Below are 129621 nucleotides of genomic sequence, written 5' to 3'. Positions count from 1 at the left end.
TTCCCTTAAGACTTCATTACAATGGTATCAGAGGTCCAAGAGTGTTAATTAATAATTGATGTAAGGGAAGTACATATATAAAATTTGCTCAATGTGCATATTTTATGCCAGCTAAGTAAGTTTGTCATATGTCCTAAAAGCAAACATCAAACAAGTTTCGCCCACATTGCGTATGAGTTATGCATTATGTTCTTTCGTTTCCTGCTATGCTCTGTTTAGTTCTGTGCTCTGCTTTGTGCTTGTTTGTGCAACGCATTACGACAAATATTTGCGCATTGGACAACATATTCCTGTTCGTTGTCGACGTTGTCGTTGTCGTTGTCGTTCTCGTTGTTGTGTTTCTTGTTGTTGCTTCTTCTTTTAAGGTTTTTCTTGCCTAGACGAAAACGAGGTCATCCAAAATCTAAGCCCTTGGCTATCCAAACAGCTGATGTCAGCACAACATATACAAGCCGATGTGTGTGTAGGTGTTTGTTCGCCTGGTGTATGTAACTGTATTTTGTTTTTTTTTGTTTTTACTTTGATAAATCAGTCGGTAAAGCCGCCGGGCCAGCAGACCCACAAGTGTCCAAATGAGGGGAGCGGGCGTGGCAAACACTTTTGGCTATGATTTATCAGCAATGCAACCCGGAGGCACAAGCCACACAACTTTTGCCTGCAGAGTTGACTCTGGGCATAAATTAAGTGTTTATTTAGATAGTGCGAGAGTCATAGCCAGAGCCAGAGACAGAGAGAGAAAGTGAGATATGGTGGGAATTTTAGTTATTGTTACATTTTATGCATGCCGAACGGTAACACACAGTACATTTGTTGCAAGTTATTTGGTTGCTGCCTGGGAGATCCCGAAACTGTGCCACAGAAGTAGCAGTTTGTGTGTGAATATTTTATATAAAGTTATATTTATTCAAATTTCGAGTCCGAGTGCCTTTAGTGTCAAAGCTGAATGGAGAAAAATAGTAACTCAATTTCAATAATCAATTGATAAATTGATACAAAAAAAATATATTTTCTTCACATTTTTCTCCATTTGCAAGTCGATGTAATAAATATGTGTGTCACATTCTGTGGATCAGTTTCAAATTTACTTGCAAAACACAGCTCAGGTTTCAGTTCCATCATTCATGAGCAAATTCAATTTGATTTCCGTCAAACAAAGAAGTCTTATTTAATATTTTTGTGTATTACAGAAATATTTTTAAAATATATTTAATTTATTTTAAAAATGTTTTAAATATTTATGGGGCAAATAGTTTTCTCAATCAGAAAAAAGGGATATTTAAATTTAATCCTTAAAGCGTAGTATTAAGTAAATATACGTGATTATTGCCTCTGAAGTAAATATAAAAGTATATTTATTTATATTTCAAGAATGTTTGCTTAGTTATTTTATTAAAATTAGTCAAATTCACGATGAAAATCAAAACTGATACACACAAACCATAGCATATTTAATTAAGCAACATAAATAAATAATACAGCTTGAGCACATGAACAAATATCAACCCAAAGGCTCTCACATTACTTTAAAGGAATTGGTATCTCACAAATCTGTCACAGTTGCTGCCGGCAATCTTTCAATCTCTTAATACTTCGTGCTACAAACAAAAATCTATTGTAAGCATCTTTACAGTTTTTATAGCAGCTTAGTCAAAGAGAAAAACAAACTGTGTCATGCTACCAAAAAAAAAAATAGAAAAAACGTAAAACGACAAATATTGAATGGGAAAGAACAAAATAATAGAGCAGATGATGCTCAGTTCGTTGTCCTACAAAAGGTAACATGACCCGTGTGACCAGACTCAATAAGGTCGTTGTTGTTGTTGCAACCGGCTTAAGGTCTATCTGAGGTACATCGTGTATATGTCTGAGACTAAACTAAAAGATAAACTTAGAAGAAATCCACGACAGACAGCAGAGTTTGCAATTGGCTGCTTTCAGCGTCATCTCACGTAAATACGCAAGAAATTCGACTTTTTCTTAGCCACAAGCCCTGTTTGACTTTTCTTTTCGCTTTTCCCTATTGCTTTTCTACTTCGTTTTGCTTCACTTACTTTAATTTTGCTTTGGCAGCTGATGAGTTGAAGCTGCTGACGCTGATTATGATGATGATAATATTTAAATCTTTTTCTTTTTTGAATATTTTGCAAACCGATGTTGTTGTTTGTTTGTTTCTAGGTTTCTGTTTGTGGCATTTTGTCAGTGTGACCGCACAATGGAAAATAATGCGACCTTGAATGGGCGCACACACACACACGGGACTCAGAGTAAGAGACAGACGATCTGGCAGTTCCAGGCAACAGTTTTATGGCGCCGTTGCAGCTGCCCGAATTCGGTTTTGTAACATTTTAAAGCAGCAGCTAAATATTTTGTATATCCTTGAAAGCAACGTTGATAGCTTGCAATCAATAAAAACACAGGCTCACACACACACACACCCACACCGTGACAGCCAAAGCGTTGTGGCGGTCACACGTTGCGTATACGTAACGCACACACTTATATGTATATCCGACAGAATTTTGATTTGCTTTTGACCCAGCTGATTTTGGCATATAACTTTGGCTTTCAATTCAATTGCACACACACACAGCGAGTGACACAGCGACACACACAAAATGATGCGTTGGGCTTTTCCTCTTTTATTATTATTATTTCTTTTTTTTTTACTCCGTTACGCGATAAGGTTTTTTGCGCGTGAGCTTCTGCACGTTACGCGTCCTTGTTTCAACTACTGACGTTCAACGCAACGCAACGGTCACAACTCGATTCGCTGACGGGTCCTGGACGCCCCCGAAAGCAGCAGCAGTCGCAGCCGCAGCAGCAGCAGCGACAACGAAAGCGATTGCCAAAGCTTTTACTCGCTCTCTCTGTTGTGCTCTCGCTCGCTGTTGCTCTCTCGCAATTGCACTCATTTCCATTCAGCGCATATTGCAAAAGCTCTGCGCTCACTTGGCTTGTTGTTGGCCCAGTCTCTCTCTCTCTCCCTCTCTCTATCTCTCTGCTTGTGTCTTGTCTCTCTGTTGTTGTTGCTGTGGCCGTTCGCTCTCACTCCATTTGATGTGCTCTCTTCGTTTTTGTTTTGTTTTGCTGCTTCGCTGGCAAGGTTAACAACAAACGAAGCTGCATGGCGCCAATATCCCAAAACATCTGATTTCTGTCAAGTTTCTGGACATGCGCAGTTTCATTGACAGCTCGCAAAATGTTTAGTAGGTTGCCAGCGTGTTTGGTCCGACAGACAGATGGGAAACGATTGAGATGGAATGGGAGATGGGATGATGACATTCCCTTTGGTTTCTGTTAGTTGGTTACATTGGAAATGGGAGTCATAATAATCAAGCTAACAAGCCATATGGAAACACTTAAGCTTTACTCAACAAATTCCCAACTAAAAGCTTGAAGAAATATTTAGATTGTTGATTAGCTAAATCGATATTATTAATTAATTTGGAGAAGGGACTTAATCTTAATCCTTAAGACTCAACAAAAACAATGATGCTTTTAATCAAACCGTACGCCTTATTAATAGTTACTTTTAGATTAATTATACCTTTATCACTGATTTAATAAACATATACCTATTCTATCTTAAAAAAAATTAAAAAATATATGCGTTTTATTTTTAACAAAATCTATAATAATTTCAAATTAATATTTTATTTTTTTATTTTAAAAATATAGTCTAAATTGTTTTCAGTCTTTTTTAATAATCATTTTAAGCTAGAGTAGACCAACTTTAACAAATTCTCGCTGTTAACTATGCTCTTTCAAAATTTAACAAGACATTTATTTCGTTTACAACTTAGCGGAAATCTTCTCACTTTAATGTTTGTTTTGGTAACCAGTCTGCGGCAGGTTTTGGGTAACCGTAATTGCTACACCTGCAACCGCAGGTTAACAGCTGCCAGCCACATGGCCAGAGATTCCGCTCTGTCAGTCTAAACTAATATTTAAAAGCCACAGCATTTCGAAGTACCGACCAAGCGCCAATTACGCGTATGCCACCCTGAAAAGTATGCTACAAAAACTCGACGCGCCAACAGCAAAAGCAACAACGAAAATAATGGAAATACCGCAAAAAAAAGAAGAGAATAACAACTGAGAACGGAGAGCTTGCAACATGTAGCTTGCAGCTGCAGCTGGCCAGCAGTTAGCCAGACCTAAACCTGGTTACCAACAAATTTGGTGCATATTTCACAAAAGTTGCGGAATTTGCAACGAACGTTGTCATCGTCGTCGTTTGGTGGTTTTACGTTTCTACCCTTTTTTCTTTTTTTTTTTTTTGGCCGGCGCGTGAAAATCCGAGAGGTGACACTTGTCCAAATTATCTTTCAGGATAAACCAGCGCACTTAACGTGTTATCAGTGCAAACGATGCCGGCAAGCACACTGCGAGCAGGACACCCAGAACTCCAACATGAGCTGCATTGTAATCAAACGCAGGCAACTGCAACACTCGAGTAACAATCACACGAACCCAGACCCAGACCCAAGCCCACAACCCAGCTGGCATGCAGTTGACTCCAAAAGAGTCGCAGCCAGGATACAGGCTACAGGCTACAGGCCAACAAGCATCACCACAACGACGACGAGGCATGCAACGGACGCTTGAGAGTGTGACCAAGCTCACATCTGGATGTAAGTGTGAGTGTGACTATGAGTGTGACTATGAGTGTGAGTGTTAGTGGGACTATGAGTGCGAGTATGTGTCCACAGTCGACAGCTGCCGCATAATACAAAACATACACTCAGCTGAGGCTAGAGCCAAGTTGAAAATGTTTAACACGAAAAGGAGTTATCATGCTGACAGGACGAGGCCAGCACGCGAATGCGGTCTCAGTCGACGATGAGGATGAGGACGAAGACGAGGTCGCGGATGCGAAAGCGGCATCGCGACGTGCCCCTTCACATGAAATTATGAGAAACTTCTGATGAAGAATAACGCCGCAATCAAAAAGAATAAAACGATGTGAAATAAAAGAAGAAGCCACTAGAACTGGGCTTAATCCAACAAATCTTTACATATACTGCAGAACAACCCATTTAAGTCTTCCTTGAATTACCTTTTAACTAATTACATATTGCTTGTTCCCTATAAAGATATTCAAATGGTTTCAATATATTTTATATACACTGTTCATATATTATTGGCTCAGATTAATTACGAGTGTGCGATATTATTTTTTTAAAAAGATGACAGTTTGTCACTTATTTATTTACAAAAATCATACTTGAGACCATGAATATTAAACTCGAATTTTAGAATGTTATTGTATGTAATAAAAGTTATTTAAAAATATTCCTATAAGTTTTGCTCAGTTTGAATTTAAGGTTAATTGGACTTGCCCATTTTATAAAGAGTAGCAAACAGAATCTGTAGAAATAATTTGCTAGTATAATAAGCATAGTAGCTCGTTTTATCTCTTTGTAGACTTTATCAAATCGCATAAAGCCGCTCTTCATTCCTACAAACGATTCTAAATGCCCCTTTATAAAATGTAAAAAAAAAATGAATGAAAACTTTGTCGTGCCAGAAATTAAAGTATTTTGACGAATGACAAAAACTAAGCAAACAGAAAACAAAAGCAGCCGTAACCGCAGGCTCTTCACAGGCGGTGGCCGACAGGAAGCGCATGCGGGGAAAGGGGGTTGTCAACGGCTGTCAGTTTTAAGTCACGCCCGCCGCCTGCAAATGAAAACTGAAATAAATGCAGGCGGAGCTACAAAAAAAATTCGAAGTGGCCACAGTTGTTGGCCGGCCAATGAAGTCGCCTACAGCGACAGAGCCCAAAAACCACTTCTGCGACTAATTCTTCATTTTTTCCTCTTCTTTTTGGTCAGGGGAGAGAGGGGCATGGAGTACACTTCATAATGTTCGTCGATTAGCGCAAAAACTTTCAACTCGAGGCGACTTTGCGGCAGCTTTGTGCCACCTCTAAATGACTTTAAAATGTGGCCACAAAGTATTTAAAAGCGACAAATTTCTCCAAATTCCCTTCCTTATATTAGAGCCTCTTGCTCCCCTGGCATGTGTGGACCAATTATGACAAAGTCAGCGTCAACTAATTACACATAAGGCTGGGCCACCCAACCCGGTCGAATTCATGTTGATGTTTTAGTCCTGAAACAGTCGTCGACGTTTCTTTGATAGCCACATAAAAACCCACCGCAAGCAGCGTTCTTGACAACAACAACAATACCAGGAAGGGATGGAGCTGGAGTAGGTGGAGCAGTAGAAGCGGCAACAGAACATAGCACATAGGCAACTTAACCCGTTAACGCGTTAAAGAGCAAACGAGTGGTTAAAAGCTATGCCAGGACGCAGGACGAAGGACGAAGGACAAAGAGCGAGTGAAACGGTGGACCAGGGAGGCAACCGGTTGACTGGCTGACTGCCTGCTTTGCTTGCTTGGCTGCTTGGTTGATGCTGCATGAAACCAGGGCTGGATGCTGGATGCTGGACGGTAGTCGGTATACGGTATTCGGAGGAAGGAGAAGGGCTGCCAAGTCAAAGACTTTTCGAGTGGACTGCAGCACACTGCAGAGGTTAAACACTAACCTGATGATGGCAAACATCGCAGTCAAACAAAAGCAAAAACAAAAACACAAAGCTCTATATATACCCTATCGAATTCTAAATACTCTAACACCATTTCAAATTATTCACGATATTTCAATATTTAAGTTCGCTTTTTATATTCAGGTTAGGAGTACACTTTTATTCTGAATACTGAATATATCCAATATATATATATATCCAATATATAGACGAAAAACAAGAAGGAAAATATTTTCAAGGATTCATCGATTTTTTGGTTCCAATTAATGGAAAGTCTTTTCGTAAATAATTTATTTTCTATGTCAGCCGATCAAAAACAGTCAGAATGTGTCAGCCATACTCAAAAATAATAATAAACTAGATTCGCTTTCTGGATGAAATGAATAAGTACATTTGTTAATTTACCTATTTGACTTGTACAAACAATCCGAGCTAACCGAGAGACCTTTCTGTAAGAAAGATCATTAAAATGCTTCTGTTTATGTAAATATGTTTTGGAGCGCCTCTCGTTGTCGCTGCCTTTTGTGTTCCGTTCGTTCAGTTACTGTGTTAGGCGTGTTGGGAACCCACGAAAATTAAGACATTTCTCAAGTTGAACTTTGCCTGCTGAAAATATCAGCTTGTTTACCCCAACGGCCAGACGGTCAGAGCAACAGTCAGCGCCACATTGGTGTTGGAGTTGGTTCGTTGCCTGGAGAATTTTAGGCGACTTTTGAGTATCACATTTACCACTTTAAGGACACATTGCGACATGCACGGGCAGGAATATTCCATACCAAGCGTGAAATATGAAAATATTATGACTTTTGGTGCATTAAAAATGTTTTTCGGCAATGTTTTTGGTATTTTATTTTCCATCTCTTATTTTTTTTTTGCACTGCGACACTCAAAATTATGTTGCCCGACTTCTCTGATGTTGTTGATGACTGCCTGCTGTGGCTTCTGTGATGGCTTTTCTCTCCATCTAGCCTCGCCTGCCTCAGCTTTTTCCAGTTGCGAGCTGCCAGTTGCCAGTTGCCAGTTAGCAGTTGATGTTGCCTCACTGTCAGCCGCGTGTCGCGTCACCAAACCCAGCGGCAACAACTACTACAATGTCATCACTTTGACGTTGATGAATAACATCAACACTTTTTGGCCAAGGCAACGACTGTAGGATTGTAGCAATGCCATTTGGCTCTCTCGCTTTTGGCGCAACATTTTGCCGACTTTATAACTTGTTCAAGGCTTCATAAAAATGTAGTTGGAAACATTTGGAATGGATGTCGTAATATTTACTAATTGTGCAAAGATTTAAAGAGATGATTGTTGCCATGATAAAATTATTTCAATATTCTTTGTATAATACACAAAATTTTAAATTTCTTTATTAGAGTTTATTTTAAAGTCAATTAATAAATTAGGTGCCTTATTAATAATAGATGTTCTGAAGATTTCAGAAATAAAATGATTAACTGAAACTAAAGCTAATTTCTGCAATATTAATCGATAGTCCAAAATTTTTTGTCTATATAAACTTCATTTTTATTCTCTTGCAACCATTTAAAAATTTGTCTAAATTCCAGCCTGAAAACAATTTAATGTAGACATACATATTTACATGTACATATATTTTAAGGATTCGTCACGTCTGCTCCAACACTGTGATTCTTGCATACTCTTACCATCATCTCTTGCCCTCTTTTTCAAGCTAACCCAAATGACTTTAACCCCAAAGCCCGCCGTACAAAGCCTTTCGACAGCGCATAAAACTAAACCAAAACTACACTCAGCTCAACCTCAAAACTAGCTAACCAACAAACCTTATTAAAATGCGAGCTACACGCCCTAAACTGAACCTAACCTGCCTCAATTTCTCAACAGTCAGTCTCCCTTCCCTCCACTCCCCTCAGCCACCCACCCCCTTTGTCCCAATGTACGTAAGGAAGCGTATAATTTAATTAAATTATCTGGGGCAGCTACAGCTACAGCAACAGCATCAAGAGAGGCAGTATCAGCATCAGCAGCAACGAAAAATGTGCATCAAAGTGCACTTAAATCATCAGCGAGGCACGGCGACACACACACACACACACACACACATACATTCAGATAGAAAGAAGCCCCTTACGAACTAAGCCCCGTTATCCACCCTCCCCATCATCCCTCTTCCTTTTAAAATGGCGTTAGCTAAGTGCCGTTGCATTATAAGCGAGAGAAGCGAAGTGAAGTGAAGTCAGCCAACCAGCCAGCCAACCAACTTTGTACTTTGACTTGTATTAGTGACCGGAAATGCAGCTCTCAGAAAGAAGTGGGGGCAAGCAGGCACAGGATCAGGGGCAACACGAGCCGCCTCAATGACTTGTCAAAGTGTCATAAACCGGACGGAAGGGACGGGAAGATGGCATAGATCGCTTTCCTTGACAAATGCGTATATTTTGGAAGATTTTTATTTATTGCGTTCTCAGCAGCGTTTCAATTGCAATAGATTTATGAGAAGTGCTGACGACAGCAATGTGAAGCAACTCTCAAAAGTGCGAAACTTTCTGATATTTAAATATTAGACGCAACTGGGCGAAAAATATTTGACTGTTGCATATTGCAAATAACATTGCTTCTCACACAAATCTCAAAAGGCTTTGTGAACAAGTCAACTCTGAAGTCAACTGGTACTGAACTGAGTTTATTCGACCCACCCATCAACTCTTTACCTTGACATCGTTTCAGAATCATATCTGAGTAATGTTCGGGATTTGTTCATTGTTTCAAGCTGCAGCAGCGAAAGCTTCACATTTACCTCAATTCTTTTTCCCTGCTCACAAATTTCCCTGTTGATGTCAAGTCCCTTTGCGAATAGTAATTGAAGTCTCTGGAAACTATGGAGAGGCCCAATGGCAAACAGCATTGACATTTGCGGTGTGACGATTGCAGCAGACATGCTAAATTAGATAATGAGAGCAGCTTCTGCAGAGGGAAATATGCTGTCTGAAACTGGAGCAGTAATTCTCTAGCGAATTGAAATGTGAATGTGTGGTAAAAAGTGTCTAGTTAAAATATGAACTTTAATAAAGTTGTTCATATCTCTTCAACAAAACTTTAAGTGCAAATATTTAAGCGGAAGGCTTTTAAATTATTTATGCTAAGACTATTAATGTCAAAAAGTCTGATTATAAAATATAATTTTAAGTGTCTAGCCGAATCTCCTCGTTTAGAACAGACAGAATCGACTCGATAAAAGCTCACGCCCTACAGAATATAATATCAGAATTCATGAAAACTTAATTAGAGGCTTATTTGGGGGATTTTAGCTAAATGGCAACATTTGCATACCGCATTTAATGTGCTCGGTGCACAGATACGAGAACGACAACCACAACAAAACCGTCGCATTCCGCTTTGAATATGCCAGCTTCAAAATAGTAAAATTAAATGAGCTAAAATTAACATAAACAATAAAACGATAAGCGACAAATTTGCAATGCCGCCAAATTGAACAACTAATTTAGTTGGACAGTTACAAATTCATAAGTCGCTTAGCGACAGTAATTGAAATGTGTGGGAGAGAAATGGGGAAAAGTGGAAAAGGGCACGAATTATGCGAAACAAATTGAAATTAAAAAATAACAAATTCAATTAATTATTCGATGTTTCAATTATGATCAAGTTCGTTGCGTTGTAAAAACAATCAACAAATTGCTAAAATGTAGAAACAATTTCAAATACTATCGCATACATTTTTCGATGCTGATTTTTGAGGAGCTCAAAGCTATCCGATCCGTACTGCTATCGCAAATATAGCTTCAAAGCTGATAGATTAATTTGCATAGAAACAGACGGACACGACTAAATCGATTTAGCTCTTTCTCCTGGGGTTTGTCACGCCTCCAAAATATATTTTTTGAATTGACTGTCATAATTTTCTTGAAACAAACAAATAAGAAAGACATACAACTATGTCAAACTCTTACTCATTCTCTCACTCGACATCTGAACGTGCCTGTAAAGGGTCGGGAAGGTTAAGCTCTGCAAATGTCAGGCAATGTGAATCAACCAACACCTAAATATAATGAGAACTCGCAGAGAGACTTAAATACCCATGTAAATAAGTTGTTAATTAATTTTGAATTAATTTTGTAAGTAGTATATGAATATTTAATCACAGTAGGCCAAATATTGAGGATCAAATCAATATTTCAGGTTGTTGTTGAATTGTTCTTATTTAAAATGAAATTAATTAGCAATTTTGTCGACAACTACACATAATTTCAAGCTTCTCCTGCTTGACTCAATTTGCACTGAAACCGCAGAGCATATGAGACAATGGGCCGTATGCTTAATTTGCAGCAGCTTATTGCGCATACGACGCATTGTCTTTGCGAGAGAAAGATTTGCATTATTTTAAACTCAAACTTTAATTTTATGTGCTGCTCTACTCTCCTTTTTATGTTTTTGTCCGCTTTGTGTAATTTATATGCGCGAAAAATGTTTGTAAAGTTGCTAAAGTTGCTGATGGTGCCGCTGACGCTTCTGCTTCTTCAGATGCTGCTGGTGCCGCATCTTTTGTTTTCAGGCTGCTTCTAATTAAAACCAAAAGTTTTTTAATCTGCTTTATGGCATAAGCAAATAATTATTCACAATTAACTTGCACAAAAGCAAGCAAACATGTCATAAATTCGTTTTGTTTTTTAGGAAATTCAATGCCTTGCGGCAGCAGACAGATTACTGGTTCGAGGACTCATGCAGAGCTGAAGCTAATTCAAAATTGTTCTAAAAAATCTTTGGAAAATGGGATTTTCTTCAAAAGAATGTACCTGTGCCTAAAGAAAAGCATGAAACAGTAAAGTCATGAGATGTAAATTAGTTTTTGGTTTGCTTTGAAGCCAAAGCGAGCAGATTTTAAATGTCAAGGTCTGTAAAACATAATTTGATCTTTCTTGTCCCTCGAACATATTTAATTTATGTTACTTTGAGATACTTTTCAGGTAATATTATCTAGTACATATTTTGCGAAATGGTTTAGAAAATGCTTTGTGGAACACTTGCAAAAGTTCGAAGTCTGCATTTCTGATTAGCTTGCTCCATCTAAAGTACGTGTTGGCCATAGATTTGATGCTCAAACTGTTACATTGCCGAGAGCTATGCGCAGGCTGGCTGCAGTTGGCCTGCTTAAATATGTAAACAATCCATTAACCAGAAACTTAATCAATTGAAACTAGTTTGGAATTGCAAATGCATTGCCAGCACAGCAAAAGTCAAATGTAAACTCCTAGGTCCCAGGACAGACACACTTGAATAAACCATTCGCTTCATTTTGAAAGTGCCGAAGAAACTTTACCTTTCATAGATCTTTATCTATATATATATGTGTGTGTGTGTGTGTATACTTAGTGTCTGTGTGGAGTATGTGTGTCTGTGTGTCTATGATTGAGTGTGTATTTACCAAAGGTGCGTAGAATCGTTTCTATTATTGGCGTATCTTTTGACCAAAAATTCAACACTCACTGCAGTCGGTTAAGGACAAGCTCTGACATTGCCTCTGTCTCCGACTCCGACGCTGATTCTGCCTCTGAAGCTGTCGTGAGTTTGAGTTCGTTTGCCAAAAAGGTAACTGATAAGTTTTCTGATTTAGAATTTGCAGCTTAAATTGGGTTTTAATTGTATTTCAGCTTTGGGTTTTTGTCCAATGCAAATTTGCCAACTGTCAGGTGATGATGAAAATTTACGAGAACAAGAACTGAGCTAGTTCTATTGACTGTCTGTGTGTGAGAGTTTAATTTACCCAACTCAAGATAGGAACTGAATCTTAGAGTTAGGTGACTAGTTACTCTGACTAGCATTGAAATAGTTAACACTAGATCGAATTGAACAAAATAAATTATTATTTACTTCGTTTAAGAAACTCACACAATATTATGTTTTCAATTGGCGAGAAAACATTATTATTTTCATCATTTTCTTATAGCTTTCACTGAGACGCACATTTTAAATGAAGTATAAAAAGAAGTGCCTCTCAAAATGTACTTTGTTGAAATTTATGTTTGCAAATATCAAATGTGATCAACTTGAAAACATATTGGAATGATATAAGAGCAGTAACGTAAATTAATGCTAACAAAATGTGTGATTTATATGGGTTCGGTGCGTGGTACGAGATGTATGTGTGTGTGTGTGTGTGTGTGTAGAAGATGTTCTTAGCAAAACGACAACGGCAGCAGTTGTCGCTTCACACATTAAAATATTACAACATGAACTGGAAACATGAGCACAAGGCTGATACTTGGATACATACATCCCCATACTTCCACACGCATACAATCAGCAACCAAATTATGATGTGTCAGCAAACACACACATGCACAAGAACAACAATTACTACAACAACAGCATGTGTATAACTTTGGTGCTCATATTTTGGTAGCTATAAATAAACTAAATTGCTAAAGTCGACTCGACTCGAGCTGCTTTCGGTCTCGTTTTCGCCGACGTTCCCCTCGTCACCCTCGTCCTGCTCGTAGGCATCGTTGGCATCGGCTTAACAGCAGATTAAACATAAACGCATGGTGGGCGGCAGTGGCACGCCTACCTTATTACATTGGCCCCAGCTCCTGCCCTGTAAGCGTTCATTAAGTATGCACATTATCCATGTTTCTGCTTACAGCCGGCTGTGATTACGAGCCAAAGTGCATAACTTGAAAGACAAGCATATCCACACCTGAGAATAACTACGCAGGTCGACAGAACATTCATTACACAACAGCTAATTGATTTGTTAGGAATACACATCACTCAGCTTAATGGCTGTACTTTGATATGACCTAAGCAAGCGCATCTTCAAAAGGCAAAACTTATCTGAAACTCGGTCAAAAAGTACAATCAAATTATGTGCTCGTTGCTGGCAAAAGTTCTCTGGACATCAAAAAGGAAAATCACTTCAAGCTGAAAATTTTGTAGCACAAATGTTAATTGGGCTCGTGACACTGCACGACGGCGCATAAATCATCAAAATGTTGACCCAATGCAACGAACGAGGCAACTAAAAAAAATACAAAAAATATATGTATACAAAAAATAATAATAAGGACGCATTGACCAAGCCAAGCGGCAAGTGGACTACAGAAAATGGTACGGGAAGGGAGAATATCTAACGAAACGTAACGATGAACGCAAAAACTTAAAAAATGTGAACCTACAGAATAATTGAGGGTATGCTGAAAGCTGTACATACTCTTGAAAAAAAATTAAATTGACATTAATAATTTTTCAAAATAAACTAACTTTATTTTATTATATTCCTTATATTATTTTATTGTATTTTTCAAAATTAATTTTAAGAAAATAATTATAAATAAAGATGTAATGACATTCATTGGGAATCAATTCTTTTAGTATCTCAAAAATATTAAGTGAAAAAAGACTGTTTCTTTGTAGGTTTATTTATAACAAAGGTAATCTTGAACTTTAAGTCCTAGAAGATACTCTATCGACTTGATTAATGCAGGGCATCAAAATGCGTTTATTCTTGCCTTACTTTGACTTTTTAGGCAAATCCACACACATACATAGACACAATTTTATCCGTTATAAATAGAAGGTGCGCGGACTGTGAAAAAATAAAATGTAAGTGAACTCTGGTTGCATGAAACTCTGTGGAGTCAAATGTAAGTACAACGTAACTTAAGCAATTTTACAACTTCAGGCAGCATGAAATTGATTGATGGCATTCTGTGAGATAAATGAAAAATGAGAAATGATTTGTGCGCTACGGTCGAGAAAGCGAGGGGGGATTATGCGTTGTGGCGTCACTTGAAACTAGGAAACTATGCGCCACAGAGCCAAGCACATTGTTAACCTTGTGCTGAGGAGCAAAGCCTGGCCGCGGGAGGACGCGGCATTGATTTAAGCCCGCGCTATCACCAAAGTCAAAGTTAAGTAGGCATTAGCGGGCGGCAAAGCAAAAACAGAGAGACAGAGAGACAGAGAGAAGAGCAGAAACATAAAAAATGGGAAATAAAGAGAATGGATAGACTGGCCGCACATTTCCGCTGTCCTAGACAACGAAAAATGGCAGCTGATTGGCTTCCCGTTTGGTAGGGGGCAGGTTCTTGGCCATATTTAAATACTGCCGCTGCTGCTAAGTTCAAGGCCAATGCGATTTTACCCCTGGGCTGTTTTCATGTTAGGCAGCATAATTAATTTTCGTTTAATTGCCAGGCGCTAGTTAAACTAACAAGCGTGCAAAACACACGACTTCTCAGTGTATCCACTTGCCCCTCGCCAGCTCCCTCGCTTCATGGCCGGCAGCATTTCAATTAATTAATGTGCCAACATTTGTGGGCGTACACTGGTCATGGGTGCTGGCAGCCAAGGGGGGCTGTGAGGGGATGTGCCACAACTGTGTGACAGCAGCAAACAGAAGTTAGCCTACATATAAAGCGAGAAATCAAACATGGCAGCTCTGTGTACAGTACAGGAATCGCCAGCCAACTGATTTCTATGTGTGTGTGCGAGAGAGAGAGAAAGAGAGAGAGTCATACAATGAATGAGACACAAAACTGACGGCTCTTGTGCCCATTAATGTGGGCGTGGCAGGTCTAAGACTGGTACTGCTTTTCATGCTGATGCTTCTCCTGCTGATGCTTCTCCTACTGATGCTTCTCCTACTGATGCTTCTCCTGCTACTGATGCTCTTGATGTTTGTGTGTGAAAGCGTTAACGACTTCCGATAGTTGGAAACTTTATGCGCCCCAAGGCCCCCTTTGCCCACATCTCCCAAATCCCACACTCGAACACCCCAAGTCTCAAAAAGCGCCGCAGGAAATGTCTGATAAACTAAAAAAGCAAACATATATATGTAGCATGCGAGGCGCTCTATAAAAGAATATTGATAAAGTCATACGAAAATTGTTGCCAAACTCGCAATATGTATATTAAAGTCAACTCAATTGTTCTATTATTTTCTAATACATTTAGATTTTAAATTAAAACAAATTTGACATATATATCACTTCAATTTATTTTTAAGTCACTGAACTAATAGAAACTTAAGTAAGTTCAGTAGCTAAAATTCCATTTAATTTGAATTAAAGTTAAAATATAATGTATAACTCAAAATAATTATTATTTTTTTTTTTTCTTACTATTAAAATTAGTTGCTTCTCCGTATTATTTAGTTAAAGTTGGACATCACTATATTTTGTTCAAGCATCGTCACACAATTTATCGTTAAGTTCTCAATCAGCCCACTTTAGAAATTAAACACACACAGCTCTCATACACACACGCACACACATATGAAGCACATGTTGGCAGCTAAGCGGGTAAACTCTGTACTCATTATATAATTGCAACTGTTTGAAGTTCTCTGCTGCTGCGCTGCTCAACGACTACAGTGACTTCTGGATTTAACTTGTATTTCTCTCTGTGGTCGCTGCCATGGCCACGGGTTATGTGTCGTAATTTGTAATCTCAAAACAGCGGCAAGGAAAATTTGTTATCATTTTTATGCTTAATGTTAAATTGCCCCAGCAACGCAGCGCAAAGTAAAGCAAAGCAGATACAGTGGCTACAAAGCATTGAAAAGGGTTTTATGCTTCTATCATATTAAGTTGATTCCTTGTGGCTTTTCTTTTGCATGTGTTTCTTTCAAAATGTTTATATAAACGAACACTTGTGTGTGGGAATGTATATGTATATTACGTGTTTAACGTCTAGACACAGTTCTTTGCACAGGTAGCCAAGCAAAAGTTGAGTGAACTGCATAGCTAAGCATAAAATACTTGTAAGGATAAAAGTATCCCTTGTTGCTGGTCCTCCTAAAGTATTCTACAAAATATTATATTAGCAAACAAAAGCAGGTGCAGCAAATACATAAGACAAGCCAAACACATACACATGCACACACACATGCACGCTGTGGACAAACACAAATAGAACCACAAGCGCAATGCGTCGTATACTTAATACGTGTGGCAACAAAATTATATTGAAATTACAAAATGCTTATGTCGGCAAGTGGCTGAGGTAGGGCGTTGGTGTTGCTGGAGGATGAAGTGCCCATTATCCGATTTCTTGGGGTTCTATGAGCTGCGCTTTGAGCAAGCGAAATCACTAATACGCCATGTATTCGCGTTGATTACACTTCGGTTTCTATTCGAGTTTCAGATTAATAGAGTGTAGAAGAGACACATATTTCAACTGAAGTGAATTGACATAGGTTTCCGAATTTTTTATTATGCTGGTAGGTATTTTCAAAGAATATTTTGACATTCAAATGTAAAAATGTTGATGAAAATCTATTTTTCATATCAACAATATATTTATTTATTTAAAATTTTTAAATTAAAATAGAATGTAATACTTATATACGGACATTCATTGAGTCCAATTATTATTGCGATTTGTGAAGCATTTACAGTGCAATTTATGCACATTTTAAAATACACAAGACTCTAACGAAATCATAATCAATAGCTGCAAAAAAGGACAAGCTACCAATTGAGCTCAATCAACAACCAAGACAATAACGAAAACAATATGAAAATGACATTGAAACGGATGTGCAACGTGGACTATTATCATCATCGTTGTAGTCATCAAGGAATGATGACATATTCCCGACTCACGTTTCGAGTCCATCGCCAGAGAGCAGGAGCAACGCTCATTACTGTTGTTGTCTGCCATTTTGTCTGTCTTGTTCTCCTTTTTTGCACCTTTTTGCAATTTTGTTTCCTCAACTTCTTCAATTATTTGCTTTGCCTTGCTTTGCTTTCACTTCTTCCATTGAATAGAATTTAACGCTCATTGTTTGGCCAGCCATCGTCGTGAACGTTCCTTTTGTTCAACGCTAATTAAAGGAATTTTTCAGCAGGTGTTTTGCGGTTGCCTCCCCCGCACCGATTTGCGTTCATTGTATGTCTCCCCCAATGCCCCACCAATGCCATAAAGGTGTAAGAATTTTGTGATTCTTTCATTCACACGCTTATTTTTAGCCGTCTGCTAATTGAATATGCATTTTAATAGCATAATTTTTGTGGCAGCTCTTTAAGCATCATCGTATTAAATATCCTTATACCTAAACGAACTTTATGTGCTTGCTGCAAATGATGTTGCTCGTTTTCTTTGTTGCGCTCTTCTGCGCGTTGGCCCAGAAAATTTATTTTTTAGGCATTTGCATAAAATGCTTTTCAAAGCAAATAGCAGGAAAGAAAAAAGAATCCAAATCGGCGGTTTTTAAATGCTCCTCCATCCATCTTCCCATCTCCCATTCCGTGTGTGTTCAGCTTTCGGTGTCTTTGACAGTTAACGAAGTGTAAATATTTGTATAAAAACCCACGATATGCTTAGCACTTGGCTGCATTTCATGTCGATGGCCCCGGGTTGATATATTTGTAATTGCTTTTTCTATGTGAATATAAAAGTACTTAGAATGTGAACATTGGGGGCTACCGAAAAAAAAACACCGGACTTGGGATGTGATTTGTCAACCTGCACAAAAAGCACAGGAAACAGAACAACAAGTTTTTAGTTCTTAAGTAGCCGTAAATGGATATTTATTCAGTTCAGTTTAATAAACCAATTTGTTAAACAATACTGAAATACATTCTACATTTGTTCGATTAGGTATAAGAAATGTGCTTATCAAAAGATATTTATTGAATTGCATCAATAACTTTTACTCTATGCATATACTCATATGTGATCTTCGTAAAATTAAACTCCTTTTAGAAATGTCACAGCTTATAGAGCTTAAACAAAGTACTAAAGGTAACTAATCTAGTAATAAATGCCATATCCAAGACTCTCCAAAAGCGGATCTCTGCCCATTTCCCATACGGCCACTTGGCCATATAAAGCCTTAAATACTTTTAATTTTCCGCACTAAATCACATCCCCCAATCCGCCAAATCGTTTTGTTGGTAATAAAATGAAGCAGCGCTCTCTAAGCAAAATGTCAGCGCCCAAGTAAAACCCAAACAATTTTTGAAGAGCGACAAAAATAGTCAACTGACAACAAGCCACTAAACCAGAACCTGGTCAGGTGTTTGGGTCAACAGTTCAACGTACTATGGCTAAAATAAGGACTAAAATTATTTATGTGTCTGTGTGTATGTGGTGTATTTGTTGGCACAATAAATTATTTTTAAATGCAGGCCTTGAGTTGAGTCCTCGGGGTCCTCAGACAAGAGTTGCACACTCTGCCACAGTCATGGGCCAAATGTGGCACAACTAAAATGGGAAACAGAGCAAAACAGAAACAATAAAATCTGTGTGAAAAGAGAACAAAAGAAATAAGTGTTCAGCTTAGCGAAATGCTAAAAATATGCAACTTCCAATCAGCTTAAGAGAGAGGGAGAGAAAGCATGAGTGAGAGAAATTGAGAGAGAAACTAAAGAGTGCGCAAATGTGAGTAAAGCTCAACTGGAAGAGAGATAGAGAGACATGGGAAGAGAGAGAAAGAGAGAGACAGTTACAGCACGTGTTGTGCGTAAAAATGTTGTGATGATGTGATACGAATAGAGCAGAAGCAGAATACAAAACGAAACGGCGCAAAACAAAGCTTAAATAGATAGGAATCCGGTCAAAAAAAAAAAAAACAATGGTATAAAATGTGATATGGAATGGAAACATATGACAGCTGTCATGTTATAGTCCTTAGCAGGCAGCAGCTCTAGCACAATGTAACTTGGGTTAGGTTGTGGAATTGTTAGATTAAATAAGAGGAAAAGCAGCTCAGAGCGCACAGTCGGAAAAGGATGTGGCGGAAGAAATGATGTGGGATTAACAGATACAAAGGATTATAAAGTTGTCAATGAATGAACTTAATAAAGATAAGAAAAGCTGACTGGCAAGTGTTTTATTCTAAGGCTTCTTGAACTATTCCAGGCAAAATGATGGGGCTGTAATGAGAAAAAAATAATAAGTACGAAGAAGTTTCAATAATCGAATACAAATCGAATGCCATGCTTGAGTAATGTTAATAGCAATGGAAATTATACAAATGCAAGTTATATGCCAAGTCAATGTAATAATACAAATCAAAACATATATTCAAATCTAAAATAATTCGATAATATGACAGATTGGTTTTTTATGCTGTAAACTGTTCAGAAATCAATCATATCAAATTAAGTGGATAATCATTATATATTTATACTTAACTGACAAAAATTCAGACAAGATTAGATTTAAAATATCTGCCTTCATAAAACAATATTTGCATAATGCTGTTAGCCATTAACGCCAACTACAAGTAGACAAACAATTTTATATATAATTTCAATAAAATATTCACAGCATTTGCACAACTATTTTGTATTTTCACAAAGAGTATATATTTCTGATACAAATTCAGAAGATGACTCACTTGTGCATAATGCCAAGTAATGGATTAAATTACAAATTACAAACGCCTGTAAACAGTTGCCAAGAAATAGTAACGAGCACATAGATGAAAAGAGACAACAGCTGCTCAGCTCGAGGCAGGTGGCATTGAGAAATGTGAGCATTTTTGCATTTGAAACCCAAATCGAACGGGTTAAATGGCGCGTAAGATGCCAGCAACTGAGTTGGGAAGTTGCGAGAAGGCAGAAGGAAGAGATTTGGAGAAGCAAGGAAACAGTTATGTACTCGCAGTGGAGAAATAGCGACATGCGTTGCGTTGGATCCTGCGGCGCGCTAAACTGGAGATACAATATAAACTCTGGCAAGCACATAAACCTGATCCGATGCCTCGTCTGCCACTGACATTGTCAGTGGCACAGTGCACAGTTCACAGCAGGAGGGGATGCATAATGAAACAGGAGTGTGGAGTGTGGTGGCATGAAGTGCGGTGGCAGGCACAAAATTGCCACAGAGCTGCTGCACTGCGACCACAAAATGCATGTCGACCGCAGCAGCAATGAGAGAAAGGGGAGAGTTGCAGCAACAGCAGTAAAAACCATGAAGAAGAGTGAAAACAACAACAGCAACACAAACAACAAATTAATATTTTATAACTTAATTAAAAACACAAAATAAAAAGGTCATATAAATATGTGAAAATAAATAAATGGAAAGCAGCACGCATCGTTCTGAGGTCAGTGCCAACTTTAAGTTGCTGCGCCGCATCGCCATGGCCATTTTTATTATTCATACGCCGCGTGGCACGCAACGGTAAAGCGTCAGTAAAGCGTTCCTAGCGTGAACTCTGCACAGTCAATTTAATTTTAATTTACACTTCATGCATAAAAAATAAAATGCACGCACAGCAACAGCAACGGCAACGGCAACAGCGTCAATTGATGAGCAAGAACGACAAAAAAATACTGATAGCTACGTTTACTTCATTGTGCGTGTGCACAATATTTATAAAAGTGGTTTTCCTCCCTCCCCTTCTCCTTCCCCTTCCTTGTTCACCATCCCCTATCCTTCATCAACCAGACCAGGCCATTAAACACGGGACACCGCTGCGGTCGCCGCATTTGTTTGTGCAAATGTGCAGCGGAAATGGGATACGTTGTATTTTATAGGGTAAGGGCAAGCGGAAGGAGGGCATTGTAGGGAACTGTACGAAACTGCATCTGCAACTATCCGTATTGCTTGTTTTACAAGCTGGTCAAACATTTCATAGGTTATCCTCAACACACAGAATTAGTTGTGGTTCACGCCTTGAATATGTAAGGCGTGTTCGAATCCATTTTGTGTCAAGATGTTAATTTAATATTCACATTTAATAGAAAAAAAACTGTGTGCTCATAAATTCCAAATTTTATATATGTCTATCTTTTAAAATATTTGCAACGAACAACAAAAATGAATCAAATATTATGCATCCAAAAGTCCTAAAAATTTCATATAAACAATATATATAAAATAAAAAAACTAATTAAATAAGAGCCATTTTTTTAAATTTTAATATATTTATGAAAACAACGATGAATCGATGAATCCATATATTATACTAGAATCTAGATGAAACAAGCCAAACAATTAAATAAACTATTAACTAAGTCTATGGCTCTATGGCTGGGCCAATTGATTATGGCACAAAATTCAGGGCAACATTGTTTGCCTGGCTCCAGTTCCAGGCTCTGGCCATCTGTCTGACTGACTCCACCGTATCTATCAAATAGTTTGCTCGTCTCGAATGTCTGACCTGTGAGCCCCTAAAATCCAAACAATGAAGACAACGCAAGCCACAAAACACACAGAAATAACGCACACACAATGAAAACATTGTTATTGTTATTTCTGCTGTTGTTGTTGTTTTCATACCCTATAACCATTAAGTAGCTGAATGAGGTATGACAATTTATACAATAATAAATAGCAAATCAACTGAAACAACGATTCGCAAGATAGAAAAATTCTTACCCAGCAGCTACATTAGATATCGATATATGGTATCTATAAGTCGATCACTTCAGACTGAAAGATTCTTACTTATTTGCTGCGTTACCACAAACAACGCAACGGTTTGATGCAGTCATACACGAGTTTTGGGGCCATAAACAAACCAAAATCGTAGGCAAATAAACCCCAAAACCCGATTTCAACTGACAGGCAGTTAAACACACATTAAATTGACCATCACTTGACCTGATTGATGTCTTCTACAACATCATTTGCAAAAAAAATATAGTGCTTGATGTCCAATTCTCAAGTTCAACAAGTTGATCCGATTCCACATTGTTGTTTAAATTAAAACTGAAACGTTTGAGAAATGCAAAAGAGATTAATCCATAGCCTTTAAAGCTAAGCAACCGAGAATCTGTCGGAAAAAAAATACACAAACTTGTTTGGAATAATTTTCAATCAAATTATTAGTTATAAAATATTAGAACAAAATGTTATTATGTGCAACAGAGATGCTGATCTCCAAAGCAAAGTAATAACTTAGCATACACAACTAAAATTATTCTATTAACAATCTCTATTCTCAACTCCCTCAGTTTAATAAATATATCTTTACACAAGCGCTATAGCAGCAAGGATTGTCAGATATCGGCCTTTGCTAATGCTAAGGTTGTTATACCCGCCGAGGTCTTTCATTTAACAAAATTGTATCTCGAAGATAAGAATGAGAAGAAAGTAAATCTAGGTGTTGGTGGTAAGCAGGTAAAACATTTTATTTATAAAACTCTACTTGATAATTTATTCGTCAGCCTATCGCACTGATGACAACAAACCATACGTACTACCAATAGTGAAGAAATGTGAATTGGAAATTGTTAATGATCTGAATTTGAACCACGAGTACTTGCCTATGTCTGGTAATCCGGATTTTGTTAAAGCTGCCACAGAATTTCTTTTAGGTTCAGAGTGCAAGGCTGTGGCAGAGAATCGCGTAAGTACTTAAATATGCCACAATAAGTATATATTATAATCAAAGTCGCAATCTTCATCAAAATTATTATATAAGCTATAATAATTGAGATAGATGCGATGATACGGTTTTTAAAATTGTTTTTCCTGGCGATGAGGTGTCTATCCATATATAATAATAATTTCCTTTATTTATAGGTATCGGCAGTACAAACGGTATCAGGAACTGGTGCATGTCGATTGGCTGCGGAATTTTTAGCTCAGCGCTTGAAACGGCGTACTCTATATTTGCCAAATCCGACTTGGGAAAATCATGTTAAGATCTTCAAGCAGGCTGGCTTTAAGCAAATCAAGGAATATCCTTATTGGAACTCTAAAAGACGTAAACTTGATATGTCCAGACTTTTGGCCGCACTAACCTCGGCGACAGAGGGCGCTGTTGTGCTACTTCATGGTGCGGCCCACAATCCGACCGGTTTGGATCCTACAAAGAAAGAATGGAAGCAAATTGCAGCAGCTATTAAACTTAAAAAACTGTTCCCGTTTATTGATACGGCTTATCAGGGATTTGCGACCGGTGATCCGGAGCGAGATGCTTGGCCCATCAGATATTTTTGTAATGAGGGCTTCGAATTAATGGCAGCTCAATCTTTTTCTAAAAATATGGGGCTATATAGTGAGTATATTTGAAGGATTTTCGTTATATTCGATTCTCTAATTCTCATTGAAATTAGACGAACGTGTTGGTAATCTGGTAACTGTTTTGAGTGATAAGGAATTGGTTCCTGCAGTTACTTCGCAACTCACGCTTTTTATTCGCACAAATTATTCAAATCCCCCCGCATTTGGAAGCCGAGTTGTTGTTAGGGTTCTTAGCGATGATAAAAATAAAGAGGAATGGTAAGTGTGCGTTTAATTCATGTTATTTAATTCATATAGTCGAAGTTCATAAATGCAGGTTGAAAACTATACGCGAAATGACAGATCGTGTGAAAAAAATGCGTAAAGAATTATTACAAAAACTTGAAAAGCTAGAAACTCCTGGCAGATGGGATCACATAGTCAAACAGTGCGGAATGTTCTCCTACTCAGGTCTTAGTGGTAAGTAAGGTTAGTCTAATTGATAAACTGCTAACCTAAAATACTTTCCATAGAACAACAAGTCGAAAAATTAAGAAAAGAATATCATATTTATATGCTTAAATCTGGTCGCATTAATATCTGTGGATTAAATACAAAGAATATTGATTACGTCGCCGAAGCAATTAGCAAAGTAGTGAAAGATGCATCTGACAAAAATGACGAGTGCGAGAGTGATGAAAAAGACAATTAAAAAAGGATTAAAACATAGCTTAAAATCAATGAATTTATAATTTTAAAATAGAACAAATGCAAATATCAATTACTTTACACACTTACGACTTATATGGCCAAGCCGAACATATTTAAAATGCCAATAAATTATTAAAATCATTTCATACAAAAGAAAAGCAATCATAAATGTACACACGCCATTAATGTGGGCCTCAGACCCAACCCAGAAATATTTCAATATTTGCCAACAAGCATTTTTTGGTAATGTTTCAATTAACTTGAGCAAAAATATTTATGAACACAGTACACACAATTTTCGACAGGCATAAAAAGCGTTAGACAAACACCGCACACTCACACACACACACATACAAAAACCCTCACAACAGTCGCAAGCACACACGCACGCTCTTCTCCTCTACTATATACATATAGCACTCTTTCACACACTAGCTATCTCTGTCTCACACTCGCCCGACAACATAATTTGAGTCTATTTGCCATGTAGCATACTTTCCAGCGTCAGGCCCAAATGACGCACACCAACAACAACGCCGGCAACAACAAACACACATAAAAGCAATCAAGTGTCGCTGAAAACAAAACATAGCCAAAGAGCAAGCGTTAAGGGTGTTAAGGGACGAACAGGAGGGGTTAACGGTAGCTTATGCGTAACAAGCAGCAAAAACAATAAGCTGCAAATTTTAGTTACCGACTGTGTTCTAGAAAATCAATTCGCCTTAAACCCGACCGCTATTAAATATATATCTCTTTCAAAGTGATGTTCGTATTTTATTTAAAACTCAGCAAAAGCAACCAAGTACTCACATCGCGACAGAAAAAGCTGCTAGTTGGCTATTTATAGAATCACATATTCTCTCTTCCTCTCTCTCTACGTGTGTCGGATGCGACGCGACGCCGGCAGAATTTAACTTTTCATCAAAGTTTTGCCTTGTTATTAATTCTGCAATTAAATTTGGTAACTTAAAAAATTTTGATCAGCTTCAAACTTTCATAACTTTGTCAAAACTAAACTGATGTTCGAACAAAATGTCATTTTGATTATGGTTTGGCCTCTAAATTCATTCTGCACTTACATTTTGTTAATTTAGAAAAAAAAATTTTTTTTCGTTTGATTTTTATGGTAAGGGTACCCCCTTTGAAATTTTGAAAATTTTAAATTCTAAGTTTTTACTTTTAATCAACTCCTTATATCATAATTAGTATAAAACAACACTTAAAACTTGATTCTGAGACGTTTCATTTTCTTGTCAAAAATCATGGGAAATTGAACAAAAATTTTGACTTGTAAAGTTACTAGATCCAATGTCTGACCAACTTCAATCCGTCATAACTTTGTCGAAACTAAACCGATTTTCAAGCGGAATGTCATTTTGATCATGGTTTGGCATTTTTATTCATTCTGCATTTAAACTTTATTAACTTTTAAAAAAAAATTATTTTTTGGTAAAATCCGATTTTGATGCTAAGGGTACCCCCTTTGAAATTTTGAAAATTGAAAATTTTAAATCTCAAGTTTTCACTTTTAATCAACTCCTTATATCATAATTAGTATAAAACAACACTTAAAACTTGATTCTGAGACGTTTCATTTTCTTGTCAAAATCATGGGAAATTGAACAAAAATTTTGACTTGTAAAGTTACTAGATCCAATGTCTGACCAACTTCAATCCGTCATAACTTTGTCGAAACTAAACCGATTTTCAAGCGGAATGTCATTTTGATCATGGTTTGGCATCTTTATTCATACTGCATTTAAACTTTATTAACTTTTAAAAAAAAATTATTTTTTGCTAAAATCCGATTTTGATGCTAAGGGTACCCCCTTTGAAATTTTGAAAATTGAAAATTTTAAATCTCAAGTTTTCACTTTTAATCAACTCCTTATATCATAATTAGTATAAAACAACACTTAAAACTTGATTCTGAGACGTTTCATTTTCTTGTCAAAATCATGGGAAATTGAACAAAATTTTGACTTGTAAAGTTACTAGATCCAATGTCTGACCAACTTCAATCCGTCATAACTTTGTCGAAACTAAACCGATTTTCAAGCGGAATGTCATTTTGATCATGGTTTGGCATCTTTATTCATACTGCATTTAAACTTTATTAACTTTTAAAAAAAAATTATTTTTTGCTAAAATCCGATTTTGATGCTAAGGGTACCCCCTTTGAAATTTTGAAAATTGAAAATTTTAAATCTCAAGTTTTCACTTTTAATCAACTCCTTATATCATAATTAGTATAAAACAACACTTAAAACTTGATTCTGAGACGTTTCATTTTCTTGTCAAAAATCATGGGAAATTGAACAAAAATTTTGACTTGTAAAGTTACTAGATCCAATGTCTGACCAACTTCAATCCGTCATAACTTTGTCGAAACTAAACCGATTTTCAAGCGGAATGTCATTTTGATCATGTCATTTTGGCATTTTTATTCATTCTGTATTTAAACTTTATTAACTTTTAAAAAAAAATTATTTTTTGCTAAAATCCGATTTTGATGCTAAGGGTACCCCCTTTGAAATTTTGAAAATTGAAAATTTTAAATCTCAAGTTTTCACTTTTAATCAACTCCTTATATCATAATTAGTATAAAACAACACTTAAAACTTAATTCTGAGACGTTTCATTTTCTTGTCAAAAATCATGGGAAATTGAACAAAAATTTTGACTTGTAAAGTTACTAGATCCAATGTCTGACCAACTTCAATCCGTCATAACTTTGTCGAAACTAAACCGATTTTCAAGCGGAATGTCATTTTGATCATGGTTTGGCATTTTTATTCATTCTGCATTTAAACTTAATTAACTTTTAAAAAAAAATTATTTTTTGCTAAAATCCGATTTTGATGCTAAGGGTACCCCCTTTGAAATTTTGAAAATTGAAAATTTTAAATCTCAAGTTTTCACTTTTAATCAACTCCTTATATCATAATTAGTATAAAACAACACTTAAAACTTAATTCTGAGACGTTTCATTTTCTTGTCAAAAATCATGGGAAATTGAACAAAATTTTGACTTGTAAAGTTACTAGATCCAATGTCTGACCAACTTCAATCCGTCATAACTTTGTCGAAACTAAACCGATTTTCAAGCGGAATGTCATTTTGATCATGGTTTGGCATCTTTATTCATACTGCATTTAAACTTTATTAACTTTTAAAAAAAATTATTTTTTGCTAAAATCCGATTTTGATGCTAAGGGTACCCCCTTTGAAATTTTGAAAATTGAAAATTTTAAATCTCAAGTTTTCACTTTTAATCAACTCCTTATATCATAATTAGTATAAAACAACACTTAAAACTTGATTCTGAGACGTTTCATTTTCTTGTCAAAAATCATGGGAAATTGAACAAAAATTTTGACTTGTAAAGTTACTAGATCCAATGTCTGACCAACTTCAATCCGTCATAACTTTGTCGAAACTAAACCGATTTTCAAGCGGAATGTCATTTTGATCATGGTTTGGCATCTTTATTCATACTGCATTTAAAGTTTATTAACTTTTAAAAAAAAATTATTTTTTTCTAAAATCCGATTTTGATGCTAAGGGTACCCCCTTTGAAATTTTGAAAATTGAAAATTTTAAATCTCAAGTTTTCACTTTTAATCAACTCCTTATATCATAATTAGTATAAAACAACACTTAAAACTTGATTCTGAGACGTTTCATTTTCTTGTCAAAATCATGGGAAATTGAACAAAAATTTTGACTTGTAAAGTTACTAGATCCAATGTCTGACCAACTTCAATCCGTCATAACTTTGTCGAAACTAAACCGATTTTCAAGCGGAATGTCATTTTGATCATGGTTTGGCATCTTTATTCATTCTGCATTTAAACTTTATTAACTTTTAAAAAAAAATTATTTTTTGCTAAAATCCGATTTTGATGCTAAGGGTACCCCCTTTGAAATTTTGAAAATTGAAAATTTTAAATCTCAAGTTTTCACTTTTAATCAACTCCTTATATCATAATTAGTATAAAACAACACTTAAAACTTGATTCTGAGACGTTTCATTTTCTTGTCAAAAATCATGGGAAATTGAACAAAAATTTTGACTTGTAAAGTTACTAGATCCAATGTCTGACCAACTTCAATCCGTCATAACTTTGTCGAAACTAAACCGATTTTCAAGCGGAATGTCATTTTGATCATGGTTTGGCATCTTTATTCATACTGCATTTAAACTTTATTAACTTTTTAAAAAAAATTATTTTTTGCTAAAATCCGATTTTGATGCTAAGGGTACCCCCTTTGAAATTTTGAAAATTGAAAATTTTAAATCTCAAGTTTTCACTTTTAATCAACTCCTTATATCATAATTAGTATAAAACAACACTTAAAACTTGATTCTGAGACGTTTCATTTTCTTGTCAAAAATCATGGAAATTGAACAAAAATTTTGACTTGTAAAGTTACTAGATCCAATGTCTGACCAACTTCAATCCGTCATAACTTTGTCGAAACTAAACCGATTTTCAAGCGGAATGTCATTTTGATCATGGTTTGGCATTTTTATTCATTCTGCATTTAAACTTTATTAACTTTAAAAAAAAATTATTTTTGCTAAAATCCGATTTTGATGCTAAGGGTACCCCCTTTGAAATTTTGAAAATTGAAAATTTTAAATCTCAAGTTATCACTTTTAATCAACTCCTTATATCATAATTAGTATAAAACAACACTTAAAACTTGATTATGAGACGTTTCATTTTCTTGTCAAAAATCATGGGAAATTGAACAAAATTTTGACTTGTAAAGTTACTAGATCCAATGTCTGACCAACTTCAATCCGTCATAACTTTGTCGAAACTAAACCGATTTTCAAGCGGAATGTCATTTTGATCATGGTTTGGCCATTTTATTCATTCTGCATTTAAATTTTATTAATTTCTTAAAAATGTTATTTTTTGATAGATTTTGATGATAAGGGTCCCCCTTTGAAATTGAAAATTTTAAATCTCAAGTTTTCACTTTTAATGAACTCCTTATATCATAATTAGTATAAAACAACACTTAAAACTTGATTCTGAGACGTTTCATTTTCTTGTCAAAATCATGGAAATTGAACAAAAATTTTGACTTGTAAAGTTACTAGATCCAATGTCTGACCAACTTCAATCCGTCATAACTTTGTCGAAACTAAACCGATTTTCAAGCGGAATGTCATTTTGATCATGGTTTGGCATTTTATTCATTCTGCATTTAAACTTTATTAACTTTAAAAAAAAAATTATTTTTTGCTAAAATCCGATTTTGATGCTAAGGGTACCCCCTTTGAAATTTTGAAAATTGAAAATTTTAAATCTCAAGTTTTCACTTTTAATCAACTCCTTATATCATAATTAGTATAAAACAACACTTAAAACTTGATTCTGAGACGTTTCATTTTCTTGTCAAAAATCATGGGAAATTGAACAAAAATTTTGACTTGTAAAGTTACTAGATCCAATGTCTGACCAACTTCAATCCGTCATAACTTTGTCGAAACTAAACCGATTTTCAAGCGGAATGTCATTTTGATCATGGTTTGGCATTTTTATTCATTCTGCATTTAAACTTTATTAACTTTAAAAAAATTATTTTTTGCTAAAATCCGATTTTGATGCTAAGGGTACCCCCTTTGAAATTTTGAAAATTGAAAATTTTAAATCTCAAGTTTTCACTTTTAATCAACTCCTTATATCATAATTAGTATAAAACAACACTTAAAACTTAATTCTGAGACGTTTCATTTTCTTGTCAAAATCATGGAAATTGAACAAAAATTTTGACTTGTAAAGTTACTAGATCCAATGTCTGACCAACTTCAATCCGTCATAACTTTGTCGAAACTAAACCGATTTTCAAGCGGAATGTCATTTTGATCATGGTTTGGCATTTTTATTCATTCTGCATTTAAACTTTATTAACTTTTAAAAAAAAATTATTTTTTGCTAAAATCCGATTTTGATGCTAAGGGTACCCCCTTTGAAATTTTGAAAATTGAAAATTTTAAATCTCAAGTTATCACTTTTAATCAACTCCTTATATCATAATTAGTATAAAACAACACTTAAAACTTGATTCTGAGACGTTTCATTTTCTTGTCAAAAATCATGGGAAATTGAACAAAAATTTTGACTTGTAAAGTTACTAGATCCAATGTCTGACCAACTTCAATCCGTCATAACTTTGTCGAAACTAAACCGATTTTCAAGCGGAATGTCATTTTGATCATGGTTTGGCATTTTTATTCATTCTGCATTTAAACTTTATTAACTTTAAAAAAAAAATTATTTTTTGCTAAAATCCGATTTTGATGCTAAGGGTACCCCCTTTGAAATTTTGAAAATTGAAAATTTTAAATCTCAAGTTTTCACTTTTAATCAACTCCTTATATCATAATTAGTATAAAACAACACTTAAAACTTGATTCTGAGACGTTTCATTTTCTTGTCAAAATCATGGGAAATTGAACAAAAATTTTGACTTGTAAAGTTACTAGATCCAATGTCTGACCAACTTCAATCCGTCATAACTTTGTCGAAACTAAACCGATTTTCAAGCGGAATGTCATTTTGATCATGGTTTGGCATTTTTATTCATTCTGCATTTAAACTTAATTAACTTTTAAAAAAAATTATTTTTTGCTAAAATCCGATTTTGATGCTAAGGTACCCCTTTGAAATTTTGAAAATTGAAAATTTTAAATCTCAAGTTTTCACTTTTAATCAACTCCTTATATCATAATTAGTATAAAACAACACTTAAAACTTAATTCTGAGACGTTTCATTTTCTTGTCAAAATCATGGAAATTGAACAAAAATTTTGACTTGTAAAGTTACTAGATCCAATGTCTGACCAACTTCAATCCGTCATAACTTTGGCGAAACTAAACCGATTTTCAAGCGGAATGTCATTTTGATCATGGTTTGGCATTTTTATTCATTCTGCATTTAAACTTTATTAACTTTAAAAAAAAATTATTTTTTGCTAAAATCCGATTTTGATGCTAAGGGTACCCCTTTGAAATTTTGAAAATTGAAAATTTTAAATCTCAAGTTTTCACTTTAATCAACTCCTTATATCATAATTAGTATAAAACAACACTTAAAACTTGATTCTGAGACGTTTCATTTTCTTGTCAAAAATCATGGGAAATTGAACAAAAATTTTGACTTGTAAAGTTACTAGATCCAATGTCTGACCAACTTCAATCCGTCATAACTTTGTCGAAACTAAACCGATTTTCAAGCGGAATGTCATTTTGATCATGGTTTGGCATTTTTATTCATTCTGCATTTAAACTTAATTAACTTTTAAAAAAAAATTATTTTTTGCTAAAATCCGATTTTGATGCTAAGGGTACCCCCTTTGAAATTTTGAAAATTGAAAATTTTAAATCTCAAGTTTTCACTTTTAATCAACTCCTTATATCATAATTAGTATAAAACAACACTTAAAACTTAATTCTGAGACGTTTCATTTTCTTGTCAAAATCATGGGAAATTGAACAAAATTTTGACTTGTAAAGTTACTAGATCCAATGTCTGACCAACTTCAATCCGTCATAACTTTGTCGAAACTAAACCGATTTTCAAGCGGAATGTCATTTTGATCATGGTTTGGCATTTTTATTCATTCTGCATTTAAACTTTATTAACTTTTAAAAAAAATTATTTTTTTGCTAAAATCCGATTTTGATGCTAAGGGTACCCCTTTGAAATTTTGAAAATTGAAAATTTTAAATCTCAAGTTATCACTTTTAATCAACTCCTTATATCATAATTAGTATAAAACAACACTTAAAACTTGATTCTGAGACGTTTCATTTTCTTGTCAAAATCATGGGAAATTGAACAAAAATTTTGACTTGTAAAGTTACTAGATCCAATGTCTGACCAACTTCAATCCGTCATAACTTTGGCGAAACTAAACCGATTTTCAAGCGGAATGTCATTTTGATCATGGTTTGGCATTTTATTCATTCTGCATTTAAACTTTATTAACTTTAAAAAAAAAAATTATTTTTTGCTAAAATCCGATTTTGATGCTAAGGGTACCCCCTTTGAAATTTTGAAAATTGAAAATTTTAAATCTCAAGTTTTCACTTTTAATCAACTCCTTATATCATAATTAGTATAAAACAACACTTAAAACTTGATTCTGAGACGTTTCATTTTCTTGTCAAAAAATCATGGGAAATTGAACAAAAATTTTGACTTGTAAAGTTACTAGATCCAATGTCTGACCAACTTCAATCCGTCATAACTTTGTCGAAACTAAACCGATTTTCAAGCGGAATGTCATTTTGATCATGGTTTGGCATTTTTATTCATTCTGCATTTAAACTTTATTAACTTTTAAAAAAAATTATTTTTTGCTAAAATCCGATTTTGATGCTAAGGGTACCCCCTTTGAAATTTTGAAAATTGAAAATTTTAAATCTCAAGTTTTCACTTTTAATCAACTCCTTATATCATAATTAGTATAAAACAACACTTAAAACTTGATTCTGAGACGTTTCATTTTTTTGTAAAAAATCATGCCAAACTGAACAAAAATTTTGCGGTTTGATTCCCTGATTAAAACGTAATACGGGTACATACTAAAATATTTGAGAATTCGTTGCTTGGAACATGTATCAAATGCGACTGCTGTTGTGCCGCCATTCGTCCGTCGGCCCGTCCGACATCATCAACATCGACAGCATCCACAGCGACCAAAAATCAATGGGCTGGAAAATATTTATGATGCCCACATATCAGTATGGGGAGGAGGTATTTGAGGAGACGACAGGGGTAACCAACTTCTGGGAGCTACTGCCGCCTGGTGTGAACTCAGGCCAAAGTTGACAGTTACGTATGCAAACTGGTCCCGTTGCCGGTCGGGAACGCCCTGTAAAAGTAAGTGGGGTGGAGGTGAGGCTACCCGGCAATTAACAGGCACAAAAATAAGTTGCAACTGCCGTCGATGAATAAATTTTATTGCAGTATTTGTATATATATATTTTTTTTTTGAGTCTTTTACCCCTGTTGGAAAAAGGGGGAAAAAATGCCACAAAAGCATTTGCTGCTTCAGTGGCCACCCAAAAGGCATTTCAGATATAAATCGCAGCTAAAGAGCTGCCTTTTTGTGTGTTTGGGTATTTGGTTTAAGTTTTCACTTTGCTTCTTTCATTCTCTCATTCTCTTTCTGTCTCTGACAATTTACTTGCTTTGGTTTGTTGCCACTCGACGAATGTGTTGCCTTTTGTTCAAATTTATTGTCTATGCTATATATATGTAGCTCCTAAGTTGGCGTGGCAGGTTCAATACACAAATTGTGTCTGCTCCTTGCAAAGTTTATCGATCTAGAAGCCATTTGGGTTTGTCTCTGCTATTGTCCCATCTCTTCTTGGTTTTCACTAAGATTTTCCTTTGTACTCGTATTATTTCCATTTTACATAAATGTATTGCCTCACAGGAAATCTTAGTAATTATGTTTCCAATTCAAATACTTGAATATAATTTTCATGTGCAATAAACTATCACTTAATGATAACTACTCAAAATCTAATTGTCTTATTCCAAGAAGATATTTTGATTGAAGAATAATAAATCTTGAGAGCACTAATAAATGTTACGATATAAAGTAACCACAATAAATAATTTACGTTAAAGCAAAATGGTTGAAACCTGTGGAAAGCCAACTTAAAATGGGAATCAGTACTAATTTAAAGTCGTACTTTGATATTCATATTATCTAAGTTAAGTTATTATTAAATAAAAAGTCGTAAGTATAACAAATTTACACGTCTTACAGTCGATATGCAAGCAAAACCCTCAACAAGCCGCATATCCGAATAGCATTCTAAGAATACAGTCATAAACAGAATTTGTATATTTTTTATAAACTTAACAAAAAGAAATTCATTTATAGATGCTGCCCATGTGCCGTCTGAGAGCTCAGACTGAACTTCAAGTTAGCAGACAAATTCCAGACTACAACAGCTGTCGTTTCCGTTGACGCCTCATTTGAGACGCATAACCAACAGCATCAACAACAACAAGAGCCAAAACGGAGACAGTTTAAGGACTCGCTCTTGTGCTCTTCTTATAAGAAACTTGTTCAATCGCCTGTCAGACGCCTTTAAGATGGAATCCAATCTGAAGCAATGCTCTTAATGTTTTGTCATTGAATTTTTAATTTAATGTAGCTGTAAGCAAGGTCTGCCAGATAGCAACAACAAAGAAAAACGAAAAGCAATTTCTTTTATTAAATTTAGGGCATTGATTTCAGCATACAAATTGTCTAATCAACATCGAATTTCATTTGAATAGTGTTTGATCTCATTGACATGGCGGCAAGAACGTGACATCTTAGCCCAGATTCTCGCCAGGTGATAGCTGCTTAATAATAAAGCCAAGTTTTCCGCGACAAGCCGTGACAACCGCAGAAAATACATAATCAAGGGAAAACCGGCAAGGAAACTTCTTTAAAGGCTGACGAGACCGCAGCGCCAGAAATTATGCTATTAAAATGTATTTTTTCAATTAGCCAACAAGCCTTTCTTTTCCTTTCTCTTTGTCGTTCTCTTGCTTACTCCATTCGCCTGTTGTCTGTCAAAATGTTGTCGGCAATATTAAAAGGCGCACGCTGCGTATACGTAATGTAATTTTACTCTGAATGCGCGCTTCTAATTAGACGGCCAGACATATTTAAACATCTCCCCTCATCACCATCTCCCTTCATCCCAAGACATCTACAATCAACAATGGCAAATGGCAGCAAAACGTTCCTCTGGCTTTGTGTAAGCAAACAAATTTTAATTAAAAACCGCAGAGCCGCACAGTAAAAAGTGCCAAAAAGTAAAGTTCAACCACAAAATGTTGCAAAATTATGCGGGCTCACCGAAAAGTTTAATGGAATTTTGATTTGCCCCAAAACTGGAGGAGCCAAAAAGGCGTCAACACATTTTTAGCCATTGATAATTATTCATGGCATTGGCAATTGATAAGGAAGCTCAGTATATCAAGAGTTCAAGTACAAGGCAAACCAAGTACGTCTCAAGAAAACACTAGAAATAAATGAAACGTTTAGAAATCATAATATTCTCCTTGTCGATCTGAAGTACAAAGTACACAAAGAGAATCGCATTTAATTTTGTTCCTAATGTATTCCTAAGCAGGGATGTAAACATTTTACATACTAAATTAATATTTTCATGTTCTCCAAATTGTTTTGTCAATATTTAATAAACGAAGTTAATCAAATCAAATCAATGCAAATTGATTTGAGCCTTGCACTTTAACATTGCCACCAAACAATTTGATTATTGTTTATTTATTGCAAATTTACACAATTTTAGAGAATATTATTTATTGAAAATTTTTGCAATATGGTTTCTAACTCCAAAAATGTGAGTTGGTTTACAGTTAATAGAAGATAATTGATATTATTTCGGAGCAGAAAGAAAATGAGTCTTCTTGGTTCTCATTGTAATACCTTAAAATATTTTAGGATGACATGAGTAGTCAATAAATTTTCATATATAACAACTTACCATGAATTGTTAAATATTCATATAAATACTCAGGCAACTCACATAAAGCTGCATCTTAAACTTCACGCATTTCACTGGAAAAGTTATTAGCCAAAAGGGCAAAAGTTAAATGCTGGACGCCAAAAGTTAAAACCAAAGCCGAGGAAAGGTAAATGCAAGGGCACAAAATGTTCGCCAATATGCAGGACTCTCAGGAAATATGTTTCTGCATGTATGTCCTTTTCTGAGGACTTGTGTTTAACATATGTGTGACTGGTAGATTTTGAAGATACATACGAGCTTGTAGAATAGTTAGCAGTAGTCGCAGTTTAGACTTCAAGTGAAAACGTATGTGTCTCAGAGAATTTTGTCTGTCTAATCCAAAACTTCATTAGGCCAAGTGGCAGTCGTCGTTGAATGCACCGGCCTAGAGTGTAGGATTGGGCCGTAAACTTTGCCGTCTAATAAATTGAAATATAAGTAACTACCATGTGAGAGCATGACCACAATTTTCATTTGTGTTAATAACGCCAACGGTCAGCTTTGATTGTGCATTTTGTGCCAACAAGTTTTGGGGTGACCACTCCACAAAACTTTGACTGCAGTACACCAGCAGGAGAACTGGAGGAGAGCCAGCTGAGGAAGACGAAGACGGAACAGAAGAAGCTCTATTACGTGGCGTCTTGGCGACGGTGATGCCACTCGAAAACCACTTGGGCAATTAGAGCTGAAAGTTTGCGCCTGAACCCAGCAGCTATGACAACTTTCGGCAAGCTCCAGGGGAGTTGAAACTTTTTTCCAAGCTCCCAACTGCGGTAATTGCGTGCGTATTGTTGAACACGAAACGGAATGGAAACTGGGCACGGACACGGACACGGACACAGGCACAGGCACGGACATGGCCAAGTCCGCAGGAATCGGGAAAGCTTTAAGGTGCGCCCCAAAAGCAATTACCGAACCGCCGGCCACTGGCACCCGTAACTTACTGCAGATGCAGCTCAAATGCACTAGACCGACGGCATCAATCAAAGCGATTTGTCTGTTAGATGGAAGAGGGAACCGTGGAGTGGTGAGTGGGATAGGGAGCATGGTAAGAGTGTGGAGAGTGGAAAGATCGAGTGCCAAAAATGTGAAACGTAATGCGTTGCAATCAGTCAGGATTTGACGACGCTTGAGTGCATATTCATGACTGACCATGGAACTGATACACTTGGAGAAATAAGATTCCACAACTGCTTAAGGATAATATGAAATTTAGTAAACACTAAGAACAACAATACATATTTTAAATAAGAAAAAATAAATAAAATGATTTAAATATAACAATCAAAAATATTTCTGATTGATAATCCCATTTTTCTCTCAGTTTCGAGCTCACAATCGAGTACTTTGCCTGCTGCGCCAATGTGGCGTATGATTGCTTTGATTTCCAATAAGTTTCACAAGCATCGCATTAACATAACGCATGAGCGTGAGCAAGAGAGAGACGAGAAGAGAAGAGAAGAGAGAGGGAGATGGAGATTGAGTTGGTAGTGTATGAAATGCTAGCTACTATAAAATGCAAGTATATCGAGCTTAAATTGAATATCCTTATTTGACGCATAAAGCTAACAGCAACTAAAACTAACAAAAAAAGAAACAACAAGAGCAATATTGTATGCAAGCAAGTAAGAAAAATACACCTTTCTGTTGCACAAAGAGAAAACAAAGCGAAAAAATACTAAACCAGCAAAAAGTAAAGGAGATGGGTCGGTTAGTGGGTCTTGGGCATAAAAAAGGTAGTAAACTCTGACTAAAAGTCGAGAGGAGGTTGGGCCGAGCCTGCACCTCAACATTAAGCAATAAAAATGCAGACGGGTCGCACAAGAGGAGTAACTACTATAAGCTGCCACGAAGTAGAAGAAGATGGAGAAAACTGGGGTGAAAGGAATCAGCAACAAGCCACCACATTATGACAACAATAAAACGTAGCATAGCAATATACAACAAAAAGAGTTGGTAGATGATAAGGCAGTGCGAGGTGAGCTTAAAAGACTTACGTATGTAGTTGAAAAACTTTAGAAAAAATCTGTAAAAGATTTTGCGAATAAATTAGAAATGTTAAATTTTGTGACTGAAGAAAACAAAATACTTTATTTAATTTATAAATTTTCCATTGTGAAATTCAACCTACGAATTCTGTTATAAAAACTGTTGTTACTTGAACTTTTATGCTCATTTACTTTGATCTGTTTTTATATCAAGCATGTATTTTAAGTATCGAAAATACTTAATTCAAGGTTATTCAAACTTAATTATAATACGCCTTTTTTATCTGTGAAGATTTTCTGCATTTGATTTCATTTACAAATATGTACTCAACACTTTTCTCCCTCTGTGAAGATTACATATTTTTGTCTGCAATGAAACTTTTCGACCTGACCTGGTTTAGAGCAACTTGATATTACCGGGAATGCCGACAAACAAAGCAATTGTATAGAGGGGATTCTCCATTCCGAGTGCAACTCTTTATAGCAGCTTTAGCTTTTTACAACAAATACAACAATAATAACAACGGCAATAACAACAACAACAACAGAATCAACTACGGACATGCAACGGTAGAGATGAAAAGATAAGCAAAGATTGCGAAAATTGTGTTTTTCTATTGAGAGTGTGTTGTTTGAGAATGGGACTAGAACTAGCTGCCTTGGCAAAGGCTGTACAAAACAAAAAGAAAATACCAAAACTGTAGCCGTATAAGCATTCAATTGTTGGACCGGAACAGAGCTGAACAAGGCGATCCGGCACGGATTGTGGGGCAAGGAAAGGTCAATTTGGGCAACCCTTTCATGGGTGCTCCACCCACTTCTTCACTTCCACACTTCTACATCAGTCTGTGCTACTCAATTTCCGTTACACGCCAATGCGCGTGTAAGCAGCATGTAAATATGAAAGCGGCCAATAGATGCCAAAGTTATGAGCTGCAATCGTTCGGGATAGCTTCGAATTGGGGTGGACGGTCGAAGGTGGTTCTAAACTCAAGTTGGGTCTCGTATTTGCGGGCAGCATAAATCAAAATCAAATTTGAGTGCTGTTTAGTCAAGTGGCTACAAGGCTAACGGAAACAGAGCCCAGAAGTGACCAATAAGTGGGTCAGTAGTCAACGCAAAGTGGAATCCAAAACTATTGTGCTGACTATCCCCGAATGCTCTTGGAAGATAGAAAATGAAAGATGAAAGAGGGAACAAAGAAGAGAAAGTTGAGAAGTGCTCTCTGATTCGGTTGCTTAAGACAATTAAAAGCCATCAGAATTCAACAGCTTACCATTAAATGAATGCGATAAAAGAAACGATGATTACAAATTATTGATGAAAGCGTGATTAAGTATATCGTCGTGACTTGCAATTACCCTTCAAAATACGAGGATAATCTGAAATTTATATATGCATTTTGACAAGAAATAATTGTACTTTTGTGATTAAAAGCAGGAGGAAACGAGAGAGATAAAGAGAAAAAATATAATATAATTTCCACCTATTGTTATAGCTCATATTGAGTATCAAGAAATATAAACAATAATTTTAAAGTTCGTTAGATTTATTTTGCTTATAAATGGTTATACCATTTAATGCCAAAGATACTGTTTGTCACGAGCCCATCTCCAGATTTCGTCTTTATTAAAACCGTTTTGTTTACGCGCCAAACAATTTGCATTTTATTGGCCTCACTTGAGGCTCTATCTGGGGCAAAAGCCAAAAAGCGATAGCGACAATCAATGAAAGACAGAAACATGGACAGACAGAGGACATACAGACAGATAGATAAACAGAGATGAGAGAGGCATGTTGGGAACCAACAGATTTGCATTACAAAGTTACGAGGTGCTCAATGAAAAATCCCTTAGACTTTTGGATTGGGGAGGAGTTAGGGTGTCGACAAAGAATATCAAAACGTTTGAGATTAAAATTATCCACTCATTTCAAAGAGAAAATACGCTTTCAAGATATGTCAGCTATAAATATGTATAGTTAGTGGGAGTGTATTAAAATTCGTATTGCAGCTGCTGGATAAAAATGAAAGTTTTCGAGCTGCCAACGCCGCTGATTGCCAGTGCAACTTGGACAGAGAACAGAGAATAGAAAAAGAGAAAGGCAGAAGCATGGAGAGTGAGTGCGGAAAATGAAACCCATTTGAATTTCATTTTCGTATGCAAATTTTCAATAGGTTTTTATGCTATTCGTTTGGTTTGAAAACGGAAACTAAACCACAGAAATATGCAAGTGAATGGCTTTTGCCGCTGAGCCTCAGCAACAGCAATAGCAATAGCATCAGCCTTAGCCTCAGCCTCAGCCTCAGCTTTTGGCCATTTGTGCACACGCTTTCCCTTGACTTTCATGGCGAACAACCGATCACCACACACCACTCGCCGTTTCCTTTGCTTCTCAGTCTGTTGCGAAACAATTGAAACAAGTTTGCAATCAGTGCACAAAGTTTTTCCCCAACACAAAACATTGAAACATACAGAAGCAGCAACAGAAACAGTCCGACAGACCAACAGACCAATAGACCAACAGGCAAACAGGCAACACACACTGCAAAGATACAAAAACGCCGAGCAAATTGTGCGGCTGCTTTGGATATCCCTCAGTTCTTGCTGCTCTCGCTGCTATTTCTGCTGGTCAGCCAGGGCGTTTGACTGTAAACAAGTTCAGACGCGCCTACAGCCACGGCAAAAACAAGGAGCGAGTCCTGGGAGAAAAGCCTCTTCTGCAAATACCCTTCAGGATGTGATCATAAAACTTAAAATCACCCTTTACATTATTTGTAATAATAAAAACAAAAAGAAATATGTATATATTTATTTAAGATTATACATATAATTATTATACACATTTCTTATCTATCGATCGAAGTTTTTATAAAGTCTCTAAAGTAGACATCAGATTTTTTAAGTAATAATATAATAGGAATTAAAATTAATTTATAGAATACTCATAATAATATTATTTCAGCAAATAGTTTAAGGTAACATCTAAAATAGAGCTTTTTTACTTTTACAGATTTGAATTATATTCAAGTTGCATAGTTTTCCACAAATATCTTCCATAATTAGGCCATATAAAATAAATCAAGAAACACTCAGAGCCAAAATCTAAAAAAGCAAAAAACTTTGATATAAAAAATAGCATCTTTCCAGCTGCATTACAAAGTCAATATACCATTTTTTTAGCTAAACGCATAGCAAGCAAAGTAGCAAAAAAAAAAAAATGTAGAGAACAAACGATTTTGGCATGAGGGATTCTGTGTGTGATCCAATATCTATAAATCAAAAAGCGCACAATAGCTTTTTTTTACAATAAGGCTTGATGCCTTAAAGAAATAACCAAGAATGAGGATGGTAGGGAGATAATAGAAAAGTTGAAGCAACAACAAGTAGAGAGTGTACTGAGCCTGAGCCAACACCACAATAAGCCATAAAATTGAAACTTAAGTTTGTTATTTAAGTTCGTTAACTGCCACACAATAAAGCCGATAAAAGGACGCTTGATTGATTCGATTCAATGACAGAGTCAGAGACAGAGACAAAAAGAGAGTGACGGGACACGTGGGTGTAGACTCAAATTTGCCAACAAATTTAATGTTTTTTAATTATGCCTCATTAGAGATACAGTGGGCGAGGAATGGATCTTCTCTTTATGTACTCATAAATATTTAACAAAATGAGAATTGCTTGAAATGGAATTGAAAACGACGGCATTGAGAATTGAATTGAGGCATGTGATTGATTGTCAGACAGCTGCTACTGTTGCATGTTGTTGTTGTTCTTGTTGTTGTTGTTGTTGCTGTCGCAGCTCTTGATGATGAAATCCTACACGTTCTCGCTGCTGTCGTTGTCGACACCATAAATGTCGACTTGTGTCACAGTCCCAACAACACACACACATTGGAACAGATAACATGAGGTGTAAAAGAGAGAGAGAGAGGGACAGATTTTAGGGAAAAACATGACGTATGGAAGTCGCAACAAAACACTTTGATTGATGATTGAAATAGCCAGACGTTGTATTGGTGTCTGCAGATAGGAGTCAGTGTGTGTGCGTGTGTGTGTTTCTGCTCTGTACTGGACTGCAAATCGCTGACGCGCGACTAACAACTATACTATATATAATCAAAATGGAGTTTAGCTCAGTCAGGTGCACACACAGCAACACACACTCCCACATGCATAGCATTGTCAGTAAGTTCATGATTCCATAATGTCCCTGACATGTGGGAACCTCAATCTCAACCCCACCTCAATCATCCCCTCTCTCTTAATCGGAATGTGTGTGTGCGGTCTTTCAGTTACAGGTTTGCGAGTAATCCGTGGATGTTCTTGTTGTGGTTCTGTTCTTGTTGTCGGTCCTGTCTTGTCTTTAAATTGTTTCAGCGGATGTTGCTGGTGTTGCTCTGTGGTTGGTTTTTGGTTTTAAGTTGAAACAGCTTATCGAAAAAAAGGAAAGTGAAGTGAAACGGCAAAAATAACATGTGTATCAAAATTGCAGTTTAAATTCGTTCAGAATTAGTATCCTTTATATTCTACATTTCGTAAAACTGAATACACCCACTCCACCAATTTTATGACTACAGGGTGTTATAGGACTGACCATACTATATCAAAAGCAACTTTAAATCCATTTACATCTTTAACCTAATTTAATTTTTTTTGGACTATCTTTAGTCAACTCATAGCAAAAAAAATGCATTTAAAGAGCACGTAAGAAGCTTAAAGCGAGAGAGAATTTCTTGGTTTCTAAAGCTTTTTGTCAACTGATTTAAAATTGCTGTCATAATTAACTTAGCTCGTATATCATTAACCCTTTTTAATTGTCATCCCATCATGAATATTTAGAACAATTAAATGAAAACACATTTACTTGCTTTGAAAGTGCTTAATTCATTTGATGGCTAACAGTTTTAGTAAATGAACTGTCTCAAAAATAGTCTGCTTTGAAGCTATAAACAGATTAAAGCCTAAATTCATTACATTTTCAAAGAGAATACCAATTTCCAAAAGGAGCTTAATTCGATAAGTGATTTCTCCTTACAAGTATGTGAAGTAAATCTTGTTGCAACTATAAATTATGATAGATTTATTGGGTCTGACAAATCAAAGTGTTAAAATCTAGATGAAAACCTGCAGGTAGACAAATAATTTAATTAAATGCAATTTAAAGAGAACAATTTATTTAAATAAAAGCCGGACAAACAGAAGCTGCAAGCTCACACACACATACAGTCTCGCATATACATGTATGTCCATCTGTTTGTATTGGTTTGTGTGTGGGTTTCTCTTGTGTACATTTGCAATCAATTTATCATTCGCATGATTTGAGTTTGGCTTACAATGCCGTTGGCCAATGGTAATGTACAATTTAAATGCATGTAATTAAAATTAAATAAAGGCCGCATGGATACAAGCAGGTAAGTAACAACAACAGACCAGAGTTCAGGGCCAACTGAAGACTGCAAACAACCCACTCAGATATTATTTTATGGAAGAATTATTGTTGTTGTTGTCTCTAGGTCGAGAGACTTATACTTAACTAATCATTGTATTTCAAATTGAGCTCTCAAACTGATATTCGTGTGTCTTTGCAGATAACACAACCTGTCAGGGAAAACTTTGAGTCAACTTTGTCAGAGCTCAAGTGAAACTTAATTGACTTTGTATCCAATGACACTTGCTTAAAGCCAACATTAATGTTAGTTCTTTAACAAATACATTCAGTATTCGCTACACCATTTTGATCATCAATCATGATAGCTGATTACAACAATTTTGATTATATTAAAGAAATTATTTTTAACTTATTCAACAAATAATTTATTTAATAGTTAAAAATTAATACTAATTAAAGCAAAAGTAACCTGAGGAATATTTATCTCTTTACGGCAGCAATGTAATGAATAATCTTACATTAATTACTAATTTTTTGGCATGTGTCATCGTTGTTTAAGACGATTGTTGCCTGTTTGTGGATTATACAACTAATTAACTGCTCATGTTCAGGCTAATTACGATATTATCCTCGTGCCAAACAATGAGCTGACAATTACATAAGCATTTTGCGGAAACCGCCCAGTTACAAACAGGTTGCTCAAGGACCCCACCCTCATCCCGCTCCTGCTCACTTGTTGTGTTGTTGGCCCTTTCGATGTCTGTAATTGACATTTTGGTCAGTGCGTTCACAAAGGCCAAAGACAATTGTGCTTATTGCGGGCCCAACTCAAAGGCGCTGTGTTCCGATTGTTCAGAGTGTTACGCTGCTGGGCACGTGCAGATTAACAGCTATTTCTCCACATTATGCAACTTGCAAGCATTATTGTCGAAAATTAACCTCCTCCCTAACTCAATCTAGAAAGAACAAAGGGATTCATGCGAAATTCACTGAATTGCCAAATAACCTTAATAATATTTCCAGAAAGCCTGAACCCAAAAGACGGAATAATGCCAAAACGCTTTGAAAACGGACTCCATGCGCTGTGGCGCAGTTGAGCGGGGATTCTGAAGTTTGTTTGCCCATAATAAGACAAATAAAATGCGTTGTGAATACACAGATATATTAACTGATAAGTTATACCAAGAATTTGTTTTAAAAAAAAATGTCAATATACTCTTATTAATTTATTTTTTGGTATAATAAAAATTAATTGTATCCTCTAATTATATTTCCAAATATAAAAATTTGTATGTTTTATTTTTCTTTACATTTCTTTATATTTCTTACTTAATGGTAAAAACATTTGAATTTCATTGTTTTTTTCTCTGCACCTTTAACTTCTCCTTAACTGACCATTTCCTTATTCCCCGCCTCTGATCACTGCCAAACACTTAATAATAATTGCGCATTTAAAAAATGAACCAGCATAATACAAAATATAAAAAAGTGGACCATCCCAAAATACACAATAAAAAAGGGTCATGCTGTTGGAATTTTGTTGTTTTATTTTATTTTTGGGCGCCTATATTGCACGTTTTGAATAGTGAAAAATATTAACAGCTATGCGAAGTTAAACAACTTGCAATAAGAAAAGATCCAAAACTACCCAACCACCCCAGGAGCATCATAAGATGAAGGGGTAGAAGGTAGATGAGCAGGCAAAATGCCCACGCACATTTTTCACATAATTTCCTTTGGGATTAAGTTTCCACTTGGCTTTTCCTTTGCCGCTGCCGTGCACCTCGCCTTTATTAATTTTGTGCCACAAAGTAAATAGAAAGGCAACCCGAGTAAATTTCATTAAAGACAGCGACTAGAGAACGTCCAACAAAAGTAGGAATCAGAAGCCGAAGCAGAAGCTAAGGAACAGGAAACATGAAAATGAGGGAGGCTATGTAACTAATAGATAAAGCGCGATTACGATTACTCAGGTCACAAATCACAAGGCGGCAGGCGGCAGGCGGCTAAAGGAAATGACATTTGAAGTCGCCTGGAAAATGAAATAACCAAAATCGGTAATGGGCACCAACGAGCGTAGCCTGGAGGCAGAGGCCCGAGCTTGGGGATTGAAATGGAGGTGGAGACGAATGCAGAAGCAAAAACCGGGGGCCAAATCAAATTACAATCAGTCTGGCTTTAAAATGAGTTTACTCCTAGACCACTTGGGGTACCCCAATCGCTGGCTCTTTAGCAAATATTTTAAGCAACTGCAAGAAGTTAAGGGATGTGCTCCTCCCTCCTATTCTCCTGACAGCACCGTGCATAAGTGTTGCCTGCAGGGCACTGGCACCAAAAATTTATGCGCACACCTCTTTGGAATTTATAAAAAATTCGAGAAAACTGTGGACAAGGAGCGTGAGAAACGCAGGAATAAAGAGGCGCCGAGGGAGATGGAAGCGGACCTGGAGCTTCGACTGCGACTACGACTTGTCCTTGCCAAGGCGTGCAGAAAATGGCGACAAAAGTGCAAATAATAAAAGAACATTCTTAAAGCGTTAAAAATTTGTAGCTGCGGTTAACGGGACGGGAAGCTAACGGGAGGGAGCTGCAAAGGGCGACGCGACATAAATGAAATATTTCTGAAATTTTTTTATACGCAGGACGCAAGGCGAAATAAAATGAAGAAAAATAGTAAATATCGAAAATGTAAATTCAAAAAATGCTCAATTATACAATACCCTGTCTAAATGTAAGAGAGAGAAATATTAACCCATTTATTTACCTATGAATCTAAAGGCTCTTATTTATTTCCTTAAATATCAGTATTTTTGTTCATATACAAATATAATTGATAAAAATAAAAAGCAATTAAGTTATAGCAACTGGAATTTATTATAATTTTACAATACACCTCAGAAGTTTTTTCGTACTCTGTGAAAGTAATTGGTAATTGCAAAGAAAATATGCAAAATTTTCTAAGATCAAATATTTATCATGATTATATTATAATTCAAGTAAACTATAGCGTGCTAAAGGAACTACAATTCAATATGATATAATAAGTGTAAAAATTATTTAGTTAGTATTTTATTCTTTAATTAATATATTACTGGCTTTTGTGAATATTAAGCTCATTCATCATGGTAAATGATGGGAACACGATGTAATCGTACAAATTTCAGTTTGATATACCCCCTCAGGTGGTTGCTTCGGTTAAGTAACGGCGCAACATGAAACAAAATCACGGCGACAACTTCAACGTGGCGCACTCATGGGTAAATTACGAGTACACAAAATATTTGCTTGGGCCAAAGTAAAATGCTAAAAATGCGAGAAAAAAAGCAAAAGCAACGGCAAAAAAAAAAATGAAGGAGGCAGTTGATGCTGCAGAAAGTTTTGTTTCTGGGCATAGTTCGGTGTTGGTGGCATGGCTTAAAATAAATTATAGACAAAATCAGGGCAATTAAATCAAAGCCACGTCAGTAACTCAAACAGGCGGCGGCTGCAGAGCTCATGAATATGCAACGAATGAAGCGATTGTGGATTGAAGCATTGTGGCTTTGGCGGGGAGGGTGGGGATGTGAGGGGCAGAGGCAGATTGAGAGCTGGAGAAAGGGGAAGCCAACAACATTTTCATGATTGAATTCATTGATGAACAACAACAATGACAACAACAACAGCAACAGCAACAGTAACAACAGCAATGGAATGGGATGGAAGTTGGGTCCAACCACACCAATTGAAGTGCATGCAAGTGATTGGCCACATGTGGCAAGCAAGCTGAGCATCAGGAAGCTGCTCCAGCTCCATCGACTGCTGGCAGGACTCCATGTCCATCTGCAGTCACAACAGCGTGAAATCTGTGGCTGGGGCATTGAAACAAATCACCTTGATTGATGATTGGCATTCCGTTACCAAGTGGGTATGAGATCGAGTCAACTGCTGCCCCCAATATATGCCTGTCTGTGTGTCTGTCTGTCTGTCTGTCTGTCTGTCTGTCTGTCTGTCTGTCTGTCAGTCTGTCTGTCAAAGCCCCAAAAGTCAACCGCAATTAAATGAAAAGCAGCGGCTGCAAAGGGCGTTCAATTCTGCGGAGTGTTTTGGGGTTGTGCCGTCGGGCAATTTGAGCTGCTGTTTTGCTTTATTGCAGCAACACTCGAATGCTCACAGATATGAAAGGAGGGGGGCTTTGAGGGGAAGCCCCAACTGCAGTTGTCAACGCCACATGCCTCTCAACACTCGGCATCAGGTCTGCAGTTAATCGAATTACGAGTAATATCAGTGTTTGACAGTTTATTCAACTAATTAAACCGATTCACATGATCTTTATGGTTCGAAAGAGACAGACGGAGCGAGAAAAAAACAAGGGAGAATGATAGAAGAAGGAGAATAGGTGGGTATTTTAACTGTAATACATGTCAGTCATGAACGCAAATAAGAAAGAAAAACTTAAGAGTGCTCGACTGCGAAATATCCTATAGAGATACATATGTGGTTATACAGTATTTATATTTCTATCACTACATATAAAGGTCCTCTGGCATTTACAGGCAATTCTCCTTTGACAAATTTAGAATTCTCATTTTGCTCACCACATACATACATACATAGAACTGTAGTACTATTAATTATTCCTATGGAAATTTTTAAATGCATTTGGTTATCTCCCGTTTTATTTTGCTATCTAAATGAGTTGGGAAATCGACAAGTATTTAAAGCATTTGTATCCCCGGCAAAATCATCGTCCCTCGAATAGAATTAATCGAATATACGGGGAAAGCCAAATGGGAAAGCGCAAAAAAATTAAATCAAACAACGCTTAAAAATTTATTAACAGCCGCCAAACCAGTTAAACGTCAGAAAATTGTATTTTTATGTTAAGGCCATTAATGAAAATCGGATGCAAACAGAATGCAAACAAAAAATGGAAAGCCAGCGAGAAAATAACAAAAAATGTATGGAAATGGTGAAATGCAAAGTGGAGCGAGGCGAGAAAAACATTTTTACATTTAATGTGGACAGCAGGAGCTGCAGGACATGCTGCAGGATGTACGTTCCTGCTGCTGATGCCCGGCGGCATTGGCAGCACTTCGATTAAGTAGCTCTGTAAACAGCAGGCTGCTGGCGGGACGGACCTCTCCTTCAGACAGGACCAGACCCCAGTCAGACACTTGAAAATGCATAACTTTCGAATTGCCGAGAAGAGTCCGGGAGTTAAATTCTCCATAGGGAATCCAGAAGGTCCAGAAGGTGGCTCTTTGGGATGATTGTCCGTCTGTCTGTCTGTCTGTCTGTCTGTCTGCTCAGTTCCGTCCGCTTGTTTGCCACGCTTTTAATGCATTTTACGCTGTGCTGGTTTCTTCTTTACTCGCTGCGCTTTGTTTAACTTCGCTACGCCGTGAAAAAATGCAACGCTATCAATGCAAATAAAGCTGATTAAGCAGTTGCACAAATACTACACATATACATTGTATATACATAAGCTTAAACCGAGTTTTGAACAACTTTCAGCAATTGCAAAACCGCATTGCGTACGTTTGTAGTCAATTTGTCAACGTTTCTCTGCCTAAAAGCATGCAACGATATTTCATCAACTCTACTCACTCAAAGCCAAATTAATTACCACAAAACTCATACACATCGACATACTCTTTCCCAATCTCGTACTAGACGCCATTTGACAGGGATGCCAAGTTAATCGCCAAACTAGTTTCCTTGGAGAACTGATGCAAAAAAAAATCTTGCTTAAGACATTTTTAATATATAAATTTTGACGAGTATTTGTAAGTGCCTTCCATCTTATTATTTAAATAATAAAATTTTTTTTTTAAATAATAACTTGGAAAATATTTCTTATTTTCAATAAAAATTCATATTCAAAAATCTGCAGCAGAACTTAAATTATTATTGACTGCTTAGCGTAGCAGATTTTTTATTTCTTTTCACTTTTAATAAGAATCTGTAATGTACCGAGCTAATAAACTTAAAAAATCAACACTGAACTAGCCCTTTTAGAGATTTCTCATCTCTGTTCGAATCAGGAGAGAAAAAGTTTTGGGCTGTTTGCTTATTTGTCGTGTAATTAAAAGGCTAGCACATTAATTTCAACTGCAGCAAGAAGTGCGCAATGCGGACAGAATCAGCAGCAGAACCAGGTCCAGAATCAGAATTGCCCTCAAAAAGCCTTAGAAAGCAGCCATGATAAATCCGCAGTGTTTTGGCCAAATCACAAAGCACAGCCATTCGACAAACGAGCGACTTGTCGTTCATCTACAACTTATTTTATTTTCTTTCTCAGTTTTTGGCTGCCTGCACAAAGTCAACAAAGTGCCTGCAAAGTACGGACAAAGTCCGGCAAAAGGGAAAACCCGTTGCAATTAGCGCTGCAAAAGTTCTTAGCAGTAATTGATTTGCTGTAAACCGTTTGACGCGGCCGCACTCGACTCGTTGCTGCTGCCACAGTTGCGACTCCTTTAAAATTTAATGCCTGCCCCAACGCACTAAAGTATGCAACACAATTGTTATTGAACACGTGCCTTAGCCAACAATTGCAAGCTGCAGTCAACACTAAAAGGGGGCCGTGAAAAAAGGGAGGAAACTTGCAATGGGCTTTGGTGGCAGGCATCGTCAAAAGGAAAACAAAGCACATTTTTCCCCAACTCTGTTTCTGAAAAATGCTAAAAAGCAAAGAAAAACTTGAACTTAGTGCGACAGGGGACGCTAGAGAAATTTGATTAAACATCTTTGTATTATTTGTTAGATAAATTTATTAATGTCAAAGAATAGTTTACACTTTAAATCTTAAAAACATACTTTAAATACTTTTAATAAACGAAATTAATAATATTAAAATTTGATCAAAGTTTGCCCTATTTTTTTTACATATAAAAAGGTTCTTATGAAATAAAAAAATAAAAACTTTTTAAATATATTTGGGTAAAATACATATATTTTTAAGTTTTGTGTTAACCGAAATTTAATTAAGTATATAATATTTTTAGCTTAATCTTTTTTTTATTGTGCTGGAACTTATCAAGCAACCCTCGCGCAGTTACCTGCCCCCCCTAAAGTGCAACAAAATGCACGGAAGCATAGCGAAAGGCAACAGAAATGGCAGCAGCGGCAACAGCAGCAGCTTTGGCAAATGGTTGCTCGGTGGACGATTTGAAAAATTCAATGCAAACAAACGGAAATAGCAGCAACAACGACAACAACTAGAAGAACGCGTGGCAATGGCTTGCACTTTGTTAGGTAGTGTAGTTGCAACTGCAACTGCTGCCCCATTGATGGCTTAAACATCACACAAAAGTTGCAATTGCAAGTTGAAACACGCAACACAAAACAATAACTCGAACTAAAGTTTTGGAGTTCAATAGAAGTTTGTGAGGTGGCTAAAAAGTTGCATCAATAAAGTTGCTTTGAACTGGGCAAATAATGAGATCGTTGATAGTCCTCAACCAAAATCCAGCTATCAGCAGAGACAGCTGCAAGCCACAAACTGACACCTTTAAAAGTTAAAAGCGCTGAAAAATGTAAGGGCTCTGCAAAAAAAAGAAAAGGGAAAATTCAGAAAAAAGAGCAAGCAAATCCATCAAAAAAAATTAGAAGAGACCGACGCCGATGCCTCGGGGAAGACAGAATTCGTCGTGCAAACTAATTTAAGCCACGTCGAGACGTAGACTCAGGATTCGTTGTCAAGTGGTGCGTCCTCGGCCAACGCCAGAGGGCGCCAGTTAGAATGAAAAAAATTGTTGTCTGGATGTTTTTTTCCCCGAATGCTGAAAATTGCTAAGGACTGACAGGCGCAACGGTTAGTGAGTTACAGTTAAAGCTATGCCAACGCCTTTGACACGCATGGTGGCCCGAGTCTTTGATGTTACCCAAAGTTAAGAACAGGGGGGCGGTGGGTAGGCGTCGTCTTGGGTGCCAACAAATATTTGCTAAATGCAAATTACTTTTGACGCTTTGCGGCATGAAAACGTAAGTGAAATGATTGGCTAAGACCAAGTCTATGAGTGGCTTACAATCAAAGGCATTGCACAGGCAAAATAAGCAGCTTGAGAGATCACAAGAGGGCTCTAAATGGTGACAGATTTACCAAGAACATCAACAACCCAACTGACATTTAACTGGTGAAAAAGGGCTTTCGATAGGCTTTTTTTGGTCCTTGGTTTACATGAGGTTGTACATTAAATTCAAAGAAAACAAAAAATAAGAGAAAAAATAATTGAATTTAAATGAGAATACATTCTAAAAATAATTAGAAACTAACGAATAGTTCGTTTAAAATATTTAACTGCCACCTTTTATTGTCTGCATTCCTTATCTGCCAGGTTATATTCTTAATTGTGAAATTCCGACTCCGCCCATGCCAATTGCTGTCCTTAAAGGTGCATAAAAGTACATCCCTTTTCACAGAAGTTTAAGCAGTTGTCATTTGCCCTTTTTATTGGCCTTCCACCTTCATCGAGGATGCAGGAAGCTGGCGCTGCTTCGTTGCATGCATATGTTGCCACTGACATCCAGATGCAACTTCATTGCAATTAAACACTCAATTTGCAGTCCCTCTCTTGGAATGTTTATAAATGAAATTTGGGCAAAGGTAAAGTTTGCGCGCCGTCGGCGACACTCGAAGAGAGGGGACCGAGAGAGGGGGAGAGACTGAAAGATAGAGCTGATAGACTGGAGACAACGTCAACAGAAGTCGCAAAACAAATAGCAAAAGCGAAATGGCGCCCCAGAACTTCGCTTGTTGTGGAGCTAAAGACGCTGACGATGCGCATTTGCTGTAGATTATTACAAAAGTTTAAATACACAGACAGAGCAGGGCGGATTGAAGAAGTTGTGCTTACACAGTGCCCTCAGGTGTTTTGAGTTTTACTTGTCGACGACCAGAGAGACCACAACGAGACACAGACATCCAAACAATCTAAATTCAAGCAGTTGAATTCAGTTCGAGTTCGAGTTCGAGATCTCTAGTTCAAGTTAGTTCCAGATGAGGCTCTTAAATTGCCTTGGCAGTTACAATTGCACGTTGCACACTTTTCAACAAGTTCTTGGCCAACCGTATGTCATCAGTCTGTTAACTGTTTGGTAAGAGGAGTTTACAGCATCCTAAAAACTAGACAACAGGCAGTTCAAGTGGTTGCTGCATTTAAATAAAAATAGTTAATATCGCTTTTGTTAGAACCACACTAATTAATTTGCAGAGATTACTCAGATGCCATTGATATTTAATTGACAGAATAACTCTACAAATTGACAGAAACGAATTAAAATTAATTTCAGTACACGAATCTTAATTTTCAGCATAAAGTTACAAATCGACTACCCACGGATATTATATTATATTAGATTCATAGAGTCATAAGAATAACAGCAAATACTACAATAATGTAATGTAAATATAGCTAATAAAAAAAATAACTATATAAATTGGCTATAATTGGAAAGATACATAATTTATGCACCAATCATATTCATATTAAATATATTAAAGAAGTTGAAGTAAACATTTTTAAGTAATATCTCTCTCGCATAAAAAATAAAGTGTTAATTGCTTCAACAGGAGATAAATTGAAATTCGGGGAGCTTCCTGGTGGGTAATTCTAGTTACAGCAAACTTTCAGCAGCTTACACATGTGTGTGTGTGTGTGTGTGTGTGTGTGTGTGCTTCAGTCCTTTTGTGTATCTTTAAAAGATGCCTGGTTATTTCCGGGCGTCTGTGGCTGGCGTTTACTTTTAGTTTTAATTTGACAGCCCGCATAATTTTGCTATGATTTGCACTTCTTAATTAATTATTTTTCACTTTAGTAACTAAATGGGGATCGGAGCTGTGTCAGCAAATAAGCGACACACAGACGCACACATGTGCCTTTCTACCCTTACAGTTCTCCCCTCGAGAAAGAGAGAGAGAGAGAGAGAGAGAGAGAGAGAGAGAGTCTGGCAAACGCAAGCAAAACAAACTTCAACAAAAAAAAAAACTTTCTATTTTTTGTCGTGTCCTGGAGAAAGTCATGGAACGTCCTGGCCTTAGCTGAGAACGAGAAAATTTCTGCAAAAGATTTGTAAATGCAGTTGAAATTCCTTGGCACCTTTGACACATACGGCGTATGCGTAATATGCTATAGCAATCGCAAAATCAATGCAGTAATCCCCTTCTAACCAATGAAAAGGCTTACCGTGCAAATTCCCAGCTTATGCCAATTGACAGGCAACGATGCAGACATGGCTTTTTGTTTCATTTAAATAAAGCATGTTTTTTTCTCTAATACTTTTATTCAACTCCTGTGCTGATTGTTAAGCTGCCTTGCCTCCCTCTTTCAAACGGAGTCTGTGCCATGTCAATTGCATTTCGCTGGCAATGCAAATTGCCAGAGCGTTTGCCATTTTCCGTTCGACGGGACGGCAACTCATTATTTAGACGCTTAACGCGCGTCGCTTTGCATTAGGTGATTAAGTTTTGCAGCGCCACCTGGCGGTCTGAATTGAAATTACGCTTTGTGCGTTTCCTCTTCTCGCTCTCTATCTCTCTCTCTCTCACTTCGATTGACAATTTGTGGAGCAATGCGGTTTTTGTTTTCACATCCAATTGTTGGCAGCTCCGCCTGCCACGCATTCCATTTCACTTTTTTTATTTTCCAGAATGGCGTCCTTAGCTGCGGGTGCCAAATGTCAAAGTGTGGTACCCAGACCCACACCCACACATACACACACACACACCGGCAGAGACACACCACAGTCAATATCAACGTGAGTGTGACATCGTCGTCACACACATCTCATCCATGCCCGGGCATGTAAATTGCTCCCGCAAACAAATCACGTAGTCGATGTACCAAGCCCAGTGCAATGCTCCATGTCGTCATATCAAAAGCCAGAAGGCTGCCTGAATTTTTGCGGTCTTGTTGCTGAAATGGCTAAAAGCTCCAACCGCCACCCACCCCCATCCAAATAACTGTCCTAAATCGGGTGGGGAAACTGCTAAACAACCGCAACGCAACCAACACCATTCCATTCAACATTCCCACCCGCTTGACAGGCACTTTCGAGGTACGCTGAGTCGGTTTTTCAGTTAGTTTTCTTTATTGGAAATCAAGGTATCTAAAGTGCATAGTAGAAAAATCAAATAAATTGAGGTGTTTACTTTCAGATCAACAAGATTGAAAAAAAAACTCAACCAGCAACAGTTAAGCTTTAAATATTAACCTACTTCAGATATTATCCTATTTAACTTTGCATAGATCATTTTATAATTCGTTATAATAGTATGATAATATCAAATATTAAATTAATTTCTCATACCTATTTTTTTTATTATCTATTAATTTGAAAAGCTCACAGGGATTAGAATTAAATATCTTACGCATATCTTAAGATTTCAATAAAGTGAGATAAATATTTAATTCGTTAACGTTGCCACGTTGCCTGTTAAAATTCGATCCCTTTCAAAGTCTTCCAATTACAAGTTAATGTGCATTAAAACTTAGCAGAAGAACTTGATGTGAAATCAATTACCAAAAGGAAAAACTCGACAACGCAATGATGCAACAAATTAAAACGCATGTGAGGAAAGCTAATGAAATGTTCTAAGGCAAAACTGGGACGAATACTGAGAATTGCGAGTGGAGGTCTGGGTTGGGCAGGTGGAGAAGAGTTGTCAGAGTGAAAAGAGTGAAAAGGGGGGTGGCAAAGGAAGCTCATAGATTTTTTGTGTCAGTATTTTCCAAGGGCGGAAATTGCCAAAAATGTGCCGAGTGGAATAAAAACAACAATAAACTTGGAGAGAAAATTAAGGCAAGTGGAGTTAAAAGTTAAGCAAACAAATGAAGATGAGGCTGGGAATTGGATACAGACATACATACATACATATGTGGGCGTGACGTATGGCCTATCGCACACACACACATACACACCCACACACATACACATACTCGCAAATTGAGAAACTGAACTCTGGCGCAATTTTACGCAACAACAAAAAGTTTAATTGAGGATAAACTTTGCTGCGTTTGCGCTGCTGTTGAAAATCAACCAACGTCGACATGGAAAATTTCTCAACAGTGCCTTGAAGGGGGTTAAGAAGTTAGGGGTACGGGAAGAGAGGTTAAGGCAAATGTATGCCGCTTATCTTAGCTGTTTAAGTTTTCGCTGCCTACTTTACATCGCTGTTTGTTTCAGTTTGTCGTAAGTTTCCCAGGTCCAAACCGGAAAATGTAAGAATAAATTTTCAAGCACAGATACGAGATTAAAAGAAAAATAAAAATTATATGGACATTTATTAGTTGTTGGCTGCGCTATTCTTTGCTTTGTTTGCCAAAGCCAAATGAAGGGCAAATATGGATGAAAAGCGCATGAGAAACGATTTGAACCTGAAGCCCGAGGTTGCAGTTCAATCGAGTCCTTTGCACAACCCAAGCACACACACACACACACACACACACACACATATATATGTACTCGTATTGACCATAGCTCGCTTTGGGTGTATGTAAGTAAAAGGCGAAGGACAATGAAACACAAATGACCTGAATATAATCGATGCGCCGCAAACGATTGACTCTCCTGCCAACTTCTTTCCTTATGTCGGTGCTTTAAACATGGTCCGAAATGATGGAAACTTAAAACGGAAGAAGAAGTGGAAATACCCTTTTGCAATTTCTCGGTAAACAGTAAATGGAACCAAATGAAAACGACAGATTGCCATACATATATAGTAAGAAATCATTGAAATTTAACTATCTTATGCTTGAATTAAATAAATTGGGACACAAGCTTGAAGAGATGAGCATCTTACCCACAGAAAGATCATCAATAGATCAATGCTGCGGTCTAGACAAACAATGAAAGCTATTTTTACTTTTTGTACCAAGTTGAACGAGTTTTATTAAAGGCTATCAGTCATTGAACATACACGCTGTTAATCCTTGCCGGACTTTGGCTCTTACCACAAAGCGGGTGCTGCGGCATAGCTCAATGGAGCAGGTCCGTATGCCAATGGGGCGGTGTATTTGGCGAAGACAGGTGCCGCATAGGGATGTGCAAATGGAGCCGTAAGTGGAGCAGCGAAAGGAGTCGCAACTGGTGCTACGGTTTTAATGATAGGTGCAGCAAATGGAGTTGCCACTGGGGCGGCGAATGGAGTGGCCAATGGGGCTGCAACTGGTGCCACATGCCTGAAAACGGGAGCCGCCAAAGGAGCTGGCACAGCTCTGATCACTGGAGCAGCAACTGGAGCAATCACAGGCGCAGCAGCAATGCCATTGAAGGTTCTGGCCACGACCTGGCTACTGGCAGCGGTAACCACTGGAGCAGGTGCAGCAATGACGGCAGCAGGCGCAGCGAGAGGAGTGTGCAGAAATCCTGGCTTTGCGGCAACGCAGGCAATCAGAGCGCAGATAACAACGGCCTAAAAAAGTGTAAGGTAAGTATTAATCGGTTAACCTCAGAGAAGAGTCAATCAATACTTACGTATTTGAACATGTTGAATTGATTTGATTTGTCGGTTGACTTGTTGACTTGTTGGTTGTAGCTCTTTGAAAGCGAATTGTTAACTGATGACAAGCTAAGGCCATGCCACGCATATTTATACCTAAGAAGCCACCTCATGGATGTAGCTACTTAATATGCGCCCTGCGTGGGACACGTTGCCCATTATAAGTGTCGGCATTATAATTGGTAGTTCGCTTTGCGATATCTGCACTTAAGTTCCAGTAATGTCTTTGAGGGTCTCATTGCAACCAACAAAACCCGAAGGGCAGCCAATTTCAATCGACATGGCTAATTATACAAAATTTGTATGAAAATCGAAATGCATAAAACGGAATCAAAAGTATTTCCAATGTTAAGAAATGCACTTAATAAATAAATACCTTTAAATGTCAAATCTGGCCTTACTGTCAGCCATAACTCAAAGCTATATAAGTGTCCTCGACCCAGTTTGCGAAATTATTTTTCGAATGATAATAGAAAATTATACTTTGTACAAATGGAAATGGATAAAGAACTACCAACCATTTGTTAAGTTCACAGTTCCCTCTTTATTTCATTTATGGATACACAAAATTCGAAAGAGCAAATTCTTATTGCGTTGAAGTGCATAAATATAGGGTATATTCATATGAATCAATATATACATATACATTCATTGTCATTCAAATTTAAATTAACCTAAATACATTTATATTGTAATATCCTAATTGGTCTTACCCACTTAATTTGAGTCTCATAGTGAACCAAAAACATGTAAAGAAGAAGCCAATGAGTGTCATATCTAAAGTATATATGAATGTACATAATAGACATATAAAATATATTCGTAAACTTATCTGTTCTTCAGTTTTTTGTTACTTCATTGCATTTTCAATTGTGTGACACAAACAAACACACACACACAAACACACACTCACACACTGACAGTGACCTGACCTGGCAAAGGTTCCTCTCGGTTCAGTTGAGGGAACCCGACCAATTAAACATTTTGAGCACGTACGAACGGCCAAAGCAAATTTAAAATTATTGCTCACACCAGACGACTGTTCGGGTCAGCAAATAAGTCAGACACACACACACATACACACGCACAAACACGAGCTACCGAACATTGATATAAAACTTTTCTTTCTTTTGTTTTTGAATATCACTTTTTTAGGTCAAGGCTGTTGCAATCTGTTTTTTACTTCAGGTATTTTAAGGTTGACTGACACTTGACACATCTATTGGATATTTTAGTACACACAGTCAATTTCAAACAACAACAAAATGTGTTAAGTGTTTTCTCCAAAATAAGTGTATTGTATAGTTATTGTTTTTATTCTTAGCTTTTTTTCTCATTCATGTTGTTTTCACAACTAAAAGATTGACGTCTATGAAATATGCAAAAAGTTGATCTTTGAAATGATTGAATGAGCAAGTTCCTTTAATTTCTCTCATTTTGAGCAATTAAAATATTCACGTTTGTTGTTTAATTTTACACTGTTATTCAGACGGAAGTTTTTGGTTTAAAGGCATATTCTTATATTCGCCAATAGCAAAAAATATCTCGAGTTTTTCATAAGAATCTTCAAAAAAAAAAACACTTTACGAGGTTTAAGTCTAGTGACGAAAGTCATTGCATGCCCCAACATTTCTGATGTACAATTTTGTGACGAGCAATATTGAATTTAATATAAAAATTGAAAACAATAATAAATAAATTAACAACAAAAAAATTACATTCTGCACCATGCGCAAAAAGGTTGAGCGTACATAAAAAATTACATAAAAATTAGTTTTTACGCCGTGCCGAAAGTTTAAAAAACCCATTTCTCCTGTAAAATGTTACCTGAGTACTTAAAAAAATATATAGGTCATATCTGCAGCTTCTATGGCTTGGAAACTGTTGGGGTTTGAATTTTACCGGGACCTTGCGTTTTCCCGCTAAGCCAGCGGTTTTTTTTCAAAAAGTCGTAGAACAAACATATCTAGATTTTCAAAAGGGAATACATCCCCATCAATTATTCTAAGCTTTCTTAGCGCTTTGATACAAACAAATAAACAGATAAAAAGACAAAGAAACCGACTTTTCATTTCATTTGGAGAAGTCCACTAAAAATTTCAAATTTAATTATCTTTTCAACTAGTTGTCGGATTTCTTTGATCAAGGTATCAATCGACGCGTATTTTTGAAAAGAATTTTAAAAAAAATTGTACCAAAAGGCGCCTTTCGCACTCTTCGTGCTGCTTTCCGTCCGTAGTGATACTAAGATAGGCAATCGTGACTATAATCACGCTGAGCTAAAGGTGGAAGCTTCGTGTCACGAGCAATAAATCAACGTGCTTATTACAGTTACAGTTAGACCTCCGGAGTCCGGTTTGTTTTTGTTTGCTTTGGTTTATTTTGTCTGTGCGCTTTGCATGCTAATTTCTATTTCAGTTACGATGCTGTTTTTCGTTTTCATTTTCTATTGCGGGTCCGTCACGTTCGTTTTGATTTGCTATAAAAATAAATCGAAATCGAAGACATGCTATCAAACACAGTTTCGCTCTTAAAGTGTCAACTCCGAAGAAGCAATCACAAATCCTTCAACATGTTCAAATTCGTAAGTAGTCTACACTCTCAATGTCCACAGCTCCTTGAAGCACTCTCACCTGTTTCTCTGTCCGCTCCAGACCGCTGTCCTCTGCGCTCTGATTGCCTGCGTGTCCGCCAAGCCAGGATTGCTGCACGCACCTTTGGTTGGCCCTGCTGCCGTCGTTGCTGCACCTGCTCCCGTGGTGACTGCTACCAGCAGTCAAGTGGTGGCCAGAAACTACAATGGCATTGCGGCTGCTCCCATAATTGCAGCAGCTCCAGTTCCAGTCGCTCCTGTTGCACCAGTTGCTGCTCCTCTGGCGGCCACAACTTTTGCTCATCCTCTGGCTGCGCCTGTCTTAGCCAGGTATGCTGCTGCTCCTCTGGCTTCCCCGGTGTTCGCCAAGTATGCCGCTGCTCCCTTGGCTGCTCCTTTTGCCTACAACGCACCTCTCAGCTACGCTGCGGCACCAGCACCACTTTTCATTTAATAACTTATACTGTGATCCTATGTAAATAATAAATATCAAATACAAATTCCAATCGACTTGATTATTTTGGTTTTCCGTTAATCTTGGAGCTGATATCGATATCCACGAGACATTATCTATCATAACAAAATACATTTTGCTTGTTATTAACATATTTTTCAGAGATAAATTTTTTTGTTCATGATCATAAATCAATTGCATGTCGTAGATTGATGCTGGTTAAAGATATGACAGTTGAACTTATAAATACAGAATATGTTAACAGTAAATAATTTCTTATTATTTTATTTTATTATTTTAACACACATTATCATAATTTTCAATAATCTTTTAAATTCTAATAATTTTATTCTATCGACTGGTTTTAGTCAACATTAAGCAAATCAACATTAAAAATGTTAGTCTTCTTATTTCTTTTACCTTTTTTTTGATAAGACGTAATAGTGAGTTGCGTTTGATTCTAAAGAATTTAAAAAAAAACAGAATACACATGACGGGGAATCCAACCCAGTAATTTTTTTAACAAGATGCATACTAGTATGTGACAGGTCAGCGACTCTAATTTAATTGTTATAAATTAAGATTATAATTATAAATTTTTGACACTCTTGACACTGCGCATGTCCCCATGACCTTGACATAATTACAAGCTTTGTCCAAAAGCAAATTCAATGCAAACATTTTGGTCACTTAAATGTCACGCGTCATTCAACTGACGATGATGGAAACAACTGCTGCCGGTGTTGACAATAATTTTAACGCGTCCTACGTGACTTGCACTTTAATGGCCATTGTTGTCTCATTCTCGCAGACGAACGAGCCTTTGTTTATGTGCGAGCAGTTAATCCAATTAGAAGACCCCAATTGCACCCGGAGATAAGTTAAGCTTTTAAGTTGAAAATGTTGATTTTTATTTTCAGTTTCATCACAAGTTCTTAAAACAGAACTGGAGCGGCCACTGGGTGGGCAGCATAGGGCAAGGCAGCAGCCAGGGGTGAGGTGTAAGCCAAAGGAGTGTTGTAAGCCAGAGGAGAGCTGTAAGCCAGAGGAGCGGCCAAAGGAGCAGCAGCATACTTGGCGACGACTGGAGCAGCAACTGGAGCAGCAACTGGAGCGATCACTGGAGCAGTGGCAATTCCATTGTAGTTGCGGGCAATCACTTGGCTACTTGTCGCAGTCACATATGGAGCAGGAGCAGCCACAACTGCAGCTGGAGCAGCAGCTACAACTGGAGCGGAATATGCCAATGGTTGGCCAAGAAGGAGTCCAGGCTTGGCAGCAGCACAGGCGATGATGGCGAAGATGAAAACGGTCTGTAATCAGAGACATTTGTATTAGAGTATCTGCCGAACAGGAAATCTTCTTCGGTGTCTTACGTATTTGAACATGTTGAGGATTGATTGATTGTGTTGCTTGTAGGGTAAGCTGCAAACTGTTTGATGTCCAACTACAGTCAACGACGAGTATTTATACCCCAAAATAGTCTTCATCCAATTGTGAGTCATGTGGTTCATTGAAATGCGTTTGTAGTCCCGTTAATGGTCGAGTTTGCATTTTGTAGCCGTTATCACTTTGCTCTTCAAGTTATTTCCAACTATTTAATGTATATCACGTCGTGTCACCCACAAATTAAATATTAAGACTTAAGGTCAACACTAGTTGCTTCTCCAGTTTCAAGTATAAAAAGAGCAGCTAAAACTGGTAAATGGCATCAAACAAGTTCAAGTTTTCGAACTGTAAGCACAACAGATCCTCAATAATGAAAAACTCAATCAATATGTTCAAATTCGTAAGTTGTTAAATTCCTGAGATTCCTTTCAGCCTCATCTAAATGACTTCTCATCACAGGCAGCTGTTATTTTTGCCATCATCGCCTGTGTTGCTGCCAAGCCTGGACTCCTCCTTGGCCAAACATTGGCATATTCCGCTCCAGTTGTGGCTGCTCCAGCTGCAGTTGTGGCTGCTCCTGCTCCATATGTGACTGCAACGAGTAGCCAAGTGATTGCCCGCAACTACAATGGTATTGCCAGTGCTCCTGTGATCGCTCCAGTTGCTGCTCCCGTGATCGCAAAGTATGCTGCTGCTCCTTTGGCCGCTCCTCTGGCGTATCACGCGTACTCCTCCCAGTTCATACTGTAAGATGGTTTCAAAGCCGGCAAGACTGATATCAAGTTGAATAAAAAGCTCTATGACTTATCCACTAAGCTGGCGGAATGCTTTTCAATCGTGTGGGCTACACAAACACTTACACACACACACGCACACAGCTACATATTGGGAGCAGGAGTCTTATCCTTTTGACTGGTTTTTGCTCATGGTTATTTGCTAGTTTTGTGTATTTATCTGAATCGTTTTCATAGCGCATTTCATGCATTGATGCACAATTTAAAAAGCCATTTTTGCACTCTCGCATGCTGATAGACGATAAAATCCTTTGGCCCGGCACACACACGCTCCGTGAAAGTCGAAAAATCCTTGACATATGTTATCGCCCATGCCCCGAGCTTCTGATGTGTGGCAGGATTTGTGCTTGGGCGCCGCCTAAGATTAGGTTTTTCCTGTATGAGTTGGCTGCTGTGCTGTTTGCTAGGCGCCAGTAATTTGATTAGTTGCAACTTGTAAAGTTGTTTGTAATTACAAAAACCCAACAAAACAGAACCAGCGTAATTGAATTTACCTTTTAGAGGCACCGGTCGTGCCCCAAACCAAATCCGAAACCAAAACTGCAACCGGAATTGTGTTTGAAAAACTGTGCGACTTTCGCGTCCTCGTCTAAATAATTAAAAGTTTGCCCTTGCCCAGCGACACGCTTTCCATTTCCCATCTCTGCGTTTTTGTTTGCCATTTGTAATTGCTGTTAATGGCAAAAACAAGCAACAGTACACGGACAATGCTAACCAGGAAAACAGCTACGAGTACAAGAGAATTCCTCTGCTCACTACGCGACACGGATTTTGCATTAAAAAATCTCGCACCCAACTGCATTTGCCTACAAACATCGGAACCAGGACCAGCAGTAGGATCTGAACCAGAAGTGGGATGAGGGCTAGTCGAAAAGAACAAGTATGACTACAAGTATGTAAGCATATTAGTTGTAAATGTGTTTGATGTTCACTCGTTTACAGACCAACGAAAATTGTTAAATAATGACGGTGACATTTGTTTTAATTTTAACTTTTTACCGGAGAAGGAAGAACGTGTAAGGGAAATTTTGTAAGCTGAAATAATGAGAATACACAGAAAAATCTAAAAAGTACATAGAGAAAAGACAATGACCCAATGAATAATATAATAAAAAATATATATTTAAAGAAAATGAAAAATTCTAATTTCTTTTAAATCTTAAATGATTTAATTCGCACAATTGATTTCTTTGATTAGACTCAAGAGTTGTATTGCTATTTATATATTTAATTTTTAACAATATTTAATACAAATTTATATATTAAATATTTGTTGCTCCCTGACCCTTTTTAAATGACTAAGTCAAGCTGCGTGTGCGTCGACTTGGGACCCGGCTTATCCTTGTCCTTGTGTCGTCTGTCTGTCCGTCTGTCCGTCTGTCGCTAATTAGGCTAAACAAATTATGGAATATGATTAATAGAGAGCACGGGAAAGCAATTAACTTTTTGCGATAAACAGCTAAGAGAGAGAGAGAAAGAGAGAAATTAATGTGCTCTTGATTTGCCGTCAGATTTATTAGTACCCACTGGCCGGGGGCTATTCGTATACTAGGGAGTGGTTCGTATTTTGGTATTTTCTTATTTTACAATTCACGTAGTGACATTTGCATTTTTGATTACTTCAATATTTGCTGCATTTGTTTATTGCTAGGTGTTGAGTATCTCTTTTTGGCTTTATTTTAGATGAGGATTTTTGAAACGTGTCGTGCAAATCAAAAAGTATGGCTCAGGGGCAGGGCTAAGAGAGCACGCGTCTATTTAAATTGGCTGACAAGAGGTCAGTTGACTTTAAAAATTTTCCCAGTCACTTTTTTGGGTTATTTCTTTATGCAAATCATGTGGGCGGCTTTACAGTTGCGTGGGGCGTGACAAGGTCTGATTATGTTGCTGTTGTTGTTGTTGGTCAGATTTGGGCAAGTTTGGGTTGGAATTTTGAGTTCGTTGTCGTTCGCGGTGTCATTTGCTTAATTTGTTTGTCGCCCTTACAGCTAAAAAAAAGTAAATATTCAATCAAACCGTTTTTAGTCTGAAGACAATAAAGAAAAAGCAAAGTTCGTGGCAGCCCAGACAAAGAGCCATGTATTATATTTCCAGGCAATTGTTTATGCGCACCAAAAGTTCCTTAAGAAAAAAGTCGCAGCCGTTTAATTGATGAGGGTTGAGGATGCTCTGCAAGTCACAGGGTTGTGCTTTTGGGGGATGCGGTTTCATTGTGGCAGATGCCTTAAAAATCGTGCTCAAGCAGCAAAACCTTAAAAAGAAATATGGTAAAAATGGCATCCACTCTCGAAGCAAAACTCCCACATGCTTTAGATGAGTGAGTGGGCGGCAGGATTCAGGACTTGCCGCTGACGTGTTTGCCGCTTCTGCCACTGCTGCAGCAGCCAAAGAGCCACTCTTAACCTTGGCTGTATACGGCCGAGGACACGCCACTTAACTTATGAATTAAATTCCTGCGCTCGGCAAATTCTGATGCCAGAGTACGGTTTATTTTATGGCCAGCACTTAGAACTTTAACCCAAAAAGCTCTATTTGCTACCTGCCATCTGCCAGAGTCAGACTCTTTCTCTCTCATTTGAGCGAACGAGTGAAGAGCTTTTCGTTTGACTTTCCATTCAGCACTCTCTCTGCAGTTAAAGCTTTTGATTGTTTGACTCTTTGATGCTTTGATGTGATACTAAAGAGAACCTGGATTCTCTCAGACAGGTTTATTGGGTAGCTTTCTGATGGGAATACTGACCGAGCGGTACAACTTAAAATATTGTCAAAGGTCCAATTACACTAAGTAGCAAAATTTACATTTATTTATATGACAATTACCGAATAAAAATTTCTGATATATATGTACTTCCTGATGATGCAGTAAAAACTTATATTTCTTTGACTCTAATATAAATAGTGTACAATATATGAATATGAAACTTTTACACAATATTGAACAAATCGTAAAAATAAAAATTTTAACATATGCAGATCAAGCCTATTTCAAATATTGGATAGTCAACTGTAGCATAATTAATTGTTTCTGCAGCCCAAAAAGTAATTCTAATGAAGGAACTAAAAAAGTACCCAGCTCATCAGTTTTATTATCAATCACAGTTTATTAAATTAGAACAAAAGTGGTGCTGGCGCCGCATAAGTCAGTGGAGCACTGTAAGCCAGAGGTGAGCTGTAAGCCAGAGGAGCGGCCAATGGAGCAGCAGCATACTTGGCGATCACGGGAGCAGCAACTGGAGCGATCACAGGAGCAGTGGCAATGCCATTGTAGTTGCGGGCAATCACTTGGCTACTCGTCGCAGTCACATATGGAGCAGGAGCAGCCACAACTGCAGCTGGAGCAGCCACAACTGGAGCGGAATATGCCAATGGTTGGCCAAGAAGGACTCCAGGCTTGGCAGCAACACAGGCGATGATGGCAAAAATAACAGCTGCCTGTGATGAGAAGTCATTTAGATGAGGCTGAAAGGAATCTCAGTAATTTAACAACTTACGAATTTGAACATATTGATTGAGTTTTTGATTGTTGAGGATCTGTTGTGCTTACAGCTCGAAAACTTGAACTTGTTTGATGCCATTTACCAGTTTTAGCTGCTCTTTTTATACTTGAAACTGGAGAAGCAACTGTGTTGACCTTAAGTCTTTATATTTAATTTGTGGGTGACAAGACGTGATATACATTAAACAGTGGGAAATAACTTGAAGAGCAAAGTGACCATTAACTGGACTACAAACGCATTTCAATGAACCACATGACTCACAATTGGATGAAGACTGTTTTGGGGTATAAATACTCGTAGCTGACTGTAGTTGGACATCAAATAGTTTGCAGCTTACCCTACAAGCAACACAATCAATCAATCCTCAACATGTTCAAATATGTAAGACACCGAAGAAGATTTCTTGTTGAGCAGATACTCTAATACAAATGTCTCTGATTACAGACCGTTGTCATCTTCGCCATCATCGCCTGTGCTGCTGCCAAGCCTGGACTCCTCCTTGGCCAACAGGTGGCATATTCCGCTCCAGTTGTAGCTGCTGCTCCAGCTGCAGTTGTGGCTGCTCCTGCTCCATATGTGACTGCGACATCCAGCCAAGTGATTGCCCGCAACTACAATGGTGTTGCCACTGCTCCAGTGATTGCTCCAGTTGCTGCTCCAGTCGTCGCCAAGTATGCTGCTGCTCCATTGGCCGCTCCTCTGGCTTACAGCTCACCTCTGACTTACAACGCTCCTCTGGCTTACAACACTCCTCTGGCTTACAACACTCCTTTGGCTTACAGCTCGCCATTGGCCTACTCCGCTGCTGCTGCTCCTGTTCTTCTCTAAAAAGCAATTTGAATTAAAATAAACAACTATTTACACAATTTTAAATTCTTTGATGAAAAGTCGGATCTGTTGGGTGCCAAAATGGAATTCGGGTCCGCATAACACAAGCGTTCATTCGACATTAGCCAATTAAGATGCAACTCACGAAGGCAGCACAAAAATGATTGTTGACAGCGGTTATTGGCCACATTCACATTCAACAATGGATAAATGGTTTGTTTTGAAGTTGCTGTTGGTCAAAATTTGTAATTATGTATATGTGTCAAGGTCGCAAGGTGTGTCCCAGCAAGGTTTACATAGTTCAATGAACTTCCACCGCAGTGTTGTCTAACATGTGAAGAAATAAGTTGCGGATTACAGAAGCTTATATTTTTACTATCTGAAGAGGCAAGATATATTGTTCATAAATACAAATTCTTGATAACCATTAATAGCCGAGTCGATATATGCAATTTAAACAATTATTTTGAAAGAAAACCCATTAATTTAAAAAAATAATATTTATTTGTTTAATATAGTGATGTTATTTATAACTGTGAAAATCAAGAGTTATAGATCAATCGGAAATAATACATCGAGTTACAAATATCGAGTTCTTCCAAAATTTTTTTTAAAAAAGTGTCAAGTTAAAAAAAAAGAAACATAGACAGTGATAAAATAAAGTGAACTTTTCAATTCTGACTCAGAATCAAACTAGAGGCCAAATAATGATAAAATTGACATTCCGCAAGGAAATTCGTTAAGTGTTTAACGAACACGTCACTCTTAGCAACTATAAGAGCTAGAGACACCAAATTTTGAATGTAGGCTCCTCTATAAAGACTTTGTAAATCTTTTCCAATGCTTAATATTTATATTCCAATGAAAGAATTAAAAAATTAGTTAGCTCATCAGTTTAATTATCAATCACAGTTTATTAAATTAGAACAAAAGTGGTGCTGGCGCCGCATAAGTCAGTGGAGCACTGTAAGTCAGTGGAGCACTGTAAGCCAGAGGTGAGCTGTAAGCCAGAGGAGCGGCCAATGGAGCAGCAGCATACTTGGCGACGACTGGAGCAGCAACTGGAGCAATCACAGGAGCAGTGGCAATACCATTGTAGTTGCGGGCAATCACTTGGCTACTTGTCGCAGTCACATATGGAGCAGGAGCAGCCACAACTGCAGCTGGAGCAGCAGCTACAACTGGAGCGGAATATGCCACCTGTTGGCCAAGAAGGAGTCCAGGCTTGGCAGAAACACAGGCGATGATGGCGAAGATGACAACGGTCTGTAATCAGAGACATTTGTATTAGAGTATCTGCTGAACAGGAAATCTTCTTCGGTGTCTTACGTATTTGAACATATTGAGGATTGATTGATTGTGTTGCTTGTAGGGTAAGCTGCAAACTGTTTGATGTCCAACTACAGTCAACGACGAGTATTTATACCCCAAAATAGTCTTCATCCAATTGGGAGTCATGCGGTTCATTGAAATGCGTTTGCAGTCCAGTTAATGGTCGAGTTTGCATTTTGTAGCCGTTATCACTTTGCTCTTCAAGTTATTTCCAACTATTTAATGTATATCACGTCGTGTCACCCACAAATTAAATATTAAGACTTAAGGTCAACACTAGTTGCTTCTCCAGTTTCAAGTATAAAAAGAGCAGCTAAAACTGGTAAATGGCATCAAACAAGTTCAAGTTTTCGAACTGTAAGCACAACAGATCCTCAACAATCAAAAACTCAATCAATATGTTCAAATTCGTAAGTTGTTAAATTACTGAGATTCCTTTCAGCCTCATCTAAATGAATTCTAATCACAGGCAGCTGTTATTTTTGCCATCATCGCCTGTGTTGCTGCCAAGCCTGGACTCCTCCTTGGCCAACCATTGGCATATTCCGCTCCAGTTGTGGCTGCTGCTCCAGCTGCAGTTGTGGCTGCTCCTGCTCCATATGTGACTGCGACAAGTAGCCAAGTGATTGCCCGCAACTACAATGGTATTGCCACTGCTCCTGTGATTGCTCCAGTTGCTGCTCCAGTTGCTGCTCCAGTCGTCGCCAAGTATGCTGCTGCTCCATTGGCCGCTTCTCTGGCTTACAGCTCACCTCTGGCTTACAGTGCTCCACTGACTTACAGTGCTCCACTGACTTATGCGGCGCCAGCACCACTCTTGTTCTAATTTAATAAACTGTGATCGTTAATAAAACTGATGAGCAATAAGTAATTTTTATATCTATCATTTTATTTTGTATGTACGGTAAATATAAGTACATATATTTTTTGATGTTTATTAGAAGCTGGCTTTAATTGGAGCCAAGTCGCACAATATATTCAAATTTATTTAGTATTATTTGTTATATTGTTGTGTATTTTCATTGTTTCATTTTACTGTCGAATTCTTGAGCACAGTATTCTCAAAAAGTGAAATGCCAGTTAAATGGAATTTGTCTCTGATGGAGGTTGAAGTGTTGTAATGTTGGACTTGCGATGTTTTGACGTGAGTAGATACAGATTCTCCAGCATCTGATCTGTTCCAGCTGGGGTCATCGAAAGCACATGGACCATGCCAGTCTCAAAAACCTTGGCTGCAACACCGGGAATACTTTTATTCACATAGTATATAAATTTACAGCTGCCAGTAAATAATTCGGCTCTCAGAGCGTTGATCTCACAGAACTTTTCGATGCAAATTTGCCAGGGGAATTGGGCAAGACTAATCATGTGTGATTGCAATCTATTATGCTTACTGGAGCTTGGAGTTCCGGTCACTTCCAGAATTTTGGCCATCAGATTCTCTTCCGTCTCGGTGAGTATGGTTTTGCTGCTGGCATTGCTGATCAGTATGCTACCATTATCCCAGATCCAAGCGACTTGGTCTTTCTCGTAGATCTTCTTCAGCACTTGGGCGATGCTGTTGTACTCCACATAACCCAGCTTCAATGCCAGCTGGCTGAGATTCAGATTGTGATTAGTCTTCATTGTACTGTACGTTCTGACCATAGCTACATCGATTTGCAGTGATTCCCGCTCGACTTTTCGCTTGTTTGAGCGTAGAATGCCTATTTTTCGCAGTCCCTGCTCCACTGGAGATAGCAACTCGGGCATCAGTAGTATTCGCTTTAAATGCTCAACATTTGTGATGCCAGATTCGTGAATTCTTTTGGAGCGCAGACGCTTTCCTTGCGGATCACTAAACTCGGTCATGTTCTGATCAATGATATTCTCGAAGCCTTTCCATCGCTGCCTAAAGCTGCCCTCCCATTTATTTATGTCCTGTGGCAGTCTCCTGTTTGATTGTGATATTTGTGATATCGTATTTAAACCTGCAATTTTGTCAGCACTTAGATGTTGGGTTTGCTTGGGTCCAGTAATCTTTGGCAGTGATTGCTTAGCTCGGCTAATTTCCGTTTCGAAATCGATCGGTTTAATAGTCGAGGTATTAATAATATTTTGAGGCTGTTCCTGTGCAGTAGCTGGCAATGATTTTGCTTTGGCAAATGAAGGTCGGGGAGGAAATACCTGTACATTTAAAATAAAAGGTTGATCCTTCTTCTTATCAAGTGGCTGCTGCTCGATCTTCTCAAGCTGCAGTTTCTTTGGCAGCTCTGTGATTGAAGTAATGTCGCGCTCTTTATTTTTTACGACAATTGGTGACAGATCTGGAACCTTTTCAGCTTTAGAAATCGATTCCTTGGTGGATTGGCTGATAGCGGTTGTTTCTTTTACCGTGTCCTGTTTCTTTGGCAACGTAGACTGAACACTTTCTTTGACTAACGACGATTTGGGTACACACTTGCACTTCTTTTTAGCCTCGAACTGCTCAATAAACTTGGATTTGACCATTTCATGAAGTGCCCTTCGACTTTCCTCACTTCTAGCCATGCTCAGGAGCAAATCGTATTCCTTAATGTCACTCTGAGGCGTATGTAATCCCTTCGACTTTAGACTGTCCCACATGTCACGTTCCTCGTCCAAGCCAAGTTCCAAGCCATCCATTTCCAAGAAGGACATGCTATCGAACGGCATTTCTTGTTCTGACTTCTTCGAACACTGTGATTCATTTAGAGAGTTGGTAAGCCAACTAACTGCCTGCTGCAATTGTTCTTCATCGCTTATCTCAATACTTCTGGGTGTCACTGTTTTCGGCGGTTGATCAATTTGCTCCTGGTTAACAATGTGCTCTTGGCAGCAAATAGGCCAGTCGGCTTCACCGCATGCTTTCCATTTCTCGTAACTCTGCCATATCTCCTCTGACGTTGGTATTCCCTCCAGGTCAGTACTTCTTTTAGCATTTAATATGGGCTTTAAACTGCATTCGGGCAACTTCTCCGACTGTTCCACCTTCTGTGTCTGAACCTCTTTAAAGGACTCTTGACATTTCGGCTTTTTAATAAGCCGCTTTCGCCTTGACCTCAATTTTGGTATAACCAAAGGGCTAATCAAATATGACGGTTGTTTTATGTGGCGAATCGGGGCATCAGAATCGAGATTGAAATTAAGCTCTGCACTGCATATGCCATAGCAAGAGGTAAGCGATTTCTTCCAGTTCTGCTCTATGAAATCTCTATCAAATCAAATATTGTTATAATCCTAAACGGTTCTGGTTTCAACTTGTTACTTACTTTCTTATGGACTCCTTTAGTGTCACTTCGGTAGCCTTTTCCATTGGCTTTTTGAATGTCTCAAGGATTGAAGATTGTGGTTCTGGGTCATTCACAATTTTTATTACGTGCTTAGGTTTTCCTGTTTTCTCTTTTTCTTTTTTTTGTTTCTTGGAATGTTTTTTGTGATGCTTTTTGTGCTTCTTGATATATTTCCTACTAAAAAAAAGTACTCGTAATTATGGAAAAACCTATTCATTTTATTTAAAACGCACTTGACCATAGGCTCCTCCTGCTCTTCTATGTCCTCCTTGTAGTCCTCTGTATTCATTGCGCTGCTTTTGCAAAAACTAATAAAATATCTCCGACTGACAATTAGACACAAAAAACTTATTATTACTGACTTTGCTTTAATCAGTGTTGAAAAGTGCTATTGAATTAAATGATGTCGAACCGTTCAGAGCTAACGAGCGACTGAGCTATTTATCAGACTGAACAAACTAGTTCTCATTTCACACAGAGCAAGATGTATTTAATAAGGTGACTTGTCAAAGTACAACTTCTGAAAACCAATCAAAGTCAAAAATGTCATTTGAAATAATTTTACTCTTATTGGATGGAAGAAAATTTAGCACCTTTTGATTCAAACGGCATAAAGAAGTCCAAAACGAAACTCGCAAAATTTTGTTACAATTTTCTTACACACAAAACATATTTATGTTGATTGCAAATAAAGAAATAACAATTGGGTGACCAAACATATCTAATCAGACCTGTGTTCACTTTATTTTATTTCTATTCACAAGATTAATTACTGAACTTAAATTGTGAACTTAAAAATAGCTTTGCAAACAATTAAATTTAAAATAAATAAACCACAAAGAATTAATTTTTAAAATCTTTCAATGTGCATTAACTGTTGTCATTCGAGTGCTTGTACAAAGTTTTTGATAAAAAGCAGCTTAACTCAAAAATTAGAAACTTTTTGATTCACCGTATACCATTCCGCCCGTAACACATTTAAAACTTCACATGGCTTTTGATTGGGACACTATTTCTTAGACGCTGGCTTGTCTCCGCTTTCCGTTCCCTGGTCATGCATAGGTACAGACATAGTCAGGTAGTTAAAACTTTTAAATTGAGCCTGGGTGGTCGGGAATCATTTGTGATTTTTTGTTTGGGTTCTGGAGAGGATATGTCTGGGTAAAAGTTGCAGTTACGGCAAAAGTGCTCTGTCACTGCTCATTTGTTGCTAATAATTATAAAAGTTTATACAGTTCCCCAAGTCACATATGTGTTTGTACGCGTATGTATGTATACAGACCAAATGCTGTATAGTGTTCACCAAAAAAGTTGCAGACAGTTTGTCTATCTGCAGAGGCGTTGGAATTGTTGGGAAGGACTGGGAATTAGGGGAGCTGGATAAAAGTTTAGCGCCGTTTGCAATTGTTTAGTTTAGCTACATTTGCTGTTGATCAAAATGTTTGTAAAGTTTCTAGTGTGGGTCTAACAATAACTGCTGCCTCCGATTACATAGAACGGAGAGCTGGAAAATGGGAAATAGTAAATAGGAAATGGGAGCTGGGAACTGGGAACTGGGCAACTCAAATAGTTTTCAACAGCAGCCTAAAAGCATGGGAGATATTAAATTTTTATTTGCTTACTCATAACAATTGTGAATGAGCAGAACAGTGCTCTTCTTCTTCTTCTTCTTCTTCATTTGAGTATGCCCCGATTACTTTGTTACCCATAAGTCATTTCGCTTTGGCCCACAGCCAGGCTCAGGTTCCGCAAGTTTTTGCAAACAAGTCCAACAATGCCAGCGCCAAATTGCCCTAAAAGCCTTTTCAAGTCAAAGTTTTGCTTGTTTGCGTATAATTATTTAGTTGTGACATCGCAAGCAAACAAATAAACAAACATCAAATGAAAAACTATCGAAAATATGGCCAGCAATTATAAAATGATTTTAACAGCATAATTCTTTCGAAAAGCTTTTATTATATTACACTAAGTGGCAAAGAGATTGCTTTAAGATTATGCGATTTAGACTACTTCCGATGTCTTAATGTTTTTTGATCGCATTTCTAATTCATACCTCATTCTCATCTTTCTTAGTATTGTCCTTTTGTTCGGTTGTCTGATCATCAGATTCCTCATCCTCATCCATGTTCAGATCGTCATCGAGATACGGGTTGTCATCGTCATTTTTAGATGATTTTTGTTTCTTCATTGATTTATTGGAAAAGAGTAGATGCTTAAGTATTTCTATTTGAGTCTTCATGATGGAGGAAATGGCCAGTATATGCTCGATACGTTCTCTGTACTCTGCCTGCAGAGTTTCCTCATCCTTCGGAGGAGGAGGCTTCTGTGTGCTGGCGGATAATATTGACCTTTTCTTGCGTAGCTCGGCCTTCCTTTCAATATCCTGTGCTATCCTATGTTCTACTATGCGCTCGATATTCTCAGCGACAGTTCGATTATTTCGTTTGTAACCCTTTCTGAAACAGGATAGTTTCAGAAAGAAACTAATGAAATCGTTATACTCCACGCGAAGGAACTCGAAAAAACTAATTCGCCTTTTGGTTTTGGCATCGCGTTCAGCTCGTGCGGTGCTGAAAAACTCGCTGATTGTTATTATAAAAAAATTGATCAACAAAACAGAGACGACGAAACCCAAAGACGCATACATGAACATGCCGAAAAACTCGCCTCCGTGGAATACCTCCTGAGGTTTGATCTCCGAGCTAAATCCAAATGAGAAGCACAAGGCTGTGATGATACTTGTGAGTAATCGAATAAAATGGGCACTATTATTGCCATTAATGGTAGCAAATGCAATCCCAAAAGCCATTAGAATAATTAGGATCATTATCATGGTGATAGCCAAAGCCTTCCAGGCGAGTGCAAATGTTTGGGTGAAGAGCTGAAAAACTTTGGAGAACTGCAAAATCTTCCACACTCGTAGCGTCATTAAACAGATAAGGAATCCGATTAGTATGGTGGTTAGGCTATGCAATCGAGATGGAGCTCGAAAGTTCAGGTATTCCAGTTTGTTGGCACCCTCTAATCTCTTGAGCATCCCTTGTACTAGGGTTGCACGCACTGCGATTAGGATCATCACAAGAATGTTAAGCACAATTATAATCAAATCCATCTTGTACCATATGCTTTTCATCTTCGATGGCTCATACCATACAGTACAGATGAAGGACTGTGTAAATTGCAGTACCACTACAATATATATAATCAATACAATGATATCCATATAGGGTAGTTGTTCCAGTTCCTCAATGAGCTTAACACTATCGCAATCAATATCGGGTATTGCGCTACCAAACGGAGTTTGTTCCACACGTAGGGTGCACACACTGAATATATTTGCATCGACATTGTAAAGCGTAAAGTCTAGGAATACCGCTGATGTATTAAATGTTAGCCAATGGTATTCTGAGAGGAAGTCTAGAATCTTCATGGAATTCTGCTTGCTCCGTGCAAGCATGGTGACATAACCTTTCAGTTCTGGATAGTTTTGGAATTGGCCGACATGCTCAAAGTTCATTAGGATGGCATCTGTGAAGTCGAAGCTATCAGAGATGGGCAACCAGGGATCATAGATTCGCCAATACTTATCCGTGTAGTGCAGACGTCGATAGGGTAATTCCCAATCGGGCATATACTTGACATTTGAGAACTCGGGCTTACCCCAGCCAAATTTCTCATTGATCAAACGCAATTGACGCAGCCGAACCACGCCCAGCATTTTAGTTCCCTCGCTGTGTATCCAATAGTTAGCTCCTCCCTCGTCAGAACCAAAATCAAATGCACTGACCAGTGACGACTCGACAAAGTCTAACAGTTGATTGAGATGCACAATTGTACCTAATCCAATGTAGTCTGTATGATTCTCCATAAAAAGAATTTGCAAAGCTTCCGTATTGTGATAGAGTAGCTCGTCCCGAGTAACGAGCACCAAACATGAGAGAACTATCAAACATCTCCCATAGACAAATAGATCTTGTGTAATGCTCTTGTACTTCTCGTTCAGGGTGACGTCACGGTAGCGCTCTGTGATTAGCATCTGAACTCTCAAGCTCTTTAGTCGCTGCTTGAGGAAATCTAAACGATTATAGTTCTCATCATCGTCCGGCTTACATGGCTTAAAATTGGGCATTTTTCCTGGCCAACACGCATAATCAATTGAGATCAAAACGAATTTAATCGGTTCAGCGATCACAATTTGGAAAAATAGCACTATCACTATTGTAATCATTATATTTTTTACATGTGCTGTTTCGTGTTTAGTACCCGCAAAATATATCGTACCGGCAGTGCAACTTAGGATAATCGTTGCCGTCAACGCAAAAAATAGACTACGAACTGTTTTCTTCTTCATGTTAAATATTATATTACTTCTGCCACTCGACGCTATTTCTAAAGTTTTTTCTCCGACTTTATTTTATATACACAATGCTGTTAGTGGAGAAAATATTGTGAAAGAAATTCAAAGGCTTTCTGAAACCGGAAGTTTAATAAACAAATCTACGTTATATTTCTCCCTATATCTCATAATAGTGGGATACAAAATTTAATATAAAAGTAACGTTAAGCACACAATGAGCGAGATCAGCTTTAGTGTCAATTTGGCGCTTTAGAATTCTCAACTGGTTCTAACGATAAGTCATTTATGTCAATAGTATGTACTGATATTCGTATCTTTTAATTGCAAACAAATTTATTTACACAAATATAATATACTCGTACTAAAAATAACAATTAAGCAATGTATTCATCGCCCGGTTCTTCGTCTTCATCAGAATCTGAAGTGGCTGCAAGGCGTTCTTCAACCGTGGTAAGCCACAGATGTTCAAGGATTTCCATCTGGGTCTGCATAATAGATGCTATGGTAAACAGACGTCCAATGCGACGCTTATATTCCGCTTGCTTTTTAACTTCATCAGTGATGTCCCCAGTCTTCTGACGGGATGTGGCGAATGCATGATGTCGGTTCTTTGTACCAGACCTTTGCTGTTGATCCAAAATGATTTTAATATTCTCAGCAACTGTGCGATTGTTTCGATGGTAGGATCTATAGAAAAATGGCTTCCCGGTTAAATGATTTAAGATATGGGCGTATTCGACTCGTAGAAACTGTAGGAAGTTAATGCGACGCACATATCGGGCGTCCCTAAAAGACTTGGCATACTGAAAATATCCGTTGATGGTCGAAACGAAGACGTTTATCAGCAGTTGAGCCAGCACAAAGGCCAGTAAGAAATAAAGTATAAGGCCTATGATTTCACCGCCATAGAAAAGGTCCTGGGGAGTAACATGCGAGCTAAAGCCAAAGGAGAAGCACAAGGAGGTAATGATACTTCTATATATATGGATAAAGTTCCCCGTATTATTGCCGTTGATAATGGCAACCGCAAAGCCGAAAGCCATCAAAAATATGACAATTATCAAGGCCGTACTCGCAAGTGCTTGCCAGGCTGAATAAAGGGCGGCCGAGAATAGTTGGAAAACGTTGGCGAACTGCAACACCTTCCATAATCGCAATGTGGTCAGGCAAACGAGAAATCCAATCATTATACTGGACAGGGTATGCAGACGTGCAGGTCGTCGAAAGTCAAGGAATTCCAATTTGCTAGCTCCTTCGACTTTCGCCAGCAGATGAGACACTATTATTTCCTGTGTGATTATTAAGGCTGCTACCAACACATTGAGTAGCAGAATAACCAAGTCCATTTTATTCCACATGTTGTGTAGCTTGGCTGGCTCATACCAGATTGTTACTACCAATGTTTTCGCGAACCGAATGAGAATAAAAGCATAAAGGCCCGCTATGGTGAACCCAAGTGTCCCTAACTGATCCAGGATTTGCATTTTAACACTGAGCACATGCGCGTCGGTATTGACGGTGCCAAAGGGCGTCTGTTCCAAAAGGAAAGTGCATATGGAAAATATATTTGCATCGGCATTGTAGAGTGTAAAGTCCAAAAATAGCACAATTGTCTCCTTAGTGAGCCAATTGTTCGCCTGGAGATAATTTAAGACCTTCATGCTGTTGTTTCTAGTGCGAGCCAGCATTGTAATGTAGCCTGCGAACTCTGGGTAATCCGAGAAATAACCCTCGTGATCGAAGTTCATAAACTTTTTCTCAAATGTAGTATAGGTGACAGATGAGGGCAGCCATGGCTCATAGATATGCCAATACTTGTCTGTGTAGGCCATCCGTTTATAAGGTAGCTCCCATTTCGGCATATAGGCGAGACTCGTGTATCTAATGCCGTTCCAGCCGAGGTGGTAATTTTCCTTCCTGCGTATTTGGCGCAATCGGACAACTCCTAGCTTTGAATTATGATCCCCATATATCCATCCATGTGTCCCTGTTTCTGTGGCATTCGGATTAAAGGAGTTGATAAGTGCAGACTCAATAAATTGGTACGTTTGATATAAACTTTGTACATAATTCAGTCCCAATGAATAAGTTTGATTCTTCGAGAACAGTTTAGTCATCATATTGGTATTGTAATACAGCAATTTATCCTGGGAAACCAGCACCAAGCACATCAGCAGCAAGAAGTAGGTGCCATAAAGCCACAGATCAACCGCAATCAATTGATACCTCAGATTGAGATGCTCATGCAGGTGATCCTCCGTGACCAGCAGGTTGGACTTCAGGGTACGCAGACGCAATTTCAAATAATCCGTGTGAGTGTGCGTTTTTGGATTATTATCAACTTGATATGTGCCCTCTTGTTTCGGCCATGCGGACGCGTCGGCTGATACCAACAGATATTTGATTGCATCACCAACTAGAAACAGACCTGTAGTCACTACAAACATATGCACCACAATAGTCATTATTTTCATTGATTCATGACTGCAGCCTGAGTAGTTTGCTATTAGTACTATACAAGTTAACAAAATCACTATGGTAAATACGAAAAATGTGTACTTATGTTTAAGGAATTTCATTTCTAACTATTCGTCTTGTTTGCTGTAAGGTAAGTGTATTATTGACTAATTTCGACAAATTATCAGAGCTCGCAATTAACAGTCAATACAAAATTTCAAAGCTCACTTTAAACATAGAAAAAAAAAATTGTAATCGACTCAGTTTATACTCCACTGAGCACTTGTGTTATATGTGTTATGAATTGAGTAGTATTAATAATAGTAATAATACAATTAAAAGTGATTTCATGCTCCATATCTATTATAAGTATCATAAATTCGTACTATTAAATTAATTAATGTTTTTAATAGTGCGCAACTTCTTGAAAAAATTAATTTTGATACAAAGAAGTTAAACTGTGATTGAATTCATTTGGCATTTTAGAGTTATCATTTGAATTTTACATATTTATTAGAGTTATTACTTCGCCTATTATGCTGTTATTTCATGAGATGGGTCAAGTTGCAACCCACACCCACAATTGGGTCATTTTTTAGCTGTAGACGTGTGGTGGGGGCCAACAAATCTACTTAGAGAACCAGAGACAAGCTCTGTCAGAAAAGTTTGGTATAGAAAAGTTTTGGGCTAAGTGCAAGTCTTTGGATAAACTTTAATTTTTTAGCGTCAAGACGACTGCGACTAAGACATAAAACCTTTGCTCGGCAACTTGGTCCAGGTCCACAGATCTTAGACTGCCCTTGCCCACATCTCTTTTTGTGGTCAGCTTTCTAACGACTTTTCGATACGGAGCGAAAAACTTTGCGCTTGGCCTAGTAGATAAAATTGTCGATTGCAGCTGGGCCAAGCTGCAGCTACGAGTACATAGTGTGCCACACCTGCTCTCGCCTAATCCCCTAGAGCTGGTGCAACTGAGATGGAAAGATGGGATGCATATTAATAAGCTGCACAAATGTTTTCCCGCTGCCAGGCTCTGGTGCAGCTCACTCTATTAAAAGGCACAATAGACTTCCACTGACACCCAGCCACCTCCACTCATTTAGCTCCATCTCTTTGGACTAAGGTCTGTTCTGTCAGCCAGGCCCATGCAAAACATGTTTGCTCAGCCAGAAGCAGCCGCTGTCATGGCTGACTTCCGTTTGGCCTGGCCTGGCCAGGCCAGTCATGGCCAAAGGCAACCGGTTCCTTTCTTCACTCAAACTGTTTGCCGTTTAGTTTCGCATAAAGCGTAGACCCTGTAAAACGCATAAATCTTTGTTGGCACTAGCTCAGTTCAGTTCACTTCAGGGCCAAAGTCCTATGTAGCTGCAGCTTCATTGGCGTCTTGTTTGTTGCACGTTTCATTTGTCAAAAAGGTGCAGGAATTTTATTGCCGGTTTGTGAGCACAATACCAAAGATAGAAAGGGAGAGGGAGGAGAGAATGTTGTAGAAAATCGGAGCTCTTCCCTTTCTGGTTAAATTTCATATGTAGGCACAGTATGAGTGCAATAATTCGTGAATTGGATCACCTGGTTTCAATTAGAAAACAAAGAGCTATGTTTCTTACTCGACCAGAAGATATCTTGTAATCTACAGCTGAAGCGATGGAGAATTTAATGCGAAGTAAACAGTCTTCACCTATAGTTTATAGTCCAGAGTCAGGACTAGTGTTGTAAAGCGCACAATGGATGTTGTTGTGCGCATATTACAGTTGAAAAGTCACTGTGCTGAAAATTAGTAAGTTAATATTTTGTTGCCTACTTTTAGGCAGAAGATACAAATTGTGCTTGTGGGACCATTTCAATCACAGAATTTCCCTACTTAGTAGCAGGAGATTAACCATAAAATTGTGTGGATTTGTTAATCTGGCAAGAGCAAAAAAGTGTTGTCAAGCATCGATCACAAGATGTGGTGCAACTCTTTTAAGTAATCATCACAGTTGAAAAGCCATTGTGCAGAATAATTTCTAAAAATAAATCATTGCATACTCGTAGGCTGTGGATAAAATTTAAATGTTATTTTACTTGGGCATTAGCAGCCGCATTTTCTCGTTAATCATAAGAAGGAACGGTAATCTGCATATGTAAATGTGTCCGCCATTTTGAATCATTCCTACTCTATGAGTACTTCTTTATGTGGTCTTATAGTGCCACCAAAATCAAATTAAGCAAAATTAAAAGCAACAACAAACAGACAACACAAAACTAACGACGCAAGTACAGACAATGTATGAGGAGCATACAGGATATGATTCCTTTATTTTGTTTTATTTCACTTTTTTATTTTTGGCAAGCACACAACATATGCGCCCCGTTGACAAATAAACTTTACAGATATGTTCAAAAAACAAACAAAAAGGGAAAAGAGCGAACTCGAGCTCGACACACAGGAAGAGAGAGAGAGGAGAGAGAGGGAGAGACAGATGGGTAACGCACACGAGTAAACAATGGAGAAGTAGATGGGTTGTTACCGGAAGGGGATGAAAACTAAGGGCATGGAACACCAGCACCAAGCAACAAATACCGAGCATAGAGCCTGGAACAGTACTAATGTACACAGACAACAACTCCCCAATGAAATAGTTTATGGTAAACCGCAATGCGAAAAATGTCACCTCTTGGCAAAAATGAGCAAAGCCAAAGGGCGGGCGAGATTCATACAGACAGCGACCGACACAGAGACAGAGATAGAGACAGACGCGAGAGAGTGAGAGAAAGAATGAACTGACTAAACAAGTGCGGAAGTTGTTTGCGGAGCTGGCAAAAAGCAAAACGGAAGCGGCCTATTGGGCAATGGCGGCGCCACAAGCGGAAATGAGCCGACTTGGCTGCCACATGAGGCGCTGGCTTTGGCGCAAAGTCAAACACTAGACGGATGACAATTTGGATTTGATCTTTAATAAGTTTGTATTGTTACACTTAAACTAAAAGTTGACTTAACTAACATTAAGCTCCCTGAGTTTTAGCACCTGTAGGATTCCAAATGAAAATTACATCAGTTTTCCATGATTTTCTATGGGCCACGCAGTGGTGGCTCTGTAAATTGTTCATTTCGGGCATCGCATCGATTGGCATCTGCTTCCGTGAGCACCACATCCTTGGCCAGCTCCAGAAGCTTGTCCAACGGACACTGGAAGTCACAGCCAGGCACAGTTAATTTATCGGCTGGTGCCTTTGGATTATTACGGAAATAGATCTCCACCCAGTATTCGCCGGTCTCTTTGTTCTTGTGCAGCTCGAAAAGCGCCATGACCGAGTATCGGGGCAGTTGACGTTCCCAGATCTTCAAGGCAGACAGCACGTTGACGACTGTCGAGTCGTGTCCCGTGTAGATGAAGAGTTTGCGTCTATCGGGCTTCAAGGTTTCATTGCGCTTCTGTTGCATTTCATCGAACATCTTTTTGAGGAATGGACCAGCCTTAATCTTCTGCATCTCTGGCGTATACACATTATACACATAGCTTTGTTCTGTTAGGAATTGCATTTTCTCTGGGAAATATTTCTTAGTCCAATCGGGCAGATCCAGTCCCCATTCCTGTTCGGCAAGTAATGTAAGATACAGCGATTGAACATCCTCGGGTTCGTTAAAACTGAGTCCGGTGTGGGATGCCAGCTCCTTGTACATCTCCAAATAAGGTGCAATTTCTGCCTTAACTTCCGGCTTTTCATAAACCTCGTGCAGGGCCTCGAAATAGCGCGGACAGGGCGTGCGAACGAGCAACAGCTGTTAAAGAAAGAAAAAATAATAAAATATGACCAAAAAATAAATAAAATTTAAACAATTTAAAACTGTAATACAGATAAAAATAATAAATATAAATGTGCAAAGAATTTGTAAAAAATAGTTAGGAAAAGAAACTTAAATTTAGTTGAATAAAATATGAGTACAAACCCAATAAAAAGCAACTACAATTTAAATAAATAAATTAATTTAAAAACGAAATAATCATGTTATAGAATAAAATTGTATATAGCAAAATCAATGTTATTATTGCCGATATTCATATAGTATATTCATAAGATTGTATCTTTACACGAACATATAGACATGAGATAAACTTTGAATCATAGAATTAATAAAGAAATTAAATAAATAAATGGAAATAAAATTAAAGTTTAATCAAAAATGGGTATTAAGAAATTTATAGAGAATATGGTAAGCAAATTTATAAATTGAAATTGCACTTATAATGTGTATAGAAAATAAAGTTAAAATTTCAAATATTAGAACTTGTTTTTTGACTCACAAAAAAAATCCCTTTGTGATTTGCTGGTTAAATTAGTTTCTCGTTTGTTGTTGAAAAATGTGAAGTCGAATAAGGTTTTCGGTTTGTATTGGCAATAAGGTGAAATGAGGTATAAATCAATTTGAAGTGATGATGCCATCATTATTGATGGGATTGACGTACCGTATCCTCGTTCAGCTCCTGGGAGAAAACTGGAATGGGCTGCCAATTGTACTTGCTGTTCCACTCCATGGACGTGCCCTTCGGGGGGAAGAAGCTGGCCAGAACCGTTTGCATGGTCATGTGTGTCCGTGGCACGCCCGTTGCCTGTGCGTGCACCAACTGGAGACGTAGACGGAAGCGAGGAGAGCGAAAAAGAAGAATTGAGTGATGAGGCAAGCGCGCTTGAGCTTTGCAATTTGTAAACGTCCGCACTATCAGACACCCATCCGTCCGGCGGTTTCCATTGCCAGCTCACTCGGAACGAGAATGGAAACGTGGAACAGGATCGGGAACGGGTATCTGGTGGTTCGTTAGCGTTGGGTTACTCACATCGGGACTATAGTAGGGTTCCAGAAATTTGCCATAACGCTTACGCAGCCAAGTTCCAATGTTGAACAGCTCGCGTTTGCCATTCTGAGCGTTGATTTATTACATGGCATGGGCGGATGGCACGTGAGACAACAGCCGGAGAATTCACAAAATAGAAACACCAGACAGAACGCAAAGAACGAAAATATACAGAGAAAGAGAGAAAGGAAGATAAAGATATGGAGTAACGTTATAAAATAATAAATGCCTTGCATTTTTGCAATTGCATAAACATATGCATGTGTATATGTTAATGTAACACACAACAAACCCCCCATCCCAACATCCCCCTTCCCACTTCCCCCTTCACAGCAATTGCAACCCGTTTCCCCGTCTTTTGGCACGACAAACATTTGCATTTCAATTTATTTAAATGCTTTGCTCTGCGGTTTTCGGGTTGAACGGGAAACTGGAAGCTGGAAGCTGGATCTCTTCTTCTTCTCCTCCATTTTGCCACTTTTTTGCGATTTTTTTTTTTTGGGCAAAAGTTTTGCTGCAACTTGTTCTTTACTCACATTTGTTACTTGTCCCCAGCCAAATGGATAGTAGGTTTCATTTACATAGGGATCCCTTGGATATGTGTCCGCCGGTGTGCGTGGCCCATGTCGGAAAACCTGCAAATTTTCCAAATTTATGCAGTGTTAGTTACGAGCTTTTCACTTTTTTTTCGTTCATTGCTTTCATTAGTTCAAAACGATAATGACGGAAGCTTAAAATTACACTCTTAACACAAAATAACTTCATAGTTTTTAAAGACAAAATCTTAGGAAAAAATAAAATAATATAATGTCAAATTATGTAAAAGCTTAATTTTAAATTGTTTTATAACCTTTGCAATTATATTTATATTACAAATGTAAAACATCAATGACAGCAACAACAACAAAAGTAATTTGGGTGACAAATTTGGAACTCGCACGCGACTTTGATAAGAAAAAACGACAACGGTTTCGTGTTTCCCGCGACTGAAGGAAAGAAAGAGCGCGAAATAATCGAACATATGCTGCCAGCACCGATCTCCGCCCAATTCAGTCCCAGGCCAAATTTGCTCTGGTCATGCACGTTTTGGCAGCATTACAATTAGAAATTGTCGGAAGTTTTTCCAGCAACATTTGCGTTTCGATTGGAATTGCGCGTGGACAGTTTGCTGATAAGCAAATGTCTTACCTCGTGTCTTTCCCCTGTCTCGTGTCGTCTCGGTTTGGCTGAAGGTCGTCAGCCCTGAACTAGACTGAACTATCAGTAAAATAGGTATTCAGTGCATCAATATTTAGCTTAAAGCTTATAGAAACTTTATAAATTTATTTATATAAGTGCGTCGCAGTTTTTTGATCTGACCACTTAAATTTTACAATGCCTCTAGACTGGTTTTTTTCTTTGCGGCCTTTTGCTGTTTGGCTTGGTGAAACGAGTAGCTAAATTTGTAATTAGGTTTGTAGCCGGTTTTAAATCTGTTTGGATTGGTATTCTTGTTATATTGACTTGGATGACGCATATTATTGATTTATGTTTCAATTTTAAATCTAAATACAGCTACTAATATTATATGGCGTATTAAATTGGGCTCTTTTGTTTCAATTTTAAAATGCAAGCATTCGAAAGGAAATGGCTTTATAATAAGTACCTGACATTTTTAGTAAAATTGAATAAGTTCAGAAATTGATATAGGTAGTATTATGTTGTAACTCTTTCCTAATAATATCACATTAAATACTTGTTAAAATAAAACTAGTAATTACAGACAATTTCAGAATGTAAATACACAGCTCTGTACATTTAATTTAGATTTAATCAGTGTGTTCTAATAATTAAACACTATCTTGATCAAATTAAATGTCAATACATAGCTCTGTAAATTTAATTTAGATTTAATCAGTGTGTTCTATAAATTAAACACTATCTTGATCAAATTAAATGTCAATCAAATCAGCAGCTGTAAAACACAAGTTACTTTTCGCGCTGTCACTCAGTTTACTTTTAGCTCGGATATTAAACTCTTATCGACATTTGCCAACTTCACTGTGTAAAGCTTACACTGACTTGTATTATCAACCTTCTACCTAGGTCGTGTCGTTGAAAACGCCTTCACTTTCCGTTCTGATGATACATATTTAATAGGATTGCTCGTAATTATTAGCACTCTTATCATTCGACATTTGTCTATGGCCGCTGCTCGCAGCGTACTAAATTTATATAATTCCATGCTATAATTAAACACTCTTTACACTGTGCTGCACAATCCGAGCGCAAATGGAAAAAAGTGCGAACGTTAACAATTTACACGTTATGCCAAGTATTTATCAGCAAAATGCTCTTTTATCGTTTAAACTATGTAAATGGCATTCGCTTTCAATGCCAACCGTACAATGTTAATAACAGCTGAATTTGTGTTTTATCAGCTTGTTTTTTTTATAATAGTTCATATTAAACGTGATCATAATGCTTACTCAAAATATGCAAATATTATAATTATATTTAGTTTAAAAAAATAAATTCGGGGAATTCGCGGCATTGTTGACACTCTGTCGATTTCAACGTGTTGATATTTAAAAACAACACTATTACCAGGTATTTCACTAGTTCTGATTATTTATTTTCTTTTAAAATTTTCAATGTAATATTCTAAGCCGATAAGCTTTAGTCTTTCATTACTTAATCCTTATGAAGGAAATATCTTTTGTCTACACTTTGTCAATTTTTATATTTAATATTTTTTTATTTTTATAGTACTGACCGGAATAATTGCTTGCACATTTATTTTTGCTCAGCTGTAACTCAAAGAAGCTTAAAGCTTTGAATATTATTGCTGTGATCACATATAAAAGCTCACAACCTGCTGAACAGTGTAATGAGAACAGCTGACATGATGTAATTAATTTCGTTGATTTTTGTAGTTCGTTGTTCGTTGGGTTTTTCGTTCGGCTGACGGACTTACCACATGCAACAGCTCAAGCGTAGACTCATCGGTGCCGGGATCGGTGATCTTGCCGGAGATAACCGTGGAGTGTGTGAAGCACAAGATCAGCAACGCCAATGCAATTAAGCCGCCCGTCATCGCTAGACAATGCCTTCTAGTGAAATGCGAACGGGGCATTTTCGTAGACCCGCTTTATATGGTTTAGCCGGTGCCTGGGCTTGGACTTGGACCTCGGATTCGGGTCGGGGGGAGGGGGGTTTGCCGATTTTATTGTATGTATATTTGCTTGGCGCTAACAGCAGAGCGGGAACGTTGACACGGTCTGAACGATCACAAAACACAAATCAGAAGAAACACAGACAACTTGAATTTTGTTTTATTTTTATTATTATTATTGTTTCGTTTTTTTATTTTTGCGTGCTTCGTTTTTTTGGTGTTTTTTAATTATGCTGCTCATAAAACAAGATACAAAAAATCAACAACCAAATTAACAAATTAAAAGCAAAAACAACACTTTTTGTTGTTAATTTATCAAGTCGTACGAAACGGGTTTTGAGTTTGCCTTTCTTTCACCAGCATTTGAATACAACGTATTTTGAGCTCCATTTGTCTTTTATTTTCGTTATCATCTATACAAGAACAAACACATAAACAGATGTATTTATGTATTTGTCTTTGACAAACTGAAGGTTCAATTCAATGTAATTAGATGAGACGCGAAATATTTACAATTTTCAATAAACTGTGATAAGCGCAGAACACGATAACGGAAACACGGATAACGAATGGCGGATGACGGATAGCTCAGCTGTTCGGCGGAGCACTTACGCCGTACTGTCTCAATTCGCACACTATGCAAAGCCCACGGAACGTTGTCGAGAGCGGACAGACCAGACGGAATCAGATTCACGTTCTTCTATAGAGAAATCATACATATGTCTTTTATCGTTTCATTATCGCCAAATGCTTTCGTCACCGTCGACGCTTTTGACTATTATTATTTTTTTATTCTGATTGTTATTGTTACTCTTCGCTGTTGTTGTTGTTGTCGAGTGAGTCTATTGTGTGTTGCGTTGTCCGTAACTGATCGTACATTGAGCAGTCGTCACAACAATGCCCCAACATTTGAGGCGTTTTAAATCGCGGCCGCGTTTTACATGCATACTTTTATAATCCACACACACACTCATGAATCCGCTCACACACACACGCATATTGGCGCCTCCTTAATTTATAGCCAACGAAATTCATCACCGGATTCTCTGGCAGCCGGCTGTAATAAATCTCAGCAGGTGTATTGTTACTTAATCGAACTTATGTTAATTACTGATTATGCCTCATGTTTTTGTTGTTAATTTTAATTTCTGCCAAAGTTGTAAAATTGCCGAATTTAAATTTTACATGTTGCTTTTTATTCCGCACGGAAGTTGTTCCTGTCCTTTTACGGCTCAAGTATACTTAATATGTGTTAAAATCACGGAAAGCGTCAAATTCCAACTGCCTGGCTTAAAATCATGTAACAAACCTATCACTTAACTTGGATTCGAATTATTAGCGGGCAGTTTGAAAAGTATTCGAAGCGTAATATTTCAAAAATATTCAATAAAATGAAATGAATGGCGATTGCAAAAAATGTATATACTGATAAGAAAAGTGTTCTTAAATCAAGATTTTGGTCTCAAAACTAAGAATTTTGGTCTAAAAATGCGGCGTAAAATTAAAATCATAAATTAAAAATAATTTTTTATATTTATAATTTTTTTCTTTTAATTTTGACTTTTATACATTTAATTATGTCTTTGATAATATTATAAATGTTATTTAAATTTGTTATTATATAAAATTGTACATATTTATACTTTTCTAACAATTTAGGATTTTTCTTCTTGTATTAAGCTCTTTGCCATCTAATACAGAAAGTTAAAAAAAAAGTTTCTTAAAAAATGTAAAAATGCGTACCATCCTATAAACTTATCCGCTCCAAAAATAAAAAAAAATCGTTAAGAAAATAAAATTATACACATATGTTCGAAATATTAGGCTTTAAAAATTGGTGCAACTGGTTTTTATATTTTCTTGTACAAGAATTAATATTAATTATTAATATATGATTAAATTTGAGAGTCCATAATTACCCATACTATTTTATTTATTTTAGTCGATTTAGTTGATCATAGCTCTAACTTCAACTATGTATTATGCTTGTTATCTAATCTTCATAAACTTATCAAAAATTCTGCACAGCGTTTGCTGTGGTTGTGGAACGGATACGACATGGATATGACGCATGTATAGTGCTTGATAAAACTTTTCGAACCACCTTCTGGTGTACCATAACAACAAAACACGCACAGTGATTTCCAGATTGGTATAGGTTGTTTCAGTGGCGTGCAAATCAATCAAATATCACTCTAAATTACATATTATAGAAGATGTGATTGAAAAAACGTATAGTTTACAGTAGTTTAAGGTATATTTAGAGTTTACATAAATATTACTTAATGATAGCTAATACGAGAGCCATCACTGGTTCCCTTGGCGACGCAGAGTTGCTCGTAGGGAGCATCGGGAAGAACATTCTTAGTCAGCTCTAAGAGCTTCTCAATGGGACACTGTTTATCGCAGCCTGGCACCTTCAGGAGCTTTGGCCTCTTGTTGGGATCATTTTGAAAGTAAATTTCTACAAAGTACTCCCCGGTATCGTTGCGTTTGTGGAGCTCAAAGGCTATCAGAGCTGAGAAACGGGGCATTTGGGTACCCCAAACATCCAGAGCGTTAAGCACATTCGATACGGACCAATCGTGTGCACAATAGGCGTACATTTTCCTGCCAGCTGGCTCAAGATTTCCCGAGATCTTGGACTGCATTTGCTTGTACATGTCTTGGAGAAAGAAGCCACCTTTCATCTTGCGCATCTCCGTCGTGTAAGCGTCATACGAATAGGATTTTTCTGCCATAAGTCTCATCCTGTCCGGATAGTATTCCTTGCTCCACTCGGGCAGCTCCAGACCATACGCCTGTTGTGTTTGCAGCGATATGAAGATATTGGTCACATCATGGGAATAGCTCACATTGAAACCTGTCAGATCAGTGAGATTCTTAAGAAGCTGCGAGTTCTCCTCATGCAATGCGACCACCTCCGGTAGATGCATTACTTCCCAAACTGCCTCATCATAGCGGGGGCAGGGAATATTCTGGCGTAATCTCTGCAACATAGTTTATTTATCACAATAATTGCAACAACACTGTGTTGTGTTATCCTTACAGTATCAGTTGCCTCCGGCTCTGTAAAGATTGGAATGGGCTGCCAGTTCAGCATCATATTCCACTCCAAAGGCGTATTCTCCGGCGGAAACATTGCGGCCAGCACCATCTGCAGGGACATAATGGTGCGTGATGATTGTGTGGCCTGTGCGTGCAACATCTGTCAATAGTTCAACGTTCGATTAGTCACAGATCCAGCTTTAATAAGCATTTAAACTTACATTGGGTTGATAGTAGGATGGCAAGAAGTCCTTATATCGCTTGCGTAGCTGTTTGCCAATTTTATAGAGCTCCACTTTGGCACCCTTTAAAAAGTGAATTTGAAAAATTATATAAATCTTGTTAAGAGTTCGACAAACGACTTACATTGGTTAGTTGACCCCAGCCGTAAGGTTCGTAGGTGTTGTTTAAATGGGGATCCTTGGGAAATGTGTTTACAGGCGTGCGTGGGCCATGACGAAAGAGCTGTGTGAATTAAAGAGTAAAACCTTTAGTTGTAAAGAATATTTCCTTTCCTTTCATATTAAATAAATATAAATATTGTATTGCATATACTCTTAAACAAGAAAATTGAACTGAAGGCGAGCAATAATAAAAAAATCTGCATTTGAAATGATGTAAACATGTTTATATCCAAAGGAGTGTATACAAATGTTTGTTTCTGACGATATTGATGCATTAAGTTTTACTATTGTCATCATTTGTATGTGGATTTGTCATTAGAACTTGACTCTTAGGCGAACTGGAGTCGAACTAAATCAAGAAATATCGACTAGCGCATAATCACTTGTTTTTGTGTCTCATTAATGTTATTTTTAATGGCATTGAAAATATATGTATAACATATTTGCCACATATTTTTATGTTTGCTGGGGGTACCGGTTGTGCCGGAATAATATATATGTGCACATTACTTGAAACTTTGTTAAGTATACGTCTTGCGGTCTAAACTGGTCTAAATAAAGTTCAATTGCCATATACAATTCATATTGAGATTAAGAGCACTGTTAATTGGTAATTTCAGATACTATTTATATAGAAGTGAGATTTATTTCGCTTCCAAACTTATTGTATAAATAATTGTAATAAATATATTAATCAAAAAATTCACAAAAAATTAAGCGTTTCATGTGAAGTACACAGTCGAATGCAGAGTAAGTACATTAATTACACTATAAGTTCACTAGCGTTAATAAGCTCTTAATTATAGCATTAATTTAAACATATTATTTCAGGGGAAATCCAAAAGAAGCTTATTATAATTAATGTTTGGAGTGTTATTTTGTTATTTACCAAATGGACTAGTTCCAGCGTGGAACCTGTGTTGCTAAACTCTGTATTATCCTCATCCCGTGCCTCCTTCACGGGCACAAAGGCTCCACTCGCCAGCAGGCAACACTCGAGGCAAATCAGCAATCCGGTGATTTGATTGGCAAACATTTTGTAGAGCGTTTAGTTTCGCGTAGATCTAGCAACGTTGAGACTCACGCGGTTAGTGACTGCATGAATGGGAATCGAGTGGCTTTTAAGTCGCGATTATGTCAAACAAGTACGAGAGAATAGAGAATATATTTGCGGTATCTTTAACAAGCTGAGTGCGAGTACGAAATGACGTTATTCAATTTGCACAGTGATGATCACTTTTAATAATACACGAAATTAAATATAATGCCCTCAGAGCATACGCAATAAGCGAATTAGCCAAAAAAAATAGTAATAAATAAGCAGACGATTTACTTTTTATGTTGATTTTATTTGGATTTTATTCCGCAGATTCATGTGGAAACTGCCACTGTCTAATACTGAGTTCTCTGAGTGCAAGCAACAAATTGTTTAGCATGTCTACTTTAATAATATTATTTTATTGCTGATCGATTGGCCGTGGCGGTGGTTCCACGAAATCGGCATTACGAGCGCGACAACGTTGCTCCATGGGTTCATTTGGGAGCACCGATTCGCTGAGTTCGATGAGGCGATTCAGTGGACACTGCAACTCGCAGTCCGCCAGTTTCAACGGTTCCAGGCAGCCGAATTCATCGTTGCGCAGAAATATCTGTAGAGGGTAATATTATTTATTTATCGTTTATTTACTTACAACTAATTAAGTTACCTCTACATAGTATTCGCCTGTCTCTCGATTCTTATGCGTCTCGAAGATCGCCATAACGGCAAAGCGCGGCATTTGGCGCTTCCAAACGCCTAGGGCGGAAAGTATGTTGCCCACGGTCCAGTCGTGTCCCGTATAGATGAACATGCCTCGATCCTTGGGCCTCAAAGTGCCCGCCTGTTTCGCCAACATTTCATCGTACATCTTGCGCAAAAATGGTCCACCCTTGATCTTCTGCATCTCGGGCGTATACGCATTATAGACATAGCTCTGCTCGGCCAGGAACTGCATGCGCTTCGGAAAGTAATCCTTGGCCCAGACGGGCAGCTTGTAGCCAAACTCCTGTTCGGCCAACAGCGTGATATAGAGGGAGTTAACATCCTCGGCATTGCGCATTGGCATTCCCGTCAGATTGCTCAGCTCTCGGAGCATATCTGCGTAGGGTTCCTGCTCGGCAATCACCTCGGGCAGCTTGAACACCTCGTCCCTTGCCTCATAGTAACGTGGACATGGCGTTCGCACCAACAACAGCTGTTAAATGCACACTTTGTGTTATCCTTTTCGCATGTTCTATTAGCGATTGTTTTATTCTTACCGAATCCTGTTCCAATGGCTCGGATACAATCGGAATGGGCTGCCAGTTGAGCTGCCGATTCCATTCCATGGCTGTGCCCCGAGGCTCAAACATGCTGGCCAGTGTAGTCTGCAGTGACATCAGAGCTCGAGGAGATGCTGTAGCTTGAGCATGAAGTCTCTACATAATAATGCCACATATTATATTTATTCCTTAACACCGCGGTCTTTCACTTACGTCGGGTCTGTAATACGGTCCCATGAAGTCACCGTAGCGACGATGCAACCAGCGACCCATATCAAAGAGCTCCTTCTTTCCGCGCTGCAAAAATAATCACATAATCCACATTACTTAAAGTATGTAATGAATTCTAAATAATTTAATTATGTATAAAATAAATGTATTTTCTACATCTGACAAAATATAAAATATATTTCTTAGAAATTGAAAAGTTTTCAAGAAGTCTTAAACATAATGGATTCCAGAAACAGCATTCAAAGCGTCAAATGATTCCAACTGAATAAATTCTTGTGGTATTTACATTTTCATACATTTAAATAGGTTTTTTTCTTAATATAAATTATTCTTATCAATATTTGCACTCCTCAATTTTGTTATACAAGCTTAGAGACCATTAAAAAAAAAAATTTGTTGAGTTTAGTTTTCACCAAATTTAAAAGGTCAGTAAAAGTTTTTTGTTAATCTTTATATTGTCTTATCATTTGTCTTATCACTTCTGGCAGCACTCACTCTCACTACTTATTTTGATATTTCAATTTTATTCTTTTTCAAATATAATACTTTTTATGTTCTTAATCTTTGTCAGCTACTTACATTGGTTACATGACCCCAACCGGTGGGCTTGAAGCTATCCTTGAGATAGGGATCATTTGGAAAGGTGTCGACAGGTGTGCGTATGCCATGTCTGAAGACAATGTGGACCAGTTCGAGTGTGGAATTTGTTGTGTTCGGCAGTGTCTTGAAGCACTTGTTCACACGGTGTGACGCCCATGGAGGCTCCTTGGACTCCACTTGGCTAAAGACGCTTATGGCAACGATTGCCAGGACGACACCAGCAGCCAGAGCGCTCATTGTGATTATTTGTTTTCGCGTACAGCGACCGAATATCATTTTGATGCTGATGTTTCTTATATATTCAGAGATTCGGGTTAAATCGAATACAAGCGGAAGCAAATCTTAAACGATGGCAATAAATTAAACTGACGATAAAAGTCGTAAGTATCGTAAATGTGATTTCTGATTTGTATTATTCGATATACGAGTACTCGTAATGAACTTGTCAACGGATTGCTAACGGGTTGTTTCGGGATCGTTCACGATTTCGATTGCGATTGAGATTGCGAGTGCGAGTGAGTTTGGCGCGTGCATTTGCCAGCGCGGCTGAGACTCAAATAAAACCTAGACAAGTGGATGCGGAGAACTTAAAACGAGATAAATCATAGTCCGATTACTTGGTTAGTATTGTTGTTATTGTTGCAGTTGTTGTTGAGTCCGTTGTGAGACATTGAGGGGAGGTGCCATGTGTACATAACTCGTCCAACAGTAAATACGACTACTGACAGCTGACTTTCCAGTGAACAAGCGCTTTTCAATTGGTAATTTTACTTTAATCTACAATCATTTTAGTTGCGAGTCTTTGAATCAATCATACACTCATACAAATTCAAATATCAGCTCTATTTTTAGCCCAACTGAACCAGTTTGACATTTTTTTTTTTAACCAAAAGCATACAAAAGTTTGCAATTCCTTTTTTTAATCAAATTACTGAAATTTACTAAAATTTTCTCATATTTAACAATACAATTATTATAGCCGTACCAGTTTAAAGTGGTTTCACTGTGCACTGAAACCAAACTCGATTATATGATTATGAGAATATTTTTATTAACAAATTAATGCAAATTATTATAATGATGTTTAAAACAATCACACATATTCATACAGACTGTGTGAAATTGATTACTTGCAAATTATTGTTGCTTATTATTGTGAATCATGAAGCATCCAGATTCTGATTATAATAAGCATGCACTTCTGGCAAAATTATAAAAATTAATCTAATAACATTCTGTGGAAGTGCTTGCTGAATTAACCCAGCTTCCTGAAAACCAAAACTAATCATTTCTGTGGACATTCAGCATTCTGGAGAATTTGAACTATATTTTTTTTGTAGGGATTGGGGGAAAAGCTAAAAGGCGAATTAATTGACAGTTTTTATCTTAGTTGTTATCACTGAGAGTTTATATATAACATACAGATAAGCGAGAAAAAGAGAGATTTATTTACTTATTGCTGATGTCATGTCACTACCCACTTTAATCAACTCAACAAATGATTAACCAAGCTATTTTTTTTATCAAATTATCTTGATTTGAATAGCATTAAAAATAAACTTTTTCTAAGTTTACCGAAACACAAGAGAGCAATGCAATCATATAGAGATTCGGTAAGTAAGTTTTATAAATTTATTTATTCATCTACCCACTGTGAGTGTATACTAAATACGATATTATTTGATGCATTTTCCATAGTTTTCCTCATAGTTAAAGTCAAATGCCAACATATTTCTGTACTAGCCCACATTGCTCATTTCATGCGAATATCAAAAAAAAAACCCCAGAAATGCCCAATAAAATAATACTGAAAAAACATGTGTTATTTTGCACTAATTATTTGGTTGTACACTTTGTTGTTGTACTCTATTGACACTGAGCTGCAGTCATAATTATCTGTGTGTGTCGGTTTGTGTATTGTTTAAACAAGTTGTTTGGCTTTTTTGTGGCTGCCATAATAATTAGACGAGTTGGCAAACAAAAGAGTGATACGAGTATATAAGGCCTTTAGTTGCTCTTTACTTGTTTATTGTATTACTTAATTTAATACTCTATTTTCATAAAATTTATGACCGTGCAGTATGTTCTACCTCAACATTAAATAAAGCAATCAATTAGAACTATAAATTAAAAGTAAAAAAACAAATATAACCTGTTCGTTACCTTAGTAAATAGGGATTTTTTTTGAACATGCTTGAAGCTTGTTTGCAGGGTATTTTTCCATCGATCACTGTATTGTTATCATTCGTTCTATGGTGGTTAATCAACAGCAACTGGGTAAGCCGGTTGGCTTTTTAACACTCCATTTTCAAGAGACCCAAGTTAATACACTCCCTCTGTCGACAAGTAAGCCAGTTGCTGCCTTTTTAATAGCTAATTAATACTTAGCACCGTTACAATCTATCAGGCTCAATGTCCTTGTACCTAACATAGAACTTCCGAAATATGCAATTAGCAGTTGAGGGGCAAAAAAACAAAGCTGCTCTGAATAACTCGAATTGGTGACAGAGACACTACTGACAGCTCATGTCAATTGTGTGTAGACTTGAACTTTTATCTGGTTTCAGGTAGCAGTATTGGTGTTTAGTTAATGTAGCTTGATAATTGCCAGAATACCTGCATATAAGTAATTTATAACATAAATATAAATCAACATCAGCAGATCAACAGATCAACAGATCAACAAAACTATGAAATTGTCAATTGAATTGCATCAGCTTAAACGCGATAAGAATTTGACAGCCTTGTGGGAATTCTAGCTGGAGAAAAAATCTATTAAAGTAATATTGAAAGAAAACTGAAAGTTAATTAATTTCAATAGCATTCAAAATTATTGGAAAGTCTATTTAGGATATAAGGAAATAAAATACATTTTTATGAGATTTTAAATTAAATAGAAATAATGTTAGTTAGCAGTTGTTATAGGTAGTTAAAAAAAAAATAAAATATCATTGAATTTCTTGAATGACATGTTAAATATGTAGAACAGTTTACACTTTTCTTATGCTGTCTCTTCGTTGTTCACCCACTGCAATTGTCTCCTTTTTTTATTGTTGCTAACAATCGCTAGTCACACCAATTGAACTTTAATCGCTGCTCGCTGTGACTTTTGTCATTGCTTTATCGTTTAGGCGACAACACATAGCAGCTCAAACTGCCACTCCCCCCACAGACGCCCCTTTTTAAGCACAACTGCCAAAAAAAAAGAGAGGAGAACATGTCCTGGGGATGCCAGTCGCGGACGTAATCCCAACATCCTGACATCCCGATTCGACGCGCGCTTTGTCTCATTGAATAGCCATTGCCACGCCCACTTTATAGCCCAGTCCTGTGTGTGTATGTGTGTTTTGTATGGGTATTTAACTACGCGTGTTCGAATTTTTATGCGCGTCTGTTAGAGTTTTAGCTATTTCAGCGAAAAGACGTGAAAAAACACCAAAAACAGCAAAAGAGAATCAAAAAAAAAAAAAATTGAAACACTGAAACTGGCGTAAAATTTGTCGAACAAATCTTTGAAATGGCTCCACTGAGAACTATTTCAATGCGTCGAATCAATAAATTTTGCTAGGCAATCGCATCGCTTTGTCTGACAATTTGGCTGGCATGTTTTTTGGCTTTCATCTGCCCGTAGAGCAGTTGCCTGAGTCAATAGTTTGTCGGCCCTAATCGTAATTGCACGGCTGATAAATATTAATGTCATGTGCAAAGATCCTGTGTCCGATGCGATGTTCATTCCTGACTGTTTGACTGTTTGCCTAATGGCTACGTTTTCCCATTTCCTTGTTTTTCTAATGTGCATTTTATGGCAACTTAGCACGTGGACTGCCCACTTACATATTTTCCTCGATAGCCGCGATTTCGTAGCCCGATCCTAAAAGCAAACAACAAATACTCACGAGCATGTTTGTGAAAATAATTTTATTTGTTTGCGTTTTACACTGACTACAAATGGCGCAGTGCTGTCAATTAGAGTGAAAGTCATGTTGTAAATTGTTATGTGAGCACCCTGTAATATTGACCTCAAGGCAACAATAACAAGCACGCGCTTGAAGTTCTCAAGAAAGAGATCTGATAATAGCAATACATCGTGTTAATTAGTTGCAGCATAAAATAAAGAGGCTTATCATATGCTTGTAAAAGTAGTCAATTTTCTGAGAATTTCATTAGGATATTCAGTCTGCTTTAATTATAGATTATTATAATACTGCAAGCTTATCAATTTTGTAGGGCACATGCCTAGAATATACACGAAGTTGATTTGATAATAGCTTCAGTAATCATTAGTTTAATCAGAGTAGTGCAATAACATTCTAATTGAGTTATTTACTCTTCAGGTTTCTGAGAAATGGGTTACTTGACCTGTCCCTTATACTATTGGAAATTCAACTTTTTTGTTGCATTTTTTAAATTATTTATATAAAAGATACGCATCTGTTACTCCTTATATGTATGGTATCATAGACACAATCCTGTCTGTTCGGATAATCGCAAGCTAATGAGTTGATTTAACTTTTTGGTGCAGGTTAATCGCACTCATATCATGTGCTTCACAGCAAATTACAACAAATTATACACATAATTGCGCTTTAATGCTTTCCCTAGCCCCACCCACTGCAGCAAAGCGGAGCAAGAACAACAACAACAGCGAAGCATCAATGCAAAGTAAAATTGTGTGTAAAAAATGTGATAATTAACTTAAGTCCTCTGGGAAATGACGGACGAGTTGTTGCCAGTCTCTTTCCTGGCTCTTTGAATGCCTTACATACGAGTTCGAGCGACCAAAAGGGCTGTGCTTTTATGTGTTTATTCGTGTACAAATAACGCATATGAGTATGAGTATGAGTATATACTACATACATAAATACGAATACATAAACTCATTGTCAGTTAATTATGTAAAATGTCGGAGCGTATATTTTCATTATAAACCAACAGCAACAACATCAAAAATTGTACATAAAAACGACTTTCCTTTCTTTTCAGATCCACAAGCGCTCAGATTTTCAACCGACTCATTTGCATTCTTCTACAAACAAACATGTAGGTGTGCCATGTGTGTGTGTGTGTATGTGTGTATTAGAGATGAGCACATCGCAATTATTACAATCATTATTAAAAATATGTCATCGGTATAAAAGCTCCTTTCTTTTAATGTATTTAATGTCACTTTTAGCTAAATTTTGTAAGTTTTATATTTTTATTGAAAATTAATAAAAAGCAGAGAGCTATTTTTATTACAAAATTTAATCTTAACTTGTTTTCGATCAAAAAAATATTATCAAAGATTGAATGAGTTTTAATTTTTATTATAAAATAATAATATAACTCTTATTTTAATTTTTATTATAAAAATCAAAAATAAATGAGATTAGTAAGAGGTCAATCCAAGCAAGTCAATCAAGTTGATTAAAATAAATAAATATAATTAATAAAAATAAAAAAATATAAATAATAAAAAAAATGGGTGAGTATTCATTCAAAGTATATGTGATTCGCTGTGTCATCTCTAGTCTGTCTGGCTAATTGTCACAGTGTTTTGTGGTGCTGCTCTTATTATTATTACTATTGTTGTTGTGGCGGTTTTATAAATTTAAATGATGTTTACACAAGCCAGCTGTACAGGTGTCTGTCTCTTTTAGGAGGTTGGAGGTTCGTTGGCCGTGTAAGAGCTGCTGACTGTCTGTCATTTTGGCTTGCACATTTGACTTTCTTCATTTGCTTTGTTAATGAGCGTCTCATAATGCATATAATTAAAAACAACAACAATAGAGACATACACACATATATCACACTCACGCACACATACAGACAGATCGAGGGAATGGGGGCAATTAGTAATTCTCGTTAGGCAAAGGTTTTTCCTTCCTGTTTTTGCCATCTTCCGCTTTGGACTGCATGACAGTTGCTCTCTGTGCTAATCCTTTATAAATAATGCATTAAATGTAGCTTTTGAGGAAACAGAGTGAGAGTGAGAGTCCAAGTGCGCTGGCAGCGCATTTTACAATCGCTTTCCCTTTCTCTCAACTTGACGGAAGTCAAGCAAACGAGCCAGATCCTGAGCTGAACTGAACTGAACTGAGCTGAGCTGAGCTCCATTTAATTCAATTTGCATAAAGTGCTTGGCATTTTATTAACCCACTAAATGTAATTTAGTGCCCAGTCAGAAACCTGAGTCCGGCCCAAGCCACACGCTTCAATTGCCCCGCTGATGAAGTGCCGACCAAACATCCTACCATCTACTTACTGGCCTCATCTTGGCCCTATCCCTGGGGCTCATGCCGGCCCCAATTATCGAAAGTCCGCAGCGCAGCTTTTGTTGATTTTCCCGACCTTGTGCTTAGTCGAGCGTTAAGTGGAGCATTTGTGGTGAGCCTAACGACGGATCCGACCTCCAACCTCCAACCTCCGACCTCGGCACTCGGCCCTCTGCCTTTCCCGCTGCTGCATTTCGGCAAAGATTTTTACGTGGCTTTTATGCAAAATCGAGTCAAGTGTATCTTGGCCACTTGAGCTGACTAAGACTTGGCTTACCATTCAAAGAGCCCAATATGTCCATTAACAAATACCATTAAACAGCTAATGGTTCTTACCTGTGTTAATGCTGGCTAAAGCTGTTGCAATTGTATTAACTTTCAGCAAAAGGCAGCATGATTTCCTAATGTTTTAGGACCTATTTTAAAACGAATTTAAACAGAACATTATCATATTGAATGTTTATTCATATCATATACAATTTTTGACTTAAATATAATCATGACTTTTATAAATCAAGTAGAAATATCTTTGATTAATATAAAACCTTTTTTTATTGTAGTAAAATTTTACTACGTTTTATATTTAAATCTAATAAAGTAAAATGACTAATCTTTCATTTTTTTGTTTGCACATCTCCAAATAAATCTCTCTAACTCTCAGTCCATCTCTATCTATCTGACACTATATGTTATGTCGCCAGTGCTCACACTTCAGCAATATTAAGATTAATGCTCACATAAACACTAATTGGTAACCGCACATGACTCTTATGTCTTGACCTCACACTAAAACACGGTTCTCTCATTTGACTGCCTTTTCACGGCTTTTTAGACAGCTGAGTAATGCCACAAATTACGGGCCTAAGCCGGAGGCTTCTCTCTCACTAGACTGACACTGTTTGCAAAAATAAAAAATAAAGTTACGTCTGCTTTTGGGCATTCACCCATCAAATACTTGAAGCGAAAAATATAAAACATAAAATATGATTAAGACATACAAATCTCGTTACCCAAAATAAAACAAAAAGTATTGGAAAGGAAAGCAGCGAAAAGCAAAAGGAAAATCACTGAAATATAGCCAACGTTAGCAGTTTAGAAAGCCGAAGTGCCCAGAAGTAGGCTACACAAATTTGATATGATTGGTTTTCGGTTTGGTTTATAAGTTTGGGTGCCCAGACAAAGGGCTAACGAAGCGAACGAAGGGACGTGTCGAACAGGGGAGAATGTTGGCCCAAAAACTGACCGCTCATAAATTACAACAACAACAGCAACAACAACAACATGGCAATGAAATCAACGCATTTCGGGATATACACAAATGAGCAAATATCAAAAGCTATAAAACCATTTAGTCAGATGAGCGTGAAATTTTTTATGGCAATTTTGGCTTGCATCTACTGTGGCTTTAAACAAACGATAAGCGTTCTGACCACAAATTTTGGCAACAACTGTGCGACGTTTTATGAGCATGCCACGCCCACGGAGCACTACACACAACACCCAGCATCCAGCACAGAGCACACACAAGAAGAAGAAGAAGAGCAGCGTTAAATAACATTTAAATAGTGGCACAACACGTACAAGGCCAAGGGGTTGTCAAGCGGGGAAGGGGAAGGGGGAAGCATTCAACTTGTGGCAAGAAAGCTTTGTCAGCCACATCGGTTAGAGTTTTTGGCGGTTTCACTTGGCTCCTCGCCTGCGTGTTAAGCCTGTCCAGCTGCTGTTCTGGCCATGGCCAGGAATAACACGCCGGCTGCCTGCTTATGATGCCAGCAGGAATTAAATTTCATTTAATGTGTCGACAGCAACGAAAACTTTGTGCACACACATGTGCTGGCCAACACATTTGATGATAACAAAAGCAGGTCAAAAGTCCCCCTTCCCAATCCCCTCTCTCAAAGCGAAACCAAACTGCCACCCATCAAAGGAATTAGGTTGCTGCTGTTGTTGCCTGTGGCCAGGCTGCCAAAAAAATTATGATTATTTTGCGCAATTAACCCAAATTATATATATTTATGTAGTGTAGTCTGAGATTCGCTCGAAGGTCGTCGTCGTCAACGGCGACGCTTTGTGGTCATTTAAGTGCTTTAATTGTGGGTAAACATCTGTTGTTATTACTGCAAAGCAAGAAACATAAACATTGCTAATGGGAATCGAGGAACTGCCGTAAAATGGAACTGGTGAGACTCTACAATTGTTACAACCATTTGTGAGGCCTACATAAGAGAGGTTTAAGCTCACAAGGGAGAGATGAAAGCCTGGGTACTTATTAAAAAACAGGGCTTAGCCGAAGGAAAGTAACAAACTTGCTCACAAATAAGAAAAACAAATCTTAGCATAAGGGCAAAAAAGAAGAAGACGGAGATCGAGAGAATATTTAAGATTCATTTGAAAAGTCTGGTATAGGAATAAAATTCATTAAAGCAACTTATACATTATTTACCTATAAATATTAATTTTATTTCTAATTCACAATTTTAGTTCTAATTTTAATAAGAAGTATACTATGTAATCAAAACTCAAATTGAGTTAAAAAGAACTTCAAGTTAATGCTGTTAGCAAACAAAACCTAGATGACACATAAGTTAAATGTTATATAATATAATATAAAAGTTTAATAACCTTATTAGGGTCTAATGTGAATAAACATGTGTGTGCATATGTCTAACTTTATTATTGCATAATTCGCTCAACTCGATTGCTGTAATTTATTTTTATGTCTAAGCCTTCATTTTTATGGCACTCGACAAACCAAATCCTTCCTCACCCCAGCTTGACTTCTCTTCACTCTTCACTTGATGCGACATTTAGCCCACTTTTACAGCTCGACCTCATTGCCAGCGATTTTCCGCTGTCCCAGGCGGCGTATGCGCAATATTTCAGTTTGCTTGTTGCTTGTTGCATGCGTCTCTTGTGTCGCCGCCGCCGCCGCCGCCAACGTCATAATCATCGCAATGATCATAATGTTCAACTCGTCATATCTTCATCTCCATCATCATATTCACAACTTAACGTCCACTTCTCCGTCAAACAGGCCGTAAAGTGGCATTTCCGTTGTCGTTTATCGTTGCTTCGTTTCGTTGCGTTTCGTTTCGTTTCGTTTCGCTTCGTTTCGTTCGTAGCCAGTGCGCCTTTTCTGTATGCAGCATAAAATTAAATTATTTGTTGCATAAGCTGGCCAGCCTTCACTGCCCACGCCTCCTGCCACTACAAAAGCCAAGCAGCTATGCTGCAAAGTGCTAAGCCATGAGAAAGTGTGCACTTGAAGCAGCACAAGCCGCATGCTACATAACCCATGACCACGCCCACTTTTTCGGTAGGCAACTGTCGTTGTCGCTGCAGTTTTCATTGCCGTTCCCGTTGCCGTTCTTGTTGTCGACGGCAGCACATTATTATACTTTGAGCGTCTCCGAAATCAGGCAAAACTTTCCGTTTGGCCACTGATGCTGTTGCGTTCTTTTTGCATTTTTTTGTCATAGCAAAAGTCAAAAGCTGTCTGTCCCAAAGAGGGCAACAGTTTTTCCACGCTTTGCACTTTTCAACGTGAACCTCGCCTTCGTTTTCATTACATTTTGTTTCATTCATTTATTCCGTCGCTCGCTGCTTCCATTCATTTCAGATTCGGCGATTTAATTCGACTTTTGACTCTTTTCAGTCTTCAGTCAACTTGCCGTTGGCAACATTGGCAATAAATCCAAATATTCCAATGACAAATTTTGTATACACTTGCTAAATCGTTTGTAGTCTTAGAAATACCCAGGTAGCTGGGAATAATACTGTAACCGATACCGGAACCGTTAACCGATACTAGCATTTTTAGAACAGGAACCGGACCTATTACCGAAATAAATCCATTCTCCAGAGTAGAAGCCGATGGTAAGTCTAAGATGGTAAGTCTCAGAATTTAAATATAAATAAAATATATTTTTTCAATTTTCTATTATTATCAAGTTAGAACACACTTGATAATAATAGAAAATTGAAAAAATATAATATATATAAATCAAGTTAGAACACACTTGATAATAATAGAAAATTGAAAAAATATATTTTGTATCAGGGCTAGAGCAACCCAATAGCAATTGTTGGTGTTTCGAAGAAAAGAAAACATTGCTTTTAAATATCTAATACAATTTTGAGAGATTTGACAAAATTTTTCAAAATCTTTAGAGATTTCTGGAACACACCTGCTATATTATTTATTTATATAATCAACTTTAAGCTTTCATAACCTTGTCAAAACTGAACCGATTTTCAAACGGAATGTCATTTTGACCATGGTTTGGCCTCTAAATACATTCTACATTTAAATTTCATTATTTTCATAAAAAAATTGTTTTAACTCGATCTGGGTTTAGCCTCTGTTTGAATTTGTTACATGATTTTTAAGTTGAACTTCTTCCATATCTTCAATATTTATTTAATCAATTTTTCTATTTTAATTGATTTCAAGTTATTTATAGAACAAAAAACGCAGTAGTCTCGTTGATGTACGAATGTAAGGATAGTTTGTATGTCCTTTATTTAAGAGTACACAAATAAACTCGCCAAAACAAATGGCGAACTCTTTGTATAAATTTCACGGCTCGCCTGATGGGTCTGCAAGTTCTGCTCGTCTGGTTCTGTGTCTGTTTTGGGATCTCACCTGAGAGCTGGTTCCCGCCCGATTCTTTTTTTCGTTAAAGCAGCCGCAATTTTCACTGCTCATTTGCATTTTTAATGAAACCGTATAAAGCGGAAATGCGGATACGGCGAGTGTAAGTACGAAGGCAAATTATGAGCCAAAAGCACAGTTTTTATTCTCAGTTTTCACACATGAGGATGTCAGGGAAATAAATATACGAAATCTCCATATCCACAGCAAGGTCCAGGTCCAGGTCTCAGTTCCAACTGTCAATAGCTCGTGGCTTATCGCGACTGGGAATTTGTGTAACCAATAAATGCATCACATAATTTACATAGCCCGCTTTATTCTGGACTTAAAAGCTTATTTCATTTGACGCTTCAATCATTCTGTCCATCTGCCAGTTCCAAGACAATCTTTGTCTTGCGGTCTTGCAACACTTGCAGATTTATGTGACCGCAAAACTTTGCAGCAGAGCATAAATTAATGCTTAATTGATGAATTTATATGAGACTGTGGCCTAAGCAAATTTTTGCTTCATTTTAATAGTATTTCATCAAGTATATGAATAATGTGTAGATAGAAGGATATTGAGTTTACTTAGATGGCTTAACAATAATTTTTTTGGTAGTTGTCTTTTCGAAAACGAATTTCTTTAAGAAAATTTTATTAATATTTTAATTTTATTTTTAAATTGTTCTTCAAATATATATTTTATATTAATCTGACAACTTTATTTTTATTTTTAACTCAGCAAATTTTCGAATTTGGCTTATTTTATTTTTTTTTAACACAAGCTGCTATTAAATTAGCGACGCTTTCATTGGCTAGTCAAATTAAAGTAACAGATTCAATTTTAATGCAAGTAAACTGAACAAGCAGTGCAATTTCAAAGTGGTGTTTAAAGCAGTTATAAAGCAGCGCACTGCTTGACATGCTGAATTGCTGTGCAACTGCTTTTACAGTATTCCTCAAACTTTAAATGAGCTCCTAAAAGTATGTCTTATAAAACACAAAATTTTATATTCGCCTAACTAACTAAAGCCAATTGGTATAATAACGAAATTCGTTTAAGACGTTAGGTCAATATTAAATCATTTTTGAGCTTTACTTTTACTGGCCTATTTAACCTTCAACGAAAAACTAATTAATTCGTAGTTCGATTTAAGCTAGAAGGGTCAGCTATAAATATGCAAGTAATTATACGTTTGGTATCACAGTTTCATTTGCGACTTACGACAGGCAACAATCAAACTTAGTTCCTTTTCTACGTACTATTCAACTCCTTCAATCTAAAATGGCCCAGAAGTTGACTTTAGTATGCTGTGCCCTCCTAGGAGTCGCAGCTGCCAGCTACATACCTCATTCCGACTACCATCATGGTCATGAGGTGGGCTTCAGCATAAAGACACATCATGAGGCGCCCAAGAAGTGGCACAGCCAGGAGCATGATCATTGGGCACCACAGCAGCATTACCATGTGCCTGCAGCATCTGTTCAACATCACTGGGCACCGGCACCAGCACCAGCCCCACAGCACCATCATGTGGCCGAGGAGAGCCATCACAATCACCACCCCAAATACCAGTTCGACTACGGCGTCAAGGATACCAAAACAGGCGACATCAAGAATCAGTGGGAGACTCGTGATGGCGACAAGGTCAAGGGAGGCTACACCATGAAGGAGGCTGACGGACGCACTCGTGTCGTTGAATACACAGCTGATGACCACAATGGTTTCCAGGCAGTCGTCAAACACATTGGACATGCCCATCACGAGGAGCACAAGTCATACGATCATGGATACCAAGGACATGGACATGGTCATGGACATGGACATGGATACGGACATGGACATGGACATGCCATTAGCTATGTGGATGTGAAACAGGATACGGGCAGCAAGTGGTGATAAATGGACCGATTCCTAAAAACGAGCTCGATAAATGTTGTAAATACCCTGTAAATGAAAACTCACAAAAAAATATGTCAAACAAAACAAGCAAATTGAATAAAATGCGATAAGTTAAATTACAGCATGTCTTTAATTCGATATTACATTGTTACGAATAAAACTAATACTTATAAATATGTGTATATTAGTAAAGAATATTTATTTAACAAAGACTAAAATGTCTTCCGGCTTTTTAAAATAAATTATAAGCAAAAATCAATGGTTTAAAATTACCGTGAAAAATAAAAAAATAATTGTAAATATCAGAGTTACTATAGTATATATAGGAAGTTTAATTCATTTTAGTTTGTGATATGTATAAATAAAATTCGGGCCTCAGAATGCCTTACTGTGCTCTTGCGTCACTTATAATAATTTATAATTTATATAATTTTATAATGTTTTTTTTATAGATAAGATTATATTAAAATATCAGTGTTTTTTATGATTTTCATCAAAGTTGTAATGAGTCAGCAAAGTTCTCACTCAATTATTCGCCAGAGTCTAATATAACTTTTTTAATCATTCCAAAAATATCAATTGTCAAAATAAAATAAAGATGTCAAATCAACAAAATAACATTCTACAAATTAAGTTTTAAAATCTTTATTAAAGTTTGCAATATTAAAGTATGTATTCAGGATATATTTCTTTAATTCAGAATTAAATGATATGACTCAGCATAAAATCTTATGAAATGTAACCTCCAATCAATGAAAGATTTGCAGTAATTTAATTTATCGCATTTTCTGCATTTTGCTAGTTTTTATTTACATATAATTTTTGTTATGTTTCATTTACAGGGTATTTACAACATTTATCGTGCTCGTTTTTAAGAATCTACCAATTTACCACCACTTGCTGCCCGTATCCTGTTTCACATCCACATAGCTGGTGGCATGTTCATGTCCATGTCCGTATCCATGTCCATGTCCATGTCCATGTCCTTGGTATCCATGATCGTATGACTTGTGCTCCTCGTGATGGGCATGTCCAATGTGTTTGACGACTGCCTGGAAACCATTGTGGTCATCAGCTGTGTATTCAACGACACGAGTGCGTCCGTCAGCCTCCTTCATGGTGTAGCCTCCCTTGACCTTGTCGCCATCACGAGTCTCCCACTGATTCTTGATGTCGCCTGTTTTGGTATCCTTGACGCCATAGTCGAACTGGTATTTGGGATGGTGATGGCTCTCCTCGGCCACATGATGGTGCTGTGGGGCTGGTGCTGGTGCCCAGTGATGTTGCACAGGTGCTGCAGCCACATGGTAATGCTGCTGTGGTGCCCAATGATCATGCTCCTGGCTGTGCCACTTCTTGGGCGCCTCATGATGTGTCTTTATGCTGAAGCCCACCTCATGACCATGATGGTAGTCGGAATGAGGTATGTAGCTGGCAGCTGCGGCTCCTAGGAGGGCACAGCATACTAAAGTCAACTTCTGGGCCATTTTAGATTGAAGGATGAGGAGTGTACTTAGATGTTGCTTTGTCTAAAACGCAAATGAGACTGTGATGGCAAAAGTACTATTCCTTGGCTTTTTATAGCTGAGCATTCTAGTCAAATTCAAATATGAATTAATTAGTTTCTGGAGGTTAAATAGGCTAGAAAAAGTAAAGCGTAAAATGCTTCAAATATTTGTGCAAATTTTCCATTTCCACATTCGTATTCATACTTGTTTTATTGCCTGATGCTCGTTGCCCAATTAAAAGCTGCCCAAAAGCAACAAGACAACAACAACAACAGCAAAAGCAAAAGCAACAAATAAATGGGGCGTTAACAGACCACGGCAACGCTTGAACAATCGTTATTGTTGTTGTAATTTTACTGGTCGCACTTGTTGTTGTTGGTGTTGCTGTTGTTGTTGCCGCTGCTAGAAATCAATCAACAAGTGTGGCCCGCTTTCAAATTGGCCAAAAAAGCCAAATTGCGCGCCTGGCTGCATTTTCAAGCCAAGCTTCAAGTGTTTTTGCGCCCAGTTAGCCAAAAGCCAAAGCCAAATGACCTTGAGACGCATTGCAGAAGGGGCCAATCGTTTTGGCCATTAAATCGCTCTGGGGTGCCTCTGAGCCCATTGCTTCCGAATTGGTGCTAAACTAAATGCCTTGTTAATGTTTTCTATTAGCGGTGCAAATTAATCGGCATTGTTTTGACTCTCAAATATGATTTATGGTTATTCGCCTATTTATCATTATGTACTTTATCACTTAAAGGGGAGCGCTTCATACTATGTGTATGAGACTCAAGAATAGGCTCGTTAGTCAGGAATGAAGGTCAGAACAGACAATAGAATACATTCTTAAAATACATAATTAAAATACATTCTATTTTCAAACTTAGGTGATCTGTAGTCAACAATTATAATTAGAATTGGGATGGCATAGGATTTCACTTTTCATTATGATTACAAATATATTTTTTTTATTTTTTAGTATTTTAAACAACAATTCTTATTGAGAATAGAAAGTTATACATGAACTTCTCTTGCGGAGGATCTTAGGTCTTATACGCAGTCAAAAATACTTCTAGTAGAGAAATAAAGGGAAACTTTGGAAACTGTTTCATATTACATATTACGTATTAATAACTAATATTATTATGCACATAAGGGTGCATCGATTTTTTCGAAAAGAATGTTACCCCATATTCGAAATCTACGGTAAATTCTAAGATGTTTTTACCAAAAAACCATAGTTCTAAAATAAATTCCTAGTCCCCGCTTTTTAAGTTGAAGAATTTTGAGTTTTTAGTTCTTGCAAGGAAGAAAATTATGTTTTAAGGAAAATTTGTCCTTGTATTTAAAAGTCCTGGTCCTTACACGAGTTTTGATGTCAATCTTGTCAGGATCGGACTAAAAATTTTCACATAAGGGTGCATCGATTTTTTCGAAAAGAATGTTACCCCATATTCGAAATCTACGGTAAATTCTAAGATGTTTTTACCAAAAAACCATAGTTCTAAAATAAATTCCTAGTCCCCGCTTTTTAAGTTGAAGAATTTTGAGTTTTTAGTTCTTGCAAGGAAGAAAATTATGTTTTAAGGAAAATTTGTCCTTGTATTTAAAAGTCCTGGTCCTTACACGAGTTTTGATGTCAATCTTGTCAGGATCGGACTAAAAATTTTCAAGGTATGGTAGTAATTCTTGATAAAAATATCAAAAAAAAAACCCTTTTTTCAACTCAAAAAGCGGGGACTAGGAATTGATTTTAGAACCATGGTTTCTTGGTGAAAACATCTTAAAAATTACCGTAGACTACGAATTTGGGGTACCATTATAAAATATATTTGGTCCATACAAATCGATGCATCTTACATCTTCAAAGTTTACATTGCAACCTTGAGTGTACCAAATAAGCAATATCCGTAAAACAGACTTTCATAATTCTGAATTATAGATGCAAAAACTCTTAATTCGTCAAGTGAACAATAGATAGAATTTAAATCATTCTCTTTTCAAATAACATAAACAAAAAGCAACGCAATCCACAAACGAACGCCGTCCAATTTGATTTTCAACAGTTTACTTGTGATGGTGTTGGTGTTAAAAATAATTTATTAAATTTTCTATGCAGCTCAAGAGTGTAAAAGCAAAGCACAATTATAAACAACTAATTAGCAAATCGAAGGCAGGTGAATGGCTCTAAGCTCTGGGCCAAAGACCGCCCGATGGGCCGAGGTAATGCTATAAAAACGGCCAGCGGAACCACCAAGAACCAACAGACATCATCACAACGTTAACCAATCGATTTCCAGCCAAAATGCAGCCGTTCTGTGGAGTCGGAATATTGGTGCTCAGCCTGGTAAGCTTGGGATTGGCGGCACCGCATGGACATGCGACCAGCTACAGTGTGCTGACCAAGCACGAGGAGCCGGCGCACAAGATCTATGTACATGGACACGGACATGGACACCAAGATCATGGTTATGCCGGCCATGGAGGATATGGATATGATGGCGTTGGATTGGGTCTGGGCTATGCCAGCTACGGCCATGGCCATGACAAATACGAGGCAAGCCATTATCCCAAGTACCACTTCGACTACGGTGTCAAGGATGCGCACACGGGCGATCAGAAGAGCCAGTGGGAGTCTCGGGATGGCGACAAGGTTCACGGCAGCTACTCTCTGAAGGAAGCTGATGGTACAACGCGTGTCGTGGAGTACACGGCTGATGATCACAATGGCTTCAATGCTGTTGTCAAGAAACTGGGACACGCCCATCATCCCCAAGTGTACAAGAGCTACGGACATGGTGATCTTTATGGCGCCGGCTACAGTTATGGACACGATGCTGCGCCCTATGGTGGATACAATCATGGACATGGCCATGGACATGCCAGCAGCTATTTGAGTGTAAAACAGCTGCATTAATCATCCCGGACAACCGCTGACCACGAACCCTAGAGTTGATGATGAGTGTAGAATGTGAATAGAACCTGATCTGACCTTACTTATAAATATAACAACCGCTTACCTAACAAAAGACCAAAAGAGCTTTGACCAGTATTTTTAATAGTATTTTTAATTGAAATACAAAAGCAAAGAGAAACTGAAATAATGATATTTATTATTTAAAGCTAATGGGCCGTAATGATTATGTTAACTACCGAGTAATTCGTAAACAAGTCTTTAATTATAAAGTGGAAATAGCGAAGAATTATCCAATTAATTTAAATAATTTAAATGGATAAGCTGAATCTTCTTTGGTATGATATCACGGTAAGCATATTTAAGTTTAAGTCTAATGTGATGCCAGTGTGAAAAATTCCTTAACAGTTTAGGTTATTATGAATATAAAATCATATCTGTCATTTCAAAGTTCAATGACTCTTATATTCGGAATTATAAAATTACCAATAACTATTTTATTTCTATATATAATTTAAATTATTATTGCCCTAAAATTGAGATTCATTAAGAAGCTAACAACAATTTTAAGGGCTAGATTTTTCAAAGAGTAAAATTATTCTTAAAAATTGCATCTTTTGGGAAAGTTAAACTTTATTTTTTTTGGGTGGTTTTGAGAGGATTCCAAATGCTAAAAAAAGCTTGGATACACTAACATTATTCAGTATTATTTAGTTTATTGTCTACAAAGATATCTAGATGGCTTTTATATAGGAATAAAATCACACTTGACTAATCAATTTTTTTACTTTAAAGTTTAAGCTCTTCTACGACTTTAACAGCCAGACTTATCTTTTGGTGAATGGAGTTAACCATAGTTGGGATTAAAAATACTTTACAGGCAAATGGGCAAACCAATCGCAACGAATTTATGTTAATTCCAAACGTAATCCTGCCTGATATCAATTTTATAATGTCCATTCAACAGCTGGAATTAAAATGCGGCGACGACGACTTTTACTAGTTGCAATTGAAACCAAAAGTGGAGACAGCCAAATTGGAGTTGGAGTTGGAGCTGCCTGGAGATGAAGCAGCTGCCTGCGGAGGAAGCGGCTGTCTGATGGTGATAGCGAAACAAGTTTGCCAGAGCCACAGATACAGATACAGCTACAGAGTCAGAGTTTCATATAATTGTCAATTAGACCGAGCTTAGGAAGCGTTCGAGTTTGAAGCTGAGCTGATGCTGCCCACATCGACTCATCGTTGCCGCTTCACCTGATCTCCAACTGACAACGACAAAGACAGCAACAGCAACAGCAACACTACAATAACGGCAACAATTGTGGAACCAGTCGGGCCGGAAAATCTTGTCGCCGGGAAAACGCTTTGGCCATGTGCAATGCCGGTCGTCTTCGCGTCTTCGTTTGCAGCTGGCTATAAATACTTTGGCAATGTCGCGCAAACGCTTTAATTACGTTTTTGTCCTTGACATTGAGCCAGCGAGCGAAGAGCGAACATCGAGACGACAAGCAGTGAGCGATTTCGACGCGTTTTCCGTGCGATTTAAATCGCCAGTGTAATCTGTGTGACGTGAACAGCGTTTTGTGTAATTTTTAATATATTATTCAGAAGATAATTGTTAACTGCAATGCGTTTTTATGTAAGTGCAAACATTTGTCTACCATATGCAACAACTAACAATTTATTTTTGGCTCAAATGAGAGCGAAAGTGTTTGAGCAGAAACTTTCACCCACGAAAGTGAAAGTAGTGCAGAAATCAAAGTAAAACGCATGCAAATGTATAAATTTAAGGAGTCAATGCAGTTTTCTAAGTTTCAAATTAAACTTTCTTATAAAGTCAAATAAAAACAAATATTATTTTAGATGCAACCATGCTGAATTGATTTAATTTTCAAATTAAAATAAATTATATATGGAAAGTTGTATTGTTATAACTTATTTAAAGTAATGGAAATTCAAAAATAAAGGAAAAGAGAAAGTTTAAAATATTTCAATTATCTTTGCAATTGTTCCTATAGGCAATATTAAGATCGGGCAATCGGATAATTTTCTTGGATAAGTTTTTTTTATCGAATTTTATGTATTAATCCTTAATTTCACAAAAAAAATAAAAATATATGTCTTAAAGATATCTAAACTAGAACCCGTTCTACTCTTAAAATTAAAGAATTTGTCTTCTTCTTAGGGAAATATTAAATGAATTTTCCAAGTGATATAACATAAAATTATTGCAACCAGTTTTACTTAATTCTCATGATTTTCAATATCCAATGAATTGCTTACAATTCGGTAGACATAGATCAATTTGTACGTTTCGAATCATAACAATATTATTAGCAAGGAAAACTTGAGATGAATGAAAAAACCAGATTATTAAAACCAGAATCAAATTTGTTCACAACACGAATCCACATTCTTGTCAAATACCAGACATGTCTTAACAAATCAATCTCGAAAGCTGCTGATTTGCTTGCGCTATTGCCCGGCTATTCTCCAAGTGTACATACATAAATGTGAGTGTGTGTACATGTGTGAGTGTGCGTATGTATTTGTTTGCTGCTTTGGTGCAGGCACAACTGTGCTAATTAGCCAGGTTTTTTGAGTTTCATCATGAGAAATTGCAACCCAAACCCAAGTGTTGCCTGGGCGAAAACGACACATGCCAATCGTTGGTTGCAACCAAAGAAAATGCCCAAAAATGTTGCAATTTATTGGCTGGAAGCCCAAAAATAATATCAACGACAAGTTGCACGTTACACGTTACACGTTGCCAGTTGCAAGCGCCAATTGGCAGTTAGCAATTGAAATTGAATTGAATTGAATTGAATTGTATATCGAGTGGCGTCGCGTTGAGTCGACTGCCATCCTGAAAGACCCGTTTCCATATCGAAGCTACTGGTCTTAAGCAAAACCATCAATCTCCAAGCAGCAGCCATTGCTGTCACATCGTAAGTACATACAAATGTGCGTCTGGCGGAGCCTAATTTTGGGGAGAACGAGGCGTATGCGTATTGCCATTACCATTTGACAACTGTCACAACGCTGTATGACATGGCTGGACCAGGCTAAGATTGAGATTGAGACTGCGAGAGACTTGAGAAATGTCCCAATGCATCTAAACACGCGTCGTTTGCCTGTTCAGTTTTGGCCAATTAATTGGCCCATGCTCGCGTAATAATTTTGTAGTCAATTTATTAACTGTTGGCTGTTGGTCAACTTGTTTTATCGTTGCATTTATTAAGCGCTCCACTGATAAAAACCGCACATTCATATTTCTGTTAAATGCCTTAGATAACGAGACCGAAACAGCCGCCTTCAACCCGCTCCAGCTGCTGTCTCCTGCTGTTTACCGCTCTCCTATCCGCCAGCCTCTGGACACGCCCCGTCGCCAGTGGACGCGTCTCTGCCGCACCTGTCGTCGTTGCCGATGATGACGAAATGATGGAATATGCACCAGAATATGTAAGTACTCGACTCCCCGTACCACGCACCATGATCACCACACTTCATACCTCACACCCCAGAATACTTGAGCAGCTAATGGTGTTTTTATATGGCCGTAATAGTGGCCGAGTCTCGTACAATGGGCGGAAATTGAAATGTTGGCTGACAAAATAGTCAAATTAAAAATGTGTAGCTTTTCTTTTAGAAGAAAATATATCAAATAATTAGGTTTAACAAATGTTAAATGGCTCGGCAAAACACCTAAAAAAAACAGTTACAATTAATGTATGACAGTGGGACACAAAAACCAAGTTACATATAAAAAGACTTTATTTGAGCTACAATGAAATCAATTCAAAATTAATAATATTTGTACTTGCATAGTTTGGAAAAGTTATTTAAAATACTTTTACAATGTCAGTTGCAAAAAGATATCTGAAATTAGTGAAAAGATTGGGATGAGTATTTTTCTCATTTTCTTAACAAATAGTAGAATATATAATTGCGATTAATGTACACCAGCTTAAGGCTAAATAATTTAAAGTAACAACAGAAAATAATAATATAATACAATTTTTTTTAACAATAAAGAATAAAATTATATAAAGTCAAGTGTAGCCGTAAAACAAATTGTACAAGTATTCTGACAGCCTTCACATATTTGCGAATTGCATTGCAATCTTTCGATTATCCGACATATAATTAAGTGCAGCTAACGCATTTTCCGCCATTGCCAGCTATCCAAAGTGAATGTTGTTCATGCGTTTTAAGATCGCCCCCACCCACAAGGCATTTTTGTGTGTGTTACATTCGAGTATCGTCGCCCACATAAATCAACTTGTAAGTGGCATGAACTGATCCGGCCTGGCCTGGTTGCTTTGGTCTCTCCTGCTCTGGGCCATTGTTTTTTATTTTCTTGTGTTTTGGGAGGTAGCCGAAAATGCGTTTTGCGTGCAGCGATCAACGATCAACGATCAGTGATCGAGTTGGCGCCATATATGGAAAACTCACGCAGTTTGCTGCACCTACTCGCATTTGGGAAGGCCTCGAAAGGAGACAATTGTTTTCATTGTAACTGTAAAGCTATGACAAGGCGCGTTTAACATTTTAAAATGTTTTTCATGTGCTGCAGCAACAAGTTGTCGCACTGTCTGTCCGCCTGTCCGCCTGTCTGACTGTCTCAACTGTCCGCCTGGGTAAACGCCTTAGTTTGTGCGTGGCTCGAGCCAGAGCCTGACTGACAGACAGTCTGTCTATTTGACAATTAACAGAAGTATGCATTTTAGAAAACAGAAATATATGTACACCCAAAGATAAATGCTGTGAAATTATATTATTTAGACTTTGATTTAACTATTTTTAGTTAACTATATTTGTTATCGTACTTTATAGCTTAAAGAACTATTTATTAATTATAATTCAAATATATTTTATTTTGAAAACAAATATATTTCTCTTTGGTTGATCAAATTTCAATCTAATTTAAAAACAACTTAATTATCTTTTCTGCATTATTAAAAACAATATGATTTGCAGTTAAAACTATTATATCATTTTTAATTTTAAGAGTTTTCACTCCTAAAATGTATATTAACTTTCACATTCAAACAAAATTTAATTTAAGAAATACGCATTCTATTTAAATCAAACATGAAAATATCAAATGTAATTGTATTTATTTTTTTGAGTGCTTGAATTATATTTCATTTTATACTGAATGCTCTCTCTCACGATCTGTCCGCCGCGCTGTTGTCACTTTGACGCGCGCGGTCAACGCTGCGTATGCGCAATTTACTCGTAAATGCAATTGTGACTGCGCATACGCCCAGTTGGTCCGAACATCATAAATTCGGTGTGCGTGCACAATTTATGAGGCAAAGTTCACACGCACCCACCAAATTCGCCAATAAGGCAATCAGTCGACCACCAACTGGGGCCATAGCTCATAACCGACTCCTGGGTGGCCAATGGTCAACAGCTCCGCCTGCCACTTATGCAACCAGCAAGCAGCCGAACACCAAAAAAGTAGCTCTGATTAAAAACTATATTTTTGTGAGATTTCATTTTTACCAGCCTTGGCTGCTCAGGTTACGCACTCGCACTCGCAATGTAATCATTTGTTTTCGGTGGACAGCGACAGCTCGCTAAAGCAAATTGATAGGCAGCCAACAACTAAAACTACTGTGAGACTCGAGAGCCGAGACTGTAGACTCGCGATCTCTAGACTGGGGACTGTAGACTGTTGCCTGGACACGACTATGGCCATTTATGGACGTCTGCGCTTAATTGAAGCCAGCGCCAAAGCATGCGAAATACTTTTGCAATTTGCCTCATGCTCCGATTTAATAGAGGTGCCAAAAATAAAATAAAATGAAAAAAAAAAAAATCTGAAAAGAAATATTTTACAGACACAGCTAAATAACAACGCAGCTCATTTGTATTTATTGAATTCTTGTAAATGTTGTGCGTGTCAACACTTGGTCACAAATATATTCTTAGGCCACACAAATCTCTAAAATTCTCAAATAATATTAAGCTGATCATTTAGATACATTTCGCTTTCTAAAGAGCAAAGCAGACTATTAGCTTATTAATAAATAAATTGCAATTGACTTGATGTCGGCTAGAGATCAAAAGATCGACTCAGAGACTTGGACTAGCCCAAAGAACTACACCCAACCCAGACTCCAGTGGCTTTCAAACTGTGCACAGCGCGCGCTTTTGCCTTGACACAATTTCCGTCAAGAAAAAACCAAAACGGCGCTTATTTAACGTCATTTTTTCATTTTGTCGTGAAAACATAAAAATTGTAGAGACTTTTGAGGCTGCCATTGAAGCAGTGGGGCTCTCGTATGCGTGAGCTTATATTCTATGGCTTTTTTATTTGCCTTTAGGTGTGGTCAACGCATTTTTGAACACATGCACGAGCGACACTGAGGAAAACTTAAAGTAATAGTACACTTTAATGGATACATTCAATATACATGTATTTTTAAAAAATTTGTCCCGAATAAAATAGCACACGCATGAACATCATATTTTAAATTTAAAACAATACTCTCAATCAAAATAAATAATTATAGATAATATAACAGGAACAACAAATAAATAAGGTCACTTAATATTGTATATCATATTAAATATAAATTAAAAATGTTACTTAAGCCACTTAATCTATTTCTATGCGCAGGAACATCCGGAATATGCATTTAGCTATGGCGTTAAGGATCTGCACACTGGTGACGTGAAATCGCAATGGGAGTCACGAGATGGCGACGGGGTCAAAGGTCATTATAGCATACTTGAACCGGATGGTTCTATACGCACCGTGCACTATACAGCAGATGCCAAAAAGGGTTTCAATGCCATTGTAAAGACCGTGGGCGCCAATTCGCATCCGATTACAGAGACGCCGGATGGAGAAAGTAGTCCAAATGATGACACGTCTCAATCGAAGATCAATCATTATAGCAAAGACCAGGAACACATTGTACTGAGCTCCGATATAAAGCCACTAAAGAAGCCAATTGAGGATCTAACGCACTCACATCCCAGGATTCCCAGTCTGATTGAGTTCAAGCCGCATGCACGGATAAAGCAGGTGCCCATGGAACTAGAGCCGGATATAAAAAACCGACTTCAGCAGGCTAGGGACAATTATTATAAGGAAATTGCAGCAGCACAGAAACTTGAAGATTATTCTCAGAAACTGCAACCCAATTATGCGGTACAGGAGAGCGACTGGAAGGCACTGATTGTCAATGAGCCCAAAGAGTATCGACCGCACTACAGCACAAGTCAGCCCCACCAACATCCCTACTATGAGCACTACAAGCCCAAGGAGTTGCCTCAGAACTATCTGCATAAGCCATCAGTGCCTCAGCAGGCATTACATACGAGTTATTCACCCTCAAAGTCGCGACCCAGCAATCCCGAGCCGATCTCCAATCACATACACCAGAAGAAGATTGTCCACACCACCCCCGGCCTGAAGCACTACAAGTATAAGGGCGTCACCAAGAGCTTTGCCCGTCCCGATTACTCCAGCTACTTCCAGCGCAAGCCCAAGAAGCTGCACTCCAAGCCATTCGCGCCCAATGAGCGACCACGTCGTCCGGAGGGTGCTGGACCTGTGCTCTTTCCAGAACTCCTAGAAGATGACTACGAGGAGTTCTCCGACGACGAACAAGGAGTCGCCTCCGCCAGTCTAGTTCAGTCCATGGTGCGACGGGACAAAAAGCATATGGTGCCCATGTACGCCGGAGGACACCTCTTCTCAGCGGCCAAATATCGGAATTTGGAGGGGGTGTAAGCGAAGTGAAAGATGATGATATTGTGGTGATTTTTGTTAACTGTTTCCTTTATGTTTGGTTAATTATATTTTATTTATTCGTAATTTAATGTTATTTATTAGTTATCGTGTTTTAAATAAATACATTTCATAAAATAAATACATAATTTAAAAATTTAATTAATTGCATTTTGTCATTCCAAAAAAATCTATCAAAAATCCAGAATAATTTGTCTTTGCAAGGATAGTACATAAATTTATCCTAAATCATTTTTTTGTATCATAAAAATCATAATATTTTTTTATCTAGTATTATTACATTTAAAATGGAAGGTACAGGCTTAAAAAATAATCTTAATAAGATTTTAAGGAGTATTTTAGGTTAGGAGTACTTGCAGCAAATGATTCTTGAATATTTTATAACTTTATTACGAACTGTTTCTCGTAATATGACTTAAGTATCAATTACACACAAGTAGTGGGTCGACCCTCGTTCTTTTTGCCCGTACAGACATTCACATGTCGGACACTTTGGTCACAGATTTAGTTGTGGTGCAGTGTCATAAACATTTGTCATAATTAACACAAATTAGGCAGCATTTGAATGCGACACGCTGCTGCAGTTGCACCCTGCCCACCTAACGACCTGGCCACCTCTCCCTCCCCTGTTCACCTGGACACCTTACAACCTACCCACGAGTTGATGGCTTCTACGCAGCATATCTAACTGCTGGCTAATCCAATTAACTTAATCTTGCATAACGAGTTTGAATAGACAGCAACTAGTACAGATATGCAACTGAAATGAATGCATTTGAGTACAAGTACGAGTGCGAGTGCGAGTGTGAGTGTGAGTACTCGTACTTGGTACGAGTATTCTAATTAAAAGTACTTTTTGTCAACTCGAGCAACTTGTGCCACTTTTGGCATTGACTTGGTTTTTACGCATGCAAGTCCAAGACAACTCTCGACTGGGCTAAAGTGCGTTCAATTTGTAAGTGGTTGGAGATCAGGTAAGTAGTATATATATCTTAATGCGAGTATATATATATATGTATGTAAGCGACGTGTCAAATGCCATCCACGTTATACTTTTCAAAATTGATTGCAATTTGCAAATATACATACTCATACTCGTATGCAAATGGCTCCCACATCGCTAACAGCATTCTAGGCCGATTTGGAGTAAACCAGTCGAGCAGATCAATAAAAAAAAGTTGATCCACAATTGATGTTCAAATCAAATCACTTAGCGCGCTTTTGGACGCGTGAGAAATGTCGAAAACTCAATTGAATGCAACAAATTCTCAGCTCAGAACTTTAGAACTCTAGAACTCTAGAGCTGTTGAGATGTTGAGCTGTTGATCTGCAGAGGCGTTGCCAACGCTCCCAATTAAATAATTTACAATTTTCTAGATTAGGCGCCGCCTCCGACAAGACGACATTGAACAATTGCTACTATTGAATCCATGACTCAGTCTCGGTCTCAGTCTCCGATTCAGTTCAGTCAGTCGGTCGGTTGACTCTTGAGACTTAGATCCGGTTTACTGGCTAGAAAAGCTGCTCGCCTGACACGCACACCTATTAAGGATCTGGAGATTATAGCCAAGAGTCAAGAGAACGTCAATCTATGAGCAATTAGCTGGCTAAACAAATGTGAGACAATTTTAAAAATTCCATTACAAGTCTCGAATTTTATTGCCAAATCTCTTGGATTTTTCTTCTTTGGTTTCATTTTGTTTTTGATTTTTTTTTTTTTTTGTTTTGTCGGGCGGCTTAGAATAATTAATGCCTGCGCCTGCCAAATGGCCGGGTGTTAATTTATGGTTGTCTACGTAAATCGCATATCGTAAATCGTAAATATTGTATGTTATTTCTATGGCATAATCGCCTGCTCAAACTCACAGTTGCAATTGCACATATTTTTGTATAAGTAGCTGACTTTTGGAGGTTGGGCAAACTGACAGACAGACAGACAGACAGTCAGAGAGATCTCAGAAATCTGTTTTGATTGTTATTTAGCTTGTTAGCTATTTCCTGCCTGCCTACGATTCATTCAGTTTTTCACATTGTTTACAATTATTCATCTATGTCAGATTGCAACATGAGCTTATAAGATGAAGAACATTTGCATAACATGCGTCGTTTTTAAAAGTTACAATAAATATAATAAATACATATATCCATGGAAAGAATGAATTTGCGATTAGGTGTTAATATTGATTAAGTCGTTATCCATAAAAAGACAAACTTAATAGACCAGTGTTTTATTTTAAGTAGATTGACTAGAGATTAAAGTTTGATTTTTTTACTAATAAAAAAAATAAAATAAAATAAAATGTAGAAACCACAATAGTTTTTTTTAATATCCAATAAAAAAATCATGAAATGAACATACATATCTGAACTACAATCATAAATTTAACTTGCTCACATTTTAAGATATAAATTTGTCTTTTGGCATCAGAGTCAGTTTAGAAATGTTTACAGAAAGTGCAAATAGTATTTTTAACTAAAGGTTTCATATTAAACTAATATATCAATTATTTCAGACATGGGGCACGTCATAGATTTCACATGCCCCACAGTACTTTTGCACAATATTCCACTAGGCGATGGTTATTATGAATTTTCTTGGGAGCATTTAGAGCACCTTCAAATATGACATAAGCTGAACAATTTCCGTTTGTTTCATATAATTTTAAGGCATAAATTTCACAGCATGAAAATCGCGCCGATGAACTGCTTTTTTGCGATAAATACAGAGAGCTTGTGCTACCTAAGGCCATAATTTCAAATGGCGGTAACTTATCCTGCAGCCAACGTCTAAATAACACGCATGCGACACGTTGTACACATACACAGACTCATAAAAGTGTGTGTTTTTGTATTCTCACATGGATAGAGGGAGAGATAGATAAGTAACCCGTTCGGCCTTTCAGTTAGTTGTAGCGTTTTTGCACTTTTCAAATAACACACAACGCAAAACGCAAAACGAGTTCAGATTTTCGATGCGTGTAGAATTAGATTTTAGATTTGAGATCGTTAATTGCGCAAAAAGGCAGGCGGCATAAAATATGTAATTTTATGAATATCTATTGGAAAATTTTGAAATGTTTACGCACGCGGCATGTACAACATGCATTTCGATTTTCAATGAGCGACAAACAATCTAGATATGCGCGTACTTATGCGAGTCACTGTATATGTATGTGTATGTATTGTAAATTGATACAAAGTTGGGAGAGATCGTACGTGCAAATTGTAAATGAAATCTAGATTTTTCAATTAAAAACTGATGCTGATGTTGAAGCGGGTGGAACAGCAGCTGGGAGGGGATGAAAGGGATGCTTAACAGCGTGGGGATGGGGAAGGTGTAGTAGTCTATATGGTTGTCAGGCGGATTTTTGGATTTCGTCATGATGTTAAGTAGGCAATGGTCGTGTGTGTTAACCATGGCCAGCTGTAGTCGTCGTCGTCGTCGTCATAGCCGTCTCTGTTAACCAAGTGCCTGCCCGTTGGCAATTACGTAACGCCCCGCGGCCAGAGAGCTCAGAGTGCTCAGTGCTCAGTGCGTGTGTGTGACAAATGCGCGACGGACGAACTAAACTCGACCAGTCCAACCGAAGTAGGTTAAAACTGCAGCTGACTAGATGGTAGAGTTTGTCAGTTTTCGCAGTTTGTAGTTTTCGTATTGGTTTGCAAATGTAAAAATTAAAATTCAATCAAATTGCGAAAACCCGAAAAAACGTAAAAACAGACAGTCGGACAGTCGGACAGTCAGACAAACAAACATATAGACTAAGAGGCAAAGCAAGCGACTGCTGCGTCAGCTGAAACATGTTTCATGTTCAATTAACAGGCCCAAAAGTCCCAATACCAACGACAGCCTTTCACTCTCCACACTGCGTATGCGTATTATTCTCCATTTTGTGCGATAAAAAATCACATCATGACACGAAATACTTAATTGGTCCATAAGGTTTATCGCTTCAAGCCAACTGGCATCAGCATTCCTTCTGGTCTGGCCTGATCTCGTCTAGTCTGTATTGGCCTAGCCTAGCCTAGCCTGGCCCAGTCTGTATTGGCCTGGTCTATATGGACTTCTAATTGAAATGTCAACGCGTGTGCTGCTCAATCAATTTTGCTGGTAAACGTTTATATGGTCTGTTTATGGTCAGTATGTTAGCCTAGATCGCCTAGATTTCATATCGATTCATATTGACTCGTTTTTAATTGATTTGCACGCCGTGTGGTGTCAAACTCAAGTCAGGGACGAAATGTGGCAACTATTGGCAGCAGTTGAAGTTGAAATGTGTCGTGGCGACTCCAAGACAGCTAATTAAAAACCACATTTGATTTTTAAGTTGGCAGCAAGAAGAAATGACGAGTAACACGACTCGTCAATTCATAAAAGACACATTTTATATCCTGAATTTTATCTATTTCGAATAAAATCCTATTTTATTTATTATTAACATTTATATCTTTCTTTCATATATAAAATAAGCGAAAACATTGATTGTTTTTCATTGAAATTGTCTTGTAAAAACTGTTTTTTTTTATCAGAGTAGTTGTAAAATATTTAAGGAAGCTCTTCAAACATATTAAATTATAATTTGGGGTATTAGAAGAGTCTCCTATATAAATTTTAATAAATAATAAAGCCTAAAAATAAAAAATATAAATAGTTATACAATAGTGCAGTCTACACAGCCAGCTCAGCTGTTCAGCAACTTAATGCTATTAGTTAGGTCATTTGTAGACAATATCCACTTATGGAACACGCCCGCACATGCGATTTGTGCGCGTTTTAAATCGCGGCGATACAAAAGTCACACAAATGACCTTAATTGCCAACAAGTCAACACTTGGTCATATCGCAAGCTATTCTATTACTTCTATCTTTGTATCTATGGGTGTTTGTGTGTTTCTGTATTTGTGTGTATGGCGCCTTTTATCTAACTAATGCACAATCAAGGCCCCAGGCACGCATAGACAGAGACAAAATTTATTGATAGCGACATTAATACCACAAGTTTGTAAATTTTTGTTAGCGAGCAAATTGCGTATGCATTTTTAAGTTGGCTGCATTTTTTGCACTACAGCTACACGCAATGGTCGCGATTAAAATCTAAATCAAATTAAGTCGCTTTAAAAGCATATGCAAAAAAAAAACAAAATCAAACTAAAAACTTGGCCAACAATGCAGCAGCAGCAGGCGCAGCAGCCACTGAGAGAACTGGCCAGAAACGAATGCAACGCACCACGCGCAATTTTGAGCCGTATTTCAAGCCGAGGCGTTTGCTATGATCTAATAAAATGCCAGAGCTAGAGTCAGATCAGTGCGCGAAGGTGGGGCCAATCCAATGGCAATTGACGATGCAGGTTGCAGGTTGCGAGAGAACCCGAAAACAAAGAGAATTGCCAACTGACAACTGCCAACTGGCAACTGCCAAGCCGAACAGTCATCAATTTTTCTGCAGGCAATCAGTCGCAGATTTCCAGCTCTGCTCTGACTTGAGTTGACTTCGCATTTTCCTAGCTCCAATATTTCTGCTCGTTTTCAATCTATCTATCTATTTGATTTTGTTGCTGCATGTGTGTGTGTGTGTGTGTGAGTTGATTTTTTTATTTTTTTTTTTTTTTGATTTTTCTGTCGCCAAACTGGTGCGTGGCTGCTGCGCATGCGTGTGAGCCAAAACTGACCGAACGTATATAAGCGATTATAGGGCCGGGCTGGCCAACAGTCAGCCGCGTTGCTCTACATCGAGCGAGCGTTGCGTGTGTCGTGTGCCGAATAAGTTTGAATACGTATCGAATCGAATACTCACGAGATTAAGTATACGCATACTCGAAAGGATATTCACATCGTACAACAAGGATTACATTACTGCTTATAAACAAGGATTTTGTGTGCTCAACTATATCATAACGTTTATTAACTCGAATTGAACTGTGCAGAACAAGTGAAATTATGAAGGTGGGTTTAATCATTCGAATATGCGAAATCAATATTACTGAAGAACTCTACGAAAATTCTATCAACGGACATTTTTGCTTCAGTTCATTAACAAATGAATACATTTTGTGATAAATGTGTAAAATGCAAATTTTACTATATAATTTATAATGGAAAAAGATCAATATTTCAAATATTTACAGAATCATTATACAAGTTTTAAAATAAAATATTCGCTATAGTGCATAGACTTAAATTACATAGAAAATTTACAGAATACTTATCAGATAGTTGAAAAAAATTTTAAAATTTATTTAAAAAGTGATATTTTCTAGTTTTGAAATTCTTAATCCAAATAGAACATTTTCCAAAATTCCAACAACCAAATGGATTAAATGGTTTGTTAAGCAAAATAATATAAGATATTGGAAAATTAATTTTTTTTTTAAATACAGAAACTGTTCCACAAATCAAGAATGTTTTATATCTTATTATTTCAGATTTTTTGTAGAAAAAACAAATCATTCGGTTAATCTTTAAAGTAGTTGATCAAAAAGTCTTAAGAACGTCTTAAATATTTTCAACACATTTATGTAATTGGTCTTTTAACATATATTTCAATCTTGTCAAAAAGTATTATACATATAATTTTTATTCAAGTTTTTTTTATTTTGATACCTCGAATTAATAAATTTATTGTATAAATATATATAAATGTTTTCTTACTTATCTTTCACTACACATATTTAATTATAAAAAATTTAATGAATAACTTTGTTGCCTTGGGAAAAATAATTTAGGTTCAGAAAAAACTACTATATAAAAGTGTTCGTAATAATTTCTGATCTTAAGAGTGAATTAAAATGTTTGTTGTCACCTCGAGATAGATAAATTTAGATCAGTATTTACTACCATATAAAAGTATTCATATTTATCTTTCAACTCATATTTTGTGCTTACATACAAATATGCTACATAATTAATTCCAATGTCAACAGCTTCATCTGTTCACGCTGCTGAGCTTGGTGCTCAGCTCATCGCTGGCAGATCCCTCGCCCACAGTGGCACCCTGTGTGCATGCGGATGGCGCCGCTGGCTACTCGTATGCACCGCCAGCTGAAGTCAAGTTCTCCATAACGCCAGGAGTGACCAAGTACAGTCAGACGCCTGCCATTTCCAGCTACTCGGAGAACGGACACCTGCTGCACACGTCCGTTGGCAGCGGAGCAGCGTCCTATGAGTCCACGGCGGGCATTGCGGGCTATTCGCACGGCGGACTAACGCAGATCAACAAGTACGTGGCTCCAGTGCAGAAGTCACTGTTTACGCCCTCGGCAGAGTACGGTGGTCCAGGGATCACCTATGCGGATAGATCTCCAGCTGCCAAGTATGCAACGACGGTGCCCTCTGGCATTGAGCTGAAAAATCTAGTTTCGCCTGCCTTGACCAAGACGCTGCTGACATCTCCAAGGCTGGAGAACGCCTATCTGCCTCCATCACCTGCCCTGACCAAGGTGGCCACCTACTCGTCGCCTGGTTACTCCTACAGTCAAGCCACTCCAGCCATTTCCAAGGAGGCCACTTACACCTCGCCCTCGGCCTCCAGTTTGCCATACTATTCACCGAAGGTGACCACCAAGGTGGAGACTTACACCTCACCGGGCTACACATACTCCAAGGCCACGCCAGGTTTCTCCAAGGTGGAAACGTACAGTTCACCAGGCTACAGCTTTTCTCAAGCTACTCCAGGCATTTCAAAGATTGCCACCTATTCCCCTTCGGTGTCCTATGGAGCTCCTGCTATTAGCAAGGTTGCCAGCTATGCTGCACCTGCTCCAATATTGACATCATCACTGCTCTCCTCCCACGGCACAGGTTACTCCGGCACTTATGCGCCCGCTCTTTCCAAGACCTATCTTCCAGCTGCACCTGCCCTTGCCACGCCCTACATCTCTGCACCTGCCAAGGTGGCAACCTATGCCGCTCCAGCACTATCCACTTATTCGGCTGCTCCTGCTCTGACCAAACTGAGCACTAGCTATGGAGCAAGTGGCTCCGGTGCCGTCTCCCATCAATATGTCTCCAAGCCAGCAGTGGCTACTTATGCAGCTGCTCCTGCTGTCACCAAGATTGCCAGCTATGCTGCACCAGCTCTGGCCACCTATTCCACAGCTCCTGCTGTGACCAAGATTGCCAGCTATGCCGCACCCTCAATCTCCACGTATTCCTCAGCTCCTTCCCTGGCCAAAGTGGCGACTTACAGTCAGGCTGCGGATGTGTCCCACCAATACATCTCCAAACCAATTGTCGCTGCTTATCCAGCAGCAGCTCCTGCCATAGCCAAGGTTGCCACATATGCTGCTCCCGCAGTCTCCACCTACTCCGCGGCTCCTGCCATCACCAAGGTGGCCACCAGCTATGGCAGCACAGGACATGGAGGAGCTGTCTCCCATCAGTATGTCTCTAAGCCAGCGGTTGCCACCTATGCAGCTGCTCCGGCAATCACAAAGGTCGCCAGCTATGCTGCGCCAGCTCTGGCCACCTATTCCACAGCCCCCGCTGTGACCAAGATTGCCAGCTATGCTGCTCCTGCCCTTGCGACCTATTCCGCTGCTCCTGCGATCACTAAAGTAGCCACCAGCTATGGCAGTTATGCCAGCTCTGGACATGGAGGAGCTGTCTCCCATCAGTATGTGTCCAAGCCCGCTGTGGCCACCTACTCAGCAGCTCCTGCGGTGACCAAGATTGCCAGCTATGCTGCTCCAACTGTGTCCACCTATTCAACGGCTCCAGCAATCTCAAAGATTGCCAGCTATGCTGCTCCTGCCATTTCGACCTATTCAGCTGCTCCTGCCATCACCAAATTGTCCACAAGCTATGGCGCTTCTGGACATGGTGCAGTCTCCCATCAGTATGTGTCCAAGCCAGCAGTGGCTACCTATGCAGCGGCTCCTGCGGTCACCAAGATTGCCAGCTATGCTGCTCCAGCTATTAGCACTTACTCCTCAGCTCCTTCCCTTGCCAAAGTGGCGACTTACAGTCAGGCTGCGGATGTGTCCCATCAATACATCTCCAAGCCAATTGTCGCTGCTTATCCTGCAGCAGCTCCTGCTTCCTATGCTCCCGCTGTGCCGGCGATCACTAAAGTGGCCACCAGTTACGGCAGCTCTGGTCATGGCGCTATATCCCATCAGTATGTCTCCAAGCCAGCAGTGGCTACTTATTCAGCAGCTCCTGCTGTGACCAAGATTGCCAGCTATGCTCCTGCCATCAGCCCTTACTCTGCAGCACCTGCCATCACCAAGATTGCCAGCTATGCTGCTCCAGCGATTTCCACATATGCAGCTGCTCCTGCCATCACCAAGGTGGCCAGCAGTTATGGTAGCACAGGACATGGAGGAGCCGTCTCCCATCAGTATGTGTCCAAGCCAGCAGTGGCTACTTATGCAGCTGCTCCTGCTGTCACCAAGATTGCCAGCTATGCTGCTCCTGCCCTTGCGACCTATTCCGCTGCTCCTGCCATCACTAAAGTAGCCACCAGCTATGGCAGCTATGGCAGCTCTGGACATGGAGGAGCTGTCTCCCATCAGTATGTGTCCAAGCCCGCTGTGGCCACCTACTCAGCAGCTCCTGCGGTGACCAAGATTGCCAGTTATGCTGCTCCTGCTATTTCCACCTATTCAGCTGCTCCTGCCATCACTAAAGTAGCCACCAGCTATGGCAGCACAGGACATGGAGGAGCTATTTCGCATCAATATGTCTCCAAGCCCGCTGTGGCCACCTATGGAGCTGCTCCTGCCTTAACCAAGATTGCCAGCTACGCAGCTCCTGCCCTTTCGACCTATTCCACTGGTCCGGCCATCACCAAAGTGGCCACCAGCTATGGCAGCTCTGGACACGGTGGTGCTGTCTCCCATCAATATGTCTCTAAGCCGGCTGTGGCCACCTATGCAGCTGCTCCGGCCATCACCAAGATTGCTAGCTACGCTGCTCCAGCTGTGGCCAGCTATGGCGCAACGATCTCCAAGACTTATTTACCAGCTGCTCCAGCAATTGCCAGCTATGGAACTGCACCTGTTATCAGCAAAGTGGCCACTAGCTACGGCGGATCAGCTCATGGCGCCGTCTCGCATCAATATGTGTCCAAGCCGGCGATAGCCAGCATCGCAGCTGCTCCTGCCATTGCCAGTTATGCTGCCCCCGCAGTTGGCCACATTGCCACAGGCTCTGGAATTGGCGCCAGCTATGCCAGCTCTGGACATGGAGGAGCTGTCTCTCATCAGTATGTCTCCAAGCCAGCGATAGCTACCATTGCTGCCGCTCCAGCAACTGCAAGCTATGGCCATGGTTACTCCTCCGGCAAATTGGGTCTGGGTCTGGACGTAGGTCTTGGCTACGGAGCTTCTGGTCATGGATCACTCACAGCTCCAGCTTCAGGTCACGCCTATGCCAGCAGCACGGCCTATGGAATCAATGCGGGTAAGTCAAATTTAATTTAAATGCTACTAACAAAATTGACAAGTAATAAAAGCTAGCCGGCTGTAAAAGACCCTGTAATTCTTAAGTGTGATTCCTGTATTACAGTGTTGTGCTTTTAAGCATTAGCATTACTTTTGAATTACCATTGAAAAAAGTATTGCTAATGAAATTTCATTTCACAAAAAAAATGGAGTGCTAGTGACAACTTTTTAATTAATAATGCTAAAAAAAATCAATTAATTATTTATGTTTTTGAATTAGGATTAGCATTGCATTATTTTAATATAAAAAATTTGGTACTCCAAAAAATATGTTAAATAAAGTTTTAATATAAAATATTTGGTACTCCAAAAAATATGTTAAATAAAGTTAAAATTTATGGAAAAAAAAGTTAAAAATTAATACAAAATTAAGGATACTCTTTTTATTTTTAGAAGATTTTCGTTTTGAAAGTAAAATTTAATAAATCAAATAAAAAGATTCAAAATTTTAATTTATTTTTTGCTTCCAAACAACTTTAATATGCTACATATATTAATTTTGCAGGTAAATTAGGTTTGGGAACCGCAGAAGGACATGATGGTTCCTATTATGGTGCTATTTCACTTGGTCATGCTGCCGTTTCGCCTGCACTTAGCTATCATGGAGCATTGTCACATGCCGCTGGTGGCTTGGCGCATCTAGACGGTTCGCTCGCCGACTACAGCCATGGACATGGCATAGGTCCATTTGGAGCTGGATTCAATCGGTATGCGCCCAGTGTGTCTGCACTGAGCGCACACGCCCCGCTGACACCCGCTGCCTACTTGAAGTCAGCGCCTGTGGCGCAGCACGCGCTGCTGAAGGTGTTGCCGGAGAAGCATCTGGAGCACTTTGTAAGTTATCAAAATATATATATATTTACTATATTTAAAACATATTTATATTTCATTTCTGTGTTGAACAGGATGCTCATCCGCGATATGCCTTCGAGTATGCTGTGAATGATCCTCACACTGGCGATAACAAGCATCAGCGGGAGGAGCGCGATGGCGATGTGGTCAAGGGAGAGTACTCCCTGGTCGAGCCCGATGGCAATGTGCGTACCGTGAAATACTACGCCGATTGGGAGACGGGCTTCCATGCCGAGGTCATCAACAGTCGCGATCAGGGTAAAGTTGTGGCCAAGCGTCAGACAGCGGCCAAATCGTGAGGTAAAGTCTATAAATTCATGTATTGCAATGCCAGCCTAAGTCGTCTTTCTCGCTATCTTTCTCTTTTTCTATCTTTCTCTTTCCTTCTTCTTCTCTTTTAAAACAGTGCCTGTGTTATGATCAGTGACTTGTTTTGTTCGCCAGCCAACTGTAAATAGCCTACGATTCAATCTTCTTCTCATTAAACATTAAACGTATTTATGTAAACTCCACAACGACAAGAATAAGACAGAAAGAAGAGGGCCGCCATCTTGCACCAGCACGTTCTTCGTTATCGTTACTCATTATAAATATCTATCTATCTCTTTTGTGCTCATGTGATAAGCATTTTCAATTGAACTGCTTGCGCTGCTCTCTATCTCTCTCCCTCACTCATTACACTGCGCGTTTCCGTCAATGTGTGTATACATGCATACATACGTAAATATGTATATATGTACGTGTATATATTGTGTAAATTGTAAATTGAATAAAAACTTTTTAGATACTTTGTGTCTATTTTTACAGACTGATCAAGGGCTGCAGCAATCATAAAATTAATATTAACCAAATGTTTTTTTTACTCTAATCAGACTTTTTATTGTAAAAATTATGTAGAATCAAAATAGATGCCAAGTAGAAGTGAAATTGATATTCCGCAAAGAAATCGGTTAAGATTTATCCAATTCTGATGCAGAATGAAAATACAGGCCAAATAATGATAAAATTGACAATCCGGAAGAAAATCGGATAAAATTTTACAAGGTTATGACATTTTGAATTTTTTGGAAATGTGTCAAGGGAACAGTATGGAAAAAATTGACAGTAATGGAAGAAAAATTAGGTTTTCCAATTTTGATGCAGAATGAAAATACAGGCCAAATAATGATAAAATTGACAATCCGGAAGAAAATCGGATAA

General features: G+C 37.9%; 20 protein-coding genes across 20 annotated transcripts; 9 read left to right on the top strand and 11 right to left on the bottom strand.

Annotated features, from left to right (window-relative positions):
- The first annotated feature begins 22349 nt into the window (after positions 1–22349).
- LOC117787532 (aspartate aminotransferase, cytoplasmic-like) lies at positions 22350–24235 on the top strand. Its single transcript, XM_034626077.1, has 7 exons — positions 22350–22396; positions 22461–22618; positions 22674–22855; positions 23032–23509; positions 23568–23733; positions 23792–23934; positions 23988–24235. Exons 1-7 carry the CDS (start codon positions 22356–22358, stop codon positions 24164–24166), a joined length of 1347 nt encoding a protein of 448 aa, XP_034481968.1. The 5' UTR covers positions 22350–22355; the 3' UTR covers positions 24167–24235.
- Positions 24236–55948: 31713 nt separating this feature from the next.
- On the bottom strand, positions 55949–56636 carry LOC117786670 (cuticle protein 16.5). The gene is made up of 2 exons (XM_034625017.1): positions 56567–56636; positions 55949–56504 (listed from the first exon to the last, which is right to left on the bottom strand). Exons 1-2 carry the CDS (start codon positions 56576–56578, stop codon positions 56040–56042), a joined length of 477 nt encoding a protein of 158 aa, XP_034480908.1. The 5' UTR covers positions 56579–56636; the 3' UTR covers positions 55949–56039.
- A 2490-nt stretch (positions 56637–59126) lies between these two features.
- LOC117786672 (calphotin-like) lies at positions 59127–59690 on the top strand. The gene is made up of 2 exons (XM_034625020.1): positions 59127–59175; positions 59246–59690. The coding sequence occupies exons 1-2, from the start codon at positions 59164–59166 to the stop codon at positions 59636–59638; spliced, it is 405 nt and encodes a 134-aa protein (XP_034480911.1). The 5' UTR covers positions 59127–59163; the 3' UTR covers positions 59639–59690.
- An 835-nt stretch (positions 59691–60525) lies between these two features.
- On the bottom strand, positions 60526–61057 carry LOC117786675 (cuticle protein 38-like). Its single transcript, XM_034625023.1, has 2 exons — positions 61015–61057; positions 60526–60951 (listed from the first exon to the last, which is right to left on the bottom strand). Exons 1-2 carry the CDS (start codon positions 61024–61026, stop codon positions 60574–60576), a joined length of 390 nt encoding a protein of 129 aa, XP_034480914.1. The 5' UTR covers positions 61027–61057; the 3' UTR covers positions 60526–60573.
- Positions 61058–61371: 314 nt separating this feature from the next.
- On the top strand, positions 61372–61842 carry LOC117786680. The gene is made up of 2 exons (XM_034625027.1): positions 61372–61427; positions 61487–61842. The coding sequence occupies exons 1-2, from the start codon at positions 61398–61400 to the stop codon at positions 61775–61777; spliced, it is 321 nt and encodes a 106-aa protein (XP_034480918.1). The 5' UTR covers positions 61372–61397; the 3' UTR covers positions 61778–61842.
- A 3045-nt stretch (positions 61843–64887) lies between these two features.
- LOC117786679 (cuticle protein 38-like) lies at positions 64888–65370 on the bottom strand. The gene is made up of 2 exons (XM_034625026.1): positions 65313–65370; positions 64888–65253 (listed from the first exon to the last, which is right to left on the bottom strand). The coding sequence occupies exons 1-2, from the start codon at positions 65322–65324 to the stop codon at positions 64930–64932; spliced, it is 336 nt and encodes a 111-aa protein (XP_034480917.1). The 5' UTR covers positions 65325–65370; the 3' UTR covers positions 64888–64929.
- Positions 65371–65653: 283 nt separating this feature from the next.
- On the top strand, positions 65654–66184 carry LOC117786674 (cuticle protein 16.5-like). The gene is made up of 2 exons (XM_034625022.1): positions 65654–65699; positions 65763–66184. Exons 1-2 carry the CDS (start codon positions 65688–65690, stop codon positions 66144–66146), a joined length of 396 nt encoding a protein of 131 aa, XP_034480913.1. The 5' UTR covers positions 65654–65687; the 3' UTR covers positions 66147–66184.
- Positions 66185–67024: 840 nt separating this feature from the next.
- On the bottom strand, positions 67025–67519 carry LOC117786677 (cuticle protein 38-like). Its single transcript, XM_034625025.1, has 2 exons — positions 67476–67519; positions 67025–67412 (listed from the first exon to the last, which is right to left on the bottom strand). The coding sequence occupies exons 1-2, from the start codon at positions 67485–67487 to the stop codon at positions 67068–67070; spliced, it is 357 nt and encodes a 118-aa protein (XP_034480916.1). The 5' UTR covers positions 67488–67519; the 3' UTR covers positions 67025–67067.
- A 307-nt stretch (positions 67520–67826) lies between these two features.
- Positions 67827–68345, top strand: LOC117786676 (cuticle protein 38-like). The gene is made up of 2 exons (XM_034625024.1): positions 67827–67888; positions 67948–68345. Exons 1-2 carry the CDS (start codon positions 67877–67879, stop codon positions 68302–68304), a joined length of 369 nt encoding a protein of 122 aa, XP_034480915.1. The 5' UTR covers positions 67827–67876; the 3' UTR covers positions 68305–68345.
- Positions 68346–68416: 71 nt separating this feature from the next.
- On the bottom strand, positions 68417–71057 carry LOC117787061. Its single transcript, XM_034625508.1, has 2 exons — positions 71002–71057; positions 68417–70689 (listed from the first exon to the last, which is right to left on the bottom strand). Exons 1-2 carry the CDS (start codon positions 71055–71057, stop codon positions 68559–68561), a joined length of 2187 nt encoding a protein of 728 aa, XP_034481399.1. The 3' UTR covers positions 68417–68558.
- A 1647-nt stretch (positions 71058–72704) lies between these two features.
- On the bottom strand, positions 72705–74996 carry LOC117786652 (polycystin-2-like). The gene has a single exon (XM_034624999.1). It carries the CDS (start codon positions 74994–74996, stop codon positions 72816–72818), a length of 2181 nt encoding a protein of 726 aa, XP_034480890.1. The 3' UTR covers positions 72705–72815.
- A 503-nt stretch (positions 74997–75499) lies between these two features.
- LOC117787059 (polycystin-2-like) lies at positions 75500–77590 on the bottom strand. Its single transcript, XM_034625503.1, has one exon. It carries the CDS (start codon positions 77588–77590, stop codon positions 75500–75502), a length of 2091 nt encoding a protein of 696 aa, XP_034481394.1.
- Positions 77591–80497: 2907 nt separating this feature from the next.
- Positions 80498–85547, bottom strand: LOC117786659 (venom acid phosphatase Acph-1). Its single transcript, XM_034625005.1, has 5 exons — positions 85374–85547; positions 82954–83052; positions 82400–82483; positions 82031–82189; positions 80498–81345 (listed from the first exon to the last, which is right to left on the bottom strand). Exons 1-5 carry the CDS (start codon positions 85530–85532, stop codon positions 80635–80637), a joined length of 1212 nt encoding a protein of 403 aa, XP_034480896.1. The 5' UTR covers positions 85533–85547; the 3' UTR covers positions 80498–80634.
- A 2063-nt stretch (positions 85548–87610) lies between these two features.
- LOC117786660 (lysosomal acid phosphatase) lies at positions 87611–90102 on the bottom strand. The gene is made up of 5 exons (XM_034625006.1): positions 89913–90102; positions 88986–89084; positions 88841–88924; positions 88621–88779; positions 87611–88561 (listed from the first exon to the last, which is right to left on the bottom strand). The coding sequence occupies exons 1-5, from the start codon at positions 90057–90059 to the stop codon at positions 87854–87856; spliced, it is 1197 nt and encodes a 398-aa protein (XP_034480897.1). The 5' UTR covers positions 90060–90102; the 3' UTR covers positions 87611–87853.
- Positions 90103–90351: 249 nt separating this feature from the next.
- On the bottom strand, positions 90352–92538 carry LOC117786655 (prostatic acid phosphatase). Its single transcript, XM_034625002.1, has 5 exons — positions 92135–92538; positions 91538–91621; positions 91322–91480; positions 90730–91257; positions 90352–90672 (listed from the first exon to the last, which is right to left on the bottom strand). The coding sequence occupies exons 1-5, from the start codon at positions 92429–92431 to the stop codon at positions 90481–90483; spliced, it is 1260 nt and encodes a 419-aa protein (XP_034480893.1). The 5' UTR covers positions 92432–92538; the 3' UTR covers positions 90352–90480.
- An 11769-nt stretch (positions 92539–104307) lies between these two features.
- LOC117786665 (histidine-rich glycoprotein-like) lies at positions 104308–105049 on the top strand. The gene has a single exon (XM_034625012.1). It carries the CDS (start codon positions 104331–104333, stop codon positions 104943–104945), a length of 615 nt encoding a protein of 204 aa, XP_034480903.1. The 5' UTR covers positions 104308–104330; the 3' UTR covers positions 104946–105049.
- A 684-nt stretch (positions 105050–105733) lies between these two features.
- Positions 105734–106455, bottom strand: LOC117786667 (histidine-rich glycoprotein). The gene has a single exon (XM_034625014.1). The coding sequence runs from the start codon at positions 106433–106435 to the stop codon at positions 105836–105838; it is 600 nt and encodes a 199-aa protein (XP_034480905.1). The 5' UTR covers positions 106436–106455; the 3' UTR covers positions 105734–105835.
- Positions 106456–108731: 2276 nt separating this feature from the next.
- LOC117786666 (adult-specific cuticular protein ACP-20) lies at positions 108732–109539 on the top strand. Its single transcript, XM_034625013.1, has one exon. The coding sequence runs from the start codon at positions 108744–108746 to the stop codon at positions 109353–109355; it is 612 nt and encodes a 203-aa protein (XP_034480904.1). The 5' UTR covers positions 108732–108743; the 3' UTR covers positions 109356–109539.
- A 128-nt stretch (positions 109540–109667) lies between these two features.
- On the top strand, positions 109668–117108 carry LOC117787055. The gene is made up of 3 exons (XM_034625500.1): positions 109668–109703; positions 112644–112814; positions 115987–117108. The coding sequence occupies exons 1-3, from the start codon at positions 109668–109670 to the stop codon at positions 117106–117108; spliced, it is 1329 nt and encodes a 442-aa protein (XP_034481391.1).
- Positions 117109–122409: 5301 nt separating this feature from the next.
- LOC117787054 (ice-structuring glycoprotein) lies at positions 122410–128945 on the top strand. Its single transcript, XM_034625499.1, has 8 exons — positions 122410–122442; positions 124048–125559; positions 125620–125923; positions 126077–127390; positions 127481–127528; positions 128075–128403; positions 128475–128721; positions 128828–128945. The coding sequence occupies exons 1-7, from the start codon at positions 122410–122412 to the stop codon at positions 128718–128720; spliced, it is 3786 nt and encodes a 1261-aa protein (XP_034481390.1). The 3' UTR covers position 128721; positions 128828–128945.
- The last annotated feature ends 676 nt before the right edge of the window (positions 128946–129621 follow it).

The sequence above is a fragment of the Drosophila innubila genome (genome assembly GCF_004354385.1).
Source record: "Drosophila innubila isolate TH190305 chromosome 3L unlocalized genomic scaffold, UK_Dinn_1.0 0_D_3L, whole genome shotgun sequence".
NCBI classification, from domain to species: domain Eukaryota; kingdom Metazoa; phylum Arthropoda; class Insecta; order Diptera; family Drosophilidae; genus Drosophila; species Drosophila innubila.
The sequence above is the reverse complement of the archived record's forward strand: the minus strand, read 5'-3'. Positions and strand labels throughout refer to the sequence as shown.

Coding starts and splice junctions, on each gene's coding strand:
- LOC117787532 (XM_034626077.1), top strand. CDS start 22,356: ATGTTATTATGTGCAACAGAGATGCTGATCTCCAAAGCAAA. Junction 22,397..22,460: donor ATGCTGATCTCCAAAGCAAA/GTAATAACTTAG, acceptor CAACTCCCTCAG/TTTAATAAATATATCTTTAC. Junction 23,935..23,987: donor CTCCTACTCAGGTCTTAGTG/GTAAGTAAGGTT, acceptor TACTTTCCATAG/AACAACAAGTCGAAAAATTA.
- LOC117786680 (XM_034625027.1), top strand. CDS start 61,398: ATGAAAAACTCAATCAATATGTTCAAATTC. Junction 61,428..61,486: donor CAATCAATATGTTCAAATTC/GTAAGTTGTTAA, acceptor TTCTCATCACAG/GCAGCTGTTATTTTTGCCAT.
- LOC117787061 (XM_034625508.1), bottom strand. CDS start 71,057: ATGAATACAGAGGACTACAAGGAGGACATAGAAGAGCAGGAGGAGCCT. Junction 70,690..71,001: donor CAGGAGGAGCCTATGGTCAA/GTGCGTTTTAAA, acceptor TTGATTTGATAG/AGATTTCATAGAGCAGAACT.
- LOC117786652 (XM_034624999.1), bottom strand. CDS start 74,996: ATGATTACAATAGTGATAGTGCTATTTTTCCAAATTGTGATCGCTGAA.
- LOC117787059 (XM_034625503.1), bottom strand. CDS start 77,590: ATGACTATTGTGGTGCATATGTTTGTAGTGACTACAGGTCTGTTTCTA.
- LOC117786659 (XM_034625005.1), bottom strand. CDS start 85,532: ATGCCCCGTTCGCATTTCACTAGAAGGCATTGTCTAGCGATGACGGGC. Junction 83,053..85,373: donor CGCTTGAGCTGTTGCATGTG/GTAAGTCCGTCA, acceptor GAAAATTTGCAG/GTTTTCCGACATGGGCCACG. Junction 82,190..82,399: donor AACCCTACTATAGTCCCGAT/GTGAGTAACCCA, acceptor CTACGTCTCCAG/TTGGTGCACGCACAGGCAAC.
- LOC117786660 (XM_034625006.1), bottom strand. CDS start 90,059: ATGTTTGCCAATCAAATCACCGGATTGCTGATTTGCCTCGAGTGTTGC. Junction 88,925..88,985: donor GCTGGGGTCAACTAACCAAT/GTAAGTCGTTTG, acceptor CACTTTTTAAAG/GGTGCCAAAGTGGAGCTCTA. Junction 88,562..88,620: donor AGCCGGAGGCAACTGATACT/GTAAGGATAACA, acceptor ACTATGTTGCAG/AGATTACGCCAGAATATTCC.
- LOC117786655 (XM_034625002.1), bottom strand. CDS start 92,431: ATGATATTCGGTCGCTGTACGCGAAAACAAATAATCACAATGAGCGCT. Junction 91,622..92,134: donor GTTGGGGTCATGTAACCAAT/GTAAGTAGCTGA, acceptor TTATTTTTGCAG/CGCGGAAAGAAGGAGCTCTT. Junction 90,673..90,729: donor CAGGCGAATACTATGTAGAG/GTAACTTAATTA, acceptor TACCCTCTACAG/ATATTTCTGCGCAACGATGA.
- LOC117786665 (XM_034625012.1), top strand. CDS start 104,331: ATGGCCCAGAAGTTGACTTTAGTATGCTGTGCCCTCCTAGGAGTCGCA.
- LOC117786667 (XM_034625014.1), bottom strand. CDS start 106,435: ATGGCCCAGAAGTTGACTTTAGTATGCTGTGCCCTCCTAGGAGCCGCA.
- LOC117786666 (XM_034625013.1), top strand. CDS start 108,744: ATGCAGCCGTTCTGTGGAGTCGGAATATTGGTGCTCAGCCTGGTAAGC.
- LOC117787055 (XM_034625500.1), top strand. CDS start 109,668: ATGGATAAGCTGAATCTTCTTTGGTATGATATCACG. Junction 109,704..112,643: donor TTCTTTGGTATGATATCACG/GTAAGCATATTT, acceptor TAAATGCCTTAG/ATAACGAGACCGAAACAGCC. Junction 112,815..115,986: donor TGGAATATGCACCAGAATAT/GTAAGTACTCGA, acceptor TTCTATGCGCAG/GAACATCCGGAATATGCATT.
- LOC117787054 (XM_034625499.1), top strand. CDS start 122,410: ATGCCAGAGCTAGAGTCAGATCAGTGCGCGAAG. Junction 122,443..124,047: donor AGTCAGATCAGTGCGCGAAG/GTGGGGCCAATC, acceptor CAATGTCAACAG/CTTCATCTGTTCACGCTGCT. Junction 127,529..128,074: donor GGCCTATGGAATCAATGCGG/GTAAGTCAAATT, acceptor TTAATTTTGCAG/GTAAATTAGGTTTGGGAACC.